At 41.7% G+C, this 121,896-nt stretch overlaps 2 protein-coding genes across 8 annotated transcripts; both read left to right on the top strand.

Annotated features, from left to right (window-relative positions):
• The first annotated feature begins 1,538 nt into the window (after positions 1-1,538).
• Positions 1,539-92,349, top strand: MAP3K20 (mitogen-activated protein kinase kinase kinase 20). 6 transcript variants are annotated; one of them, XM_069020642.1, is made up of 20 exons: positions 1,539-1,679; positions 8,399-8,588; positions 31,351-31,438; positions 35,620-35,721; positions 36,482-36,547; positions 37,453-37,481; positions 37,599-37,736; positions 43,658-43,744; positions 47,271-47,345; positions 52,590-52,696; positions 58,824-58,959; positions 69,623-69,667; positions 70,550-70,580; positions 70,704-70,843; positions 72,021-72,083; positions 73,078-73,170; positions 84,148-84,264; positions 85,785-85,859; positions 86,899-87,049; positions 91,389-92,349. In XM_069020642.1, the coding sequence occupies exons 2-20, from the start codon at positions 8,430-8,432 to the stop codon at positions 92,066-92,068; spliced, it is 2,382 nt and encodes a 793-aa protein (XP_068876743.1). In that variant the 5' UTR covers positions 1,539-1,679; positions 8,399-8,429; the 3' UTR covers positions 92,069-92,349. The 6 variants fall into 6 exon arrangements, with proteins under 6 accessions (XP_068876743.1, XP_068876746.1, XP_068876744.1 ...); XM_069020645.1 differs by lacking the exon at positions 1,539-1,679 and adding an exon at positions 1,904-1,923; XM_069020643.1 differs by lacking the exon at positions 1,539-1,679 and adding an exon at positions 2,406-2,623.
• Positions 92,350-103,804: 11,455 nt separating this feature from the next.
• CDCA7 (cell division cycle associated 7) lies at positions 103,805-113,012 on the top strand. Of its 2 annotated transcripts, none has more exons than XM_069021517.1 (10): positions 103,805-103,886; positions 105,389-105,514; positions 105,919-106,029; positions 107,463-107,714; positions 108,094-108,171; positions 108,846-109,034; positions 109,465-109,605; positions 110,032-110,181; positions 110,760-110,896; positions 111,205-113,012. In XM_069021517.1, exons 1-10 carry the CDS (start codon positions 103,866-103,868, stop codon positions 111,233-111,235), a joined length of 1,236 nt encoding a protein of 411 aa, XP_068877618.1. In that variant the 5' UTR covers positions 103,805-103,865; the 3' UTR covers positions 111,236-113,012. The 2 variants fall into 2 exon arrangements, with proteins under 2 accessions (XP_068877618.1, XP_068877617.1); XM_069021516.1 differs by having other exon boundaries at positions 108,843-109,034.
• Positions 113,013-121,896: the final 8,884 nt, after the last annotated feature.

Below are 121,896 nucleotides of genomic sequence, written 5' to 3'. Positions count from 1 at the left end.
TTTGGATAAGAAGCAGTCTGTGTGGCTTCAGGGGGTGGAGGTGGGTTGTCTCTCTGTTTCATTTCTGACCTGGGCAGCCAGGGAATATGTACAAAGGGTGGCAGGGGTTACAATTGCCAGTCAAGTCCTCCTCTTCTTCCATATTCCTGAAAGGAGGACTGGCTGTAGGAGCAAACCTGCTCCCTTCCTACTCCTAGGGATCTCCAAACCTTCACCCACAGAAGCTTGGCAATCCCAGATGACACCCAGGACTTAAACATGCTGCATCTTGGGAAAATACCATTCCAGCCCTCATGGCACAAGAACAATGAAGCAGGTTTTTTTTGTTACCTTCATCTGGTCATTTTGGTAAAATATTTAGCCATACTGCCTGTCACTGAAGCAGGAACCCTGGAAAGAAGAAGCTTGTGCTTCCAAAGCTGTGGCCATGGCAGCACAGCCCCGTGCCTAGACTCCCTCCACCTGCAGTGGTTGGGCTGCCCTTGTCCAGTGGAAACACCTGAGAGAACAGGCCCTGCTCATTCCAGAGGCTCTTCCCAAGTTTGGCATAGCTGACCAACAAGCAATCAGCCACTCAGCCAGAGGCCGTCCTCCCTGGTCAGTCCAAGCCAGGAGGGCCAAGTGTGTGTCCTGGGGGGCATCAAGCACAGCATCGCCAGCCAGGCTCTGCATTGATGTGGCCTCACCTCAAGTACTGTGTGCAGTTTTGGGCACCACAATTATGAGGAAGATATAAAGCTCTTAGAGAGTGTCCAAAGGAGGCCAACAAAGATGGTGAAGGGCCTTGAGCAGAAACCATATGAGGAGCAGCTGAGGTCACTTGGTCTGTTCAGCCTCGAGGAGACCGAGGGGAGACCTCACTGCAGTTACAGCTTCCTCATGTGGGGAAGCAGAGGGTCAGGCACTGATCTCATCTCTGTGGTGACCAGTGACAGGACCCGAGGGAATGGCCTGAAGTTGTATCAGGGAAGGTTTAGGTTGGATATTACTAAAAGGTTCTTTACGCAGTGTGGGGTTGGGGACTGGAACAGACTCTCCAGGGAAGTGGTCACCCAAGCGTGACAGAGTCCTACAAGTGTTTGGACACCACTCATCATCACATGGTGTGATTCTTGGGGATGTCCTGTACAAGGCCAAGAGTTGGACTTCATGGTTTTTGTGGGTCCCTTCCAGCTTAGAATAGTCTGTGATTCTGCGATTCTGTGATTCTGAGAAGCTGATGCTCCGTCCCGCTCGCCTCACGCCAGCCCCAGCACAGCGCTCAAGGTGTGGGTGCAGGGTGCGCAGGCCGTGAGGGGCCACGCGCCCCGTACCCCGACGCCCGTGTCCCAGGGTGGGGGGAGCCACTCTCGCCTCCGCCCGCTGCTCCCGCAGCCCGAGGGGCCGCTCCGCGCCGGCACCGCCCGCCCTGCCCCGGCACCGCGCCCCCTACAGGTAGGGCACCGCGCCGCGCGCACCCCCGAGCCGGCGGCGGCCGCGCCTTTCCGCGGGGCCCGGCGCGGAGCGCGGGGTGGCGCCGCTGCGAGGCGGTGCGGGGGCGGCGGCGGCTTCGGCTCCCGGCACCAACCGGAAGCGCGGGGGACGGAGCGGGAGACGCGGTCGCGCCGGTTGTAGCCTCCCTCGGCGGCTCCGGGATCGGCGCCGCTCGGCTCCCGCCAGCCCGGAGTCCCTCGGGAAAGGTGAGGACGGCGAGGCGCCCCCGGGGAGGCGGCGGTGGGGGCGGCGGCGCGGTGGGTGCGCGTTTCGCTGGGCGGAGGGAGGCGGTGGGCAGCCGGCGGGGCCGGGCCGTGGGTGCGCTCTCCGGGTTTGACGTTCCCCGTGCTGAAGCAACTTCAGAAGCCCCGTGAAGGGAGGCGGCCGGCCGGGCACACGGCCTGACCTTGCGTCGCCTTGGTGCCGCCGCGCCGGCCAAACGCCCCCGTGGTCAGCGGCGCCCACGCGTGGCCGCGCAGTGGGACGGGGGTCGGGAGAGGAGCCGTGCCCCGCCGGGAGGGCAGGGCAGGGCAGGGCAGGGCAGAGCGGTGTCCGCCGAGAGACACCCGGGCGGGACAGCCCGGCGCGGGAAAGGTGCTGCCGCTGGCTGCCGGCCGTGAGGGCGGGCAGCGGGACCTGGGCAGCCGGACATGGGCAGCTGGCGGCCGGCTGGGGGCTGCTGCCCTCGCCCACCCCTGCGCTCCTTAGACTGTGTATCAAATGCAGCGCACCTGCTGCATTTTGCTGTTGTTTTGGGCATGAAATAGGTCGGGTTGGGATTTGAAGTGTGACTTTCATTCCCTACGGCTTTTTCGTGTTTTTTTTTTTTTTTTTTTTTTTTTTTTTTTTTTTTTTAAGTAAGCTGTCGTTCTTTGTTTTTGCTGTGTTTGCTTAAATTAGCTCGTTTCCAGCAGTATGATCTTTTATTAAGCACGCGTGTGTGAGCCATCTATTACCCCTGTATCCAGCATGCTCTGCTGGGAGTTTTTGCGACAGAGCCATCGGGAAAGCCATGGATCATTACTTTTTTTAAGTTCCAGAAACAGAAATAATTTGAAAGCACTGGATTAACTGGGTCACTGCCTGAAAACATCATAGCTTTCCGCAGGAGGCATGCAGTTAGATGTTTTCAGGACTTTGTCCTGAAATTGTAAGTCCTCAGAAGCCTACTTATTTTATCTATCTGTAATGTGCTTTGCATACCGGTGGCATTGTGTGAATAATGGTAACCCTGGAGAGCCTGGCTCACTGTGAGGGGAAGACGGACAAGACGGAGAGAAACACGGACAAAACTGAGGCCCAGGTCCTGCAGTCTGGCCTGTGCCAGGACAGAGCTGTGCTATGGGCCTGAGTGCAGGCTTAGCTGCCTTGTCGTTCATGCATGCTATTGTGTGTGTGTGTACTCCTGGCAGGCATCACTTACAAGGTATAATGTCAGTGAAGTGAGCAATTTAGGGGTCTTCTGAGATAATATGTTTTCTATTTAAAGTGAAGCCTTTAAAGCGTTCAGTCTCTGCCACTGACACAGCTTGGCTTAAAAATTATTCTTTTCTTGCAGTACTCAGACTGTTGAGGCAGAGTTGAGCCCTTTTTCTGTAGCAATGGTTATATAAATTAAAATAAAGTTAGAAATGTCATTAATGAAAGTTATGCAGAATTCTTAGGTTCTGACAAAGAACAGGCTCAAATGTTGTTGCTTCTGTAACTAAGGTAGGCAGAGCCATGCGTCCAGTCTCACCATCTGCAGAACTGCTTCTCAGTCTGATTAAGAAAGTTTAGGAGTTGTAGGGGTTATTTGCTTTATTTTAACTCATTGGGAGATTAGAAGATTAGGATATATTTAATTTGGATTTGTGCTTGGAGTTTGTTTGCATCTTATCCAGTTTGTTTGCATCTTATCCATGAGCAGTTCATGATGTGATTAAGGGTTTTTTTATTTATAAAAACTTCTTTCTGCAGTATCTTTTGTAGCTCAGTGTCACTGTAACTCCTTTTCGATTTTGTGTGTGGACAAGATAGTGGTTAACCATGTTTTGGTGTTTGAGGGTGGGTTTTTTGTTGGACATTTTAATTTGTTTTTCTAATATATATATTTTTTAGCTCTGTATAAATATGCTGCTGAAAAAATCCAGGTTGGTATGCTCAAGGACTGTAGGCCATGTTGGATACAAAGGATGATTTGGGTCTAAAAATGGATGGTCAAAGATCCTGAAAGCAAATGGGCTGTTTTGCCAAATAAGGAAACTTGGCACATTCAGCTGTGTATTTTAAGATAGCACAAGTGTGGTGTGCTACTACTTTATTGGCAATATGTTGGCAGTGTGCCTTCCTGAAAGAAGCACTGAATCCTACTTTGTGGAACCACGCAGTAAAGTGAGGGGCAGGGAGTTGCATGGCTGTTGCCCATAATAAATTACAAAGGGTGTTCCTGAAGTAATTGAATACTTGAGCAGCGTCAGGTGCACGTGCAAGATGAGAGATGCAATTTTCGGTTTCACAGCCACGCACTAAACAAATTATGAGTTGCAGTTACTGTGCAGTTTTTAAATTCTTTACTCCCTCCTGTCTCTAAGTCCCTCAAGTGGAAGCTCTCCATGCTCTGGGAGCAGTAGCTGAATGACAAATAGAAGGGACTTCTGTTTTGTACGTGGAATAAAGCAGAGTATTGGGCATGGCAGCACTTCACCTAGGTTGCAGCCTGTTTGCAGGGAGCTGTGAGGTATAAGTGAATGTGTCAGGTTCTTTCAGTGTCACTGTGCTAAGATGCAGGGTTGATCTGCAGCCTGCATGCCTGGGGGTTCCCTCACCTTGAGGGGTCGAGGGGGAGCAGCAAACATGGGACCTTGGCAGGGTCAGGACCCTCACGTGGGTTAATCCCCTAAAGTGCTGTAATCACAAAAAGCCAGTGATGGCAGATGGTTTCCTACACCTACATCATCAGTGTACTGAGCTGAGCTTGTGGTGACATAATGTGGTGACTTTGCCTGCTACAAAGTGACTCTGCATAGTAGAATCCTGACATGTTAAATACTGATGTTAAATAATAATTTCAAATGTTAAACACTGCCAAATGCAACTCAGATCTGTTACTTTTTGGTATGAAATGAACAGCTTCTAACAGCATGCTCAAATATAAATTACTATGAGGAAAAAAAGAGCCAGGAGAAGATGTAGATGTTGCTGCAAGATTACAAGCTCATGTTAACTATTAGAAATAAAACAGAAAAAGGAGCAAATTCATTTTCCCCCAGGAAGATCCCATAGGAATAACTGAAATAACCAGCAATTTAATTATTTCCTGAAATACCTGTCATTCACTGTTTCTAAATTGTCATGTTTTCATTTAATCAAGAACAAGCAACAAAGTCAGTCAATGCCATGTTTCCCTGCTACACAGTGATGGTACTTACGCACCTGAAACCGTGTGAGTGGGCAAGGAGGGTGTAGGTGCCAAACGCTCTTTAGCTGTCTGCAGAGCAGTTGCCATAATGCCCCAGGCCTGGAGGCCCTGTTGCAGGGGGCTGCTCTCCTGGCTGCAGAAGTCTAAGATGCAAAAAAGTGCTGCACGTTGTTGGAATGCTGTGCTTGTTTCAGATGCAAGTGGAAGACTATGGAGTTTAATGAAATATCGGATTTATTTTTTTTTTCTCTTAACCAGTGGTATAAACTCAGGTTGTTAAATATTTTTAAGACAGGATGACAAGTTAATAACTGTGTGTGGATTTGTCACTTGCAATTGTTAATCTAAACAGTTGTTTTCTCAAACATAACACAGAGATTGATCTGAGGATTAATTGAGGATTAACTGCCTTGAATCCAAAACATGGAGTAATGTTTAAACAGGTCTGTTGTTTCATCTAGGAGAAAACTAATGTAGGTTTTTAATTACAGATCTCTCAATAAAGAATGTCTCTTGTAAACCTCCTCTACTTTCTCTGGAAAAAAGCATCTGGAAGAACCTGATGCAAACCAATGAATCATTCTTTAAATAACATTAACTTATTGTATGCTGGTGCCCTACAGCATCTCTACCTGAAAGGAGGTTGTGGCCAGGCAGGGGTCAGCCTCTTCTCCCTGACAGCCAGCGACAGGACAAGAGGACATGGTCTTAAGCTTGGGAAGTTTAGGCTGGACATTAGGAAGAATTTATTCACAGAAAGGGTGATTAGATATTGGAATGGGCTGCCCAGGAGGTGGTGGAGTCACTGTCCCTGGAGGTGTTTAAGGAAAGACTGGATGTGGCACTCAGTGCCATGGTCTAGTTGACATGGTAGTGTTCGGTCACAGGTTGGACTCAGTATCTCAAAGGTCTTGCCACCTGATTCATTGTGTGATCCTATGATCTGCAGCTGGTTGATTTTGTAGGTAAATTTGAAACTGGGAAGGTGTTTAAAGAATGAATGGTAGCTTCTGCAAATGCTTATGTGCCAGACACTGCATTGCGAGTGCATGAAAATTTAGGTAAAATTTGAAGCAGTAAGGAGGACCCATCAGAAAAGTACTCATTTGTATTTGTCAAGTGTCTGGTGTGCATGTTACTCTATGCTAGTGTAATTGTCAGAAATCAAATAATTTACTAATTTGAGCAGTTGATTTGGTGGTTCTGGGTGAACAGTAATGTTCAATAATTTGACAGCTCTTCAGAACTACTGAATTTAGATAGTGAAGGCCAGAAATATTTCTTTCCTGGGATGTGTTTTTCTTTTCACTTGGTTTCCTCTGTGCAATGATCTGTTATCAGCTATTCCTGCTTTCCTGTTAAATTTATGGTCTAGTCGGTGCATATGCTTTTGCCTGTGAGTAACATTACTCTTCCAACTAATTCTATTATCAGTAAGGAAATTGTTCACTTAAGTGTGATTACCCATGTGCATAAATATGTGCAGGGCTGCAGCCTTGAATTGTGAGGTCTTTGGGTTGGGAAGGCAGCCTGTTTGATTTGTCTGTAAAGTGTCACATATGCTTGAAACACCATGTACACAGCATGAACTTGGAGTAACTGCTGGAGTAAATACGGCAAATGAACTTTGGTTTCTGAAGATCTGCTAATTAAGCAGCACTGGCAAAGCGTAAAACATTAAAACATTCAATAATCTCTTGGTTTGTAGGATTGACCAATTTCCTTTCCTTTGAGCTTTTTCTAAAGAAAATGTGTGCAGGCCATGCAAAGGATGACTCTGGGATGGCAGGAAATTAACGACAGCAACAAGGTTAAAACAAGAACAGAAGGTCAGCAGGACAGTTCAGGCACTTGTCTTAGGGGAACTGGCTGCAGAGCACTAGAAGAAGGGACTTTATTTCACATCCCACTGGTAACCCCTGCTCTGACTTGCAGCTCTGGGGAGAGAGCATTCATGTTCCCTCCCCGAGAGCTCTGCAGGCTGGCTGTCAATGAAAGCCTTGAAGTCTGCTCCTTCCTAAAGAGCCTTCTGTAAATATAGTAAAGTTGTCATACTCTGGTCAGCATTTGTCTTTATGGGTGGTCAAGAGAAATAAAATGAAGCAGGCAGTTTCAGAGAAGGCTGTATGTTATGTATAGAAAAGTGTTGATATCTTCATCTCTCATTTGGAGAATAGCTGCAACCAAATATTCTTGCCAGAAATATGCCAGAAATTCCTGGTCAAATGATATCTCAAAGTTTTGATCAGATTAGCTGCACAATCAGGAGACCCAGGGGGCACATTATGCCTTTGTTACAGAAGGGACAGGCATAAAGGGATTCTGGCAGTCAGCAGTACAAGGAGTTACACAGGTGTGTTTTCCAGCTCTGGGCAGCACATAATGTGTGTTTCATCTCAAAAAGACCTGTGGAATGGAGATTCCCAGAAGGCATTGTATGTTTTAGTAGTGTAATTTACCAGTGAAATTGGATGTGTAGTTTTCACCATCAGCCCAAAATCTCTGGTTCTTTTTTGGCTTGTTTTATTAAAACCCATCTATCATTTTATGCTGATAAATTTACTCATTAATTGCAAGTATAGTAACTTTTGCTGGTAATTAAAACTACTTTGTCTAGGCTGGTACATCTGAACTGAGCCCATGGCAGACTTGCAGATGGCTCTGGAGGATGCTGTGTCTTGCAGTCCCATTAAAGACCTTAGCTTTCTGATCTTACATCATTAAAAAAAGAAACCTAAAATTAGTCATTGTTCATGCATTTAGGTGATAATGTTTCTTGAAATTCGCTACAGCCATAAGCTTTATCACCATGAAATCTCAGGGAAGGACATTCTGTTCCCCTGTCAGCAGACTTGGGATCGTCTCTTGAAACTGCCAACACCAGTCTTGGCACAGGCTGCAGAATTTCACATATTGTAACCCAGATGAATTACCCTGTACTTGTGCTTTGTTACAACGTGCAAACAGAACTGAGTCACTCAGGAAGGGAGATTTACCATGGCCAGGTTTTTCCACATCTTTGCACGAAGTGCTCCAACCTTGCCCGGAGCACTGTTAGGGCGCGTGGTGTGTGCCAAGGTGCCACTGCTTGCCGGCCACCGCTGCTGCCCGGGCGGGTGGCGTGTGCCTCGTGTGGGCCGTGGCAGCGCGAGGACGGCGTGCCTGGCGTGCCTGAGCGGGCAGGCAACCCGGAGCCGAGAGCACGCTTCCTGTCCGTCCACAGGGACGGCAGCGACGTGCCTGCCTTTTGCAGAGCTGCTTCCAGGGTGTTCGGGAAACGTCAGGATTGCTCTGAGGAATACTGTTAGTTGTTTCTGTCCAACAGCTCCTCCTCACAGCTTGTGCAAATTATCCAAACTTTTGCACAGCCTGTTGGAATGCAAGTTCCCAGGCACTTTTCCTCCTGTGGCCTGTGGATTTTACTGTAGTGTGCTTCTAATTCTGATTTTTGGGTGACTGAGCATGGGTAAGAAAGTCCATAAATCCTTGGAGCATATGCATTAATAAAAGCTTTTCTCTTTACAGGTTTTGCTGTGGTATATTTTGTCATTATGAGATGTCGTCTACCAGTGCTTCATTTGTGCAAATTAAATTTGATGACTTGCAGTTTTTTGAGAACTGCGGTGGAGGGAGTTTTGGGAGTGTCTACCGAGCCCGATGGATTTCTCAGGACAAGGAAGTGGCAGTAAAGAAGCTGCTCAAAATAGAAAAAGAGGTAAAAGTTTACTTTTCATTCACTTTGGCTGCTACGGTAACAAGAACAAAACTTCTTTTCTAGTGTTTTCCATCCTCTAAATGCAGGCAAACTACCTTGGGATTTTTGTTGGTTTAATTACAAAACTCCATAAGTGATGATGTTACAGTAAAGACATAGTGAGTGGTCCAAGCCGAGGGGGCTGATTTAAAGCATTATTTTTTTACCATTCACTGTTCTCTCCCACTTTTCTTGTTTTGCAACTCTCCTCTGCCTGGCCCTGAGGAGGAGGAGAGCTGGCTGCACCTGTGGAGCTACTAATTTCCCCTTGATACCACCGGCATGTTGCTAGATAGGAAGTTCACTGTCATTACCTGATTCCATTTTCTCCTCTTGATGTCTGCTCTGTGGTTCACATGTGTATGTTCACTAGAGGCTTAGAGTTGTCTCTTCCCTGCCTGCTGAAGATTTTGATCTAGGGCTCCACTAGCTCCTAGTTAGTCACAGCCCCATAGTCATAGCTTGGTCTTGCAATGAGGTAGTTTTAACCCTAACTGTTCTACCAGTCATCTTCCTTTGGGGCATCTTGTGACCTGGAAAGGCAGACAGGTCCTTGGCAATCCTGAGGAAAAAGGCAGAATTAGCTTAGTGCACCTTTACCAGCTAAGGTTGGTTTGTTGTTTGTTATTTTTTTAGAGCTTTTTAAAGCTCTAAAAGCTCTTTTCCTAAAAGTCCTTTAGACCCCCTCAGCTTTGTACAGTTTCAGCAGAGACATGGTGTATGTGGTCCTCACAGTGCTCCAGTCTGCCTGCTGGTCAGCACCACAGATGGAGCAGTGAACACGCACCAGTGTAGTGATGGACAGCACAGTCATTGGACTGCTGTTCCATCAGAACTATATCTAACTTGTATACAATATCCTCAGACTATTTTAGGAAGACAGTTACAAGCTGGAGGACAGAGGAGCAGTGCTAGGCATAGTAGACTTAGTAAATAAGCAGACACCAAAGTTCATCTACCACTGCAGCAGCCGAGCTGCCATGATTGTGTCATGCTTAGTGATGTGATAAGCATGTTTTATCATGATTAAGCATGTTGCTGTCTAAAATCATGTAAAAGGATCTCAAGGTTTTTCTAGGACAGTGGAAGATTTATACATTCTGTCCAATGTCAGTTTGTGCTGTTCTCTTTATTTCTACTATTTGTTAGTATCAAGATACATGAGAAGTAAAATTTGTGCTATGCAGTATCAGTAATGCTCTCCTTAAAAATTATCTGGCTGGCAGATCTCAGTCAGGGTCAGTGAAATACCTTTATTGAACATGTGTGTTTCTGAAGGAGTTACACCTGTATGTGTGCTAGACCTGTTGATATGTACTTAAAACATTTTTTGAAAGTAAATTTAAGAACAATATTAATACATCTTGTGATGACATAAAACTTAATGGAATGGGAAAGGATAGAGAAATGACAATCCTTTGTATTACTTGACATGGTTGGACCATTCAACAGAAATCCATTTTTTTAAGACAGCACAACACAAAGTTCAGTTTGGAGTATCAAGGTACACAGGTTGTACAGTAGGGAAAGAAAACCATATGCCAGAAAGTTCATTTTAATTGAAGGGTTTATTTAGGGATTAATGAAGGCTTGCAACTCAGTAAGAGCTCATATAATGGTGCTGTTAGGCAAATTAGGTTAATTGTTTTGCATATGCAAATCAGGATCAAATAATTTGTAAGACCCAGGCATGCTTTGTCTTGGTAAGTAGCACTGGGAAAATTGTTGTTAGGCATATGTGGTTTTGCTGTGTTTAAAAGAGCATAAACGAATTGGAAGGGGAGCCCAAGGGAATCGGCAAAACACAGAATGGAAAGTGAGGGTGGGGGTGTCAAGAGGGGGTGATGAATATCATCGGTCAGAATGAGTTGACAGAAGTGGAGCAAGTGCCTTCCATCACAAATTTGTTTATTTTTCTTCAGACTAGTTATGATTTGCAGCTTAAACTAAACAAGACAGGTTAGGGGAGCAGCTTGGTATGGGCACTTTCTCTTGAAAGTTTTCTGGGAAGGCAGCAGAGAGGCAAGAGGTGATGCCTTAAATAAGTCTTAACAAGCTTTGGCAGAACTTTTCTGTCAACAACCTTAAAGAATTAAAAAGTAAGAGCTTATATAGAAAAATTGCATTTTCATATGGAAAAAACAATGGGCTGGTTTAATCTAGTGCAAAAAGTTATTGCAAGAAGTAGTGCTTGGAATTTGTAGCCAGAAAAATTAGAATGGAAAAAAAAGCACAGATTATCAGGAGTGAGGATGAGTAACACTTGGCACAGACTACAAATGGAAGGAGTGAACATGAAGGATCCTTTTCATCTCTTTGTCTTCCTACTGAGATATCTTTTTAGACAATTGTTTTTGTCAAGTTGTTGTGCTCAACACAGGAGCATCTTGGTGAAGTATAGTGGCCTGTGCTGTACCAGAGGCCAACCTTGGTGGCAGAAAGGTCTTCTGACCCTAACGGCTGTCAAATGTTTACACATGTAGCATCTTCATCTGTAGTGGTGACAGTAATGAATGTGTCTGAACTGCGCTGAAAGTCATGGTGAGTTAATGACTCTTCTGATATCAATACAAAAATAACTTGTTGTAACTCTTGTGTATCTGTGTTTAGTAGATACTTGGATGCATTTAGTCCAGAAAACTAATTATTCTGTGCATTTGGACAATGCCGTCAGGCACTCTTGGGGATGGTCCTGTGCAGGCCTGAGAGCTGGATTCAATCATCCTTGTGGGTCCCTTCCAGCTCGGCATATTCTGTGATTCTACTCTTTCTAGTTTATTTGGAAGGAAGTGTCCTTTTATCTCCATGACTGCTTGTCTTGTATTTCTGTTAACTACTGCCAATAATCCATAACAACTGATTAGAGGGAAAACATAGGAGAGTTGTGAAAAACTTGCTCAGAGGCATTTCATGCTAGCCAAGTGCAAGGGCAGAAGCCAAATCAATAGAGCTGTGGTATCATTCTGCAAATATGTTGTATTTGTGTGTCATTTTATTAAACAAGAAAATCACAACCAGCAAAGATCTTGAAGGTTTTGTATTAGCCAGGGGGCTAACAAGTTCTAACATGTGAAACAAAGCAATTTTTGTTCCAGCATAGCATACTAGAATATGTGCTTAGAAAAACTTGCAAATACTTGGAAGTGTTACTCAGACAGATTGCTCTGAAAGTCTTTGAAAACTGAGAAATACCTCTGCAAGGCACTAACTTTTTAGAGCAGGCAGTAAACGCAGCTTTATGGGAAGAGATGTGCGTTTATGTTAAAAAATACACATAAATAGGTCTGCTAGGAAAAATATATAAATGCTGCAATGCCTTGATTAGAGTATCAGATGTGAAACTGGACAAGACTTGTGCTGATTAAGTAAAACATAGGAATGTGGCCTGACTGATTAAATAGTAAAACAAAAACAAGCGAACAGCAGCAAAAGCAAAGCAAAACAAGCAGCAAAACAAAAATTAGGTTGCCATTTTACTATCTAGTACAAGCACTATAGTGGCTTTAGATTTAAAGTAGGAAACAGGAGTTCCTAGTGAATTGTTTTATGGAAAATCAAACTGTCAGCATGATGTTTATGATGCATGTGGCAGAGTAGGAATGCCTCCTGTAGCAGGATCTGTCCTTGTTCCCTAAGTGATAATTGTGTCCACTCATTGAAGAAAATGGCACATCTACTACTCTGGAAGTTATTTAGTATTTTTTGAGAGATTTATATGAATTATTGGATAAACCCGTAATTTGGCTCCCACTGAAATGAATGGGAGAGACTGGGGCCAGGGGCCTTATTCTGAAAATTGCTAGCAGTTCTTTTGACTCCATTATCTTGAGCAGATAACTGCTGGAGTGAAGTGTTACAAATGTTGTTTTATGCCTCGCCACGTTAGCTTTTCACTGAAGAGCACTCACCTCCTTTGATTGCCCATCTCTGAAGTTCACGTGTTATTTGTCATTGCTTTTGAGGGCTGTGCTTTTGGTGGCAGTTTGTTGGCAACTGGAATGTGGAGCGTGGTTTTTCACCAGGAGGGTTATTACTGGTGGAATTTCACCTGAAATTTGAATTTGATTTTAATACCACAGGTCTTTGAAAGTACTCCATGGTCCATAAGCTGTCTCCATGCTATTGATGGGCAGCAGTATTGCTTCAGCCATTACAACCAGCGTACTTGGGCACAAGATCACTTGATTTCATTCAGTACATATGTTCCCAGACTCCTTCAAAATTCTGGCAGCAGTCTGTGCAAACTGCAGGAGAGGTGGAAAAAAACCCCAGTAAAATGTAATTGTGATCTTATTGGAAATACTTAAATATTTCTGGTGAACTAACAGAACTAACTTGTGGATAGAAAAAGTAAAATCGAGCAGGATTAACTATGCATGCTTTGTTCAGTCATGTCTGTAACGCATTTGAGTTTTATGAGACTCAAAAATAAAAACATGTTTTCTCTAGTTTTGATGCTGTATTGCCTGGAGTCTGACTACCATGGAAGTTAATTTTATATTGTCAGGGTTTCCTGTATGTAATATGTGTGTTGTATGCTTTAGGGGATATTTTAACACTTCATAAAATTTTTCATATGGCATATAATGCAGCTTGTTCACTTTTTTGATTTTTATGATTCACTTCTGGAAAGGACTGTCCAGAAGACATAGATTGTGCTTGTACCTTCTGAAGGAAGGGGATGAGTTAAGTATAATCATATGCATGTCACTGGAGTTACCTCATTCATGTTTGTAGTGCTAAAAGAGAGCATGTGATAATTTTAATGTGGGTCATGAGAATAAGGACTGGCAATGATTTTCCAGAGTAACAAGAGAAAAACAACAGATTAAAATAAAGCAAAACAAAACAAACTGGAATTGATACTTTAGTCCTGACAGGACTAAAAATAGTAGATGTTCTTTTTCTTTGTAGTTCGTAGCTGCTATGCTTGCTCTGATGCCAGCCTTGAATGACTTTCTACACTGGGTCCTGGCTGTAATGAAGGGCAATTTTGATGCTCTGTTATTTTACTAGCTCTTTCTAGGAGCTCCTACTCCCTTACCTCTTTCAGGTCGGAGTCAGCAAGTATTCAGAGGGATGAACAGTGAGAGAGGGCTTAGAGTGTGTGCTGTATGAAGTTATGCAGGGTGTAGTAGTCAAATATATGAACTTTCCAGGGATATCTGCACCAATATTGAAAAATTACGAAGTTCATAGTAAGTGATCTCATGGGAACGCTTCCAGCTCCATATTAATTCAAAGAAATACAGAATCATACAATCAACTAGATTGGATGAGACCTTTAAGATCAAGTCCAACCTATGACCTAACACCACCTTGGCAACTAGACCATGGCATCGAGTGCCACATCCAGTCTTTCCTTAAATACCTCCAGGGATGGTGACTCCACCACCTCCCTGGGCAGCCCATTCCAATGCTCAGTCACATTTTTTGTGAAAAACTTCTTCCTGATGTCCAGCCTAAACCTTCCCTGGTGCAGTCTAAGTCTCTGTCCTCTTGTCCTATTGCTAATTGCCTGGGAGAAGAGACTGACCTTCACCTGGCTACAACCTCCTTTCAGGGTTACTGCTATGTGTTGTTACCTGCTAAAAGGACATAAAACTATATCTATTATACCAGAGGAGTATTTTAAAATGTCTTAGTTTCTGTTTTATAGAGTGGTTATTTTTCAAAGTTTTCTGTTTGGTTTTTTTTATATCTTTTGGTAAAGGAATTGGCTTAGAGCACTTCTCTTGATGCTGAGTAGGGTATTCCCAAAAGGTATCAAGAGGATACTTAGAACCCTTTATAGACTAGAAGTTGACAAAATTGCTTCAGATGCTCCAGCTGTTATGTATTCTGTGTCTTGCAGAAGAAATAATTTTGGATAGGACGGACTTCTGCAATGAATCTGACTGATTCTGTATTTGCCCTATTCTTGGCTTTCATTCAAGGGGTAATTTTCTGGAGGACTTTATTTTGTAAATGAATGTCATATTTCCAGGAGTCAAGAAAATGAGATTTTCTTAGTGGATGCTTTAGATAAGACTGTGTTGTGTCATGGCATATGTGTTGCAACCAAAATATTATCAAAACCCCTTATTTGGGAGATACCAGTATAATGATGTAGCATTGACAGAATACAATTATTCTTGCAAAGAACATGCTTTAGTTTCATTTTGTCTGTTTTAAGAAACTTCATTCCTGTATCTCTCCCTCCTAAACCAATCTTGGAAACATAGCAATCCAGACATAGAAAAGTATTTGTTTGTATTTTGCTACATTTTATTGTAGTGGATTTTTTTACTTGTGTATTAAAACGTATTTATACCAAGTTTTTCATTAGAAGCCTAACATCTGTGAGAGTTGCCTCATATAAATAATGAATATTTGTAGTACAAGTCGTGTGGCTTACTGATTTTTTTGACCAACTTAATTTGAGATTCGTACTTCCACTGGCTTGTATATGCATGTTTTTTTAAATCAAGCCAACTTTGGGGTTAATTTGATAGGGACATCAGCTTCAGGGAAACTGGCGTGTCAGGGCCCACACTGGCAGTCTGTTGCTTCAAAAGTTTTTTGAATCAGTTGAGACATAGTAACTGTCAGTGGTCTAAAACACTAGATTTTATACTAAAATTATAAAGGGTCACGTACACATGTCCTTTTGACTGATGGCCAGTGTTGAACAGTTGCTACATAAGCAGATTTGGTAAACAGGAAAATTAATAAGCTAAGATGCACCAGATATGTCTGTTCCTTTCTTTCGCTTGTCCTTTGAATTGCCTTAAACTTTGTAAGTGAGAAGTGAAATTACCTTGCATGTGCTGCTTATTAGGAATATAGGTACAGCTTCCTTAGCTTGGTTGAGTCACAGGAACTTACTGTGTGCCTGATCCCTGGGTTAGGAATATCTCTGTGAGGTTTGGACCCTTTTATCTCAGTTATCTTTAATTTCATTGGTTTGTTTTCTTTTTATTCAGAAAGTGTTCACCTGCAGGTGAACGAGTTTTTGTGCTGATTTCCTATAAATTATGAATAAATGTTGTTTAGAATAGGGAGAAAATCTGTCTCTGATTGTTTAGAAAACACTCTTTCTTATCCTTTTTGCTATCCACAACATGCAGTCTGTTAGGATATTGTTAAATGTTCTTTACTTTCATAATTAGTTTAACTCCACTGTATATTGTCTTAAAAATGATTCTGTCATTCTGCTGCAAGTTTTTGTTTGACAGTGGGCTGCTCATGTTTCCAGTAGATAGTTAGCTGCAATTAAGGGCATTTTTCCTAGGGTAGGGTTTTTTTCGTTTGTTTCTTTATTTTGGGTTTTTTTGTGGATTTTTTTGGCCTGTTTTTTTTCTTTTAATTTTATTTTAAATTTTTCTCAAGATACGTTTCTTCTATTTCAGTCTTCTTTTTGCATGGAATCAGTTGTTATTCATAATTTGGAGGAGAGGTTGTGTTGCTTATTTCATTATGCCATCAACCCTTGACATCAAATGGCAGCTCTTTTGTTTCCCCTCCCACGACATTTTCTGACCCTGAGCTTCTGTTGAAGTGATCAACTGCAAAATGGTATTTTTGGATGTTTAAGCAGTCCTGAAGCTTTGCTGTAGAAATCTGATGGATACAGAAGAAATCCTTTTTTCTCAGAGTGCTGTTTTAGGCTGTTGCAGGCTCAGGCAATTGAGGATTGGTTCAAGTTATACTTATGTAGACATTTATTTAACTATATGGTTTTCTTAAAACAAGGTTACAAAACAAGTAGAAATCACAATGACAGGTGAGTGGTAACTTGAGAGATGATAAGTGGTTGCATGTTTGAGTCTTACGTGTTTTGAGGGACAGCTGACGGTTTAAATGTCTGTGACCCACATGAAAATTTGTTGGCATTGCAATTCCTGGGGATACTAATTAAATAACTTGCACTCACTGCAGCGTACAGAGTGACAAATTGTTTCTGATGGTTCCAGAGTAGCTTTTGAAGTGTGTGGAAGTATTGTTTGAATCTGACACAGTTTCTGGGTTGCTGCATGCCTGTGTGATGGTTCAGATGCAGTCAGAGACCTGTGCTGGAGTTGATGTGTTCTGAGTCTGGGACCATTAATGTCCTGAAGGTTGTTTTCCACAGGAGTATTCAAAGCTGAGCATGGGGGCCACAATCTTTGGTTGGGTCACCAAACTACCTGCCACACACGTGGTAGCAATAGAATTCTAAACAGTGTGTTTGGTGCTTTTAAGAGGGCAGTAAAATGCTCTGTAGAACTAGATAGGCCCTAGTTTACTTCCTTTTTGTTTTTAGTCCTTAATTTTAAACGGGCTGCATGTGAGTTGTGTAAGGGTCTGGGGCACAAGATTTCACTGAAAACAAAGTTAAGAGAAAAAAATATTGCAACTTGAATGAAAGCATCAAAATCAGTCTTTTTAATTGCAGTAACACAACTAAGACTGTAAAAGTTATTTCATATTTACCTACTGCTACTTACTAAGGTGCTGATAGAGAAAGTTTCCTTTTTAAGAGGACAATATAAACAGTCACAGGGAAACATTCAGATGTGTTTATGTTAGCTGGAGGCTGCAGAGGAGCCCAGAGAACAGCTTCAACATTAACTCTTCCTCTTATACTCAGTTAATTGTGTTAACACACCAGAGACTTGAGGCCAGTAAAGGCAAACATAGAGCTACTCTTCTGATCCAGCTGCCTCCAAACTGCCCTGTTTCTCTTTTTAAATGTTTCATCTGTTACAGTTCAGCTACTGGGGTAGAATCCTTTTTGCAAATATGTGTTTATTAGACTAATGTTTAGGGAATCTGCATTATGCATAATTTCTATTTAAGAAAGTTATCTCCACAGGGAAACTGGGTATCTTGCACACAGGAGGGGCCCCCTCTGACTGGACCTCCTTGGCAAAATAGGGCCTGGCCCTTGGATGTCATTGAAGGGGAACAGTGCTACACACCTTCCCACTTCTCTTCTGCCTCTGATTGCTTATTTATTTTACTGCAAAACTTCTGAAAATTGAGGTTCCTTGTGGCTAAATGGTGGAGGTAAGGGAGAAAAAAATCATGTCATGATATACACAACTGACCAAATAGCTGTGGGTTTTGTGTATTGGGCACCTGATTTTCCAATAGCCACATCAAAAGTAAGCATGGTTTGTAAAATCCCTTGAGCTGTTGTAGGAGAAGTGATGAAGCTCTTGACACCAGAAGATGAGATGCAGTTGCTTGTATCAAGTTGCTCTGGGAAGGTGGGAAAACCAAAAGACAGGCATGTGGGCTGGACGGGTAGCAGCCTTTGAGTGAAAGCTGAGGCACTCTGCAAATTATTCTCTGGCAGGGGCAGCATAGGAGAGATGAGTAGGTCGTTCTGGAATCTTGTTAAAATCAACTAGTTGCTGCACCCTCAAGCGAATGAGTGACATTTTCCGAGAGGTTATCTTTTTCTCTTACTGGGAAGAATTGTAGAGCTGAGAAAATGTAGTGCATGCCTATGTTAGAGTGGGGGAAAAGCACAGAAATCACTTCTTGTCTAATCTTGTAACAACTTTAATTTTAGTAATGTTAGATGCATTTGAGGCAAACCTTTCAGAAATGAAGGCTTATAAGTAGTGATTGGTGTGTTTCCATTTTTGTGAACTGTGCACCTTTAATCTCCTACACCAAGGAAAAGGCTTTTTGACTTGTGGTGTCTCTCTATGCTGAGGGTGCTGTGTGTGGTGTAAGTATGTAGCAACACATGGCTACAATTTGGAGCTGTTGAATTCCTCTTTCTTTTGGATGTTGCCTTGCTATTATCCCCGTAAGAGTTTATGAGAGCCCTAAAGACAACTGCAGGATCCAGACCCCACTCAAAAGGACCACACATTTTGGAGTTCTGCTCTTCACTTTTGGGTTCTCAGCTGTTTATGTATTTGTACCGAAGTCTTTATTGTAAAGTCATATAATGCTGTAATTCTGGAAGGAGTCCTGCAGCTTTTCACTGGCTGGGAATAAAGCTCAGTCCTCCTAGGATCAACAAGCGTTCTGTTTTTACTTAATAAATTTGAAACCTGCAGTAAGAAATCTCCTGCCTTTTCACTAGTAGGATTCTGTGCTATACTGTGAGAAGCGGCGTATTCGCTGCCTGTTGCAGCTGTTAGTGAGATGAATGTGAAGTAACAGCACTAACAGGGTGCCTGACTCAAGAAATTCAGGGCAAGTGACATTTGATTCTGTAGCAACATTGGCATCAGCTGTTAGCTCTGGTGACATGCTCGTTGCCTTGAAACTGTGACCCGAGTCCCCTTTTTGAGAAACGAAGAACCTGCAAACCCTTTTCAAAGACAAGGGCAGCTGCTTTGTTTGTCTTTTAAAAATCTGTATTTCTGCCTTTTTGCTTGGTCAATGTTTGGAACCATTGAAAAAGTAAATGTGACATGGGGACTGAGATCCTGCAGTTAGAGTTCCTTTATGATTACATATTCAACCACAACCTCACAAAGGAAAATGAGAGTCCCTTTTCCTTTATGTACCATATTTCAGTTTTCCCTTAGGTTTAAATTGGCGTTTTGGACTATATTCTCTCGAGCCACTGAAGAGCTTATCAGAAAAGGAAGGAAACAGAGGGAGGGAAAGAAAGATAGATTTCCAAATGACAAGCGTTTGAATAGTCGAAGTTCAATCCCTAAAACAAAAAGTGGAATCTTTTTTTTTCTAAATAATGTGCTTTACAGTCTCACCTCTCATCTTGAGAAACATAAAAGAGCAAGTAAAAGAGATGACCCAAATCACAGAGTCCTTTGAAAGAAGAAATTCAGCTGTTTTGAACACTTACAATCAAAGGAAGTGGTTTCCCTAATTACATGAACTATGTGAAAGCTCTCAGAATAGCTCTTCCACCCCAGGATTCCTTGCACTTTAGAAGTTTGCATAAAAGCTCACATGGAGAATCAGATGCAAAGTGTTTGATTCAAATTTTATTAGGCAGAAGTGAGCATACATTCCTATCTCTGGGTTTGACAGCTGCTTGGGTTTGGACCACAAGCCTGGGTTTGATGGATTTCAGTCCTATACTTAAATCTTTCACTCTTCAGGTTCTCTGGTGAGATACCCCTATCGAGAAAAGTAGAATAGAAAAAAATGGAGAAAGGATAGAGGGATCTCTTTGTGAGCTTTCAGTTGAGGATTCTTCACCCTGATTAGGCTGTTCATTGTTGTGAAAACCCTTCCTTGTACACAGCTTTTATGAGGAATTTTGCTTCCTCACATTTTCAAGAAACTGTGTATCTTAAAAGATATATTTGGAAGAATTGGGGTCTGAATTCTACAACTTTAGTATTATTCTAGCACCACCATTTACTTCAATCCATCAAAATTCTGAATTCAGTAGAGACTTTGAACAAAAAAGCAGTATTTTCAAAAGGCTATTACACCTTGTGGTTTCTTTTTGTGCATACACAATAATAAAGGTATGCTAGTCTAAACACTGAGGACATCTGAAAAGATGCAGGACACTTCTAAAGGCTTAAGATCTGTGGTGCTGTTCCTGAGGATACAATATGGACTAATTAATGGTTTAAATATTTAAAAATAATATTTGCAAGGCTTGCAGTAATATGCAAGACCATCACACTTGCTCTGCACAACAGTGACCTCAAAATGGTCTAATTCTCCCCTCAGAGCTAAGTATAGTAATTATATCTAGATTTGATAAAGACAAAGATAATTGATAAAATTGACCTTGAGGAGAGATCTTAAAACTTTTCAAAGTGCAACAATTCAAACTCAAGAAGGAAAAAAGGCAGAAGGGTTGTGACAGCCTTCTGCATATATGAAATCAGCCAAACCCTCTTTATAGTAAAACTGTATGGTAATCACAAGATACTGTTAAGTCCTCTTGAAGGAGAAATGTTTCTCTAGGTCCTTTTTTTCCTACCAATACTGGGTTTTTTTTCCCTCCCTGCCTTCCCAGGCAGAAGGAAGGACTTTATCTGGAATAAGGGAACTGTCTCCTAGAAGTAAACACCCTCAGCAGGCCAGTGGTGTTGCAAGTAAAGTGTGCAGCACAGTAGCAGCAGGTGTAGAAAGGGAAGGGAAATGTCGCACAGCCATACAGCTGTGACAGGGCAGAGAAGAGTTCTTGCTATGTCTTCTAGAGAGTTGTGTCTCAGGCAGCAAAGCTTTGCTAGAGGATGATTTTGCTTGGTTGAAGGAGGATGCTTAAAGTCATTCCAACCTTGCTTGACCTGAAGGTGCATGGAAAATTGCATTTGCTTGTGTCTGATCCTTGATAGGAGTCAATTTCTTAGGCAAGGGCTTGGGTACGTCTGGCATTGGAAAATGGGAAGCTGTGGTATATATGATGCTGTTATTCTTCTATGCCAAAGGACCTGTTGTGGATTTGAATGTACTTTGTGCCACCAAACATCATGGAGCTCCTGGGCCTTGGATCCAGCTTGTGAGCTCAGTTCATTGTACTGAACTTTGCTAATCTAATCCTTGTCATGCTCGGAGCATAAATCAAACAGCTAGTAGTTATGCAAAGACTACGGGCATTGCTAGAATAGGGAAGAGATGCAAATTCTCTCTGCTGCACTCAGATTCAGGTTAGAATTGTCATTAGCTGCAGCATGATGCCTTCTCTTCAGCTTTTTTGGTACAGTCCAGGAGAGAGGTTTTATTGGACTCTGCACATGATCCTGGTCCTGAAAGTTCCTGTGGTCCCAAGTATATGGAGTTCCTACTTCCTCTCTGCTGTTTCATTTATTGCAGGTTCTTGGGGAGCACAGTGCAGGGCAATGGGGGAAGTAGTGCATGTCACTTGTTTTGTAACCACAAAATAGATGATCTTCATTTTTGTAACTGGCCTTTTAAATGTTATTCATTTCCCATTAGGTATGTGTGATGTTCCTCTCGTATTAGTAAGTACAGACATGGGTAGCGGTCGTGGTACCTCTGGGTGTTCTGCCATAACTTTGAGGAAGGAATTGGCTTGAAATATCATTGTTTCATTGAAGAAGAGCAATGAGAAGATCAGACTTTTGACTTAATTTGGTATCCTGTAGTGGTACAAAATCCCTGTGAGTTCTCTGCTGCTTTTAGGTCTGTTCATGAAACTCAAAGCAACTGCCTTCATAGGTCACTCTGTAATCAGTCTCACTCTTCTAGATAGATTCTTCTGGATTTCCACTTTCTGCAGAGTTCGGAGATACTGGTATTCAAGTTACTGACTTTTTAAAAATGTATTTTGAGGCTGACCATTTGTATTCATATATAACAAGGATTAGAAATGAAATAGTTGTTATTGCCATATCTGTGTAAGCCAAGATCTATAGACGCCTAGATAAGATAGGGAATTCTGTGTACAAGAAATTCATCACAGACAAGTAAGGGAAAAGCTGAAGTTACTTGTCAGAAATGTGTAGTAGAGTAATACTAATAAATGTAGATTTATGACACCAAAAGCGTTTTTAAAATATTTCTGGTTTTCCTCCAAGGTTTTTATCTTAGCCATTGTTTTATTTGAAATTTTTTAGTCTTAATGGAAAAAAGATTGAGCTACCATAAAGGCAGCATGAAGAATCCCAAGAAAAAATAAACACTGGGTCCATGTTTATAAAATAAAAGCTCAAAATTTCAGGAGTGTCATCTAGTTTTATTTTTTTGGTCATTGCTACACATTTGTAGCATTTGAAGGAGTAGCATTTGAACCAAATTTTTAAGTAAAATACAATTTTCAATCTTAGACAAAGAAGAGGGGCTTTTCTGAAAAGCAGGTAGACTTCACCATGATTCATGCTGAATTATTTGGACAGTTTCACATAAAATCATGATGTGTGTCATTCAGATAATGGTGTCAACTCATTTTCCTGAAAACCTCAGATTCGTGAGGTTGTGCTTTGGGGTAGGTAAATGTCACAGAAAAATGCCTCTCATCCGTGGAGGACTCATTTGCTTCAGCAGAGTGCCAACATCTGTAGTTGGTAAGTACTTTCTCTCCTTCCTTTTTATGCCTGCTGGTCACAGCTGTAATTTCTATTTTGAAAGCTTCTTTGAGTTAGGTGGACTAAGGGTAGGGAGCGATTCATACCTTTTCTACAGGGGCAGCTCATTTTTGAGTGACAGCTGGGGAGAACCTTGTGCAGAGCTCTAGCAGCCCATGTGCAAAACAAAACCTTATGGTTTGCTGTTAAAATATAACGTGTTAACATGTAACATGTCTTGTGAAGTGTTTGTTTCATTATGGTGGGCTCAGCCTGCCTGGTTGAGGAACATTTTCTGGAATTATAACATTCACTAGGATTCTAATAAGAGGGATCTCCATCAAGTGTTGTCCCTGTCATTAGCTATAGCAGGTTTGATTTATCCATTCTAAGACAGGCTTTAAGTGAGTGTTCATCAAGAACATGATGGGTTTTTTTTACCTGTGGTTAAATTACAGTTTTCATGATCAAGATGGAAAAATACTTCATTGTAAGGATCATAACTGCTTTAGAGGAGTGGATCAGGATGCAGAAGTACAGCTGTTGCTGTCTCTGTTGGGGTCTGTGCTAATTGTTCAGCAAAAGCCATTGTATAATGAGATTTGACTTGTTCTGGGTTGTCTTATCCAGATTCCTTACAAATACTCTGCAGACCTCAGAAAAATCACTGCTCTAGTTGTATGTGTACGGCCATGGCTCCTTGAGAGGGGATTCGTTTTGCCCATCACTTTCATACCAAAATACCTTTCCAACAAGGTTCTCATGAAACTTACAGTGAATTTGATATCAGAAATAATTTCCTTGGATATTTTCCCATTTGTTGAGTCTGGAATGATCCCTGTGTTGCATATTAGCCATGATATTTTCTCACCTGTGGAGTGTGCCGGGAGTCAGAAAGTTTCAAGTTTCGTTATTTGGTTGTATTTTAGGAATGTTGAGGCTTTTGTCACTGTTCTCCATAGTCAAAGCCGGTTTGTGTTCAAAATGATTGTGAGTAACTTGGAAAATTTCCCAGCACTGAAAAGAGAAATGATGATTGCTGAAAATAAACAGCTCTGTGGGAGCTCAGGTATTTCAGCCCTGCCGTTTAGTCCACTCATCCATTGTTTCTACTCAATTGCTGGTGTTGCTTTGCAGCTGGAGGCAGTTTAGTACTCCAAATCTGCCTGAATTAAAAATTACAAATATTGCAGGACATTGCTCATTTCTAAACTCTTACACCAATACAAATACATAGTTTTGAATGGTTTTACTTTGTGTGAATAACAGTAGTGAAATCCAAACTAAACTTGTTCTTGGCAGATCTGCCTTTATCAGATACCTTAATATTAAATGCTCATACAATGTCACATTGTATGCTGCAAAATGTAACAGTCCTGTGGGTGTATTTCTACTTGAAATCTGTCTGAAAAATGAGTTATTTTTCCATAATCTTTGTTTTTGTTTTTTGGTTGTTTGGATTTTTTTGTAAAGGGCACTGGAAATGTAACGCAGAATTTTTTCAAGCTTACTAAACATTCTGTAAGGATTTTCTGCAGAAAGTGCCTCTGCTTGGTTTCATCAGTCTGTTAGCAGCCTCCTCTCATGGATAACAAGTTTTTAACCCTCCTCATGAGGAAAACCAACACCATGATCCTGCAATTTCTTGGTTAGTGCGGCGTGGGCTCTGCGTGATCATTGCACTGGGCTGATGGAGGTCAGAGTGAGAATTGAGCCAGTGAGCTTGATCTCACTCCCTCTTGCTGCACAGGGCAGAGGCTCTGCTGCCGCCTCGCAGGGACAAATCCACTGTGATTTTTAGAGGGACCAGCCTGCTTTTCATGGGCTGAACAAGCCTTTGCAGTGTTTTGATGGGCACATTCTGAATTTGCTAGCTAGTACTTTTAATCTCATAGCCTTCAAATTATCCATAACATACCAAGTTATGTGCAAAGGTTGCTATAAAGAACTATAGTAGAGTACAAAACTCAGTTTTCTTTTCAAATGGTCAGTATCCGATACATCTTACTGCTAACAAGTCCTATGGTGCTGCATGATGCAAATTAATTATTTCAAAGTGAATTTCATAAGATAGGGTGAGCCTATAACAGCATATAATAAATTTATGTCCATATTCCTTACCTGCGGTACATTATGACAGTTTAACAGAACTGGGCTGTCTTGGTAGTGTTTTTTCTTTCTTTAAGATTGTAGCTTTAGAGTCAATACAAGGTATTTAAAGTGTGTGTTTCATCACAGTATCTCCAAAAATGAGATTTTTTTTTTTTTTTTATGATATACACCAGTGGATTTAAAATAATGGCAAGATGATTATATAGCAATAAGAATTTATTAGTTTCCTGTATATTTCCACTTTAGTCTCTGGGATTTGTAACAGTGTAGGACACAATTTTGGATGCAAATTTGATGCTTTCAAAGATTTCCTCAATCAAAATGCTTCAAAGTACAAATTTTGTACGTCATTGTAGACGTACTTATGAGAATTTAATTCTGTTATTTACAGAAATGCTGGTGACATCAATCTGAGAATGTAATTTAACTCTTTTCTGTATGGTTTAAGAAACAGGATGCTGTTTCTTAATACAGCCTGAATATAGAGGCTATGTTCTAAGTGCTGACAGTTTTAGCATGTAAATGGCCTATAGAAAACAGCTTTTTTTAGGGATAAGTTATCATCTAAATGAGTACTAAAAAAGAAGCCCACACAGCTTTAAGTGACATGCAACCATAGTTTTAAAACTATGATGGCCTATGGGAAGAGATGGTAACACATGCTGGGAGTGTGCCCATTGAAGCACTTGGTAACTGCTTATTTGCATGTAAAAAAATCTCACTGAGGATTCTTTGGCTTTGCCATGTTCATGTGGGTTTTGTCTTGCCTAGTTAGTATTAAAGACAGTTTAACAGATTTAACAAAAATTCATTAAACTGGACAATCAGTATCTTTTACTTGTTATTTGGGGCCCCCAAGGCACAAAATTCTTGGTTTTATTTTTTTCCTTAGAAAACCTTATGAGAACAGACAAATCAGTAAGCAAAGTCCTAATTTTTTATTTTGTACCTGTTTAATTTTCTTTTTAGTGTTCAAAACTGTAATAATTACTTAACATCCTGCTATATAATTCTTGGTAATAATTTTATGTTTCTGAAATTCTTTAAGTATCCCTTTATTGCATATTGAGAAGATAATTTGTTAGGAATGACAGATGCTGATTGTCTTAGTATTGCATCTGTAAAATGATGTTTTGGGCTTGTTCACCTAGAGAAACTGGTATGGTAAGAGGTGTCATCCGTTCTTAGACATCAGTAAATTCACAAGAAAGGATTGGATTCATGAGACCCTGGAAATGGAGATAGACTGGATATACTTTTTAGCAGGAGTCTAGAAATAAAGGTGTGGGATTTTTATATATTATCATTCTGTATCTTTTTTGTATGTGGTTGTCACTAATAGAATGATTTTACTAAAACATCAGCTGGCCTCTTCCAGCTGCCCTTTTATTAGGAGGTAAAACCTCCTGAGAGTAGCTAAGTTGCAACTCTCCCAAGAACATGACAAAGGTTAAAGCCTTTAAAATGCTACAAGACTTAGGAAAAAAAAATCTTTCCAAAGCTGCCTTAAGTGTTTCTAAATATCTCCTTAATAAACATGGCAAAAATTTCTCTGGAAAATTAAATAGCCAAACTTTTGCACAATATAATAATAAATATAAGGCAGTTAAGGAAGTTGTGTTAATCAGATTAAGTAGCTAACCATGTCTAACTCTGTAATTTTGCATGGAGGGAAGGTGCCACTTGCTGTGCAGTTACCTGATTTACTAGCAGGAAAGTTGGTTGGCTGCTGGCTGACCCAATGGTATCACAAGTGGCTGCAGCTATTTCCTGTGTTAATCCTAAATCGGTGTGCTCAGACCAGGGTGGAAATGTACTTTACTCTTTCCAGTCAGCTGCTCCAAAGCCATCTGGAAGAAGTGGTGGTTGAGTTGCTTTGGGCTCAGTTTGTCTGGACCCATGGAAAAAAGTCTTTTGATACTGAAAAACTCTGTGAACAGATGTTCTTTTACAGTTCCAGCTGTGCTGCTGGAATAGACTGCTAGCCCAAACCCTTGATCGCTTCTCTTGACTACAAGTGTGAGCATAACAAATTTCTAATATATTTCCAAGGAGAACTAGAGTAACTAAAATATGCTGAGTCGTTTGGTCTTTGCTAACTTTAACTGCCTTGGGATAGGGAGCTCTAACAAGAGCAGCTGCAGCTGCTATGAGTAGCTGGCAAGCAACAACACAGCTGTATGCAAAGTGCCTCCGTCCACATCCTTACTGTCTTTGCGGCTGCAATTAAAGATCTGACGACACGGCCTTGTCTGATTCCCAAGTAATGCCAGCTCAGCATCAGGTGGCCATTGCCCACATCTGCAGTCAGCACCGACCTTGAAGACCTCATCAGAGCTGATCTGCACTTGCTGCTTTTGCTGCATTGGTACAAGGCAGAGCAAAAACAAGTGTGGGCTTGGGTCATCCTGGTGAGCTGAGGCTTATGCTTCTCTTAATGAGACCATGCTGTCCAGGCAGCTTGCTTTGTCCCCTCATCTGCTGCTGGCTGTGCTTAGAATTTGTGTTCGTGGTTTCTGTCCAGCAGTTGTGGAACACAGACAAGACCTAGAGGAGGATCTTGTTTTTTCCTGCTGAAACACCTGATATGGTTATCCATGCATGGTTGTTTGTACTCCAAGGTTAAGAGCAGTACTAGTGGGTCTACAGGCAGCTCTAGGGTGATGTCAGTCTTAGATGATGTACTTGTCATTTTCACATATGTTAATAAGTAGAGATTAAACAGGCATAAAACCAAATTACCTGTTAAACACTGTGATCCATACCATGGTTCACAGGACACAATTACACTGGTAGTGCTCTTAGGGATTACCTGAATTCCAAACTCTTATACTGTAATTGTTTTTTTAATTGGGTTTGATTTACAGTAACCCAGTAAGTGAGAATTAAATTTAAAAGTTTTCAATGTAATTTGTTCTGACCTTGGATTTTGTGATATTTGAATTATGTAAGCAGTGGATTAGGTTTGTTTAGAAATCTGAATCCCTTTGCCTTTGAGAAATGGTGTACAGTCTGTAATCCCTTCAGCAGGACTCAACAGAGGGGCATAATTTTATCCATACCTGTGATGTAAGTGCAGTATGAACAATTTTAGCATAGTTTGATGGTCAGTAACAGGCTTTTACTTAGCTTATAATGGCACAAAGCATAATATTCACCTCTATTGCAGTTACCTTGTGCATCTGTGTCTCTATGTTAAGTCCAGGGACTTTGTATTTATCTGTTTGGATGTCTTTCCTTCAGCAGAACTCCGCTAGTTCTGGTTCAGTCCAGCCTTTAAAAAAATCAAATTCTGTCTTTCACACAAAAAACTAATGTAATGAAGTAGTTGAATACTTGTTACTTGTCATCACTATTTAGGAAGTAAATTGGTACTCATTTGGCTTGCATAAAATAGATAGCAGCTTTACTGAGGGAAGAGTGTCATGCCCAACCCAGCAAGGGCTGACTTCTTCAACAGTCTTTAGACAGACAGATGCATGATAGGATTTTCTTTCAAGCATTTAGGCATTTTGGATTTAAGTACAGTTTTGATGCTTAAAGGTGATTCTAAATATTCTTGTTAGTGTCTAAGAGATCTTTGAAATACCAGTCTTTAACCACCACTCTGTAATTTGCTATCTGAAAGTAATTTTCATTGAAATACGACACCTTCTTGTCAAAGATAGTACAAAAGCTTCAAAGATAGGGACTGGCTTGCATCTGATTCTCACTGTAAGGGGTAAGTGTCTTTAAATTGGCTAATAGAGTTCACAGCTGATCTACAGCAACAGAAAAGAGCAAAACATGAAAGGAATAGTCTAGAATCGCTAGTGCTAACAACAACAGAGTGATTAAAAGTGTTTAGAGAGGATTTCTTTCTGATATAACAGTCCTTAGGAACAGTTGGCAATTTTTTTTACCCCAAAGTTGTTAATTTTCATATCTGTAGGCAATTAGAAGGTGCTTCTCTGGATTTCTTAGATGGAAGCTTGCTTTGGTATCTGTTAAATCCCAGATTAGGGTATGAACATCAATGTGAAGGTGATGGTATTAGCCATGGTCAACACACATTTTTTTCATACTTCTGTAATGTGATCTTAGTGTATATAATGTAAATAAGATAATGTTAAAATTTTTTTTTTTGCATTTCCAAATGATAAAAGCGCTGTGTGTCAGTCAGTGTGTCTGTGCCAGTGAAGTACTTGTCTTCTTGGGCTAATGTTCATATTTCATTTCCAGTCCCTGTCGTGATAGCACTGGGTGATTGGTCAGTCTCGAGTTTGCTGCTGGCGTCGCTGCAGTTTAGCCCTTCTGTTGTCCACTGACCCTGATGGGCTTTCACTGGATCCAGCAGCAAATTGTGTGAGATGGAGAACAGTCACTGGGTTCTGCACATAGTTGTGATGGAATAGAGAGCTATGGTACTTGGATTTGTTAATCATGGCGCAGTTTTAATGATTCTCCTAAAAGATTCATCTAGTACTACTTTTATAGCCAGGACCTAAATATATTGTGCTATGGGAAAAAAATGTGAGACCCATCAATTTAATTCTAATAACCTCTTGAAGTACTTGTGTTGTAAACACCACAGCAGATGGCATGCTCAGTGCTTTGAAGACATGATGTGTTTTAAGTACTTTACAAGAAGATGGTTTTATTCCATTCCTCTGACCAAGGTGTTCATGAAAAGGTGGTTTTAGATGGTTTATCTAACTGTGTGTTATTCCTGTCTCATACCAGAATATTCAGATATGCAGTCAAGGAGAGTTAGGTCTCCTGGTAATCTGGCAGTAATGCTGGTAAGAATTAGAGGACATTGCCCAATTGAGTATTTCCTAAGGAATATACAAACATAATACAAAAGTTTCTGAGATGGAGATTTGAATGACTCAGCAGTCACCTGCATCCTCCAGGCTAGCAAAAGAGGTTGGAGGTACAACTCATGCTGCTGCTGCTTGCTGCAAGAGTCCCTTGTCTTGGGAGGCTGGTGGGGCTGCAGTTGGAGGGCAGAGCTCCTTCTGCTGGCAGATCCCTTGACTGGCTCTAGGAGTGCTGCTGTTTTAACTGCAGGTGAATCTTCCCACATTTGCTTAGGTAGCTGCCAGTTAAATTATTTTGTGGCCTTGTAGATTCACTGAAGACAGAAAGGCTATAGCAGTTTTGATGCAGAATCCCATGGTACATCAGCTACTGCTACTGTAATAAATGTAGAGCTATAGCAAAGCGGTATTTGTTTGGCCTATGTTTTATAGGTGGTACCATGATACATGTACTTAATTGCATAATTACAGATAAAGGCATTAGATGACTCAATTTTTTGCTGTTGTTGCTTAAAGACTTTTTGAGTAACTTCAACACAGTTTTCAATTAAGACCTTTAGCTAATGCACAGACATTTACACATATTCAATTAAATCTTTAGCTATAGCTTTGAACTTAACTTGGGTTACACTAACTTCATGCTGCTTAGCCTGCTCAGCAAGAAAAACAGTATTACCGTCAAGTGAGTAATCTTTTTTCATAATACCAGAAAATTAACTTTTTAAATGTATGCTGTTTTCAGCAAATCATACTGCAGGCTGACTCACCTACAAGTCCACAAAATAATTTAATTGGCAGTTATCTAAGAATATGTGTGAAAACTCTCCTCTGGGTAAACAGCAACACTCCCACGGCCAGTCGAGGGTCTGTGAAGGGATCTGTCAGATACTTTTGATAAGTTCTAAGGAGTTAATTGTGATGTTGTTCTTGTTAGATGCTCTTGCCTGGTATAGAGTTAACATAATCTCAAAGTCTTAAAGTAAAGCATTACAGTGGAGAAAAATATACAATAGTACATATCTGTATTTGCATAATATCTATATTTGTGCAAAAACATGTGTCTAAAATCTGTTGAGTATTTGTTTTAATACATTACAGAGGTGAGACTGTTGAGACACCTTCCAGGAGATATCTGACCTTTTTTCTCAAAACTACAGGGCGTGTATGTCTTAATTTCTGTGGGTACAGTCTCATTGTCTTGCAGTCTCTTGCTGAAGCCCAGCAGCATTATTCAAGTGGAATTTGGAGGTTTTGCATATTTATCCAGAATTGCCAAACATCTGTACTCTACATTGAGGAGCAGTTTCAACTGCACTGCTGGCTATTTGGCAATCTCAAGGATGCTTGCTGTGCTTCCACAGCGCATGCCTGGAAATTCCACATTTCCAGTAAACGTTGGATGGAGCTGTGTGTGCATGGTATGCTGTAACAGCCTGGAGCACTGGACTCGCTGAACCCATGGTACTTTGTGCATAAACACAAATTCTGGATAGGAATGCTGCTGCTTTGCCAAAAATCCCAGATCTTTCTTGGAATAAAGTTTTCCAAGATCTTCAGTTTTTCCAAAGACTTAACTTCCTACATCAGTGCCTTGGCCATGAAAGAATAGTCTGAAATTTATTTTTCCCACCCCCCCAAACATATAAAGCATTCATCTGCCAGACTCTCTCACTAGGTTTTCAAATGCCAAGCATTTGTGAACAGTCTTTCCTAGATACATGTGTGCTTTTATATATATATATATATATAAAATATGTTGTATATGTGTGTGTACCCACTGAGGTATAAAATAAACTATCATAGTAAATGACCCATTCCTAATTGTCTAACTTGTTTGTTTGTTTATTTGTTTGTTTTCAACAGGCAGAAATACTCAGTGTGCTCAGTCACAAAAACATCATTCAGTTCTATGGAGCTGTCATTGAACCTCCAAATTATGGCATAGTTACAGGTAAGAATTTTTTCCGACCTTTTTCTTGATTCTGTAAAACTCCAGTTTTAAAAGGTTATCTCCAGTGTTGCCCAATTACAATGTTTTGCTAATTGTTCTGGTCTTCTTTAAATGTTAAGGGTGCATGGCACCACCTGCTTCAATGTAAGTGGGAGTGCTGGAGGTGGGAACCAGACTGGGAGCATAGCTGGTGGCAGCATGGAGGCAGATGGGGCCTAGGGTGTTCTTAATGCACAAATGCAGGACCCCTTTAAACAGTAGCTTGCACTGTGTTCTCTTTCCCTGTTCAGAGAACTGCTTTTCCATTTTAATTGGGCAAGTCACAAAAGTAGAGATTTTCATGATACGAAGTTCTGGCTGGTTCTGTGAGGAGGGTAGGCTGGGTGTCTGCTCAGAGCAAAGCTGCCCCATGAGTTCTGCCTGTATTGAAAATAGGAGAATTTGCATTGTGAGGTTGACAAATGGAAGAGCTTGAAATAGAGTCAAGGGTTTATAAGACATTGTAAGACATCTCCCTTTATTCATTGGAAGCTAGGTTTCATTTGTTTTGACATTCTTAGAATTATGCAGAAGTTGTTTTTTGTGGTATTGTTGGGGTTTTTTGGTGGTGGTTTTTTTTTTCCATCACAGCTTTAAGCTTCCTGCCCTTATCTTGGGAGATGGTCCAGATACAGAATTTTCTCCCTTTCCTGTATGGGAAAAACTACATAAGATAGGAGTAGAAAGTAAATCCAAAGCAAAGAAATTTCCTATCTGCTGAAACAAATGTTTGGAGAAATAAAATGCATGATAGCGTGGATTAGGAGGCATGTTCTGGGATGTCTGTAACCTTTCAAAGTTCAGTGTGAGGAGTAGTCTTCTGTGTGTGGCACAATCTAATACCAATTTGAGTCACAGCCAGTAAGGTTTTTATTGGTTCTTAGATGGTGGTCAGAACTTGTGAAAATTCAGTTATTTCTACCTGCCTCTTAGACTGCTGGTTATCACAGCAGATGGCAGTGTAATCTGGTGGGAGCACATCCGAAATGCAGCACTTTTCAGGGCATAAGGAGCTTTGCCGACTGCAGGAGTATCAGCGTACTGGAGGTCATGGTGTGGCAGTCAGCATTCCAGAGGTGCATGGGGTGACCACAGTCTTCACCACTCAGAAATGCATTGATGATAGCATATAGACAGGAGCTTGAATTCCTTCTGGAAGCAATAAAATTAATAGAAAGCTAATAAATCAAGTAATGTAATTTTACTAGCCTTTTTAATGTAAGTGTAAACCAGCAAGCAGAGTAGCAAAGGAGAGGTGTAATCGATGACCTGGGATGATGTCTGGATCAGAAGTCCTCAGCTTGATCTCACAAAAGGTCAGTGTTTGGAGGACATATGACCTGCTTACCAGTCACAGGACAAACAGCAGCTAAAGTAATTCACTGTGCTGTTGAGAATGAGGACTCTTTAACTACCTGTGAGAAAAAGACTATGGTGTGTAGTTCAACAGCTTTGTTCCACAGGAACTCTGATCACACCTGGCTAAAGAAGAAAGAGGTTTGGGGATTTTTTTAACATACTGTGTTGATTCTCTGTGCAACTTCTAAGGAGACTGGAGTCCTGTGGGTTGGAAGGGAAGCAAGGTTCCATTTCCCCACACTGTTTTCAAATGAGAGAATGGCTACTGATAAAAAAATGTTAATTATGCTTAAAATATCTTTTAGAGGGATTTTCACTTCCGGATGGCCTTCAGTGTTGCAAACTTAACCCTGTGTTTAGTCAGATTCGTTTCTTGGGAGAGAAAATCCCAAACAAGAAGAAATCTTGAGAAACTACTGTTTCTTCAGAGTGATGGAGATGAGAGCATTGAGCCAAGTATTGGCATCTACTGAGCGTTAGCTGCATATAATGTCTTATGTGGGGTTGTTAAAGAGTTCTCTGCGAAGGGCTACAGCTGCAGTTAAAAGGAATGTTTTCCTGCTGGGAAAACATTTCCTGCAGTGTTCCAGCTCATCCTGATGCTCAGTGAGCTGCTGACATGGATCACATTGTTCTAGATGTTACTGGCCATCTCTGTCAGCAGCAGTCTCAATGTGTAGCTTTCAGATATGGCTTTTGGCCACAGCTGCCTCATCCCAAAAGGTTCTCAGAACTTGTGCCCCCATTGCACAGAACCGTATGTATCCCATAGCCCATCACAGGGTGGGTCCAGTAGGGCAATCAGAGCTTTCCTTTCTAAAGCAAATATTTCTTTTCCATTATTATTGACAAAACATTGTCCTTGCAATATGATTTCCAAATCCATAAGCTCCTAGTAAATACCTGTGGCACAATAAGTATATAGAAGAAATGATAACAGTGGAGCTTTCTTGATTGAAGCTTACTTGCCTCTGTTCACACAGAGTGGCAAAGGGCTGGAGGAGCTGAGTTGTCCCTGACCCTGCTGGATCAAATTATGCACTGTAAAGGCATGCAAAGCATGCAGCCAACCTATTCCTGAAGAAGCCATTTTTAAGACAGATGATGACATCATGGGTAAAAAAAGCTTCTGTTTTAATTGTGGAAATGTGCAGGTCAGCAGCTTACTCCTCTCTCAGTGACATCAGAAGCTACACGTCTGTCCTTTCAGTGGCAGGTTGTGCAGTGTGATCCAAAGCTAACACTTGAGTGTTTACTTTCAAGGGACTTGTTGTTTTCTCCCTCTCTCATTTAGCACCGGAGTCTTCCCATCTGGCCTGCCATGTTCTAGGCTGCAGATTCAGTTTGGTCTCAGTTTCCTTCCCCATTCAGTGATCTCCCAGTGTTTTTGATTTCCTTGGTGAGGAACAATGGAAATCTTTTAGCCTATCACGTATCAATCGTTGATTAATATTATTATTTAAAAAATTCAGATACCTTTGATGTAGGCAATGATTCTGTGGCTGCTTTGAAATGATGTGAAGATTTTGAGAGTCTTCTAAGTAGGTTCTAAATTCTGCCTGAGAAGCACACTGAATAGCCTTGGGAGAGAGGGACAAAGGCTTAAGTTGCTCCATGTATCCCCCTGGTCTTTGTGCTACTTGGGCTGCGCTGGGTGGCATGTGCCTGCCCTGTCATTGCAAACAGATAAAAGAAAATGTATCAGCTGCTTCATCTTATGAACCTCCTGTTGTGTTTTTGGTGAAGCATCAATGAATTCTAAACAAGCATAAAACTTATTTAAGAAATACCGAGGGGAAGAGCTACAGCCTTTAAACTACTGTACATGACCTGCAGCACAGGGAAATCTGTCCTGCTTATCTCTGTGTTAGATTTCTAGTTTCATCCTTCCGTTTTTTCATGAACATATGATTTGATCTGCTGTTCTGTTTCTCCATGGGAAATAGGAGACTTTCTACCTGCAGACCCTTTCCTCGTAACAGAACATTATGTATTTAGCATGTGGCTTTACTTAAAAAAAAAATTAAAAATTATATTTTGTTATGGGACATCATTTATACACAGTACTGCTTACCAGTGGGGAGTATCCTCTGATTTTAGAAACAATAAGATGGATCTGATACCACCACACTAATCTATTAACTGTTCTGATCAAGAGTGGCAAATGCACTGTTCAAAAAAAATAAGAGTTTTAGGTTATATGAAAGTGGTACTGTGGAGGTTTGAGTTGTCTCCAGTTTCACACCTAAATGTATGTAGGTATAGCTAGCTTGTTATTCCTGTTTTAAGCCCCACAACTCTGATAGTCAGACTGGATTCCATCTGCCACACTTCCAAACACCAGTGGGCCCCAAAAGCCCTTGTCTGTACCCACAGAATCCTGCTGTGGGATTCTGTAGGTACAGTTAAGGGAAATTAAGAAAAACATCTGCTTGTCCTGAACAAGGAGCATCCAGAACCTTTTACTCTGGAATTTGAACTGCTTTGCCTGATCTTTCTTGATGCCAGACCTTTCTAATGCTTTTTCATTTTAATGCCTGTTTTTCTATATGATTACACTTTTTTGTTTGTTTTTTCATTTTTTGTTAGTAGTCGATTATGTCTGTAAGGATAATCAGATAAACTCTCCTACTACACTGGTAATAATATTAGGCTGTTGAACCCAAATTCTTTGTCATTAAGCCAGAGGTTGACTGCTTTCTAGAACTGGCAGAGTTTCTACTACATCTTTCAAGTTAGGTGCAATGTTTTAAAATGTTGTGTTTGTTGCTGTTTTTTAACAGAGTATGCTTCTGCTGGCTCACTGTTTGATTACATTAACAGTAACAAAAGTGAAGAGATGGATATGGATCATATCATGACCTGGGCCACTGACATAGCTAAAGGTAAGCAGGAATAGTGGCGTATGCTATCCTACACAGCCAGCAAATGTACAGCTAGAGATGCTTTCCTTAGAAAGTCAGGAGAGCCTTCCTCGTCTTCCTTATTTAAATTGTAACAAAACCAACCAAACATATATAAATAAAAAGCAAAACCTATTCACTGTTCTTTGTAATATGTTCCTTGTTTATTATGAATTCAAAATATTCTGGAGTGAAAATGGCTTCTATGAGCCAGTTCTGGTGTCTCCTAAGTCCCAAGAGGATAATTTTGCTGATGTAGAGTAATTATGAGGTAAAGTGCATAATTGCCCTCACATTTGATTTGATTTGGGGCATTTAAGGAAGCTAAGGGCTTATTCTCAGCAAACATACTGAAATTCTTTGTATAATAATGTAGAATAAGCTGTTCATCCTTTGTGTTCTCTGTGACTGACCACACAAGAACTAGTGAAAAAAAAGTAAATTAATATCTGGCTTAATTATGTAGACACCGCCTTAACTATATAGTTAGAGAAAATAACTACATATGATGTTAAAAACCATTAGCATATCTATATAGATGCTCTGAGATATATGTGAGCTTTGCTTAGTGCTTTTTACTCAAGGTAGATTACAGGAAGCTTTGCTTCTCCTTCAGCATGTCAATATGGCAGACAGGTATGGCAACTCATAATGAGTACAGCTAGTGGGAACCAGGAAACATGACTGCAGATACGTGATGGCCCTGCTCAGCCTAACTGGATTATTCCTTTGTTTTGTGTAGGAATGCACTATTTACACATGGAAGCTCCAGTCAAAGTTATCCACAGGGACCTGAAGTCCAGGAATGGTAAAGTAGCAAAACACTGAAATGCTCTGCATTTACTGTTACCTGTTAATGTGGCATTTAAGTGTGTGCCTGAGCTTTGTGAACAAGCAGAACTAACTAATGCCTTGGTTGTCATCAAAGCTGCACTTGTTGAAGCACAGAAGAGCCTGTTCCCTCCTCCCCATCCTGAGCCTGTCTGAAATTCGCTACAGACCTGGCATCATCTAGAGCACTGTGGAGGGCTCTTCCAACTTGTGTCTTGCTGGCCCTGATTGGCCGTCTCATCAGCTTTCAGACACTGCCTGGGCACTCCTCACTTCTTTTTCCTATTTGGAAGGGTTGAGTACCAGGGAAGGCTGGCAGACACCAATCACAGTAGACTGGATAAGGCCTATTATTTCTTATCAGAAAATCTTGTCTTTACTGTGGCTTATTTTGAGGTTTGACACATACTCAGGCTTTTGAGTAATACACATTGAGTGTGGAGTCTGTACTTAGCAATTGACAGTCATTCTTGAAATTGGCTGAACATTGCCTTTTAGATGAAACTTCTACTACTAGTGGTGGGATAGGAGGGGCACACAGGGAGATAATAGTCAAGAAACATATAGGTCTCACCTTGGTTGTAGACATTCTCCTTTTATTAACAACTCTTCCCGAGAGCTTCTATACTGGGGAGAATGAAGTTCATCTGTGGTGTTGTCTTTTAACTCAGTAAGACCTGAAAGGTTTTGCATTTCTTTGGAGGCTTGCAGGTATCCAGCAGATGTTCTGTAAGCTTCTCAAAGGAACCAGGACAGGTGTGCACGTTCAGGTGCTGGCTCACGTTAGGGTCATTTGTCTTATTGAAAAACAAAGTATTTTGCTGTAAAGTGTATTGGATTTGTTCTCAGTATTTTTGTAACCTTTTGTTTTTTCATTTTCAGTTGTTATAGCTGCTGATGGTGTGTTAAAGGTATGAACACTTTAATTATTTGAAAACAGATGCTGCTGCTTGACTGCATGTTTCCATGTCTGATGAATGAGGTTGATACTCTTAATACCAGTTTAATATTTGATTTATTTTTGCCAGATCTGTGATTTTGGTGCCTCAAGATTCCACTCCCATACGACGCACATGTCATTAGTGGGCACATTCCCATGGATGGCCCCAGAAGTTATTCAAAGTCTTCCAGTGTCTGAAACATGTGACACATACTCGTATGGAGTGGTGAGTGCCTCATCTCACTATGCATTGTAGCAGTTCTCTAGTGTGACAGAATTCGCGTGGTGCAAGAATAACAAAAAACCCCACACTTCCTTTTAAGACTGACCCATAATTTATAATTATATGCTTGAAAATGGTAGGAAGAACATAGTATTTTGCATGTTTAGTAACATCTGATTAGAGTAGCAGCATGCCAGTGTAGGAAGTGCATGCTTTGCCACAAGTATTCACCATATGTCCAAAGGCTTTCAGGAGCTGCTGGAAAACCTGCATCATGAATCTCTGCTTGTGGGGTTTTTTTGTGGAACCGAGGAGAAAAAGGTTGTCTTGTAATAGGTGTGTAACAGGATGAAATCATTAGCATTCCACTTTCCCCAAAACAGTGTCACTGGTTTTTATTAAAAAGCAACTGCTCTATGCTCAATTGTTTAAAAGACACTGCTATCACTATCTGTGAGAATAGACCCCATCTGAAAATACAGAAGCCCAGCACTGCTCTGCTGAAGGGTAAGGAATCCGTTATAGTTCATAAGAATGTCAGGTTTTCAGATTCAGTAATGTGAACTACTTTACTCTATCCACAGTTAAACTCTAATTTAGTTTTGCTCTGCAATATAAAGTAGGCTAGAAATAGCCCTACTGGTCACATCAACTGTGTGCCTAACCCCATAGCCTTTCTCTGCCAAGAGGACAGTAAAGAGTACTTCAGGGGGGGAAAGGAAAGGATGTGGGGATGTAGTTTCCATGCATATCATTGTATTAACCATTTTTCTGTTTGGATTCAACAGTGGGTGGCAGAACAAGAAATTCTTCGCTACCTGTCAAGTATTGTCTCTTTCTCTTTGTGGGATGGGAGGAGATAGATGTGGGGGAGGCACTATGGTTTTAAGCTAGCACCTATGGCTATGCATAGCTAAGCTGATGTCTCAGGGGAGGATGACTTAAACTTTTTGCCAGACAGTTGTTTATAGTGAGAAAAAAATTTGAGACCTGATGTGGCATCACCTAACAGTGAAAGTTTGAAGGTTTGAAAGGAGCCTTTATTGTCAGATTCAAAATCTTTGCTTAACTGAACTGGGTCACAAAGAGTAAGAGAACATAAGTTAACAAATATAAATGTTAAACTGTTACTGGAAGCAATCACATATTATCCACTGAAGGGAAACATTCCAGCTTCAAAACAGAGCAACAATGTTAGAGGAAAAATTCCATACATGGTGTTACAGTTTAAACTGCTCACATAGTCATCCTAGTCTGAATTGACTTTAGGTAATGTTTTCAAAGTGGGAGAAGGTAAGAAATTGTTCAATATCTTATCATGTCAAGCATTAACAGTGCCTTGGGAACAGTATGTTGTGCATAGTTTATTTTGCCTCATTCAAAAAGTAAGGTTCTTTTGACAGTTCTGTGCTTGGAGGTAAAACTGAACTACCCTCCTTATGAAAACAGTTCAGTGTTACCAGAGTATTTTAATGTTGCTATGGGTGTGTAGGGCTTCTTTAGAACATCTAATAATGACCCACAATTTTTAATATATTATTTTTGAACTAATGTGTTCTACTGTGGGTAGAAGCTTATGAATTCACTTAGGCTAAAGTAATTAATCTTTTTATAACTCTAGTCTTGGAACACCATCATTTTCAGAGGAGATAGAGGGGTAGAAATGAAGAATGGCAGTGGCCCAAGTTCTCTGTTGCTGAAATTGCTGATACAGTGGGTTATACTAGCAAGAAATGGCCTGAATATAATACTGAAAGTTGGAATCTCCCTATAATAAGTGTAAAAACTATCAGAGAATTAGCTAGGGGTCTGAAAACAAGAAATCTGAGAAAGGGTATTTTTGTCTCTTCAAGTTATTATCATCTATAAAAACAAAATGTAAAGAATCCCTTTTTGAAGCATAACACTTGCCAGCAGCTTTTGTGCTAGAGAGACAAATCTGCTTTACTTCAGTTAAAGTCCTCTTAACAAAGAACAGAATCCTTTCAAATGTAAACTAGTAAGATGCTAGGAATAGATATTTCATTTGCAATATTTCTCATCTTCCCCATGTTTTTCTTTAATTTCCTTTCTTCTATTTTTTTATCAGATGGTCTTTTCTTTCTACAAACCAATCTGTGATTTTAAATATTCTGTTTAAGCTGTGAGAGAGCTTTTCTCCATGAAGTGTTGAAGTCCTTCTGCAGCCTCATAGGTCTGAGCTGCTTCTCAGCTGAAACGAATTTTCCTTTTTGTGAGCAGTTGTGTACATGTTTATAGCTAAGGTTTAGATTAGCTTGTCCTGCTCTTCATGGATGTTTAAACAGGCCTATGTATTCTCTGAGATACCTAATAAATAATTTATAATACTGTCATGAAATGCTAAAGCTAAATTTTCCAGGAGATTTATTACCACACAGAGACAGATCTTACACTTTCCTTCAGCCATGCTTTAGTTCTCTTTTCTGATTCATTTCCAAGTCTGTACTCTTAAACAACTGAAACCAAGTGTTACAAGTGATGAACCCAGAAACTGACTTGTATGTCGTTGTATGTTGCTCAAAAATTATTCCTTGCCATCTCTGCCATTCCTTGCTATCTCTGCCAGATAGGAAAGTGTATGTGGGATGACAGTGTCACTCTAAAAGCTGTTTCAAAATCATGAAGACATATGCTCAGAATATGTTACCCTGGCAGAACTGTTTGCAGTGCACCACAGTGTGTGTTTGTGTATCAGTATAAATGTGTTTAATCACAGAAAGCTTATCCGATGTAGCTGAATTATTTTATCACTTACAAGAACAAATAAGTAAAACCATTAATTGGCTATTGGGGGAATAGAGACTGCCATTAAATGTAGCAGCTGTTCAAACATTGCTTTAGCTATGAGAACATATGTTATTTATAGAGGGAACGTTGGCCAGCTCCAGGGGTTATCCCTTACTCTTTTTGAAAAGAATTATGTGATCTTTAACTGCAGTTGGATCAATGCAGAGAAGACAGACCTAGTTTTCATGCCTAAGGGCAGTACCTCTGTGAGTGCAATGCTAATGCTTATGCTGTACTTCTGCTAACTGTGGCTCCTGACCGTTGTCTGTGAACAGTTTCCTACCAGACAAAGCAAATTTTTTTTTCAGTGAAGGTGTTCAGAGTGTTTTCTTTTCCTCAAATTACTTAGTTGGAGTAATTGCCTATCCACATGGCACTTTGAATCTTTGTTGGCTTTGCACTGGTGAGGAGATGGGGTAGGGGTGTTGTGGGTTTAAGTTTTCCTTTGGGTTATTGTCACATAGTTGAGAGGATAGGAATTGAAATGCACAGCTGAGCTGACAGAAATAAGTGTGTGAGCTTTTTCTGAAGACAAAATATTTCTTATTCTCAGGTTCATGTATAGGGTGAACATACATACATTTATCTCCCCTTTCTGTTCCTCTGTATGCAAAGATGAGTCCAACATCTTCAGAGGCTGCATTTTACAAAACCACTACATTAAATGGCCTTGCTTTGTTTTTCATAATTTTTTCTAGTTTGGCTGTTTTCTCTGTGAGCAGCTGCTGTCCATCATTACAGAGATGTGATGTGATTGTGAAAGCAGGTCATCCTCACCATCACAGGTGGGAGGGGATGTGAACCATGTCAGTCTCAATTAGATTATACACCAAAAAGGAAGGATAAATTGATTTCCCTATGAAGTGAGCTGGGGAGCCAGTTCTGAAAATGAACAAGAGTGTACCTCATAGTAAAGAGGCTGGGGTAAGTCAGGTTGAGGTCCTTGTCTGCTGCTGAATCACCTTGGGAAGAGGAAGAGGTAAATGAGAATGCAGAAAGTACCCATTTGCTGCTTTTTTAAAAGACTGCTGATGCAATCATTCACCTTAGCTGATGATTCAGGGTAGCAAGTCCATGAGAGGGGGTTGAAACTCATGTAAAACTGAACATAGAGACATGTCACCATTGGAAGGAAAGGCTTTCTCTATACAACTGGCCTGAATATGAAAATTGCATTGTTATTAAAATATTTTATAAACCTGTGTAAGTCAATACAAAGGTTTCCAACATCCCACTTTAGTATCTTTTACTTTCATTTATAAGTAAAATGAAGGCATTAATAAAAATCCTTCATATTGTGTCAGATTGCTGGTTTTCTCTTCAACTATGTGCAGTCTTGGAAGTGTTTATAGCTAGCACTGTTGGTTTAGGGAGGTGGTGATCTGTTTGGGCAGTGGAAATAAACACTAAAGGTGTCATGATAAAGGAATTTGGTGCAAAATGTTCTGTGCAAGCATCTGTGCATGAATGAAACAAGACGGCTCTTAAAATTTACAGTGTTCTGAAAGAAAGGTAGCACCACAGTAGTTTTCCAGCTCAAGGCTCTTGAAGACATTTAACATGTATTTCATTATGTTCTTTACTATGAAGATTATTTAGATACTGCTCTATCTGATGTGCAAACTTGCGTTTTTCCTCTGTGGTTTCATGGTACAGTCACACAGATGAGGTGGTTCTGCAAGGCTGCTCAACCACATGTTTGATTTGGTTCAGGGACCTTTGTTTTAAACTGACTGTTCTGTACACTGCTATTTTGTCTGAAGTACATGGGACTGCTAAATGTTTTCCTTCTTTCACAATTAAATTTCCTTCTCTACCAGTAGAGAGGTGATAATTTGAGTTACAATTGAGGTGCCTTTTTTTCCTTCTGAAAGGACTGAACTGAGGCTAACAGGGTAATTGAATACATCTGCAATAGCTTTCCCCATATATTTCTTATTCTCAGAAAAACTGTTCTTATTTTTCCAAGATAGCCTTACCTTTACTAATCAGTCTTCTGACTCAAGCAGAATTATTCAAATCGGTCTATTGTTGGAGTACCCTGTTCACTTGATTAAAGGCCCAACTCTGCTTCAATGCATTTTTTTTGCTTGACCTCCATCTGCCAATATTGTTGCATTTGCTTTCTAATTATCTTCATAGCTGTCCACAATCCATTCAAAACGATGCAGCTGGAATAAACCTGGGCACTAACCCAAACAGTGAGGATATAGAGACTTGCATAAGGATCTTAATGCATTTTGGCAAATCCTGCATTAAATATATTTTGTTGTTGTTGTTATACTTGATATATGAGCCAAAGAAAAAGTTTGTAGATATTCATAACAAGATGTGTATATGAAGGTTCTGCTTTAAAAAAAATGGGGACATACACAAGTGGAGGTACAAAGTGCTATTAATTTGGTTGAATTCCAATATGTTGTACCAATAGCAGAAAAACAAGTTGGATTCATTGACTTGAAGCCTTTTTGATGATGCCAAACTCTTTTCTACAGAGTAGCTTAGATTCTTGGGTACCGTGTTACCAAAATGCTAAAAGCATGCAAAATTAGGAGATCTTTCTATATCTAAGGACAGTATGTCTATAAAATCTGGAGGAGAACAGAGTAATTTTTTATATGCCGTGTATTGCTTAGTTTAACATGATCACATACTTGGAGATTAACAATTACAGTTTTGATTGCAAAATTATATTTTTATAGGCATATCATAGGAGCAAAATACCTTTTGGATCACATTCACTAGTTGCAATTGCATAGAAATATTTTTAAATGAAAAATTACTGCAAAGCAAAGATATGTCTAGTTGGAGCTGAGAAGGAGAGGAAGAGTTCATTGTCTTCCCAAGTCCCAGTTGCCAAATGTGAACTTTATAGTGTACAAAGATAGTAAAAAAGCAACCGAGTTTTTCATCTTGGCTTTTCTGTAGGTGAAAAAGCAGAAACATTCAAATTAATTTTGTGAGAGGATCTCGCACACAAACACTGGTCCAAGTTCCTGCAAATGAAAACTGGTTGCCTGGTAATTGGATACAGAATAGTGCTGTATCAAGGTTTAATAATGTATTTAAAATACAAAGTACAGAAATAAAAATTCTTTTCTTTTTTTCTCTTCCAGGTTCTCTGGGAGATGCTAACAAGGGAGGTCCCCTTTAAAGGCTTGGAAGGATTACAAGTAGCTTGGCTTGTAGTGGAAAAAAACGAGGTAAGACTACGTTTCTACATTCAGGTACATAGATCAGAAAACAGTATTGGGGTTTTGCAAAAGACTTTTTCATCTTCTTCAAATTGAAAGTAAGTTCACGCGTATGGAAAGATTAGCAGTAGGAGCTAACACAAAGGGTCAAAGTGATGTTATTCCTCATGAATGGACCCTTTACATCTAATTGTTGCAGCTTCACGTCGTGATGCTGTAGATCAAAAATTGTACAAGTACTGTACTAGTTTCTCAGTCTCAATTGTAAAACCTAGGGGTTTGTTCTTAGTGATGAAAGAAGCCATTGCGTCCAAGGTAGGGGAACAGTTTAACTCCATCTCCTGCGTTTAGGACATCTTTTTACTGGCCGGGAGTTGATATATCTGTAAGAGACCTTCAGCTACTTCAACTTAACTCTCCCAGCAGGAGTCACTATAGTACAAGAAACTGCCGCTTAGATGAAAATTTCAAAAATAAAAGAAGAAAAAATAGTTTTAAAAAAAGAGAGAAATTACAGTTTTGCCACCTACGTTCAACACTACATTGAAGATGAGCTCCTCACTGGTATCGGCAAGGCTGTGGCATAGCTGCAAGCCTCCTCATGCAGAGTCTTTCCATTTCAAAAGCACTTCAGTGGTGTAAACACCGTTTGTACAGTGTCCCCAGCCTCGCTTTTCTTCTTCTCACAAATTGAGGCTTTCAGTTAGTTGGACATGTGAGCGTATATCTGAACACATAGTCCCTTGATATCAAAGACAGTAACTACATTTAAAAAACATTTAAAGTTGTGACTGTACCACACACAGACAAGCATGGAAATCCTCCACAAAGATGAAACCTCCTCTATCTAGACACAGCGGAAGCTTGGGAAACATTACAATGGCGAGGCAGTGGCTGTACAATACAGAATTCTATTCTTCTACATAAACTGTTTCTCAAAATGCTTCAGAGTTAAACAGAGGAGTTAGGTTTCCTCCTCTTAGTTTAATGTTTTTTGTTGGTGTTTTTTTCCCTCTCTCTTTTTTCTTCTTTTTGAGGACTGGATTAATTCCAGTGAGTGACACTGTGATATACCAATTAGTTGGAAATGCTACTATAACAGTGTGAAGATTGTGAATGTGGTCTTCTACTGTATTTATCAGAGCAGGGGGCACAAAGACACTCCTTCTCCTAGTTTAAGAAAAGCCTCATGCATCGTTTTGAAGGAGGAACCATAAAGCTTTCCATCAATAGTATTTGTTTCTTGCGCCTACCATGTGCAGTTTTATGTGAAGGGTACAGAGTGGCACTGGGAATGTTTTAAAGAGATGTAGTGATATGCTAAAAGATGTCAGAGAGTACAACACATTTCTCTACAGTTTTCCAGAGCCAGGGATTGTGTAAAATACAGTATCAGCAAAATGTGGACATGACTATTTTACTCATGGCTGAAGATACCCAAGGGGTGGCATTCTCAGAGCCAGCTCTTTGCCTGTCAGGTACCACTAGCCTGCTGCTACCATTTTCCTTAGAGGGCTGTGAGGGAGCTTAGAGGGCATTGCATAGTTTTTATTTTTTCTGGCCGTGACTTGGGTAACATGTCCAGCATAAGCCTTGTAAAAGTCAGCTTGTGCTACTTTTCTTCTTAGTTTTCTGTGTCCCATAACAAGTGTAAGGGTCAGGTTCTGCTCTCAGTTCAATCTGTTGATATCAGTGGGATTGCATGGTTCCAGTCCACAACAGGACTGAATCACTGTTGACCCAGTCCTCCATGTTTTGGACTGCAAGTCTTTTAAAATCAGTGTGGGATCGAGGCCAAAGCGTAATTGCATGAGGTGAAAAATCCCCTTTGCAAAGCCTGAGGCCTGCAAATGGAGTAGATTCTAATGTTTCTGTATGGATCTCCTTTGACACTCTGCATCATTTCACAGTGTTATTTTTATTATGGTAGAGATTTTTTTTTTAAGCCAGAAAAGCAAAGCATGAGAGTTCAGGTTATGCTAGACATGATCTCATAATAAATTGCCACTGAGAAATATATTCTTTATTATAATATGACATTTGGAACCTGCTACCGCTATATTACATATTATATAGGTGACCTTCTGCACGAGTGAGACAAGTGGTGATTGCAACTGATTCTCCACCTCCTGGAACAGTGAGGGTTACAGCCAGTGTATTTTTAGGCTAATGACTCAATTAGAGATCAAGCACCAGTACAACTTATTTATGCGTTTTACAAATTTCTGTGTATTTCTTCCACAGAAACCCTTGCAAATTAAGTTATGACATTAATAATCAGACTTCTGCAGTGCCCTGCCTCTGTATCTCATGTTTCCAGTTTTTATGGTGTTCAAATGCTTGTGGAACAGAATTGTTACACTCTTACTTTTGGCTGCCGTGTCTTGTAAGGCTTTGCAGGTCATGCTGCAGTAATGTAATGGTACAGAGTGACATAACTTGCTCTGCTTTGCTTCTGAAATGGCAATAGTAGGGCAGTTGAAAGGGTCTTCCTGGCAGGTTAGTCTGAACAGGACTGTAATACCTGTTTCTCACCTCTTAGAGGACAGGAACCCTTTTTCCAGCTTGATCTCTCTCACATTTGGACTCATTTTCACTGAGAAACTGGTTTTTTTATCTAACTTTAACAAATTTATTTATATAATATGAAACATCTGAAGTCAGTTAACTGTGTTAGGGAGAGCAGAGGGATCTCCTTCAGTGTGTAGTGTTGGAAGCATGTGCAGTCAACTGGAGAGGCTTCAGTATCTGTGTATATGAGAAAGGATTTCCTTTAGATTTTCCAGTCTGGAGGCAGGCTGTTAATGTAAAAATCTTCTAAGGCTGGCTGAGTGAATTCTTTCATGGTTTAAAACTCTCAGCAAATGAAACCAAACTAGCTTCAAACTAATTCTTTGTAGTGAGTGGTCCTGGCTATAACCAGAAACTCCTTGTCTTCAGTCATTAGGAAATATTTATGAGTTCACTGTGCTCTGTGAGTGCTTTCTGAGATCTGCATGTCCTCATTAATCCTTCTGACCACAGGCTCCTGAAACATCTCGTTTCATGTAGAGCCTCACTTAACTCTTTTTAACTCACTTAATGTAATCTATATTTCAGCTATTTGTGTGTCAAAAGTGATTATAGTATTGTACAGCTAGATCTTTTACGTGGGAGAAAGGAATTAAGGCAGGCTGTACATTATGCCTATCTGACAAGCATCTTAAAATACTATGCAGTAACCTCCACAAACTACTATGTTATAGTATTAAAAGCTGTTTGTCTTGGTTTTGCTTCTTCTCTTAGCTTTCTTAAGGAACTCCATTTGTGCATTTGATACATTACTTTCTTATAGGGCTATTAAAAATTATTTGTACTTCCTGCTAGTGGTAGTAATTTTGATTTTTCTTTCTCATATGTCTCCACATTTTTTATATTGTGTTTAAAAGAGAAAGTGTGCTTCAATTCTTTGAAGTCTATTGCTCTTATTGGAAATTGTTAAGTAGCAGCCTAAAGGGAAATGCTTCTAGTAACTGGTACATTCTCTTTCCATTAGAGATTAACCATTCCAAGCAGCTGTCCCAGAAGTTTTGCAGAACTGATGCACCAATGTTGGGATGCTGATTCAAAGGTAATTAAATATGTGTTTGATTTCTACACCACCACTCCAGCCTTGCTTTGCAAAATGCATTAGCATTTCTTTGGGGGACAAGTCTGAGCTGACACCATTGACACATTTCTTCACAAAGATACCCAGGACTGTCTTTTTTTTTAAGTGGGTTTATATATTTATACCTAAATGTGTGTCTCTCCCTTCTAGTCAAGAGTTACTGTGCTGCTAACTTTCCTGACTAGTAAAGACAATGACAGGAAATATGGTACGATGGCCAAAATGTAGCCATTTTGGAGCAAGTGGAAAAATTGCAGATTTTGTATTTTCTTTCAAAGGTTAATATTTAATCCCTCCTGGATGTATGTGAGCATCACATTATGAAATACATATTTCAAGGTCCAGTTCTGTGCCCTACTTGTGTTGAAAACACAAGTAAAGAATAAGTGAATCCATAAGACATGGGTAGGAACAGCAGCAACACACTCTAAACTAACATTAAGCCTTTCCTAATCTGTTCCCTTAGGACTTGAATGGTGAGCTTTGTAATGACTTTACTGTAATAATATAATAATAGCAGTACCGTTTAACCATGAAAACAGAATAAAAAGTTAAAAGAGCTGCACCATTGTCCCTATTAATCTGCTGCTACAAAGAAGGGATTAAATAAGTATTTAGAGAGTAAAAGCTTTTGTAGATTATGAGAGTTACCTTCTTTAAATGGACTCTGCGACCATCACGTTGTACATAAAACTGTCTGGAAGGAGCCTGTGGGCATACTAGCTTTAGTACCAAGGATTAACATCCATTTCCTTTGCCTATGAAAATATTTGAGACATTGAAGAATAGTTAAGCAAAGGAAATTGTGCTCTTCTACTCAAGTCAAGGTACCAGGAAGAACTTTGTTTCTTTAAACTCAGGAGAAAGTAGGCTACTACTTCAGAGAGACAAAGATTAATTCCAAGACAAAGTAGAGCATATAGGTGCTCTAAACTAGAATTTATCGCCAGACAGTAGCCATAGAAGAATAACAGGAGAAAGAAAATATCTATTCTTGGTCTCTCTTTTTAAAGCAAGGGGGGTTGCTTTCCTACAGAATGGATCTGGAAGACTGAGATCCATCAACATGTGATTTCCATGTGAACAGACATAAAATTGCCATTCCCTTTAATAGCTCCTTGTATTCTCCCCACAGAAGGGAGGGGAGAAAAATGCTTAGAGTTTTTGAATCTACAAGTAGGCTGCTTAAGTTCTATGTCAGTAAGGACTTTCATAGCCACCTACTTATCTTTACTAACTGTTCCCAAATGTCAGCATCACTACCAAAGGCCTCAGAATAAGAATTATTGGAGCTTCTTTTCTGTAATTGTAGCACATACTAGATCAGCTCACTGCCTTGTTCGAGCCACATCCATAAGTGTCCAAAAGACTGTTGCTGTTTTTCAAGGAGAGGGGGGGATTTGCATGTTGTCAAAGAATGATGCTTAACCATCCAGCTGAGCAGAGTAATTTATCTGGGTGTGGGCTGGTTCCTGGAGACCTTGTTCCCAGAGGTGTCTCTGATGCATGCAAAGTGTGAATCTCATGTGAGATGGGGTTTTTCTGACAGTCTGCTCTTCACTAGTTTTTTTTCATGCAGCTCTTCCTCTGTTAGGCAATTACAGCTTTGTTCACATGACTGAAATGGAGTTATTTGTGGTCACAATTTGGGCATGTGACTGACCTATTCAGTCACGTGTTGGGAAAGCATCACTACTTACAGTTCTCAAAATGCTTTGATAAAGGGCTGTGTGGCCTGCATGAGCCAAAAGATGGAGCACGCTCCTCTGAAATACTGCTCTGTGTAACGTTCCCTTTTTGCCAGGATTAGCTTTAGAAAATCAGATCGTTGATGCATGAACAAGTTACTGAAGGTCAAGCAGGGGTGAGCTTGAGTATGTCAGCTGCTCAAAAGCAGTTGCTAAGGTGCATACTTTTAGCCCACAGAAAGCATGAGGTAACTTTTGGTGGCTTATCCCTGAGAAATGAGGGATATGCATTTATGGCGGAGCTAAGGAACACACTTGGAGAGCTGCTGCAGAGCAGCTGGAGTGTCAGACACTGCTCACACCATAATTTCTTCATGGGAGCAGACAGAGTTATTAATGCTGCTTTAAATTCTTAAGAATTTCTTCACACATGGAGAAAAATACTTGTAGTGCATTGCTCCACAAGATACTTGGGATGGTAGTCTTTATGCAGTTTAAACTGCTAGTTGAAACAAATAGTTCACACCTTAAAATTTCTACCAAACAAGTTGCTTTTGCTTGGGTATTAGGTAATTGTAGAAACAAGGTTGCTCATGACTGATGTCTTTGTTTACTGGGGTTACTTGCTTTCGAGACATGGGTGAACAATTCTTTCTCATTTCATCTGTTCCTTCAGTTTCTCCCCACATCAAAGATGTTTATAAATTATGGAGTATTTTAATAGAAATCAGAAATCTGGGAACAGAGAAGGAGCAAAAAATGAAAGCCATATGGATTAAATATCCTGGTTTTATGCAGACCTATTCAGTAAGAAATACTGAGTGGAAGGAAACAATGAAAATATTAGCCAGAATTATTTCTAGAGGGGCATATATTTTAAAGATTTCAGTATGAGACATCACAGATATAAAGGGAAACAGTTTTCAAAGGCGACTCATGCCTTGATATTTTAAGAATCCCTTATAATGGCTTTCTAGAAAGTGCTAAGCAGTTATCCACTGAAAAGAAGACTTTTTTTTTTTTTTTAAGTTTCTCAGCTCAGGCTCCCAGTTTCACAAATCACTTCTTGCCAGTTTTAACCAAGGTACAATTCTGCACTTAGAGTGCATTTGTTAAATCTCAAATTATCCTTTCCTAGGGGCAAAAGACCAACAAAACCCACATGACAGTGTAGGCTTGTGCCTTCCTGTCAGGTTTTTCTCCATGCAAAGCTGTTACCTGTAAATCCGGCAGTTGCAAAGCTGGCAGGGTTGCTGCTGGCTGTTCACAGAATTTGCACAGCCAGAGATGTACAGTACTCTGACAGTACTGTGTGACTCTGCATTTATTCCAGCTCCAGTTGCACAACTCAGCACCTCCTTTGCCTGTACCGTAGGACCCACCAAGTGAGTGTTGCTGCTTCTCCCAAATCAGTTGGTTGATCCTTTTGCCCACCCTTAGTAAAAGCCCTATTCTCTGTCATTGTCTCCACTCTGGTTACTCCAGACAAGCCTGACAGTAGAGCTGACTGTGCTCACTTAGTGTCAGCCCTGCCCTGTACTTCCCAGTATACACCTGAGAAAAAAGGAGCAAGCAAAACTCATAGAAGTGTTTTGTAAATTATCCTGAATAATCCATAAAATATTGTAGATAATGCAGCATGGGAATGTTTGCCCTTGGTGTCTTCCTGAAAATAGAATTTGTTTAGTACAGGCACATTATGTACATGCCAGTCTGTTGGACAGTGTGTAAGTTCCAGTACCCTGGTAAATTGAAGGGAGCCACTGTCTCCTGTCTGGCAGCTTCCTCACTATTTGGGAAGCCCTTGAATCTCTTCAACAGTTCACATCTGCTGCTGTGGTTACAAGAGATCCAGTATTAGCAACAAAAAGGGTGTGAAGGCCATTGAAAGGTTCTTCTGCCCCAAAACTGCACTGGAGTTGGTGGTGGTGTCACGGATGGATTTTGTGCTCTGAGCCCCCAGCGCAGCCAACTCCTGACCAGGGAGGTTTGGGCTCTTCCAGAGTGTGTTCAGAGGATCTGCTCAGCTGTCGCAGGTCCAGCAGCATCATGCACGTGGAGGGGAGGATGGCTGCCTCCCCAGCCCCCTGTAAAGGCAGGGTGACCCTGCTGGGTTTCCATCCAAGGGGCTGTGTCACCAATGCGAGCAATGTGCTGCTGAACAGGTACCTGTTGCTGTGAAGCTCAGCATGCCCAGTTCGCTGCTCCCTGCGTGCTGGGCTGGGGACCAAATTGCGTAAGCGCATGGGTGGCTGGGGCAAGCATGTCTGTTGTAAAGAAAATCTGTGTAGCTCACTGAACTGCCCGTTGCCCAAAATCATGGAGATGGACCAAAAAATGACAGACAAAACCTCCAGTTACAGCCGAATAGTGCAGCATTACAGTATAAGAGAGCTTGTCTCTTTTTTTGTTATGCATTTGACACTTTTTCATGCTGTTTGACATTTAAAATAAAGAAATTGTCTTTCTTTTATAATGTGGAAATCACTTGGATCTTCCTGAGAGAGACACCTCAGCATTGTTCCTAATTGTTTTTGTGCTCCCAAATTAAAATGCACGTTTTAATTGCGGCATCTGTAATTTTAGCAGAAATGGTATAATTAAAGGCACGATAGAGAGAGAATGTGCATCATCCCCTTATTATGTATCTACATTTTGTTTCAACCTTTTGTCTCAACCTTGTCTGGGGTCTGTCAAACAGACTAACAGAGTCAGCACTCTTTCAAGAAACACATCTAACTGTGGCTTTTTCAGTTTTCAGTTATTATCCTATTTCATAGCTTCCCCTTGGGACTAAGGGAAAAGTAAAAAAAACAGGGAAGTTTTAACTGTTCTTTCTGACTTGTGAGCACAGTGGGTGCTGGATGGAGAGCCCTGGAACAGAAAGTTCAGTAAATGAGCCCAGGACAGAAGAGCACAGGATCCACTAACGTGAGCTTAGCTGCCAGATGAGACATCCTTCGCTAGCCTCAATCTTCACTTCTTCCCTGGCTGCTCCTGAGGTAGCTAAATGAGAGTTTTTCTGAAAAGTATTTCCTCTGCAAGAGGGGAACTGCAGCCAGAAACCTGTTTTTGATGGGCAGCTAAATGGCTTGTTCACACACCAAAGAGTTTATGTTAATACCTGTAAAAGGCCATCTGTATAATTACCAGTTGCTAGTGGGCCAGCCTTCTCCATTTGGAAGCATTTTCCTTCTTAGCTTGAGAAAAGTTATTCTTTCAAATTAAGAATCTAGATGATTATTGATGCTTCTAATGTTTAATGCTGTTAAGACCTGGGAGACTAAGCTAAGGCTTGAGTCCTACTAGCCTGTGTGACTCTTCCCAAACTTTTCTGTAATGGAAGAACAAAAAGAAACCATTTACAGACTTACAATCCTCTTGTAGGATGCTGTGGTCAGAAAGAAGTGTGGCAATTTCTGTTAATTGTGAGGTTTCAGGTGAAAAATTCCTGCAGATAGTTTTAGTAGTTTTATATGAATGCAAATGCTCTGTTTTGGTTTTCTTTTTTCTTCAGAAAAGACCGTCTTTCAAGCAGATTATTTCAATCCTGGAATCTATGTCAAATGACAGCAACCTTCCAGACCAGTGTAACTCATTCCTGCATAACAAGGCAGAGTGGAGGTAAGTTTTCTTCCTCCCAAGATGAAATGATGTGGTTTTACATTGAAATGGTGTGAGTGGTTTTTTTCAGAAAGACATCAGACTCCGATGATGTACTGGTAGAAAATATGTGTGCTTGAAGTATTTTTAGAACGTAACTTACCTTGCTGTTTTTCAGGAATGCCCAGAATGTTGCCAAACTTGTAGTAGGAGCCAATGCACTTAGCTGTACCCTGTATTTATTATTACACTGGTTTAGGCATCATGATATTTCTGGTTTTGTGAATCATGTCTTAAAACCAATTACAAGTTTTCAGTCAATAGTGTGGGGACAAAAGAGCTCGGATAATATATAATATGTAGGTTTGATGCAATTTTCATTGAAAGTGTATTGGTGATGTTAATATTCAAACCAAAAAAAGATAAGGGGCATAACCCCCCCCACCTTCCAAGTCAAGCCTCTATTTCTCTTCAGTTGTATGCATTCTACCATTTTTTATACATTCTCTCCTTTCTACTAACTGTGTGTCTACACATCCAGCATATGCCCAGGCCAGTCCTGTTTTTGCATAGTGTCCCAGCACCGCTTGATCATATGATTTAGCTATTGCTGATTGTGATTGTTATTCATAAGTGATTATAAATGGAGATGAGATTTGAGAAAATTTTATTACATTACAGTTTTGAAGTAAAACTTCCAGCTTCCTGTTTGGAATGTGCCAAAACTTCAAAAACCTGTCCCTGAAGCTTATTTGTGGGTTAGAAAACTTGCTGCTTCCCAGTAGAGACTTCTGTTTGAGAAGAAAAATTGAAAGCAGATCTGCACAGGGAGATGATTTTTGCAGACGATCATGCCTCAGTCTATATTAAGAAGCGTTGGCCCTACGCCAAACAAGCAGGGAGCAGAAATACTGAAAGATTCGTGCATCGAAGAAACCGGGACGGGGTGGAGGATGGGGACGAGCACATGGAAATGGGGCTTGTGTCAAGCCCGGCAATCCCGCGTTTCTTCCGCTGCCTTCCAAGGAAAGGCAAGACGTAGAGTTTTACGGGGGCGAGTGGAAAAACTGAGCTGTGGCTGGGACGCCCCCGGTCACACGGCGGGGTATAAATAGCCCGGCCCGGGCCCGCCCTGGCTCGGCCGCGCCGACGGCGGCCCCGGGCCCGGGCCGGCGGCGGGGCCTGCGCGCCATCTGCTGGCGGCAGCGCCGCACTGCGCCTCCCGCGGGGCCGCCCCGCAGCGCAGCGCGCCCGGCCCGGGCCTGCCGGGGCGGAGTCCGGGCGCTGCTCTTCCCCCAGACTGGTGTTCCAGGGCGTGGGGCGAGTGTAAAGTACCCGCGCTGACTTCGTGGCCGCCGTTGTTTATGCGGACTCTGAGCATCATATTGTGGTTTTGATGGCAGACAGAAGAAGGAGAGTTGGAGAAAAATACACCCTAGTGAGGGGTTTCTTATACACCCTATATAATAAAAATATTTATTTAAAAGATGAGCAAGTACTCGTGTCTTTAGGAAAAGCAAGTAACTGCTTGAATCTTGCCGATATAGCAGAATAAAAGCTGTGCTAGCTGACATTTGGTAACAAACATTGTTTTACTTAATCAGTTTATTTCTTGAAGTGTGATTCAGGTGGCCCAAGTATTTCTTGCAAATTTTGTTTTGATGCACCTAAATTTCTCAGATGAGGAATGTCTGAAACGGTGTTAATGAAAAGCCATGTAGCAACAAAAAGCTCTTTAGTACTATCAAGTAAGGGGAAAACTTCTTACCATGGAGACTTGTGTTAAAGATAAATATGGCATTTTTTCTGGAATAATAAATGACTTGGCGACAAGGAAGTAGGAGAGAGAAAATACAAATTCATGATGGGACATGATTTGCCTGAAAGCAAAGATGATTTCTGAATCAAGCCGAAATGAAAGCACAAAGTTCAGAAAGAGCCCAAGTCATGTGGATGCTTGTTTGGAAGCTGGAGGGGTGCTCTCCTACCCAAATTCTGGTAACAGCTGCAACCTGCCCTGATGCAAAAGCCATGTCTGTATGGAGGCATTCATGAATGTTGAACCAAATTAACAGAAAGGATGCAAAAAATATGCCACCTGAGGTAGATGAAAGATGCATAAAGTGATCCCAAAGGATAAACTAAAAGAGATTAAGTTTGTTACTGAAAACAATTGCACAGAAGTTTAATATGTTTTAACTTCTGCAGTGAAAAATCTTTGCTTTTACTGCTTGCTTTTTTTTTCCCCCCATGGTTTTTTATCCCACAGTGTTTTGCAAAGAGATAGCTGAACCAGCAGTAGGGAAAGAATGAGATGCATTACCACAAAATAGGGAATTTTAATGAGGCCTGGATATCAGAGCCCTGGAGAAGGGTGAGCTTGGGAAAAGCAAAAGTTATGCTTCTTCCTTTGAGGGACCTCTGAATTAATGATCCAGATACTGCACTTTCATAAGGATACTGCACTTACCAAAGCAAATCAAAGCTCAGACAAGCTGGATTGTGTTTTTCCCCCCTCTTAAAAAAAGGCAAGCTGAGGTTCTTTTTGTATAGACATGCCAAAACTGTAGCTATAACAGCAAGCAACTGGAGTCTTCAGTATCACTGCCTGGCTGGCATGAAAACTGAGAGTGGGCTGAATCTGTACATGACTGGTGGAGTTGATCACACAAATGATGCTTTGACTTATCTATATAATGTGGTCTTACTTGCAACATTTTCTGGTCTTAATTTTTATATTAATAACACATTTTGATTTGCTCGTTCTGTATTTCTTTTGAATAGTTCAGTGTCTTCTTTCCTAACTGTTCTACACATGTTTGGCACATTTTTATTATTTAATAAAATAGGGGCACTGTCTTATGCCCAAGTTGCGTAGGTCTGCCCTATGTTTAAGTTCATATTCTGTGATCTTTTTGGAGCCCTTTCTCAAGTCACTTGTATTACAGTAGGAAAAAATTACTGTAGAAGTAATGATGTTCCAATTCAGTGAGAGATCACATTTGTCTGCATTTAGTCATGTAGACTAACTGCATCTCTCCTTCCATTCTCTCCCTTTGAGTGGCTGCTCCAATGATTTAAAAAGTTTATTATTGATACTTATATTAGTGTAGTAATTCAAGACACATAAACAAATGCCAGTCATTGTTTTTAATCTGGGAATGTTTATCATTATAGTTTCTCATAATGCAGTGTTTGTTCTTCAGTGTTACAGAATGAAATTATTCTAGAAAAACCAGTAAACTCAGACTGCAGAACTACAGAAGCAAACAAATCCACATGTCCTACCATGTATAATATTTCAAGCTGCTTCATTTATGGAGTAGGACTCATTAACTGGGCAATGTACAGTAACTTTCTCTTTAATTACACAGTTTCATTATGGAGTGGAATTATTTTTCAGAATGCAACTGTTTTTGCAGACTGACCTTGTATTATAAGAGAAGTTTCTGTGTAATGAAGAGAGGTAATTACAGTACAAAATAGACTTTTGACATAGAGAAAACTATTGTTACCAGGGCTCCCCTAGTGCATAATATTATTTTAAAAGAGAATGTAATTTACATATGTAAAAAATAATAGTTGTGTGTAAGTAGCAGCGATGATGAGAGACAAACTAAGAAAAGCAGTGCTTGCAACTGCTCTCAAATTGCTCTGTAGTTCCCACAGTAGATAGCATAGTATGTGTTGCACCTGCCAGAAAGGGTTTATGAGGGATATGGGTGTCTGGGGAGGAGTCACTTTCTGACCCCCGGTCCAGTGCCTTTTAGTTTGTTCCCTCATTGTCTCTTTATTACGATGTGTGACCACTTCCTACCCAGCACAGAGATCTTGATCTATGCATGCCTAAATATGACAGAGAATTTTTCTTGAAATCTGAAGGATGATAATTATGAGGGGCATTTGTTCTGACCACCACATAGAACAGCTCACTCAGCAGGACTCAAGTGTGATAAATGCCTATGTCCCCAGGTGGCTGATTTCTGCAGTGGAATTAAACATGATGGTAAAGTTTGCAATCGGATTTGCTGGTTATTCTAGCTCTGAATCCTTTCACTGTACTTTGTAAGCATTACTCTCTGACAGAGGTATCTTATCAAAATGAGAAATCCATAAAATTTGGAATGTTTATATTATTTGATTTGCTTAAATAGACTCTTTGGGTATGCTATTTTCCCACATTGAGAGGCTGAACTCTTTTAGGTTGATAGTGAAGAAGAGTGTAATCATTCCATGCCAGGACAGGAGTCGTGGAAGGAAGAAGTAATTCTCTTTCTCCACCCAAATACAAATGACAGCTAACTCTGTTAGTCCTTCTACTTTCTTTATGAAAGCATTAGAAGGAGCATATTGTGCCGGTTTGGCCAAATTTAGAAATATATCCTCTGAGAGAAGGCAGATCACCACCCCTCCCCCACCAGGTTCGGGAAAAAATAAATTTTCCTCAAAGGAAAGTGATAGAGATGAAAACTATTTATTTACCAAACACACGGGAAAAGGAAAATAATGCTAAATAATAAAATCTTCTGCTGGGAAACCTGGGAAAGTGTCAGAGTCCTCCCTTTGGCCCTCAGAGCTGGGGCTTGGCCCAGGGCCAGGCCCTCTGCGCTCGGTGGAAAGTCCTCCTGATGTGCTCTGATATTGAAGCAGTCCAACAGAAAAGGGAGAAAATCCGAAATTCCAGGAAAGGAAAAAAGTTCAACTTTCAGTCTCTCTCCAGAGAAAAAGGAACTGAACAACTGACCAAAAACTGACCCAGGAGCAGCCAGCCGGGTGCTTCCTCGCTCCCCTGCCGCAGCTGGGGAAAAAAAAAGAGTCACTATATCCATGTGACCTTGAACAAGCTGCAAACTGCTTTGAGAAAGCTTTGATCAGTTTTTCCTTCCCCCTCTCAGGCTCAGTTTAGAGGCATAGAAAGGCACAAGAATTAATTTCTGGGCATAGGGCAGCGATATGGGATACACATCATAAGGTCACCCCAAGAGACATATTTTGTTCACAGTGTGTTAACATAAGAAAAATAACATGGAAGTTATGAGCAGAATATTTGGCCTTGCAGAATCCAAATAACTGTCTTTGGAGCTCTCTCTAGGATCTCTTGTCTCCTTAGGAGCTCACTTTTTCAAGGAGAAAAATAAAACACTGTGATTGACTCTTCCTACAACTGTCAGGATACAGGTGGCAGGCAGTGCACAATCTCCCAAACAGGCACAGAAATGGTTTGCTAAATGCAAGTTCAACCTCTGATAGAAATTGGTGATTTCTCTTTGGTTACCCCACAAGCAAAAAATATGTCTGAATCTGGTGACATAGTTGTTGTTCACCTTCTGTGTATTTGTGTAGTGCAAAACAAGAGCAGTCCAGTTCCAGTGTTTAAAATGTCCCTCAGAAAACATGTCAAAGGAAACTACTTTCTTAAGGGAGGTACATGTAGTGAAACCAAATAAAGATGGTATCTACAGCTTCTTAGAGTATTGCCTTCATTTCCTGCCTTTCCTACTTTTCATAGTACTTTTTTGCATGTATGGTGAGAAGGGGGGGAGAAATAAACCAAATCCTTTTCACAACTGTTCCAAACTTGAGAAGCTTGTATTTGTAACCATTTGCAGGACTGGGTCATATCATGGTTTGTATTTTTGCTCTTATATCTTCACCTAAAGAAACAGGAAGGTAAGTGGGGAAAACATTCCTCCACAAAATGCTTCTGTGCATTCTGAGTGTAAGTCCAAATAGTATTTATAGTCAAGTTATAAACCCAGACAAATGAGCTTCTTGGACTGCCTGTATTGTGTTGCTAATGCTTGTCCCATTGCCAGTTCTTAATGCAGTTTCTTTATGGATCAGATCATGTTTCATGATGCTGGGGGGAAAGAAGGCATTTTCGTTTTTAAAATGTTTTTGTTATATGGTGTTTTACTCTTTTAAATGTTATTTTTCTTCAACTGAAGGTATTATGGTTGTTCTTAAGTATAAACATTGCCATTTGTTTCTAAAGCTGTGAAAGACTTTGCATTTGGTAATTAAATGAACTGCTTGAGTTAGTATTGTACTTTTCAGCCTTTCACATTTAATTAACATTCAAGTGGGAATTATGAACAATTTATATCTGTCAGGAAAAGACAAGATGTAACAAATTGTCTCCGTGCAGATGTGAAATTGAGGCAACCTTAGAGAGACTAAAGAAACTGGAGCGTGATCTGAGCTTTAAAGAGCAGGAACTAAAGGAACGGGAGAGACGTTTGAAGATGTGGGAGCAGAAGTTAACTGAACAATCAAATACTCCTGTAAGTAGACAATAATTCAGTCTTTCATCTTGTGTCAGAAGTATTTGGAGCTTTGTCTGTGTAAATCTCTAAGACACACCAAGGAAGTAGTGGTCCTGTTTTTAGCTGTTCCTTTGGGCCAATTTTATTGCATCACTCCAGATAACAATATTTTTTTAAAATTTCATCTAATACATTAGATACCATGTATTACTGATAGTTCAGATTGTGACATGGGAATTTTAAGTAGTGTCCCATTGATTTATTTAGAGTTCTCAGCTTAAAAAGTTGTTTACATTCAATAAATTCTTTTTTCAACTAGAAAGTTTTTGACTTTATAGGATGGAGGATTTGGTCTTAAATGTAAGAATCATTTGTATCTTCTAGAAGGCATGTCAGGAAACTTATGCAGATTTTTTTGATTCTGTTCTTTTTCTTTGAGAAGAAGTAAATTCACATTCTGTGAAAAGGGGGTCAAAATTTGAAGTGTTGATTTAAGGTTTTGTTCATAATTATAGTTAACATAACTTTGACTGGCCAGTTACCAGTTGGTAGAACTGCCACATTTCTATTGCTAAATTGAACAAAAAACCTTCCTTGCATTATCTTGAATTTCTTAATGAAATACTATGCTCTTCAACCACTGATTGGCAGGGGGAGGACCACAGGGTTAGTGCATGGCGAGACATATTACAACAGAGTTGTTAAAAAAAATACTGTGATACCTACTTGTTTTTAAAGCACTAGCTAAAACAAATACCAAATTGAGATTGCAGTAGCATATGATTTTTCTTATTTTCATGATTTTATCCTATTTAAAACCTTGATTCCAGCCAGACCCCTTTTACATATGACTTGTTTTTAAGGCATAGCTTATTGCTGTTGTTTGAATGAAGTTGCATTTATGTTCCAGCTGCGAACATGCAGTAATGAAATCATGGAGGATAAATGTTTTCCTATGTGCAGATTCTGTATGTTTTCGGTAGATATCTCTGTGCCTGCTTTAACACTTGCAAGATTCCAGTAACTGAGCTGTGGGCCATCCTCTATCCTGAGCACAGCATGAGACACAGCCTTAACGAGCAAACCTTTTCACCAGCAAGGCCCTTGGGTTTTTTTATGCTGTACTTGCTTATGACTTGTACTTTTCACTTAGAGCTGGCATTGCTGCAAGAATAAAGCATTGTGCTAAGGCCTATTGTGCTAAGCATGAACTGTCTTTCTGCATAGCATTAACCCAACTCTCCTATTGCATTTAAATGCAATTTCTTCTAATAGAGAAATATAGGTTTGTTTTTTCCATACATTTTAAGTGAACTGTTACACAAAACATATTTTTTTAAAAGCCCTTTTATTGGAAAAAATTTGACATACTGGCAAAAAAAGGGCTTGTTCAAGCAGGATTGGATTTTCTGTAGCACTGGTTACACATACAACTATATTGTAAATTCATAGCTGTAAATCATTTACAAAATACTGTTGTGCATTCTGTTTGCAAGCTGTAATCCTTGGGAGTCAAGCATTTGTCTCCCTTCATTAGTTCAGGCAGTGTCTGCAGCAGCACCAAACTGGAGGGCTAAAACAGGGAGCTGCAGTGCTCAACTTTAAACTACCTTGATTGTAAAAACAGGAGTAAAGATATGGCAGCCAGAGGTGTGACACATCTTAGAGTTCCCATGAGGCATAAACCTGGTTCTTAGCCAGTGCTAGGCCTCGTTGTGTCTTAGCTGGTACTCTTGTCCCTGCTCTGTCTTCTGCAGTCACCTCTTCATTTTGCTCTGCAGCAAAGACCAGAGGCCAGCAGTGGTGTGCAGGAGGAGAACCTTAAACCAAGTGAAAGGAGAACAGCGAAGCTGTCTCTGCCACTTGATTTCCCAATGTTGTAGGGTTGGTAGAAGCTTCATCCTGCATGGTAGGTAACTATGAGTGGCAGGCTGCTCCAGCTCCAAAGAGTAAAGTATAGCTTCACACACTTCAGCATGAGGGAAGGATGAGTCCAGTCTTTAGAAATGCTTCTGTGCATTTCTCTCTGCTCTTGTTTTGACCCTATTTCTGCTGCATCTTATACAACAGACACCTTTGAGTCTGATCTCTGAAAATTCTTTTGTGTGGATCTCCAAGAGCCTCTAGCACAAGGGAATCTGGAGTATTTTGGTGGAATAAAATATATCCATAGTTGCAGTGAAATGGGAGACTTCTCTTGAAAGAAGATCTGACTTTAAGAAGTTAGTGTATGTAGCTAAGATGAACCTCTTATTTAGAGGAAGACAGTGAGCAAGGCATGAAATCCATATACTCACCTGTGATGCCCTGTACCTGCAGGTGGTCATTTAAGAACCGTGGAATTTAGAGAGATTGGTGGATCCCAGCCATTTCTAAATGTCTCTTCTGATAGTCATCATATGCAATGTGTCACTAAAGGCATGTCCTGTCCCAACAAACTCTTTAAATTCTCCAGATAACAAGATGGCAAAACATGGAGGAAGTAAAGTGATTATAACTTGCAAAATGAACCATTCACAGCTTACCCACTCTCAGGCATTGAGCAGTCAGTGACACAGAAACGTATTTTAGTGGAAAGCTGATGTGCAGCTTTGTTGATTTTTGTAGGGAATTCTTCCCATATGTCAGGGGATGGTCTTCTGTGGAGCTCAACTGACTATAGCTACCTGGCAATGCAGTGTGTGTGCTGTGTACTAGGTGTTTTTTTTTTTTTTAAGATTCCTTCTTTTTATCAGGAAGAGCTTTTGGTGATCCTTGATCCAACTAGCCCTCTGTTGATGTTGTAACTGAGTTTTTTTGTACAGCCAGGCGTACAGAAGCTTAGCTGCAGGTTCTTTCATTGCTTAGCCATAGGATGCGTGAAGAGTATTTAGGGCACCCCATCATCCCAATCTCTTAGTTTTATTTTTGTTTCTTAAACCCTGATCACTAACTTTGCTTAACTACAAGGCAAATAGTAAGTCTATGTAAGTAGGGAAAGCTCAAGGGGAACAGAAGACAAATACTGTCTTTTTTAATGATAGAAAATCAGTCAATGTAAGTGGTTTTACCAAGAAATGGGCACTCTTTGAGCAACCTGGCTGTGAAGCTTCCTGTATTACATACCAGGGCATCACTATAGTAACCCCTGTAACCTGTTGTGACCATCTGCCTTTGACTCTTCAGTCAGTTTTCTGGTTAAGTTAAAAAAGATATGAAAACCCATGAAATTTGGATAGGTAGTTTTGCAAATGCTTTGGAAAGGAAGGCTAGTGCAGGTGTTCACACACAGCTCCTTTGCTGTTGTTTTAGTAGGTAGTTTAATTTAGGATGAAACTCCTGAGTTTTTATTCCCTGTGAAGCACAGGCAAACATGTCACAGGTTAGAGCCTGGCCACTCAGAAGAGTTATTAATCATTTAGCTGAAGAGGGCACATTTCATTTGTTACTACAAACAGACTGGATCAGGAGAATGCCATTATCTGTAGGTGAAGTTTATGTAAGTAGAAATTTAATATGATGTACAACCAAGTGACAGATGTCTCTTGATACCACTGATGAACTGACCAAAACCACCCCTCTTCCTCTGCCTGCTTGTCCCTGGGATGGCTTCTGAAAGTGTGGTGCTGGTACAGGCTGGAGGCTGGTTCTCCTGTCCTTTGCATTGGTGAGAGACTCATTTCTGATTGTGGCTGTTGCAGAGTGACCCTTTCTCTCCTTTTGAGCATACACTCAAAACCGGTCTGCTGCGGCTTTCAGTTCTGATATTTAGGGGCTCCTACTTCTACACCAAACTGCAGAGCTTGTTTGGGTTCTCTGGTCTTAACCTGATTTATTCTTCAATCCTGAATGGTTGAATTAAGCAGCTCCAATTGCCTTGGAAGCAGTCCACCTGGTTGGGAAATGTTGTATTCTGTTTGGTGCTGTACAGAATGAAGGATTGAAGAGTTTGAACCTTCTTTTGTCATGAAAGCTCTGTTGCCTGTGGTTCTTGCCATGCCACTCAGTGATTTTGCACTTTGGTTTAAGAACAATGACCCCAGAAGGACGCTGTCTGTTTTAATGAATTCTTACTTGACCTCCATGTTTAGATTCACTAATCGTATGCTTTCTGTTGATTGCTGACTAATCTGGTGGTGTCTTTTTCCTTGATTTTTAAATTGGTTCTAACTTTCACTTTTGCTCTGTCCTTTCCTCCTTTAAATAGTTTTTCTTACCTCTTGCTGCAAGAATGTCTCAGGAGTCTTACTTTGAATCTAAAACAGAGGAGTCAAACAGTGCAGAGATGTCATGTCAGATCACAGCAACAAGTAACGGGGAGGTAGCTGGCATGAACCAAAGTCTGAAGGCCTTGATGATGACGGGCTTTGGGGATATCTTCTCTCTGAACCAAGCAGGATCTGTCCTGCATTCTGGAATGCAGATAAACATGCAAGCCAAAAAGAATTCTTCTAAAACCACCTCTATGAGAAAAGGGAAGAAAATCAACATGGCTTTGGGTTTCAGTGAATTCGACTGGTCAGATGACGATGATGATGATGATGATTTTGATGACACAGATGATAGCAGCGAATGAAATAAGTTCTAGAAGCAACCCTGAAATCATTTTAGCAAAGCAAAACAATAAAGTTTTAGAACAAGAATCATGTCAGTTTGGTCTGTTTAAATCCTGTAAAAGAACAAAAACCAACAAACAACAACAAAAAATAACTTCTCCAGGCTGAGCATATTTGTATGTAGAAAGATATGTTGTTTTTGTTTCGATTGTGCTGACTTATTTCTGCTTTGATGAAATTTGGAACTAAACTTTCCAAACTAATTGAGATTATTATTATTTTAAGAACCATGATTATATCTATAATTCCTAATGCCTGATTACAGAAACTATGGCTTGATAAATTTAAGATCTGGAAACACTGGGAGAAACTTCAATGCCTTTAATGCCATTAATGTACTTCAAATCTTTCTTTGTGTTTTTTGTAATTTCCCTTACTCCTTTAATTGTCAATCATATGCATATACTTGTACTTCCAGATTTGCTATTCTCTGCATCCATTCTTTCGTACTGGTGTAGTGAAGGGGTTTGCTGTGTTTCTAATTTAACGCCCTTTTCAAGGCAGCATTGTGGGAAGTCACAAATAGGTTTCTAGGAAGAGAGAAGCTGTGGGGGGAAGAGAGGGGTTAGTTAAATATACGGTTTAAACATTGAATAGCAGCAGAACCCAGATAATCCCTATTAGTAGATGATTTGTATAAATGTTCTTTTTTTCCCCCTCACGTGTATATGCATGTGTATATAATTCACGCTAGCAAAGTAAACTGCAATCAGACCTCTGCATCTATTATCAGATATTGTGATCTAGAAGCTAATTTTCAGTTATGTTGATGTGAATCCATGAAGCCTCATTAACTTTGATGGACTTATTCTTGTACCTGAGAGCTAAAATCAGTGTTTGTAAATTTTGATTTTGTTGTATCTCCTAAACAGCATGTGCCCTCCTTAGAAAAGGACAAAGAGAAGCCACTATGACATTTCAGCTCGGGCCCTACTACTGTGGCTTGTGTGAAATTTTCCCTGATGGCAGCAACATCAGGAATATTTACTAGTCTCTGCATACCTGTTTTTTGCAGCTACCTTTCTTTTAAAGTATTGTTGCTGCTGTTACAGCTTACCATAAAATTCAGTGTGTAACAATCTGCTGCAATAATTGCCTGCCAGGCACTTATGTTGAGAGCAGTGAGGATGTTTCTCCTGATGACCCCTTTAGTAGTGATGCAGAAAGAGGGAGGGAAACCAGTGCAAACACAGATGCAGGTTAGAAAGGAAGATGTTGTAAAATATTTGCCAAGGAAGAAGGGCAGCATTTCAAAAGAAAAATGTTACTGTGTAGTTCAGCAGTAGTGGGAATAAGCCATCAAAATTCCATTCTCAGTTACTGGAAGGGTTTCTTTTATGAAAACTTCTGTTTTTGAGTGGCTTCTTTAATTATAGGCTTGCCTGTTACACAGCTCTAACCTACATATTATCATGTTTGGTGGATAGCTTTGAGAAAAATGGATACATTAGATAACAGCAGGCCTGAAATCATTACATGTTCACTTAACAAAACAAGATTCTTTGAAGGAGTTTTTCTAGAGTAGGCACCTCTTTGGGTTGTGAGAAAGAATTGTTTTATCCTTGAGCATCAGCACTGGTTGGGCAAGTGCTGCGCTTCAAGCTGGCCTACTCCATTCAGGTTGCAGAGGATGAGACCCAGCCGAGATGCGTAGTTCCTGCAGGATGTCATTTAACCTTCTTCCAAACAGTTGCAAATATATTGATGTGAAGTTGACCTTCTTGTATCTGGAAGCTTTTCTCACGAGGAAATTATAATTTAAATGATGTGGTACATGTACAAAGTATCTCAAGGAGAAACTCCTTCGGCTCAGGTGGGGATGGCTTCTTAGGTCCATCAGAGCAACCTGATTTGAGGGAGGAGACTTGGAAGGGCAAATAATGACATGGAAATAAGAACAAATAGCCTTTTCTAGTGCAGATTTATACTATTTTTGTAAGTCTACGTCTGCTAACACCCACAGCAATGATACTATTTTTGTAACTGCCACTTTGCACTCAGCCAAATTTGATGGATTTGTGTAATGTAGTATGTGCACTTTAGATGTTAAGATGTGTGTCATTGTGCATGAATTACTGTACCACATAAGCAGTGTAGGGTTGTACAACTGAAAACAAAATTTGGTTCAGTACATTTAGAATTCAAAAACCCCAAAAAATCTGTTCCTAGCATTGATATTTTGCACTTTTTTGGTGTTTAATAATCTCAGAGCACTTCATGCACATTTATGTTTGTGTGGGTTTTAACTGAATTTGTAAATTCACTCTTTAATCTTTACAGAAATAAAAATAGTTGTTAAGTAGTATGACACTGATTTTCATAGTTGCAAAATCACAAGGTTTAAGTCTGTCTTCAAGGTTTTGTGCTTACCCAGGGGTGTAACTTATATCAGCAAATATCATCAGAATGTGGTAACGTGCTTGTAGTAATTTCTACTATCTACTTGTTTCAGTATTTTTGAATGGAACAAGATAGATTTTTTTTCCCCTTCGCCTTTCTTTCCTCATGTTGTTTGTCAAAACAAATTAAACTGTATTAAGGGAAAATTTAAGCTCTTGTAAAACTTCCCCATTCATTTAAAGTAGCAAAAGTGATCTCTGAATTGTAGGTAAGGTGATAACTTGTCAAAGTCTTCTGATGCAGTTGAGATAGTGTTATACTTTGGATATTGGCTGTGCTTACTGAAAAAGTAGTGGTACTGGTTGCATCTTTACTTTCCTGTGATGAGTTTCATACCACATGTCTCCAGTTTACAAGCCGAATATCGTATGTGAGAATCAAGCTGTGTTGTTTCTGCCTCTGAAATGCTTCTCACTAAATAAAAGCTTTAAAAGTGGCTCTGGTGGGCAGGTATGGTGTTTAGAGGAGGTCAGAGTATTTCATCTTCCATACCTGATTTTGCTCTGCAGTGTATCCCAGTCCATCTTCTACCTGTCTCATCACCAGGTTGTATGAATCTCCAGAACAGTCCACAGCCACAGTGTGTCAGCTTATGAAAGCATCAACCAAACCCAGAAGGCATTTCTCTGGCTGCTCTGGGCCAAAACCAGAACAAACCACCAAAAGCCTTCCTGTACACACCTCTCAGCTCACTAGGCCATGCCAGGTCTTTTGGGTTCCCAGTTTTTGCTGTCTTCCATAAACCCTGAAGGTATTTGCAGTAAAATCGCTGCATTTGATGGAGGGGAAAGGTAAGAACCAGGCCTGAACTTCTCATTTTTACCAGGCTGCTGTACTGCAAACATTGACTTAGGTGGGTAAACGGCCTCAGAGAAGAATGGGGGCGATCGACTTTTGGCTTGCTTAAAGATGCATGGTCAGCTGGACCAAGACAGGATGCCCATCTCCCAACTCCCTTTCTTTTCCTTCAGCAGTGGTGAAAAAAAGTGGAAAGGGGACTTAAGGAAAACTTTTGATCTAGTCATTTTTGTGATGATGACATCACTAATTTCCTGGAGTAGCAAGTGCCTTAAAGGTACGGTGTGTAGGTGTGCTGCATCGGCAGCCATTGTGTGCTCCTTGACAGGGAGCTTGTCCCCTCTGGATGGGAGGCGTTTCCTGGAGGTGAGGTCTGGCGTGGCCTCTTGTCACACAGTCATGTTCTTGACTTGTCATTTGCTTACTGTTCCAGAGGTTTTCTTAGATGTTTATTGCCTTTCCTTTTGGGTTTTAGAGTGTTTATTCTGAGTTTAAAATCGGATGCAGTAATGATGGGTATTGCTCTCAGCAGTAGCAATAGATCCGTAACATGCAAATAGCTGTTAAGTATTCAGCAGTGTTACTGTGCATCTTTAGTGCTGTATTTCCTTTTTCTGTAATTGGGCAGCTTTTACAGGTTTTTAATAAGACATCTGACTTGGCAGAGGTTTTAACTACAGTCCTAGGTAGAACGTTCAGGTAGAAAAAGTAAGTTCATTTAGTAATTTTCACAGCCCTTAAAATGTACTGGTAGGAATCTGGAGGAGAGACTTTTCCCCTTTCCCCCAGGCTTCAACTTAGTGTACACTGTAAAATCTGCACAGAGATTTCTGATGTGTGAAGATCTAATTTTAAAACTGTAGAACCAACAACTTTCTTTAAACATTTTATATTGTGTGCTAAATATTCATATGCCTTTTAAAGTCAGATATAGTCCACTGCATTTCTTGCTTTTGCACTACTGAAGAAGTTTTGTACTGAATAATAGGAGTCGATGCTACTTACACTTCAAGTTTGATCTGATGGAATTTGAATAGAAAATATTTTCACAATGTTAGAAAACTTCATTTTCCCTTCTGAAAAAGCAAAGCTGAGCGCAATGCCTATGCCAAGATTCTTGTGCTGTAAACTGAATATGTCATTTGTGTGGAACATGCAATGTTACACTTCTGTGTGGTAAAATCTTGCAGTGTCAGTTATCTTCTTTATTGCACTTGACATACCATGTCTTGTTTTATTCACACTGTGGATTTGATTTTCCAGTGTAAAACCAAAGCAAACAAACAAAAATCATACAATGTATTAAATTTCCTTGATTGGTGTCCTAAACTTTCTTTTGATGTGAACTTTTCCCTTGCTTCTCTTTTGTTCCAAACTTCTATTTTGCAATAAACATTTTGACAGTAAATTTTATGCATTTGTGTCACTGTGTAAAATGCTGGTGTTCCAAGAGGTTCCTTATTGTCTGCTGGTTTAAGTCACTTTTTTGTATTACTCACTGTGTGACATTTCTCCTTTATTCTCCCATTAAAAAAAAAAAGAGAAATAATACAGAACTATTCTGCCACTGGTTATATTTAAACATGAAGAAAGCTGAAAAAACCCACTGTACATCTAAAAATGCATTATCGGACTTCTGCAGTAAATTTTTCAGTTGTACAAATTACTGTACCAGGCTCCTGCTGCAGCACCAGCCAGTTTGACTAGAAGTACCTACAAAAGGCACAGCTCATGGCCTCCTGAGGGTGTTCACGATTGCCGCTTGCCCTTCCTTGTACTTAAGTGTTGCTCCCAGCAGTACTTTTGCCCCACAGCATTCTGCCCAGGCTGCAGGTTGCTGTTTGTGTGCAGCTGGAGGTGAAGGGCTGAGGGCCTGCCTAGGGGACGTGCTTGGCTTGTGGGTGGGGGCTGGGGAACCTGGGGGTGGCAGAGCTCTCCGGAGCAGGTGGCAAAGCCATGGGGGCTCGTGGGTAACTGAGCTGAGTCTCTCATAAATTACTGTTATCTACATCAAAAGAGTTTGCAACTACATCATGATATGAAGCTTCTGGGAAACACTGACTGTCCAAACTGTCCAAATATAGATCTACAGCAATTAATCTTAACCCTTTAAGCTGGATAAAATGCGAAGAAGGTGAAGCTTGGGATACCATAGAGCTGAATGAGTAAAATGGCAATCACTAGCACAGTGACATCTTCTCCTCTGTCAGTTTTCAGATCATCCCAGAATTTTGTTTAATGCAGAGGTTTCCTAGTGCTTCAAGAGCTAAGACCATCTTGCATCCAACAAAATGTAGGAGGAGGCTGGGAAGTGCTGCACTCCCCCAGCCTTAGGGGAGCAGTTACAAAGCATTGGCAGAAACCAAGAGAGGCTTGTCTGTACATGGACAGGAAGACAATCTGCAGTGGCCAGACTCCAAATTCTGTTTTTGCTCCTGTCCAGTGAAATTTTCCCTTCCTTTTGCAGAAAATATCCATCATTTGGGAGGGAGTCATAACCCCAGCATTATTTTCATTGCAGAAATCAAGTGGTACCAAAGCCATAGCAAAAGCCTTCCCGTAGTGTCAGAACCAAGAGGAGAGGCAGCTAGAGCCCCTTGCCATCGGATGGTTTACTCTTGCTTCCTGAGTTGTTTTTGTTGGAGATCTGCTGGTAGTTCTAGCTGCAGAGAGTGATAGGATTGATTTAACACTGCCAACACGCTGTTGTAGCCAGCCCATGATCACTGTGAATCCAATGGTTTGGTACATCAATACAAGTCACAGCCTAAATCCTGTGCTTTGCAGGGAAAAAGGAGCAGAATAGTATCAGCCACCAGAGTAAAATTTGGGTGGAGGGGAGAAAAATGGTCAGATGGTTTTCTTTTCAATTCGTATCTCTCACACAGTTGCTGCCCTCCTTTGATATTTGTGCATGGACCGAAGAAGATGTGGTGAGTATTTTGTGTTAATGTGGCCAGGCTTGTGCTGCTGGAGCTCTCTAACAAATTACAGTGGGTGTGGTGGGAGGGAGGGCTGGATCAGAACATCTAGGGTGAGATGCTGTTTGGTGAAACTTGTGTCCCAGAAAAGCCTGAAAATGACCAGGAGTAAATTAAGGATTTGAGTTACCTTCCTGAAACAGCCACATTCTCCAGTGTCCAGAAAACAGTGGGAGCTGGGAACTGACAGGAACCAGGAGGGCATTCCTGAGTCCTCCTTTAAGGAATGTGGAAGTGCCCAAAGACCTGACCCTGGACAGGTTTTATCCCACTGTGTGCCACCTGGATGGCAATTAACTGAAAAACGTTTGGGCTATATAGGGGGTGTGGAACCTCTTTTTCATATAAAATAATGGCATTGAGTGCTTTTTACCTTTTAATTCAGCTAAAAGGCTAAACAAGACACATCAGTGCTTTATCTCTGGCATAGTGATGTGTTTCAATGTCCTATCAAGCACTCTCTGTGTGTTGTGCATCATGGGGTTGTTTGGCTGACATTTACCAAACGACTGTCTGGAAAGCCAGTGCAAAAGCCATAAAAGCCCTGGCTCCTTCACTTCAGCCCTTCTAGCACGTGACATTTCTCAGCTTCCGCTTCAGTCATTTCAGTTCTTCGTGACAATAAACTGAGAAAGGTGGCTGCAAAATGGAAGGCAGGTTAGAAAAGCTAAATAGAAGTAATCACTTGCATTGGTGAATCTTGAGTAATTTATCCCAAAGTGAGAAATGTTTTTAAATTTTATTTTAAAAATGATGATTACTTGTGAACTACAAATAACTGTAATACAAGATTGTGATAATTTGAACTTCAAGATTCATTCCTCTTTTTTGCAGTTTTTCTGGATGCAACAACTTACTAGAAAAGGTAAAAGCTATTCATGTGTACTTTCATATTTATATTTATGAACTAATATACATTTATTCATTCCCCACCTCCCCTTCCAATAAAGTGCTGTGTGGATTTTTGAATAACCTCTTTTATCTTAAGGCGATACTTCTGGTGAAATGAGTATCTATGCTAGCTTGTTTAAGGAACATCATATAACTGGGAAGCAATTGCTTCTTCTAGAAGAAGAGGATCTAAAGGACATGGGAATTGTTTCCAGAGGACACATCATCCATTTAAAGGTATTATCAGCATATATTGAATGTTGCACTAGGTTATAGTGTGAATATTACAGAGTCTATGGGGTTTCAGTAGTATTAGCAACAAAAAAGGTTACAAAGCTAAAAAGAGAACATATTTGATATCTAAAATAAACAGAGTTCTAGTTTCATATGGATCTAGAACTCAAAGTAACCTGAGCATTTTATGAGGCATGAAAATGTGCTGTGGTCTTTATACTCCTCTAAAGTTCTTGGTTTTCTGATGAGCTGGATGGCAGTTCTGCTACAGATTCACCTAGGAGGGCCATTCTCCTAGCAGAAAAGCTTGGGAATCTTCAGAGAGAGCTCTCTTTAGCTGAAGGAGAAACTGATACAAAAACAGTTATTTGAATTGAAACATCAACTTCTCAACTTCCAGATCTCATTTATAGTGTAAACCATATTTAGACTAACAGAACTCAGTTGGACAACTCTAAAGCTGATTGACAGCCAGGTTTCTTTGCTCTTAGAACTTTGCTTTAGAACAGTGTTTTAAATATCTAATGTTTGTAATGGGTTAAGAAAATTACAGTCTGGAAAATGTGATCACAACAGCAGCAATGGTACTAGTACTGTAGCCACAGGAGAGAGTTCCATTTTCTGGCAGTCAGCTTTGGAAAAGGGATTTTCTAAAAGCAGCATCTATAATTCTGTTGGGTCTCAATCATTTTAGATCACAATTTGCTAGTAAAGAGACACTTGTATTGTAATTGCTAGTCCTGCAAATTTAGCTTCATAAGTCACACAGATTTATTCCCCTTTTGCTCATCAGCTGTTTTTTCCATGCCCACACACCATTACTGATATATTTAATTTACATTTCCTACAGGGAAAATTATTGAAACTTAATAAAGTCAATAACGTCCAAAATGAAAGATCTCAGCTTCCTGGGTTGATTTGAGCATAAATAAAAACAACAAAAACAAGCTCCTGAACATCTCTTTTTCTGATTAAGCAGATCTGATTCTGAATGCAAACTGGGCCCAATCTACCACAACAGTTTACAGGACAGGGCTGTATTTTAAACTCTTCTCGCATGCCCTAATGTATCCACAGTGGAAAACAGAGGGCACATGGAGTTGTGCTGTTTTTTGTGCTGGTATTTGCAGGATGAGATTCTAAATAACTGCCATCTGGTTTTGTTGATTTTTTCTTCTAGACTGCTATCGAGAAGTTAACTCATGACTACCTAAATCTGTTTCATTTTCCGCCATTAATTAAGGCAAGTCTCATTGTTGATATAAGATATACTTCTCGTGCTGGTATGAATATTTCACTGTTCTCATGTCTCAACTTTCCCCCATTCAGGGGAGGACAAGGCTGTAGTTCCTACAGAGGGTTGGAACAAATGTGGAGAGTCGACAGCAACAATGGGTCACATCAGAACAAGTAATAGGATAATAAAAGTTGTTTTCAAGGAGGTTCTAAGATTTTATCATGGAGCTGGTGGAATTAAATTAAAAGACAACTGGTCGTGATTAGTTTGCTGTCCTTAATCAGAAACTACTTTGAAGAGCCATCCCTCCAAACTGCTGCCACCAGCTGGTTACCACTGAAGAACAGCAGACCCCTGGCCCAGAATAAGCCCATGATTTCTCAGTTTGCTAATGTTATAGGAGAGAAGGATGATTTAGTGTCTAGTCACCCTTATGTTAACCAATTGTTTTTCTGATATCAGTAATAAGACACATGCAAAAGGGAGAGAGTGTTTGGGAACCTTGGTGTTGCTAGATCAGATATTTGCCTGATTTAGTTCAGTGAATTAATCAAAGAATTCTAGACCCCAAATCCTGAAGTAGCTTTTTTAGTCATAATTTATTGCACAGCTATAGAGTGAAATCCACTTAAAGCGAATTTGCATATAGCAAAACTCTGTTCCCTGGAGGGGAAAATGAAAGTCAGAGCATTGCTGCCTTGCCATGCCAGCTGCAATTCCATGGCAGAGGCTGCCACAATGCTCACAGGGACACTGCACTGTGCCAGAGGAGCTCAGCCAGGAGCAGAAATTGTGCAGCATCTCCCAGTTGCCATCCACTACCCTCCCTAAACCCATGCAGAAGCCTTTGCCCCTCTTGGAGTGTGATGTCTCCTTTCTGCTGCCTATCAGACTTGTAGCATCTTAAAGGCAAATCCCTTCTGCCACCAAAGGGTGTGCTTCTGTCTCCCAGTGGGTTGTGGTAGATGTGAATTCTCACCTTTGCCTTTTTTTTTGGCAGGATTCTGCAGGTGGAGCGGAAGAAAGCATAGAGAAAGTAGTGAATCTTGAACTTGTCTTTGGTTATCACTTGAAGCCAGGAAACGGTCCAAAGGTAAGCTGGGAGTGCTAGATCAGGTGGTTTGATTAAGAGTCCCTACTCAGAGGGCCCAGTATCTTCTGGACACAAAAGATAAATTGGCATGAGAATCCTCTTATTTTGGAAAGTGCCAACTGAATGTCAAGGTCGCAAATGGGGCTGCGTCAGTGATGAGGAACCATGCCCCAGAACAGGCAAGGAAGGAAAGAGTGGCACAGAAAGTTTTGGCTGAAAGCTTTTGTTTCCTTGTGAACAATTCTTTAAATTGTATTTTTTGTAATTTGGGATTTCGTTTTGTTCCTTTTATCCCAATGGGTGTAAAATAATAACCCATTTATTAAAAACAGTTGAGCCGTGGCGTATGCCTGATGTTGGTGGGCAGATTTCCTTTTGTCTCAGCACAAGGGAGATACTGTTTTATGCAACCAAGAGGAGTTTGGAAAATATATGGTATGCATGGCCGCTGGCTGGGCAGGATGGGACTGGTCCTGGTGGTGACTGTGTGCCCTCATGGTACTGGGGAAAGAGGGAGGGGTAGTTGCAGCACATTGCACAAAACTGCTGCACTTCAGCTGGTAAAAGGCAATTGCCAGCGTGCCACATCCTAATCAAACCTCAGCTCCGAGCCGAGCTGGTTCAAGGATCTCTCATTACACCGTGTAACAGGAGCATTGATGACTCCAGATGTTCCAGCAAAGGATTTCTACCACATTGTTTTTTCTCAAGAGTGAGGTTTGTCCCGTGCTTTTTGTTTTCTTTGTCCAGCTTGCCATGGACTCTGAGTTCAAGGGTTTTAGAATTAATCATCTATGTGGAAATGGTGTGCAAAGCATTTCTGAGCTAGAGTCAGGGGTTGTGACAGCAGGATTTGTTTCCTTTTGTATTTGATAAATCTGCATTGTGTGTCCACCCTAAACTTGTGGGAGGCTGACTTTCATCTTGTGTTATCTGGCTGCTTTGCTTTCAGGGCATATTGTTTGCAGAAGTCTCTTGATTTCTGTACTTGGTGGTGCTTGCAGAGAAAGCATTTAGGTTTGAACTTAGTAGGAACTTGTACTCATACTGAAATAATTTCATCAATTTGAAAAAGCTTTTTGTCAGGAGATTTTCTTTTTTAGTTTGTTTCTTTTATCCTGAGTACTTCTTTCCTATAAAAACCTTCTTTATCACTATGTGAATTACTTAGACTGTTACAGTGTTCTTGAATGCATGTTGCTTATGCAGCTGTACAGCTGCTTTTTTGTAGGTGTGCATTTTTCTCTCCCATGTGCAACTAACTCTTCAAGGAACTAAAAGTCCATGAAATAGCTCATATCTCCCTTCCATTTCCAATATAGGCTGTGAGCCATAGTGCAGGGTGGTGGGCAACCACCCCCAGGAAAGAGCAAAAGAAGGAGCAAATAGACCTCTGCACACTGTAGAGAAATTCATGTTGTACTAACACCTCTAAAGTTTGAAGATGAGTAGATGTTTTAGCCATGACAGCAAAATGTGCAAATGAGACTGTAGGCAGAGTCTATGGGACAGAAGCTGAGTTGTTAAGAGAGGGCAGAGTTAGTTCAATGGGCCTGTGTAGTATTGACATAACCTCTGCAGGCTTCTGACAACCTTTTTTATTTGGTCCTGCCTTCCCTGTGAGCTCCTAATTGCTTCTGTCTGCTCTGTGTGCTGTTGGGCCCTTTTCTAAGGAAGCCATTCCCTCCCAAGCTGTGGTTGCATGCCAGGCATGCCTTCCTTGTCAGCTGCCCTGCTGCAGCACCCCATGTGCTTAGTGATGCCGTTCCAGGGAATGCACAGATTGTCACCTGAATAAGTCTGGGCTGGAAACATCTGTCTGAGATCTGCACGTTAACTTGTACCTGCCTTTAAAGATGTTGCAGCAGAGCCAGTTTGAAAAAGTGGACTGGAAGAAGTAGATTGTCTGAGCTTTTGGGCAGGCTGCTAGGGCCAACATGGGCAAGTAATTTGCATTAAATGTAACACTAACAAAGACTGGTGTTGTACATACTGTATAGGAAATTTGGCTAGCTTGCTTCTTTGAAAACCCCTGGATACAATCTTGTAGCTCCCCTAGAGGCCGCTTTGAGCCAGCTACTACTGCCATCTAGATTTGTTCCAAAATGAACTGGGAATCGGGCAAAAACCAGGATTGAAAGGTTTAAACTTCTTTTATTGTCCCATTTTTGCAAAAGAGTGGTGCCTGCTCCTGTAAAACTGGGTCAGCAGAAGCACTTGGGATCATACCTTCCACCATCTTTATAGCTAAAAAGCTGGCCTACATCAGTTTAAAAATAAATTTCTCAAAGGAACTTTACCCTAATCAGTCCCTATAACCAGCTGCCTAGCTAAGAAGCATTTCTCCTGTTCTAATCATGTGTAAAAAGAAGCAATAAGCTCAAATCTGGGTTACACATTGAGGGTGTGTGTTTCCTGGGTGATGTGTTGGCTGCTAGACTTGTGTACAGCAAGGGAGGTTGTTAGGCTCAGCTGGGAGGGCTCTGTAAGGAGAACAGGTCATGCTGGGAGATTTTACACCAGGCTGGCTCTGTGCTGGTCTTCTGGGTCGAGTTCCCTTTAGTTACTGTAGTGCATCTTCTAGTTGCACCTGGAAGCAAGCCCATCCATGTCATTGGAGGTGGCTCTGCCCAAGCATGGGACAGGATGGACAGACGGGACAAAAGCCTGCTGGTCCAAACTAAAGCTCTGGAGTGGGCACAGCCGTGGAGAGCATCATGACTGGAAAAAAGAGCAATACCACCGGATATAAAAGTGCTGGAGAAGCTGGTCCAGGACCCAGAAACCATTTCAGGGGTGCAGGTTAATTCAGATGTGTTTGGCTGGTAAGAGCACAGCACCATCTGCGTGTGAAGATGGTTCCTCAGGGCACAGGTGTCCTCTCCCGGGCACTGCGCTGTGCCCCATCAGCACAGCCAGCACACCTTTCTTCATCAGCAGGCAGAAACTTAAGGGCCTTAGGAATGGCAGTGCCTTTTAGCAAGGATCCTCCTGCATATGCTTCAGGACAACATTTGAATGTTCAGCCTTTTCTGTATGCTGAATGAAACACTGACTTCCCAGTAAACAGCTTTACCAGCCCCATATTTTTTATCTAATTTAAACTGCATCTTGTAGTGGGATTATGTTGGTTTCCACCAGCTGACAGATGCAGTCATTTCATTACAGTTTCCTTCCCTTTTTAGCTGCATCTTTGGAGGCAATAAAAGCTCCGTTGACCTTTGTGCTCTCTGAATGCATCAGGAGTGAGCACCGCAAAGCTAACCTGGTTTTTAGAGGTTTCTTTTCCAACTCTTGTAGTTCAAGTTATGTGGTTACTTCCATTCACTGCCTTTTCATGACCTTTCTGTACACAATTCCCAATGAGCTGAAAGGTGATAGATTTAGACTTTTTTTCCCCACAAATTAAAAAAAAAAAGCAGGGGACCACCAATTAACTCCAAGATGGAGAGTAAAACAACAAATCCTGGCAGTTGTGGCTTGAGCTGATTTGCAGGACTGCAGGGGGAATTTTCAATGGCTTTCTCATCCTAGATGGCTCATTAAAATTTCCCAATCAGGGAAAGGTGCCTGAGCTATGTCAGCTCCACACTGATGAATCACCAAACCCCTTGAGAAGGACGCCTTACAGTCCTTTTGCCTTCTATTGATGCATTCTTTAGTTTTGGTCCTCAAAGGGGCAGATTTCACTATGCCATTGAATGTTTTCCTTTTTTACCGAGAGTGGCACAATTTGACCTATATCCAAACACAAAGCCTTGAAGTTGGCTCACCATTTTGCCTTATTTTTTCCCCCAGTTGTCTCTCTCTCTCCATTTGACAAGGTAAGGAGCAGAGCCTCTTCAAAACCATCTGCTAACTGTGTGAACTATTTTCTGGCCTTGACTATCTGAACTGAGATATATTTTAATGCTATTATTTAAACGTGTAGTGCAAAAGGTAATACACGATTAAGGCTACTTTAAAGTGACATTATGACCAACTCTTCATGTGGAGAAGCTTAGGCTGGCAAAATGCAGGCACTACACGAAAAAACAGCACTGAAGTAGTTGTAACTGGAATGCGGTTTCACAAGTGCTTGAGACCATTTCTGCTGTTTGTTCCTCTCCACCCTCCCACTATATCAACGCTTATAAGTCCTTTCTTTAGTTTCTTAAAAATAAAGCAAGAGCCAAGGTATAAAATTTAAAATTTCAGTTTTACAGTTTTTCAGTCATTTATATTCTCCATGCTCTGTAGGTATTTTAACCCTCTTCAGTAAGTATAGCTGGAAGAGGAATTGTTTTTTTCTGATCCTTCCTTTGCAAAATAAACACAGGTATCTTGACTTTCTAACATGGGGTTATTTATCCTTATCTCAAAACCTCATCTTCCAAATCCTCTCTCTTTAATTCCATCTCAAAGCACAATGCTTTCACTACTAAAGACTAATAGTTAATGCAAGAATCACAGTAGCTGTGTTTGTGTGCTATTTTCATAGATTTGCTCCTATTCTAACAAGTAGTCAGTGAAGGGACACAAAAAATAACCTAAGCTGTAAAATAAAACCACAGCCACATTAAAATATTGCCACCACCATTAAGAACAGAGTAACGTAGTCTGCCAAGAAGGTGGATCAGTGCAGGTGATCTGAACTCTTGGTATTTTCTTCCAAAGACTCTTTTCAGGACCATGTATTGTTTTTGCATGAGGTGGAACTGGTGTAACTCCATCATCTCCACTGGGACTGCTCCAGCTGTAGCATCCGTGTGTAACTGTGGTCAAAGTCAAGCTAAGACCTTTAAAAATGCTTGTGTAGGCAGTGCTATACCAGGGATTCCCATTAGAAATTATTCCATAGCCCTGAAGAGACATACAGACTTTTCAGCTAGGTATTTTGCTCACTTGACTTTCTAGACTTTTTAATCTAAAGATTTATTTTTATACCTTAGCCACTGAATTAACTTGCTGCCTTCCACACGATATCTCTCTCGTACAGCCTTGGTCACAGATATGTCTGCAGGAGCACAGACAGGTTCCCAGTGATCTGTAGGCTTGGCATGTGCCATCCAGACAAAAGCCTGGAAGAAGAGCCTTTGTTCCCAGCATGTGCAGGACATGTCCTGTGGCCCTGCCATGCCTTTCCTGAGCTCCTGTGCACCCTTGTTCCTACAGCCAATGTCTTGCAGAGCTGCAAGCCCCAGAGTGTGAGCAGTCACCTCCGTGTGCTGCAGTGGGGATGTGGTGTCCACACAGCTCCAGCACACTGTCCCCACGAGTGGTCCACAGGAAATGCCACTGGGGGACAGTACAGGAGGGGACCCATGCAGGCCTCAGGGAAGGGATTCGTTTTTCATGCTTCCACCTTGATCCTGCTGTTGCAAGCAGGCTGCTCATGTGGACGGTGCCTGCGACTGCAACACCCCCGTTTGCTTCTGATCACATGGCAAGGGCAGCTTTTGGTAAATGCCGGAGTGTCACTGAGCTCTTGCCTTGCCTGCTGCAAGCCCCTGTTCCCGGGGCACACACAGCAGTGCCTGGTATTTACCATTATGGGCCACTCTGTTGTGCACAGGGCTCCACAGCGCTGGATGTTGAAGAAGGGCGCTGTCAGGGCACAGATATTTTTGGTATTGCTGGTTGGGCTGCGTAGGTGTTACAGGGCCTCGCGCTTCTCCAGGCAAAGCTGCAGCCATTCAGTGCCTGTTGCCTTGCAGAGGAGTACGGGCTCTGGCTTGGAGGAGGCACCCAGGCAACTGATAACATAAATATATCTTCTGCTTGCTTTGTTTCTGTACATTTTAAGACCATCTCTCTCGCAAGGCCTCCCCTCCGCCCCTCTTTTTTTCTGCCTGCACAGCTGAAACAAAACCGGCGGTGGAGCCACCTTCTCTTGCTGGAGCCTGGCTGGCAGCAGCCTGCCCTGACCTGAGACACCAGCCATTGTTAAGGGTATAACACATTTACATATTTTGCAATAAAACATCAGTTATTTGCATTACTGTGTCAAGTTTTATTTGATTCTTTCACCTAAAAATGACTCATTTTCCTTTCTTGTATTTTAAAAACCAACTACTCTAAGCTTGTTTGAGAATAATCAAAAATTGCCCATTTAGCTAGAAGTCATTTTCTTTTCAAAAGGCAAATGTTATTTAATCTTTCAGCTGTTCATTGTGCCATCATAAATACTTTCTTTTCAGCACAGTTGTGGGGACTGAAATGAGCCCACTAATTGCCTCCCATTTCGACTGACATGTGGTGGTTTAGTGGAAAGAGAACACAGCGGGGAGAAGGAAATAGGAGGCTGAGAAAATGAGAGCTAATTATTTTCACTGCCTCATGTCAGGCTCTGTGTCAGCCTTGTTTTTACAAACTGGAAGGTTTAGCACTAAATAAAACAAACTGGCGTCATGTTTTTATATACTGGCAGTGTCATGGAAGCAGCTGCACATCTCAAAGACAATATAATGCCTGCATTCGCATGGACACCATCTGACAGCCACTGTGAGCCACTGCTAATGAGGATATCACAGTGGTGCCAAGTGAAAGGTGCTGAATTATGTATGATTCTTCATCAGTGCAGCAATAGTCCTGTACATCATTATGAGACATTGTTTTGCTGAAGAGATTAAAACATTCTTAGTTCCAGACCCTGCAACCTATACATGCTACAAGAGGTTATTAATGGAATTTTTAGGGAGAGTTTCTTGTGGATTTCTTTTTGGTTAAAAATATCTCATGGGACAAAGCTGTGGTGGGTCATGACACTATATATATAAAGAAGAGAAGCAAATTAACCATAATTGTGTTATCTTCCCTTAAATCCAGTATAATAAAATATAGTGTAGCAGGGTGATACATAATGATAAATAACCCAAGTGCTGTCACTAGATGTTCAACTCTAATGCCTTTAAAACAGCAGGTTTCAGCAGCCGAGATAGATAATAGCTAAGAATGTAAAGGAGCTTCTGGAGACCTAAATCATCAACATGCTACTACTTTTAGTATCAGCATGGCCAACATTTTTTTCATATTTGTTTCATCTTGCACTACATCTTACTTTTCTTCTAATATCCAGTTATCTGCTACAATGCCATTTCAATTTTTATTTCAATCTTTAAAAAACCAAACAAGTTTATTGAAACCAATGATTTTAAAATTAATCCTTGATTTAGGCCCCCTTGAAAAATGGAGTGGCTCCCTAGTAAAGGTTTTAAGCTGTTGTTGCAGGATGTGTGTTTGCTGTTTAGAGCCTGTGCCTGATCTTTTTCATTTTCCTTTCAGGTTTTTTTTGCAGACATAAACGCATATGGGGTTAAAGGAGTATTGTCACCACAGTAAGCTGGAGACTTAATTTTTAAAGTGTTCTTACTTTCTGTTTCAAAGCTGAGGAGAAGCAGCTCAAATACATGTGTGATTTGCTTTTCTTTTCTACAATAATTTTCAGAGGTTGTTCATTTATTGGCTTTGTCCAAGTGTTATTCAGAAATGTTTTCACACAGAGTTTTGCAGGTTGTGCCTTTCAGTTCTGAAACAAGATAAATTTTTAAAACAAAAAGCTGGAATCTTTTATTTAGATCAAAATCAAGCAGGTAGATATTGGGAGGTGTTTTAAGGCTTGAATGATAAGATGTCCCAGGAAGTCCCTTTGAAGGACTTGTGTAAGCATATCTATCAACCAGACACTTTGAACAAGCCATTTCCAAATTATTTTCCCACATACGCCTGGCACTAAAAGTAGTTTTGATCTAAGAAGTCTTATGGCTACAATTCATCAAAGAATTGAAATTCATATGCTTGGTTTTTCTAGTCAAATTTTTGCTTAAATGGATGAGCATCTCCTATTTATAAGAATCTGAAACTCCATTGGAAGATGGGGAAATATGTCCCTTTCTTTCTGCAGCACACAAATCTTGCATTATTGAACAAAATGGTTACTAGGTTTGTAAGACAAGTGGCCACCTACTTATCTTAGACATTTGCTAAGTGCCTTGATTCTAAAGTTCCTTCCTTCCTTCCTTCCTTCCTTCCTTCCTTCCTTCCTTCCTTCCTTCCTTCCTTCCTTCCTTCCTTCCTTCCTTCCTTCCTTCCTTCCTTCCTTCCTTCCTTCCTTCCTTCCTTCCTTCCTTCCTTCCTTCCTTCCTTCCTTCCTTCCTTCCTTCCTTCCTTCCTTCCTTCCTTCCTTCCTTCCTTCCTTCCTTCCTTCCTTCCTTCCTTCCTTCCTTCCTTCCTTCCTTCCTTCCTTCCTTCCTTCCTTCCTTTTCATTTTTTCTCCCAATGTCCCCTTCCCTTTCTTTCCTCTTACTCTTCTTCTCTGCTCCTTCTCTCTCTCTCATTCTCTCTTTTTCCTTTCCAGTAATGATTTTCTAATAACACAGAATGAAAACCTTTCCAAATAAAATGAGACATGAATTTTTGAGGGACCAGAGTGGGTATCCTAGTATGGTACCTTGCCCTCTTGGTATCGGCACAGTGTTGCTGGAGAGGGCTCCAAGGAGGACCAAAGGTTTGGGGACTGGATTTGAGGGACAGGAGAGTTTCTCTGAGGATGCAGTTCAGAGCTGAGGAAGGCAGTGTTTGTGCAGGCCTCAGGTATCCACCCACCCCTCTGTGGGGCAATCTGATCTGTGACCACATGGAGAGGGATCCTGCCTGTGCAGCAGATCTCGCAAGGGGATAGGCAGCGGCAATGCCCACCCCCTGCCAGACCTTGGATGCTTGTCAGACTTTTCTCTAGAAGTGGTAGGTTGATTTATTTTGTTTATTAAAATGAGATCATATTTGTCATATCTAGTCTGCAGGGAAAAGTGAGTCAACAGCACGAAGTCCTGAGTCAGGAGGGCTTGGGAGCCCTGGCACAAGGTGCAGCTCTAGCTCTCAGGTGCTTGGCACTGGTGCTATTCAGAGATGGCAGATGTGCTCAACTAACTGGAGGATAGTACTTTATGTTAATATTTTTTTTGTTTTCTTGGCTCAGGTGTTTTTGGTAAGACTTAGAAATGTCATCAAGCATCTTGTCTCTAACCTCAGGTTTGATTGGCAGAAGCATGAATGTCCTGCAAAAAAGTCTGGCAGCAAGAACGCTGTGGGCAAGGAGAGGAGCACAGTTCGAGAGATGAGGAGGAGTCAGAGACAACTTGCTTTGCTGTTGCTGTTCCATTTCGAAGCACGTGGCCTGCTCAGCCAATGTCAGGGCCAGTGCACAGTGCTGAACTGCCTGGGACAGGACAGGCATTACCCTGGGTCAGCTCACAAATGCAAAAAGCAGGACAGAAAAGAGACATGCAAAGAGATACAGTCCGTGACTAGGAAATGTAGGCACAGCGTGACTCCGGCACCTGATCAGGTTGCACAGGAAGCCAGTAGCGGAACTGGGAACTGAACTTGGTGCCTCTGAGTCTTGGCTGGTGCCCTGACCACTGAACTGCAGTTCCCATTGCTCAAACTCACACCAGGGTAGTGCGAAAACCAACTCACACGCCCGCTCTGCTTGTAAAATGTGGAAGCCTTCAATGGGGACAGATGGACACACAGGGCCAAATGCTGTCATAAACATAATTTCTTGTTGCAGTTCAGAAATGGTTATATTTCAGTTTACTTTTATCTTGGAGTTACCAATTCAATGCATGATGGAAAGCTTTGAGCCTTCTGAGGGCTGAGCTCCTACGTTACATTTATGAGAGATACACGTGCAGACACCAGCAGATAATCACCTGTGTGAACGGATACTGTTTAGGCTGCTGGACGTTTGTCTGTGCAGATAGCTGCTTACACAAGCCTGTGGCCCTAAGTGTCCATCTGTGTCCCCACTGAAAGTGTTTGCATTTTCTGAGCAAAACCAAGGTGAAGACTGCCTCCTGCATGTGCTGAGCCCACACCTGCCTTACAGGTGGCATGTGGCAGACACAGACCCTACTGAACCCCTGGCATGTCTGGAGGAGCTCTTGTCTCCGTGAAGGAAATATTCCCTCCTTCCTGTATGAAGATAGAGACACTCTGCTTCACTGTAGCCCTGTGGTCCCTCAGGGGAGTGATTTTTGAAGGAGCTCATTGCACTGCACAGTACCTCATCCCCAAAGCACCTGCTGGGCAGAGCAGCAAATGTTGTCTGGTTTGCACCATGGACAGGCAGTCTCTGGTCCCCAGTGGGAGCCTCCCTGGCCACAGACATGAACCCCAGCTCCAGCACTCAGTCTGTGTGGGATGTCCTGCAGGATGCTGCCAGCTGTCACTTTCTGCAGGCTCACACCTGTGCAAAGTGTGGGATGTTGGTCCCCTGTTCAGCTCAGGGAATTAAGGATACCTTTTATTGCTTTGGCTTATTACACTCACTGTGATTATTTTCTAAGCTGAGCTTGTTTATAATTAATAGTACAATTGGAGGCGAGCACAAGTTGAGGATGCTCAGTGCCTCGCTGGGCTCTCAGTATCTAAAATAACTGAGCTGTAAGAACAAGCTCATCCTTTTGCCCATTATTTGAGTGATTGTCTTGAAGGTGTTGCACAGACTCTGGTCATTTATTCCAGGCTTCACCAGGACGATATCCTTGGGGCTGGCTGCCAGCTCTGGCTGTGACCCCAAGTGATGGCTCCCACCAGTGCCCTGTCCCCCCACTGCCCCAGGGTGGGTGTGCAGAGCTCCCAAGCCACGTGCTCCAACAGGCTGTCTGTCCAGGTGAGGCCATTCAGGGACACCACACCTCGGAAGACATCAGACCTGTCAGCGTGGCTGCTGCCTCACAGGTTGAGCTAAGAGAAGAGGGAACAAGAGAACTGAGGGTTTTCCATTATCAACACTGTACTGCAAACATGCATATCCTAAAATATGTATATGTCCCTTAACTTTCTCGCTGCGTTGTTTTTTCCCTTCATATATTGAGGATTAGATTTCGGGTTGCTTCGGCTTTCAGTTTTGTTTCATTTTGGGTTTTGTTGTTGGGGTTTTTTTTCCTATTTGTATTCTAACAATCCAGCATTCTTTTTTTTTATTATTCATAGGATTGTAAATGGAAAATGTACATGGAGATGGACGGGGACGAAATTGCAATAACCTACATAAAAGATGTGACATTCAACACTAACCTACCTGATGTAGAGATTTTAAAGATGACGAAGGTATTTACAGTCTTAAAGCTTTCACAAATTCACAGATCTCAAACAAAGACATTAAAATACCACAGCAGTCGACTTTTGTGCTTGCAGAAGCTCAATCTCTTGACAGCTTTTAAATAAAATGCACATTTTAAATAGAATTGTATCATAATAGGAGTTAGGTATTTTGGTTTTCCTTTAAGCTGACAATAATTTTAACAATAGACAAATAAGAGAAGGAACTAATTTATATTTTCTTGTTTTAATTCCATGTTGTATCATCTGAATTTATTACCCCTTTTGAAGAAAAGAATGTTCAAAAAATTGCTTTATTTTTCAAAAGAAAGCAATTTAAATGTTCCAGAAACTTCATGTAATTTGTCTGGGGGGTTTTGTTGGCTTTTTTCTTTTTTTCTTTTTTTTTTTTTTTTTTTCTTTTTGTCACTGTTTTAGAACTTCTACCTGGTTCTAAAACTCTCTCTTTCATGCAACAGTGGATTGCAAAGACTGAAACCCATTGCAGAAAGTACAGCACTGAACATCTGCAATTCATTTTCACTGGGCATTTTACCCTGTTTCAGAACCTGCCTGTAAATATTTACCAGTATGCATTTAGACTGCTTTTCCTTAAGGAATAGAAGTTTTGTTAATGTAGAGGGCATTTTGTTAGCTATTATTTTAATTGTTTGTTTTTATTAATATGCTCCCCTTGATAATAGCTAACAAAATAAAGTTCTAACTGAAAAAATATACAGCTTGATTGCCAATTAGAATGCTGCTCTAATGTGCACTGGTAAAAATACCCAAACTCTTGAGTGCTTTTAGCTGTGAGTTTTTGGGGCAAAATTGGGGGGGAAGCCTTTAGTTATTTTTTCTGAAGGAAAAAAATGAAAAAGCAGATTGTCAACAGTAAAAAATTTTAAGGAAAATATGATATAGGTATATTTGCCAAAGAAGATTCTAATATTTAATTCATGCTAATACTATTTTTATAGTTATTGATTTCTGTAACAACACTTGTGGGGGGTTTTTTGTTATTATTACTGTTGCTATTACTATTATTAGTTTTCTGTCTAATTTTAATCTTGGACATTTCAATTTTTCCTTTAAAAAAGCTGCAAGTTAAATAAACTAACAACTACATACAGTACCATTACCTTTTCACATACTTCAACCTTTTTATATTTGTCAAGGAATAGCTCTGAGAATCTATAGATATTTGTTCTTGTTTTCCTCTGTAGATCTAGCAGAAAAAGAAGTGTATGTGCATGAAATTGAAAAAGGTTTATGCCCCCACAAAAAAATTCCATGTTGTCTCATCTGCTGTGTGTTATGTATGGAAATCTCAGTTTCCTTTTGTAAACAGGGAAGTAAATATTTCAAAAATATATTGCTTTGTCTCATAAAATGTTAAGGATAGTATTGATGTTAACAATATAGGAATGAATGAAAAGAGGCAAATGCTGTAAATACCTTTTGGGTGATTTAGAAACAAGTGGGACAGTGAAGAGCACCTTATAAAACTCCCACCATGTTTTTTCCAGCCACCGTTTGTAATGGAGAAATGGATTGTGGGCATAGAAGAACACCAGTCTGTAGAATGTGTCGTTACATATGAGGTAAGCGCTAAGAAACAAATAAAATAGTTGATCCAAGACAAAACCTACACAGGAGGTGTGGAAATAACATCCTCTGGCTTTGTTATATCCTGTAATCAAGTCTCAGCAGCCTGTAATTAATTGTAAAATATAAAGTCCAGAGCAAAAGCTGAATGAAGTTTACAGAGACAATGGCCTCAGACTGCGGCCTGGGATGGCTCTTGTTCTCAAGGATGAAAGCTCCTTTTGCTTGAAGTGTAATGGTCAGTGATGTTTGCATTATTTAAAGAAGCTGGTTTTTATCTTTTCAATGATGTGCTAATTAGGAGAGCAGAGAAGCAACAGGAGAAGATAGAAAATGAGAAATCAAGAATAAGATAAGATAAAATAAAACCCCGAATACAATTTGATGTGATAGAAATCAGCTTTGTAAAAAGAGTTTGCAGTTACTTACAATAGTGATTGTAAGTATTTTATAAAGACTTACTGTGTGTCAGAAGAAGGTTAGTAAATGAGATTCCAGCTCTGTCCTGAACAAGGATTCAGGCAGTGATGGAGAGATGGGGAAATCCTGGGCCTTGCTTGTCTCAGAAGTGCAGAAGTAGTTTTTGTTCAGGCTGAAGTTTCTCACAGGAGTCATAGGTCCTTAACAGCAGACTGAAGAGCTTGATACTCCAGGAAAATTTTGTTGGGGGTCCCTCTGCAAAAATACCTGCTTAGTCCTACCTCTTTTAGCAGAAAGCAGTGCAGAGTTGATGCTCACATTAATAGAACTAGTAAAATGTATTTTTGTGTTTGTAGAGGAAGGCCTTCAGATCTTTCCTCCACAGGGTACAAGAATTGACGCAGTTATTCACTACCACATTTTTAGCATAATCACAAGTACCAGCCAAAATTATCTAGAGTCTAAAAATATTTGAGAACTAGCTAAGTGGTTTTGCAAAACAGACTCTATATTGAAAGCGCTGCTGCCACCCAGGCACTAGTGGAAGTCCCCTCATAGGGGAGCTTAGTGTGTTGTGTGTTGTTACATCCTCACACTTGTGTCCTTCCTGAGCAGAGTGATGTTAGAGCTCCCAAAAGCACGAGGCACATCCAAGCTATCTGCTGGAGCAAGATGAAAGCGCAGGACGAGGTTGAGGCAGTACAGCTCATGATACAGACCTCACACCCCAACTCGGAGGGGAATTCACGGAGCAGATCCGACTCAGGTGAGTCAACACACGTGAACTTTATTGCTGACATAGGCAGGGTGTATATGGGGAGAACAGCAAAAAGTCAATGCACATCAAATGCCCCATTCAGCTTGGTGTCACTTGCAGGCATGCTGAGGGTGCCCTCGACCCCTCTGAATGTCAGTGATGAAGATAATAAATAACACTGGTCCCAATATGGACCCCTGAGGGACATCACTTGTCACTGATGTATATCAGGACTCTGAGCCATTGACCTCTGCATGCAACCATTCAACCAATTCCTTATCCACATAGGAGTCTACTCAGCAAATCCTTCTCCATCCAATTGAGAGAGAAGGATGTTGGGGGTGATCATGTCAAAGGCTTTACAGAAATCCAGATAAATGACATCTGTAGCTCTTCCCTGGTCCACTGACAGGAATCATTTTAAGATCAGGAAGCATTTTGCTCCTCCAGTCCTTATCCTGCTATCCATTGACTTGATAGGAGTGGGAAGAGAGGCTGCCATTGAAGATTGAGGCAAAGCCTTCTCCCCATCTGTTGTTACCAGTTTTCCAGGGCTGTTTATCAGGGGGATACAGCTTCTTTGATCTTCTTATTTTATTAGCATAGCTGTAGAAACCTTTCTTGTTATTCTTTGCATCCCTTGCCAGGTTCAGTTCCACCATTGTTTTGGCCTTCCTCAATACATCCCTATACAACCAAACTTCAGGTCTATACTTTTCCCAGGTTGCCTGTCCTTGTTTCCACTTCCTGTGCTTTGCTTCTTTCCCTTTACTTTGACCAGCAGTTCTCTACTCAGACACACCAGTCTCTTGCCTTCATTGCCCAATTTCTTGCTCCTGGAGAGCTCTTGCACTCTATGGAAGACTTCCTTAAAGATCTGCCAGCTCTGTTCCACTCCCTTGTCCCCAGGGGATTCTATTGACTATGTCCTTGAGGAGCTGGAAGTCTGTTTTTCTAAAGTTCATGAGCCTAACTTTACCTGACCCATGTCCCTCAGGACTGCAAACTCTACCAATGATCGTTGCAGCCCAGGCTGCCTCCAGTCTTGATGTCCCTGAGTAACTTGCTTACATTGGTGGCTGTCAGATCCATTTTTCCCTCTGGTAGGGCTGTCTGTTGCCTGTCTCTGAAGGATAAGGGGAATGATCTGTATGCTCCTGTAGGAAGCAGGCTGGAAGCAGCCCATGGTGATAAGCTCAAACTCAACTGGAGTGCTTTGGCCAGCTCTTCCCTCCCACCCTTAGCCACCCAGCACACAGCTTTGCATGGATGTTGGGCTTGGATAAAGGGCACCTCCTGTTAGAGATGTGTGGGTGCAGATTGCTCTTGCTCTGGCCAGTGCTCTTGTAGGGGGACACACACACACTGAGGCTGTAGCCTCAGAAGCTGCATGTGGGGTGCCAAAAAGTCCCCTGTGGATGATAGGCTGTTTTGACAGGTACCGTACTGCCAGCCTGGCAGACACAAGTGCTCCTGACATCCTGCTCTTCTGTGAGGAATTGTGGAAATCTTCCCACTGCATTCTTCTTCCACAGCTCAGCTTGCCCATTTGAGCCAGCCCTAGCTCATCTGACTTCTGGAATGGTGTTTGTTATGGGTTCTGGGGCTTGACTTGTTCAGTGAGACACATTTAATAATGCAGTGGGCTTTACAATTTCCACTTGTCCAGTTTTCATTTCCTAATTAATGTAAGCTGCTGACAAATTCACACTTGGCTCAGTTGACTCTAGCACAGTTCTGCCTTTAAGATGTGCTGTTGTTTTTGTAAAGGTGTTTGGTAGCCAAGCTGTTTTTCTCTGAGTTCACAGTAAGGCTTCAGAAGTGTTTGAGTTGGGACACCTGAGGAGCAGTACAGGAGCTGGAACAAGATACCAGTGAGCAGAGGAAGAAGTTCTCAATTTTGTACACTACTGGCAACTGTAGAAGAATGGCCTTGTGAAGCCAGAGGTGCTGGACTTGGACTACAGACACATCTAAAATGGGTGTGCTTATTCCTAAGCAACTGTGATCCATTTGCAACACAATTACGTCTTGTAACGCTAATGGAACCTAGAGTGTGTCCTAGAAGACACATCTTTACTGCAGATGGCTTTGCAGATAGAGGTTACCCCGGTTTTGGGGTGATGAACCCTGTAGCCATACCAAAGTGTAGTGTGTATCTTCACCGGTTGGCTTGGCCGCTGTAAGCCAAAATTTGCTTTTTTTTCAGTGAGTGGTGGGAGAGCTTGTCTGTCCCTTTGGCACACTGGAGGGGTTACATGGAGGCACTAATATATTGTCAGCAGCCAATTGAATAGGCACAGTTCAGAGCAGGTGGGTTACCAGCCAGCACAAAAGCTGTGCCTCAGCTCTAGCAAACCTTCTGGCCTGTCTTCTTTACCAGACCACCTATCCCAGGTTTAAAAGACCACCAAATCCAAGCACAGAGGTAAGGGCAATACCTGTCTGATAGGCTAAAATAACTGGCAGTGAAGGTACTACCTCTGTGGGCTACCACACAGAGCACTTAACTCAGTGTACAGAGTTGGTGGCTCAGAGACCATGTGAGGGAGAAGCCCTCCAACCCATGAGAGGCAGCCCCACAGGGCACACTGGGAGATCCTTGCTGGGCAGCTGGATCCTGGGCTGGCAACTGCTGTTGGCTGTAAGGAGCAAGGACTGAACAGTCTGAAGGGAGCCCCTTGCTCAGGGAGATCAGCACTGGTCCCATGGAGCATGTGATGGCCACCTGAGTGTTGGTAACAGATGAAAACCCAAACTCGAGTCCTGAGCCTGCTGTTTCCAGGTTTATGAGGTCTGTGATTTACATCCACATCCTTGGTAGGAGGGCACGGGGGAACCACAGAGGCGATAGTGTCTAGCAAGTACACTTCGGCATGCATGTTTCTTTTGAAACCATGACTTTCAAGGAGGTTAAGAAGCAGAGGAGACAATTCCCATCTGTCTTTCTCTGAAAGAAGGTTCACCTCTAAGTGCAGGTGGACCTATCTGCTGTGTTGGTGTCACACACACTACAACAGGAAAGACAGTTTCCTTTTGACATACTTGACAATAAGTTGAAGTGATTTAAATCTCTTTGGATTCAAACAAAGTCTGGGGAAAAGAGGAGTGGAAGAGATCATCCATTACATTTTAACAGGAGCAGTCCTAATGAGGACAGAGCCGCTATCCAGCTCCCACAAAACTCCCCACGGTCAATGAAGTGTTCCAGCAAGAGGCAGCAAGGGTTATGCTTTCCTGTTGGAATGATATTAGCAATCTTTAAGGACAAATCATTCAAATATCTCTAGAACAAAATTATTTTACCTGCTCCCCATGGATCTTTGGCCAGAGCTGTGGCCTCAGATAAGAGGAATTCCTGTTCTCTGCTCTACCCACGAAGTAGCAAACCAGGCAGCCCTTGCAGTTCAAACGGAAAATTTACAGCTATTGTATTTGCTAAAGGCTTTCATGGAAACCACAGGACTGACTTTCAAAACCACTTCAGTCTGATCTCTGAAAGCTACAACTTTTGTTACGACCCCAGGGCTGTGACAGTAGATGTAGAGGGAACTGTAATACCCTGAGTTGCTCACAGTTAAGCACTGTCTGAGCCAGGCTGGCTGAAGCCTGATGCCTCACTGGCTTTTCCACATACAGAGTGGGTTTTCTGTACGAAGCTGGATGCCAAGTGGATTGAATTCTGAATTTGTAGTAACAGCAACAACTGAAGTAGCTCTGGTTTTTGTGGTGTATAGTAGTTTGAAAAGAAATTTGAGCCAGAGGAGGTGAACATAGCTGCCACAGCTGGGATTTGCACTGGCTCTGCACCGCTTCCTCTCTGTGCTGGGCTGCGAACAGCACGACTGTGCTGGATGGCAGAGATGCAGCTGGAAGGCAATGTTGCAGCAGTACTGGTACCTTGGGATGACGTCTGTGCCTGCTCTGGAGGTCTCCCGGCTCTTCTGTAATGAAAGCTGTGGAGAAATCTGCTGAGGTTGCTAAGAGCATCATAGGGCATGTTTAAAACCAGGTTGGGTTCAAAAGCCCAGGAGGCACTTGGGAGTGGGAACCCACCTGAAGAGCCAAGTTGATGGCTCAGTAACTGTATTCTGGTCTAAGCTCCATAATCTGCAGTGGCATCAGAAATATCTGTATCACTTGCTATTTTAAAAGCCCAACATTATGTTCAACCGTAACACTGAACATACTCAAACCTAGGATTATTTGCTGCAAGGCTAGGAGGGGAAGGGTGGTTTGAGGTTCTTCCGAGAGAAACGCTGGTACCTAACCTCACACCTTTGGTAAACCTGAGAGCTGTTTTCCATCGATTCACAGAAAGCTGACTCTGTTTCCATTTCCCTGCCAGGCACTGACAGTCAGTGGATGCAGACACTGCGCATGCACCAGATAGCAAAAGCCATTTCTCTCCAGCACGGCCACCCCCACAGCCCGACCACAGTCACCCATTATCTGCCCTACCTTCGAAGCCAGGACTCCTACGCTGCTGCCGTCAGGAGGACACGTGCTCCGGTCAGTCACCAGCTCACATCCATCAGCCACTCGAGGAATTCCTCTCCCCTGTCACACAGTTTGATGAGAAACCTTTCAAATCTGCACTTGAACTCAAAAGGTAGCAGCGCCTCCAGCACAGCCTCTGACACCCCTTCGGAGAGGGACAGGTCTGCGGGCAAAGGCAGAAATGCCTCGCACAGCGCTACCTCCCGCAGCTCCTCGGACGGGCGGCGCAGTGGCACCAGCTCCCCAGTGCCCCCTCGCCACGCGGGGAGACCCGGCAGGACTTCCTTGCCAGCGGCACCCCCGGCCTCCCAGCACCGCAGGTACCCCCGCACCCCTCCGCAGCCCACGGCCATCCCTGGCATGCCCCCACAGGGTGACAGCGAGCCCAGGAGGGGCGAAGGGGAGAGCAGAGCCAGCGAGGGCGGGTGGATAAAGGTGCAGCACACAAGGAAACCCCACAGGCAGGCCGCCGGCAAGCCGGGAAAGGACAGAGCCAGGGGGAGCTGGCGGGGCCGGAGGATGTTCTGAGAGGAATTTGGCCCTTTATTTAACTGAACGTTCAATCCAGAGAAGATATGCCTGCTCCTATTAAATTTGCTGCACCAAAGCCGGTACCCATCTGGCTGTGGCCTGGCAGTGGACAGGGGGAGCTGCCACCTCTCCTCCTGTCACTGTCAGCACCAAGGGATTTCATTTGATTTTCTCCCCTCTGTTTGGCTGCTTGTGTTCTCAGCTGACTGGATATCCACTCATTTGCTTAATATTTCAAAAATAAAATCTGTAAGGCACAGCCAGGTGCCACAATTAAAGGCTCTCCGTTTCATCCTTAGGAGAGTTGTGCTGTTACCTCTCTCCTCACCTCACTTTGCCTCTAGATGCTGAGTCCAGCTCTGAGCAGGGTCTCCTCGCCCCATGTCTATTCTGCTTCTGCCAGGGCTTTAGGAAGAGGTAGTATTTTTATCAGACCAGCATAATCTGAAAAAAAGGGACACAGGGACATTTTTCTTCAGGTCCACTTTAATAGCTTCACTTCTCCACTTTCAGCTTGCCATCCCTTCTCAGGAATTTCTTACTTTGTTCCTTATTAAAAGCCACAACATTAGCTACCCAACACCACTGAGCACACTCTGTCACATACACAGTTGTCTTAATCAGAAGGAGAATCAAAAACTACGCTTTATTCTTTTGGGGAAAAAAAATTAAAATAGAGTGAGAAGAAGGCATTGCCTTTATCACAGTTACAACTAACCCCACTGAGGTCTATGATAATATTTATCCCTGTGCAGCTGGTATTTTTTAATTGAATTTTTAAATGGCCAGACTGTGTCGCTTTTGTCTTTCAGTCTTCAGGTAGTAAAGACAAGGTCAGCAAAGTTTCTGATTAATGTGGTCTTTAGCTCTGCTGAGAACAAAGACACAGCTTAGACTCAGTTGGCGTCAGAAAGTTTCTTCGTGGCCTTTTCACTCCAAGTTGATTTCACACAATTAAAAAGGAGAAAAAAAATTTTGGGTTTCACAAGATGCAAGAGAAGAAAAAAGGAAGAAAGAGATAAAGGAAGCTGAACCCAAAGCAATGCATGGTACACTCTGAAAGCCAAGGAACTGTGAATTAGAGATGCCTTTGAACAAGGTGCTGCACACCATCCATCCCAGATGGTACTCGCTGGCACACCATTGTGAGCACTGCTGGCAGAGCTGCTGGCATGTCACCTGCTCAGGGTGAGGGGGCACCACCATAGCCCTGTCACTGGATGTTCTAAATTCCCTGCTCCACACAAAGGCCACTCCTGTGGGCACATGCAACTCTCCTTCCTCTGATTGCCACCAGCCCCAGTGAGGGCTGTGCCCTGGGGTGAGTTTCCAATACCTACCAGAACTGGGACTCACATTTCATTAATTCAGGACAGGTCCACCAAAACTAATGGAGCAAGACACAAATGACCAAGTGTCAGGAATTGCATCTCTGTCACTGAAGTGCCTTTACCTCTGACAACAGTTAAGAGCAGAAAAAATAGAAGCTTTGCCTTGAAGTGAATTCAGCTGCATGTGATGCCCTGTGGTAACAACGTTTGCCATTTTCTTGTGGCTTCAAACTGTCTGAAAGCTAGTTAGTAACCCAGCTTCTGGCCCTGGTTTACTGAGCCTGAAAACTAATTTGGGTGACATGGACAATCTAGTACTGGATGTTTCTCTGTCACAACTTAGGAGGGGACTGGGATTTTGTAAACGTTGGGGATCCTCCCCTGATATTTCTTGCCATGACCAAAATGGGTTGGAGGATACCAACTAATAGTAACTGCACCTGAGAGTAGTTGCTAGAAAAGTGCTTGTGTTATTAAAATTTGGATATGCATCTCAGGAATCACAGCTGGGCCTGCACAAATCCTAAGAAAGAAATTGCAAGGGTTTAGAAGGGCACCTTTCTCTTCTAGGGTGATCAGGATGGCAGTGTAGTTGTCCAAGCCTGAGACACTGTGGGCTGGTGGTGGCAATTCAAGATTTATCAGCTGCCTGTGGTTGTTTGTCAAGATGTCCAGCAGGATTCCTCTGCTGTTTGTAAGCTATTTAGTGCTGTGCCTAATTTTAATCTGCAATGTACTGTTTGTCCACATCTGTTGTATTAAAGTGTTCATTAGCATTTAAAGAAGGAGCGGATGGTATTGATCATGCCCATTAAAATTAAACAATCATGCATTAGTGACTGATTAGGAATCCTTTTGCTGCACCAGCACTGCTGGTTAAAGCAACAGTGAGTGAACTTGTAAAAAAAAATTCTCAGCAAGGTCTAGTTTTCCATCTTGTTTTTATCACTTTTTAATGTGGCTACTCCCTATCTTGGTGATAATGCATTATAAATAAAATTGTGCTTACATTTTCACACGCGCCCCCAGTACTTTACAAAGCTGAGCTTTTTTTTTTCATGTTTTACTAACATGCAGCTAGAAGACCATGCACAGCAATGTGTAAAATCAGACTGTCTTGGGCAGCTACGCCTCAGGAAATGCTCTTTGGAAAGGAACCATGTTATGTTCACTTAGGGTTTTCTTACAAGTCTGTTAAAGCCAACCATATTTAAGTACCAGTACGTCTAGATTTGCATGGCAGGAGCTGGACACACTGCCCTCCATCCACACACATATCCTTGGCAGTGCTGCAACTGCTACACCTTCCCTCCAGGGCTGACTCTGCAAGTGGCACAAAATACCAGTGCTTAGAGCTGCCCCTGGGTTTCCTGGCTTTTCTTTCTCTTGGGCTTCATATCTCCATGCATGGATGTTGATGTTTTCTTAATCCCCAAAAGGTACCTGCATTTTCCTCTTCCAGGGTTTAAAATGCTCTGAATGGTAAGAAGCAAGCTCTGAGGTGTCTGCTGGAATGGATGATGAAAAATAGCAAAGAGCTCATGAAGGCAGATTCAGAACTGGACATCCAAAGTGAGTGAGTATTTGCATCCAATTGAGAGAATGTTTACAAAATCAGATACAAATTTTCTTTTCCTTTTTTTGTTTTTAATGTGAGACTTGCTGTCAGAGCTTACACCAGAATCTGTTTGTTCATTCAGCAGCATTTTACTCTGGATCTTGTGGGAATCACAAGAGTTGCCCAGCTCTCTCTGGATGCCAGACATCAGCTGGAAAGCTTCAGGGTGAACAGCAGCATCTCTCCCCAGCCATCGGTTCTTGATCCTGCCGGTGGGTTGTGAGAGAGGAAGCAGTGCTCAGTTCAGACAGGAGGAGCAGGTTAACCTCAGCATCATGGCCTTTGGTTTTCTGGAACTTTACAGGCTTTAGCTCCACAGATGATGTCTTCATGGCATGAGCAAAAAGACTTCTTTCTTTTTCTGCCAACAAGACATGTGGTTCAATTTTTTTGATGTGTTTTTTTTTCTTTTTTTTGTCTTTCCCATATACCAAAGGATGTCTTTAAAAAAAAAAAAAAAAAGAGGCCGGAGAGTAGTCACCGCTGAGGGTAGCAATCATTCTTCTTTAGCTCAGTGTCCCAGAGCTGGGTCTGACCCTGTTGGATATTGTCTCCCTAAGAACACAAGTTTCCCCAGCAGCACTGCCACTGCCATCAGGACTGGCATTAAGAGATGAGTGTCCTGGGGACTTCTCCATAGAGGGAGTGACAGCCAGACCAGCAGCTTGCTGTGGTGCTGCACTCTCCGGGAGCTTGTTCCCTGTGTCTTGCAGGTCAGAGCCATGTGCTGCTGTGCTGTGAACCAGCTGGCAATTCAGGCGCCTGTGAAACCCTGCTCCTGAGCAGGGCAGCGCGTGAATGGGAGACTCCCTGGAGCAAAAACATTGCCCAGGCCTGCAAACACAGGCTGCTTTTGTTCACATACAGCCAGGCTGTGAGGGGGCTGCCCACAGGCAGCTTGCTCAAGAGACAAAGGTCTTTCTGAAAGGGAGAGAGATGCTTAGAGGGTTTTGGTAGCTGCTCACCTGCCTGAGTGGCGAGAGCATGAAATGGCAGAGTAACCTGTCGTGCAGCTCAACCCCTCACACAAACCTTTTCTTTTCCGCAGAGCCTTTGCAAATTCACAGGACGATTGTCACAGAGGTGACAGCCCACTGAACTGTCCAAGGGGCACCAAAATCGTAACTCCAAGCTGTTCCTCAGCCTAACCCCTTGAGACATGAGCAGACCATCAATCCATCCCAGGATGGTGGAGGTGCAGAGGTCGCTTTTTATGACCTGGGCAGGAATTTCCCGCAGCTCAGGGTTTTATTTGGGCAACACTGTAACCTCTGTCTCTTCCAGCATTTCTAGGTGATGCTTTGGCCTCCTATTGATTTCGACACACATACCAAAATGTAGTGCCTGTGCTGGCCTTGTCAGGAAGATAAACAGAAGTAATGATCGGAGAGGGGAGATGAGGTGGCCGTCCAACCCCTTTTTGCTGGGATATGTAGCTCCCAGGGTTTCAGCCTGTCTGCCTGCTGCCACAGCACACGGTACCCCTGTGCTCAGGGAAATTTGGCCATACTGCCTGGCTGGGAAGGGATGACTTTGGGAACTGCTCATCCTGCGCTGATGTTGCTGAGAACTGCCTTGAGCAGGGGGGATGCCAGTGGCCCCTCTGTCTCCTCATCCACACCCTGATCTCAGTGATGGACCAGTGGATAAAACACTGCCATGCTCCCAGTGGTTTTCAGGGCTGGGGTTCACAGCTGTTGTTGCTGCTGGGGGGTTTATTTCCATGAAGTGCTAGGGAAAGCAAACAGTCCCTGTTCAGTGGGGGGGAGAGTGCCCATCTGTGCCTCCCCCCAGCACTGCCATGACTGAGCTAATGCCCCATGAGAACCTGCTTTCTTGCTGTGAAATGGGGATGGCTGCTTTTGGACATGGTTTACTTTTTAAAGAAAGAACTGGCTAGTGCAGTTTTGCTCTATCTTACCTGCTCCCACTGATTATTTTCTAGCAGTTGGCCATGTATGACAGCATGCTGACCAGAATCTGGCAACTTGCTGAGCTGATTTAAGGAGCAGATGTTGCCTCACTGAGAGCAACAGCCCCCAGCCATGGCACCCCTCACCTCTGTCCTGCTCTCTAGCTCAGCCAATGCTGCTCAGGATAAAACCCCATGTATTTTAAGACTTTCTATAACTTGCAGACCTGCTGCCAAGAAGATTGGACTGTGCATCAAATATATGCAATTGATTTTTCGGATTGTGCTAGAGAAGGCACTTTGACATAATAATAATAATTATTATTATTACTTTAGGCTGAGAAAGATGGGCAGTGACTTATGTAACTGTGGAAAAACCCTAAACTGAGGGGCTGACATGTCCATTTTGTGACATGACATGGCATCTCATATCACAAAATGGAAACAAATAGCTGTGCTAGCTCTGAAATTTGCATCTGACAGAATTATTTTCTGTATGTGTCCACCATATAAGGGTTTTTACATAACATTCTTATTAATGAATTGCCATGCTTAGCAGCTCAAGCCAGTTTGTTGTAAGAAGCTGGAGGTTAGAGAGGAGAAGTCTATTAAGGCAATAACACTAATAAGGGTCTGCCAAGATCACGTTTGAGTGAATGTAAATCCAGGGCATTTGAGATGAACAACTCAGAGGATAGAGGAGTGGCCTCTTGGGAGAAAGGCGAGCTGGGGCTGAAGGTGCAGCCCGTCCCTGCAGCTCCCACTGCAGCAGCACCCAGGCTCCCCACAGCCGCAGCCCCTGCTCCTGTCCCTGCCCGCGGCCGGAGCCTCCTCCCGGACACTCCCGGGGCGCTCTGGCAGGTGCTGGCGGGCGGAGACACGGACACTGTGCTGTGTAGAATGAAGCGGCTTGGTACACCTGGGGCTCAGCACACACATTCCTTTTCCTGCCTTAGCAGGCAAGGTGAGGGCTCCCTGCAGCAGAGAGGGCATTTTCATCATGCTGTGAAAAAACCCAAGGGCTTGAAAACTTGAGATGTGCCCTGGGAACCTGTGGCAGGCACTAGCGAGCCCTGAGGGACTCTTTCTACTTGTCCCACTCACTTCCTCCCCCCTGAGAGAGCTGCCTGGGGAGAGAGATCCCTGGGGAGAAGGTTATGCCACCACATGTCCTCCCACCCCCATCCTCTCCCAGCAACCACATCTTGCTGAAGGCTGGTGGAGGCAATGCAAATCAACATTTGCAAAAAGGCAGTGGCAAAGCTTGTGTAAAAGGGCAAAAAAAGAGACTACAGTAAGTATTTTTGATTATTTCCTGATAGCCTTCTGTTTCCCACAGCTGTACAATTGCAGAACATTTTGTAAATGATTTCTTTATGATGTGACTAAATGTAATTTGCGTTTTCAAAGGGAAATACAAATCAAAGCCCAACAATGAAAGGGCTGGGATTTTGAGCTTTTAAAAGTGGCTACTGCATATCAAAACCAGCTACTTTCGAACAACATTTTTTGCTATGCATTTTGTGGAATGGCTACAGGACAATCAAATGAGCACTGTAATTATGCTCCCATAATGTGCATCATAATGCTCTGGGCTCCAAATGATCTGCTGTGACTTACATTTGGAATAATCATTAAGGTTTCTATCAAAAATGGTCACATTTCAGCCATTCTCTTAGTGCACCGATGAATGTAGTATCAACTGCACTTTTTCTGACATTGATCTCTATTATTCCTTTGGTTTTCCTTCTCTTATTCTTTTGATTTCTGTGGTCTTGGCAGTTTGTGTCAAAGAAATACAGTATTGGATAAGATCGGACATGACCACCTTCAATTCAACATGCAGGATGCATTGACACACAGCCTTTACTAACAAGAAAATCATAGCAAAGCACAAGGAGAGAGAAACCTGTTAAACTAAAAGGAGAAAATCTATTTCTCCTTAGAGAGAAAAAAAAGGGAAAAGATACTACTTGCATTGTGGAGGTGTTTTATGGAGCTGGTACAGTTGGTCTTACTAGAAACTGATTGTACATATTAAATATTTAAACATATTTATTTTACAAAATCTGATTCTACCTATGAGAGCATAGTGTTAAGGTATTTACATTAAAAAGGTACTCCATAAAAATGCATGTCCAGCAAACACGTAGAGGTCTAGCTGTAATTAAATCTCCAAAAGTGATGTTCTGTGTAAGAACAAGTATGTCCTTTCTGGATTGCAATCAATAGCAGGTTACCTGATTATACACCTTATTATGTCTTGTATAGTAGTGTGAGCCACTGGAGGGTGATGTGTGAACAAAGAGATATGCTTGATCAGATCTTTTCAAGAAACACACCTTACAGGAGAGAGAAAAACAATTAGTGTGTGTTATAGGTTACCGATTTACAATTTACATCATAAATCAATGTCTGATTATTTTAATGCAAAATGTTTTTAGCTTCATTTTATTGCACTAATGGTTTCAATAACACACTATAATTTTCTCAGATGAAGAGGTGATTGGACAGCTCTTACAGAAATTTTTAATTACTGTCATTAGTGGCTGCAGTCTTATTCTTTCCTGTGGAGCTAAGATACGTGTCATTGCATTGTGCTACGGGTACTCGGTGGCCATGAGAATCCAAACTGTCCCTTTCCTCTTAAATGCATGCACCCATAAATACGTGTCACTGTGCAAGTCTCATCACAATAAATACTAGCATCACACAGACATTAGCTGATGTGTCCACATGCTATTTTAGGCAGGTGTGGTGGTGCATCCCCAGCCTTGGGCCATAATATGATCTCAGAAATACTCATTAAGCCTTGGCCTTGACAAACACCACATGGGCTAAGGTCCTCTTGAACTTAACAGAAACACTGCCAGGAGCTTATGCTTTCTAGTGTGGCTGTTTTTAACGAACAGCCTTGAAAACTGATTTTTATTGCCTGATTTTATTAACTAATTTTATTTATTAACTGATTTATTATATTTGTATTATATTATATTATATTATATATTATATATTATATATATTATATATATAATATATATATAATATATTATATACTAATATATTGTATTTATTTTATTAACTGATTTTATTCCCAAGTGGAACAACATGTTTGTTACCAGACTTTCGAAGAAAATTGTTGACCCAAATTGTGGCCAGGATGGAAAATTACTATGGCTAAAGCCAACCCTTTTGTGACCCTATAAAGAGCAGTCCTAAGTGAGACCCTTTGAGCCCTCCTGGACCGTAGCAGGCTGTGACCAGCACCTTCCCCTGACTGGGGCCTCCCAGGGCCAGCCAACGCTCACGTTTGCTATACTTGGGGGACCACCACCGATCGCCAACAATGGAGCCTGGGCTACCTCCACTCCTCGAGACTCAACCCTTTGCCCACTGAGAAGATCCAAAGGCATCTGATGTGAGTACTTTGCTGAATTCAAAGGGAATTTTTGGAACGTATATACCTTGTGTGTACTCCTTCGGGTCCACATGTGAGTGTGAATATGGTATAGCAAATGTACTATGAATGTTGCTCTCCTAGATTCTTAAGTACTTTAGGTTTGTAAGTAAGTTAGGCCTATTACTGAGTTACTGTTGTGCTATAGTAAATTCTGTAAGAATCTTTTGTTTAATTGTTTACATTAAGCTGTCATTAAGTGCTGTTGAGTTTAAGTGCCATTAAAACATTTATGCCTAAACCGTTTTTCAGGTGTGGGGCTAAGTTTGTCAAGGAAGTCCATTCTGAACCTTGTGACTCAATGGGAGTGTCTCCCTTATTCTTTTTTATCCTTACTCTTTCTCGGCCTTACCCTTTTTTCATGTAGATAATTTTTGGTTGATTTTAGTTTTAGATTGATTGTAGACTTCAGTACAATTTTTCTCTGTGTGCTTTAACCATCTAGTAAGTAGTAGAGTGAACCTTGCCAATGAACTTTGTCATGCTTTCACTGTTATATTAAACATGCTTTTGCTGATACCTTTGCCAGGGATTCTTTGGGTGTCCTAAAACACTCATTCATAACAGCAGGTAAAAATGTATAGCTCCAATTTAAAAAAAAAAAAAAGAGAAAGGAGCATAAAGTGTGTTGAGTGTAGTTAAGATAGGAACTGTGTAGGAGAGCCAGGGATGGGGCAGCAGGAGTCCTGCCTCCAGAGAGAAAAGCTGTGTTACAATGCTAACAGCCGAAATCTGTGGGGTGACATGGAGGACAGCACTTGTCCTTCATCCCAGCAGACCAAAGGTCACATCTATTGTTCCTGACAATGGGGCTATTGTTGGAGGTCCATGTTCTCGCTACTGCTTGAAGCTCCTAACATGTAAACAACTTTGATTCCCCATGATAGATGCAGAAAGCATTGCACGCTCAATCTACTGCATGTCCCTCCATAATTTCAGCCGGTTCCCTCAGCAGGTTTTCCAAGGGCTGCTACCATGTAGTGACAGCTCATTTCAAGGAAAGATGAGACCTTAACAGACTATTTTATTGAAAACACCTGATAAAGTACTCCAGGTGATCTTTGCCGACATGTGAGGCCTGAGGGGTGAGCTGGCTGGTAGCATTGGACAGGCTGTGCAGGACCCTGACTGGGGGACTGAATGGGCAGGGATGTTTTCTTCCACTCACATTAGCCTAATGTAAGTGTGGCTGAAAATGCAATGCTCACCTGAGTTCATCTGTGCATGTCTTCAGCTTCTGTTAATAGCTAGATGTAGGACAGTGGTGCTGCCTATGTCTTGACAAACACAGAAAAACTTTTTCCATCCTGGTAAAGCCAGTTGGTAAGTTTGTTCTGCCCATCTGCTGAGGGCACCTGGGCCCTGCAGGGCAGAGCAGGGCCATGCAGGCCATGAGGATGAAAACGGGAAACCACAGTGTCACAGGTCACAACAACCATCTCCTGAGTTACAGACCTTCATTTTCTGGTACCCTTGCTGTGTGCTGTAGGAAGGGAAGCCTCTGCCCTTCACATACATCCCATTTCTCTTTCCCTTTCCTGCTCCCTTATCCCCAGTCATCTGTAAAATATGTGAGCTGATATACACAATTTTCAATAAAATAATTGTTTTTCACATATTAAAAAAACCTTGACAATACAGTTCACAAAATGTCCTGTCTGGATTCCCCACAAAGTCTCTGCTCTGGCCTATTAATTTGAAAGCCATTTGAACTACATGTGCAGTTTGAAGATTTGAAGAATGCTGTTTCCATTTAGCATTACATGGAAAATTAACTGCAGTCTGAAGTTTTGCTTCAGCTAGTGCCGTCGGTACTCCATAACATTTCATATGATGCTCTTAAAAGCTGTGAAGGCTGGCTACTTCTCTAGTAAAATTCTGGTAAGTGATTCAAGATGTCAAGGGCTTTTACTCTTAATAAACTGGATCTCTTCTTCCATGTAAGGAAATAAGTATTTGTAGATTTCTTTTTCTGAAAGAAGTAAAACTACATAAAAATTCAGAAAACATCCCCCTCTTCCCAACTGGGCTGTCTTGTTTGGAAGCCATCTGGGTGGCAATCCTCCACTAATTTGGATTTAGAGGAATGGAGTGTGGTCTGGTCTCTGGAGAACTGGTTTAGTTTGTCTGCTTTTGTGTGTGTGCTGAGAAGCCAGCAGTGCAGGTAAGTATGTAATTATGGGCTTATTTAAAATGGAGATTCTTTTACGTGACAGATTGCAGCATGCGCAGGAAGAATAATGCCCAGAGAAAACAGAACACCTCTGTGAGGGCTCTTGTACTCTATTGTGCTGTAGCCTATTTACAGGCTTTGGCTCAGAGATGATTCGTGGTTTGCCTTACACACGGGCACAGGTTTGCACGTGCACGGGGCCTCCTCCCTCCAGCCGATTGCAGTGGGGACTCGCCTGCTGTCAGGGAGGCACCTGGAAAGGCTGAGCAGCAAGAGTTGCACTGGTATTGAGCCCTGCTCAAACCACAGGATAAACAGAGGATTATTGCAAACGCCAGGGCCACAAATCCCATACAGCTTCTTCAGGGCTTCTCCCATTACTATCGCTGCCAAATATTGCATAGCAGTTATTTTGCTGTGTTTAACGGCCGCACTTGATTTAACGTGCTATTATACATGTTACCAAAAATGGTTTAAAATGACTGATCTATTTTCTTCTGGCCCGTCTTCAAATAGTATTTTGATTGCAAAGGGCAAGCCAGCCAACTTCTTTGTAAAATTCAGTTGAACTGTTGTTACCCGAGGAGCAGAGGCGTCAGCCCGTCTCACTCCTCTCGCTCATCGGTGGGGCCCTGGTAAGCGACCCTCCATTCCCCGTGGGACTCGGGGTAGCCTGCGCGCTGCGGGGTGAGTGTTCTGACGCACTGTACTCGTACTACCCTGCTTGGCAGGCGGTGCTGGGTGCGGGCACTGCTGGGAGCAGCCGGGGCACAGACCCTTGGCTTTCTTTCGTGGAGAAGCCCCACTGCCCTTGAAAACTGGCAGGTTTGGGGGGTTTATTTTAGAGTGAAGCCAACCTAGGTATGGCATATAAAAACTGCTTTTTAAAAAAAGGCGTAGAGACCAGGGGGCTTCCCAGCAGGCCCCGGCTAGGCACGGGTGGCCGCGGCCCCACCCCCCCATTCTGCACCCGAGTCCCGCCGCGTTCCGCCCGGGAGCTTTTCGCGCCACGGGCCAGGCCCTTGCAGCTCCACAAAGCTCAAACCGCGAATAGAAAAAAAAAAAGGGGGGCTCCGCACTGGCCCCTTCGGGGACATCACGGGAGACCTCATGAGCTCCTCAGCAGAGGTGGGCGGGCGGCCGCGGGGCGAGCACGCCGGGTGCCCAAGCCCATGGGGATGTGCGCTGCATCTGCCAGGACGCGGGCGGCAACGCGGGAAAGGCGCCGCCGGGCCCCGCCCCCCGCGGTCCAGCCGCTTTGGCGCGAACCTTCAGTTCCCCGCGCTCGCCCGCCGCCGCCAGCATGGCCCCGCCGCGCCCGCAGGTGAGCGCTGCCTGCGGCCGCCGCTGCCCGCCGGGCTCGCCGCAAGGCTGCGGATCGCTGCTGCTGTGGGGAGGGGGGAGGTTGTGGCGCTTGCCGCCGCTCCCGGGGCCCTCCGGGGTCTTGCGAACCAGAGCAAGCTGGGTTAAGCCGCGCTGCGGAAGTCTGGTGGGGTGGGGGGGCTCTTTCGTTTGGGCACCCCAGGGAGAGCGATGTGGGGGCAGCCGCACCACTCGGACAGGCAGCCTCGGGTCTCCTGCCCCGCCGCGTGCAGTGCGGTGGGAGCATGGGGGCGGCCCGCGCATGGCGGTGCCCTTAACTGAGGTAGGGGTCTCGGCTTGGGAGTCGCGCTCGGCGGGGAGCTGGCGGCCCACAGCCATGCGCCCATCGCCCCCGCCTCGCCGAGGGCGCGGGGGAAGGCGGGGGCCGGCCCGACGGGACGGGACGGGCGGGAAGGGGCGCGGGGGTCGGCGCGGCGGCCGGCGGGTGGGTGGGCCGCGTGTGTGCGGGGCGGCACCATCTTAGCGGGAGGCGGGGAGAGGCCCTGGCGGGACCGCGCCTGAGGGGACGGGCGTGTCTGCGAGCCCCTGGCCGCCCCGGATCATCTGGGCTGGGCTTCCGTGCCCCGTGCCCGCGGCCCTCGGTGCGGGCCGTGCCCCCGGCTGCGCGCACCCTCAGCCGCGGCGGGCGGCACCAGAAGCCGCCCCTTTTGTGTCTGGGGCCGGCCGGGCCGAGCCGCTGTTGGGTGCTCGGCGACACTGTGAAGAGGAAACCCGCAAGTAGAGCGGTGCTGAGGAGAGGACGGAGGGCTCCACGTTGGCCCGGGCAGCTGCTGTTTAAGCCCTGCCTATCCAGCGTTTGGCCCGGCCGGGGCCAGCGCTCACGACCGTGGCAGCACCTCAGCGTGGGTACTGCCCCTCCGCATCGATGCCACCCTCGGGGGATAAAGTGGGTCACTGCCAGTAGAAACATTTCCGGGGAAAGGAAAACCTGAAGCCCATAAAAAAAAAAATCTTTCAAATCGGTGGTGAAATAAACAAAACAGCAAGCTGCTTTGTCTAGAACAGTTGTTTCAAATCTGTGGGTAGGATTCTTTGGCCTTTCCTTAAGAGCTGCAGAGTATTTAGTGTTTGCCTCAAACTGAAAGTAATAAATGAATCAAATTAGATTTCCAGGTGCTTTTCGTGTACTTGCACTTTTTTCCATCACTGGCTATGGTGATTGGGAAATTACATGATTTATATGCTTATTTGCATACGAGAAGTATTCTTAAATACCGAACAAAACTCATCTGTAACAATGATCAGAATTATACCAGAGTAAAAACTATTGTCATTCCTAACTCTGAGATTTATTTCAAAGCTGATGTTTGTTTTCTGACTTGCATTCAAGATTGCTCAACATCCTAAAATGATCGGTCCTAAGTGTCAATAAAAAGATATTTTTAAAAGCTACTGTGCTGCTGTAGGTCTCTTCTTAATGGTGTTGCTGTTGTCCTTTTGTAGCGCCGAGGTTGTTCGGGAAGGAGAAACTTCACAGCCTTTCGAAATACAAAACTGATTCCCATGGAAACATCCTCATCCTCTGATGACAGTTGTGACAGTTTTGGTTCTGATAATTTTGCAAGCACAGTAAGTACAGTACAAGAACAAATAATTCCATATGTGCAGTACTAGTAAAGCTTAGAAAAATGTAAACTTTATAAAGCTAGTAAATGTTTTGTGCACAATTAAATTACTTGCTCTGCTTATGTTTTTGTAGAGTAGTTATAAACCTATGCTATATGCTGCAATTTCATTTCACTCTTGTGCTTCTAGGTGGTAATTGTTGGGAGCAGATTAGCTATCAATTCTAGCCTTTGAAATGTCACCTAACCTAGTGTGCCTGGTAATTTGCAGCTGTAGTTCTGAAACCCCTTGTGAAATGCCTTAAGTCTTTTTTTTTCTTTATTAAAAAGCTATTTGCTTGTACTGTACTTGTAAATGCTAATAATTTTCTGTACAACTTCAGTTAAAGGATATTTTATTTTTTTTAGAAATGCAAATTTAGGTCAGATATTAAAGAAGAACTGGCAAAAATTTTTCATGAAGCCTCTGATGATGAATCTTTCTGTGGCTTTTCAGAAAATGAGGTTCAAGATGCATTGGTAAGACAGTTGATTTTAGTTTGCTGTTTTATATTTGAATTCTTACACATTCTTCATTGGAAAATAATGCCAGCTTGAAAGTTCAATGTTTCAGAAAGAAGCATCATTTCATTTAGTGAACAGTCTGAGTAGCCAAAGTTTAATTTTCTTTTTGTCTCCATGAAAAGCACTCAAGATTCTGAGCTTTTAAAATCTGCCTCATGTATTTTGAAATATATCTCTTAAAATTGTCCTTGCTGGATGTTACTCTGTTGGACCCTAACATTTCTGGTTTCCTCAATACGAAATGTTAGGCTAGCCCATGGACTCCAGCAAACCTCAGAAAAATTTCTGTGTGTCTTGACACACAGTCAGACCTCCACTCTGGCGGTGTAACAGGGAATGCTGCATGTCTTTCAGCATTAGAGAAATAGTGATAGGTGCTGAAATCTGCCTTCCTGCTTTTCCTTGACATCAGTGCTAGGTCAGTTTTATTGCTTAAAAAGGTCAGTGGTTGATATTCAGAAGAGAAATTGAAGTAGTACCACGTTTGGCAAAAACAGGTTTGTCATAACTTCAGGACATGCCGAGGAATGACTAGAAAAGAAAAATGTCTAATTGGAAGGAGACATGTCTGAGTTAAAACACAATACTAAAGAGAATAAGTAGGAGACAAAGCTGGAATAGATAAGTAGAAAAAAGAATCAATAACTATACATAAAGTGCAACCAAAATCACGTACCTGCTTAATAAAAACCCTGTGTAAATAAAAACAGCCATTTGATGTCCACTGTTACTGCTGATCAAAATCAGACTGTCTTACTGTGTCTAAAAAGAAAAATCAAAGCCCATTGCAAAATGAGCTTTTAACTAAATAATTTATGTCCTCACTGAACCATTGGTTCTAGGAGAATCTGTAAGCAAGACATCAGAATTCAAAGATTGGAAAATACTGGGATTTTATTCATAATTATTTTATTGGCTGGCTCTAGAAGGAAGTTTCCATTTTTTATCGTTGATACTATGGGATGGCTGTTCTTGGCAGCTTACAAAATTGGGTTTGACCTTGTGCAGAGAACTACATAGTGGCTTTTTTTACAGCTATATGTAGCAAAACTGAGCCCTTTAAAGGCAGTTCTCTATCCCACACCACACACACACAAACTATTTTTGCTATTAGACCTGCAAGTGACAGCTGAGACTGCTGCAACTGGACCTACACTCCCTTTTCTGGTGTGTTTGGCATGACCATGTGGGTCTCCCTGAGAGGTTTTTTATCCCCGTGTCCCCTCTCCTTCCCTCCTGCTCCAAAGTGCACTAGAACACTAGGACTGGATGTCTGGATTTCAGCCAGGTAGCCTCTTAAACCACTCCCAGACAAAATGTTGTTGACTGTATTTACCTGCACAGCAACTCTCCTGGATTTACATGCTTCCATTCTGGTTCGTTAATAGAAATTGGAATCGGATTCAGAGGAGAATGATACAAGTGCTGAAAGTGAGATAGATCAGAGAGGGCAGAAATGCCCTGTTCCTCTGAAAGTAGCCATGAGGTTTCCACCTCGAAGATCGGAGAGGAGGAAGGGTGAGATGGAACCTGTTCCTGAAACACTGATGCCTGCTCCAGATTCAGACTCCGACACTGAAGAAAATGGTGCTATGTTTTTAGAAAAAAGAGCTTTAAACATAAAGGAAAACAAAGCAATGGCAAGTACTCAATGTCTCCCTGGGGACCCTCCCTTTTTCCCCCCTCCCTTTCAACTCTTGGGGGACCTCTGTTTAAATTCACTGTAATGGGAACTGCATGAATGCATTAAGACGAATTTGCATTCCTAAAATACAAATCTGATACTTACATTTACTGGCATATGAAAATCCATAGGCTGCAAGCCTAACAACATAATAAGTTTGAGTATTTCCAAATTACTTGCAGTCACTAAAACATAAATAAGACATAAATGTAAAGAGTTGAAGAGTGACTGCATTTCCTGTAAGTAATTGTACTTTTAGCCAATTGCCCTAGTAGTCTGTAATAGCACATAAATACCCTTTTAAGGCTCTGCTTCATTTTTCTTTCTCTTGTTAGCTTGCAAAACTAATGGCTGAGTTGCAAAATGTTTCTGGTATCTTTGGTGGGAGAAAATCGTTGCCAGCTGTCAGTCATGTGAGTATAAACTTGCTGTATCTGCCTTCAGATTTCTAAGAGTCAAATTCTGCAGGATTCTCAATGAAAAAACTTAATAAACCATGCAAATCAAAGTCCAGTTAGAATTTTATTGCTTTCTTAAACAGGTGTCCTCATTATGTAATTCTCTTTTGATTTGTCACAGTATAAAGCAGAACAGATTAATTTAGAAAGGTTAAGTGTCTCCACAGGCCAATAAAACTAAACAAGGTGCTGTGTAAATATGCGGTTATACAAAGGCTGGAGATAAGGGGAGGCAGCTCAGACTTTGAAGCTCAGACCTGAATGTTCTGTGAACTTGGAGCCTTGAAAAACACCTGGCATTTAGCCTAACTAAAGAAGGTTGTGAATCAGCAGTGTAATGAATTTCACTGCTGATGTATTTGTAAGCTGGGTGAAGATGAGAACAACACTAAAAATTGCAACTCCTCATAGACACAGGTTCTGCTGCTTTTGACTATTCCTCTGTGACTAGCAGAATGTTTAAGATGAACTTGCTTAGGATCTTCTTACTTTGTGTTTTCTGATTGGGACAGGGATAGATACGTCTTTGGAAAAGATGGGAGGAAGGCATCTTTAGAGGAGAAATTCAGTAGGGACAGGAGCTCTCTGTGTTTTCACCTGTTTCATTAGGGGCTTTTAAACTTTAGCAGGGACCAAAGCGACTTCCAAGGCGTTCCTCACCCAAATGTGCCTTGAGGAGGAACCCAGACCGAAGTTCTCGGCCTCACACGAGGTCCAGGTCCTTGATTGAAGGTCCTCCTACTCTTGTACCAGAAGAGGAAGAAGATGACCGGTACATCTTAGTGAGAAGAAGAAAGATGTCTGACGAATACCTGGAGGTATGATGAAGGTCTAGTTCTCCTGTTGTGGGTTTTGAGGGTGGTTTTGTATCCTTTCAAGAGAACAGCAATTCATAGAGTTGATGAGGTTTATCAGTATGCCATGGCCTTGGAAGAAGTGGAAAAAAAAAAAAGGGGGGGGGCATTTTGTATGTGTTCTGCATTTCCCCTTCCTTGTCCTTAGAAAACCATTTCCTCTTTAACTCCAGAAGGAGTGAAGCAAGATCAGTAGCATCGCTGCACCCTGAAGGTGACAAATCAAGTGAGGGTGCTAAAGCTGCATCCATATCTTATGTCTGTACAAAGTTCTGTTATATCTTGCTTAAATATATGATGGGTGTTTGAGACTTCAGCATTGCTGTGAAGGTCCTTGCCTTTGTATAGTTTTTGCTGAAACCAATACTAAAAGTATTGTGTCTTTGCTATTCAGCATGAAGCCCGTACTCCCAGGAGGGGTCACCGTGGTGCCGTGGCTTTTCCACACGTTGTGCGCCCAGTTGAGGACATAACGGCGGAAGAGCTGGATAATATTTGTGGATCTGCAAGAGAAAAAGTATATAACAGGGCCATGGTAAGTATATTCCAACTTTGTGAAATGTGTACTTTATGAAGTCATTCTTTTGTTATACTGTGTTTGTTTGCATCAAATAGAGCACACTCCTTCTCACTGAGAGAAAGGATGTGATTTTTGGGAGAAATAGGTGTGAGGTCTTGAAATGTCCCTTCTTATTTTTGCCTGAATTTGTAGAATGGCCTTTACCAAGCCAATTAGCTTGCTGTCACTCTGGAACAACTTATACCTAAGTGATACCAGCCAGGGAGAGTGATTACCAGACACTGAAGATGCAGTGTTAAAACAGTCTTGGTTCAAACTTTGCAAGGTGGCTTTCTGTTTCAGGATAAGCACTGCTAGCTCCCAAAGAGATTTTGTTCAATGCCTTATTCCCCTAACTAAAATGCCATCTTAAATGTCTTGTTTCTTTTTCCTGTGTTCTAGGGATCCACCTGCCATCAGTGTCGCCAAAAAACCATAGACACCAAGACAAATTGTCGTAACCCTGATTGCGTAGGAGTGCGGGGCCAGTTCTGTGGGCCGTGCCTCCGCAACAGATACGGGGAGGATGTCAGAGCAGCACTGCTGGACCCAGTAAGACATGCTCAGGGGTGTTTATTGTGCTTGACTTGCACAGCCAGAGGTGTTGGTCACTGACAGCAGTTTTAACAGAGCTGTTTACAGTGCTGTAGTACATCGTGCAGTCCTGGCGTGATTCACCCTGAATCACAGAACTGTGTTGTGTAGAACTTGTTATATTTACTACTTCTGTAGTGTTATTTGCAGGAGTAAAGTATGAGAACAGAGTAGCAGCTGAAATACTCTTGTGTTTGAGTATCAGAACAGTGTTCTCTTTTGCCTTGCATTAGTGCTTAATGCCCTATGGAAAGAAACTGTATTTTGGACAAAGTGCTGCTGTTGTGGGCTGTGATGTAGGAGTTAAACAGAGTGGAATGCTTCCTGTGGTTATGTGCAAGGCAGGCAACAGAGAGTTTAATCCCCTACAGACTGAGCAGTTTGTAGTCTTGCACTGGTTTAGACAACTTTATGCAGTGCTGATGTTCACTGCAGAACTCACTGTGGAGCAGGGCACTCCTCCAAGTTGTGGGTGTGAGTTGCATCTGGCATAGCATCTCAGCTGAAAGGACTTGTTGTTGTCTCTCTTTGTGTAGACATGGAGGTGTCCACCATGTCGTGGGATCTGCAACTGTAGTTTCTGCAGACAGCGAGATGGCCGATGTGCCACAGGTGTCCTGGTCTACCTGGCCAAGTACCACGGCTTTGACAATGTCCATGCCTACTTAAAAAGGTGAGTGTGTCGTTGTGTCAGTGACGTGGTTACATTCAGTGGGATAAACATCTCAAAAGTGGGAGGGCAAAGATGTCCATATCCTAGTTTGTCAGGTAAATCTCAAGATTAGTCTGTGTTGCCTCCAGAATCCGAGATTTTGCCCTATGATTATTCTGATACACTGGTTCTCACCTGAAACAAGTGATACATCCACTATGCCTTTTAGCTCTTAACTTCAGTGAGTATTGTCAGGGCTTCCACTAATTGATCTAAAGAGTTTTCAGTGTTTTGCTACAAACTGATTCGTGTTTTTACTTGTCTTTCAGTCTGAAACAAGAACTTGGAATGGAAGACTGAAGCTGTGGCTGCCTTTAAATTACATATTCTTTTCACCAACGTCATATTATTGCCTGCAGTGAATTGTTTAATCAAATGAGATTACAAAGCGCCTTCCCTGCTTCCCTCTCCTTTTGGGTAAAAAAGGAAAAAAAACTTTCATTTTTTTCAGTATAAACCATAGTTGGGAAAGCTGTTCAATGAAGGTCTTTGCCCAGAGGCCATTGTTTTCTCTTTAAACAGCTTTGCAAATCAGATAGCATCGGTCCTTGTTTTCATGATAGTAACTTGTTTTTTTCTTCCTGAAGGGAGATGGGGCTTTAAGCCATTCGTTTCACTTATGCAGCGATCTCTGCTGCAGGTTTACTTATGCTCCAAAATTGGTTACAAAAAGATAGAGATAGTCTGAAAACTTGGGGTGGTTTTCTCCACAAAACCAAGCAGCCAAGTTCTGCAATACAGACACTTAATGATCAAATGGAATTGTAGAATTCTCTGAAACAACAGCATGTTCTTAAGTTGAAAAAGGAAGCCCTGTAAGTTGCAGCTGAGCAGACTTCAAGCACTAATACTTGGTTTTATAGAGTACTAAAAGTTCATCCTGGCCATTTGAAGGGAGATTTCCTGAATTAAAAAATGCAGCAGAAGCCATTTGACATGGCACTTTGTGTTTTTGCTGAGATAAGGCCACTGCTGAAAGCTTCCACAGCACTAGCATTGCCTACTGGTGAAGTGATGTGAACGTACTGGTATACGTTGTGTAGTGACCACTGTCTGAAACAGAATGCTTCGTGTGTTAAATGACTGTGTTCGTGGACTCTCTTCTCCCTGTTCTTGCTGCAGCTGCAGAACTGCTTTGCAGAGTCAGCAGTGGTCCTGGGGAAGAGGGATACCTCCAGACCAGGGCTTGGTGAAGCAGAGGGGTGGCAGTTCATGTGGCTGTTGGTCAGCTTCAAGTGGATGAAAGGTGGTAACTTGTTTAATTTGGTTATCAGGAAAAGGGGCAGTGCATGTTTCTGTATCTGGCTCTGTGTGATTGTTGAAGGTTCTTTCACATGACATTTGTGAAATGTAAGTACAGCAGAAATAGAGCTGAAGAATTCTGATATGCTGAGTGCATGGGGTCTCCTGTACTCAGTGTTGTAGAAAAGAAGGTGCCATGAAAATTGCATCCAGAGAACTACAAAGTGTGTAAATGTGCTTAGTTTGGTTATGGAAACTACTGTGTAAGCTTTGTATAAGGTTTAGAAGGTAATGTTATAAATAATGTACAGTTTAATAGTAGAAAAATCAACATGGGTTTACACTTCTCTGCTTGCGCAGTATTTGCACTGTGTGTACACAAAATGATCCACAGTTCATACCTTTCTGGGAATTGCATCAGTGTGTGTGGGAGGGGAGGAGAGAGGAATTTAGAAACAACAGATATTTATGTCTCAGACTTGCAGTTCTGTTTCATAAATCATCTCTCCTATAGAAAATCTCCTGTCCTTTCTTCATCTGTTTTTATAGTGTGAATAGCTGTGCAATCTGAGGTGTGGAGAGTGCTCTTCCCTCTAGGTACATTTTGTGAAGAAGGAACTCATTTTAGAAATACATGTTCTGACAGATAAAAGTGGTTGGGTTTTTTTTCCTCCTAATTGCTTGGCTTGCCTTCTGATTGCTAGAGTGTGAAAGTACTGTGCTAAAAGCAGACCCTTGTGTTATATTCAGAGACTGCTGTATTTAGATTTACTCAGATCCGTACTGTTCTGTACAAAATTTTTCATTTTGAAAATAAAGATTTTCAGATTTAGAATATTTTCATCTCTGAACTGTTTTTAAAAAGCCTGTTAGAGCTGTACTTCTATTTTACCACTTTCAGGTGAACTTATGCTGTGACATAAAGGACTTGGTTGTTCCCATCATACCTGGGGGGGGAGCAGTGGGACTTGGACATCTTATTGTCTCTGGCCCTGTGTTTCTGAACCAGGCTTGCTCTGATATTCATGCTGCTTGGATTGAATTGTTTGGTACCTGGTGACTAACTTGTGATGGTCAAAATACAGAGTGCTTAGTTCAGGCTCGATACAGGCTCTAGGCATGTGTGCTTTGTGCTTACCCTTCTGCTTTTTCTCTACTTTTTTTTAAACCAGATGCCTACATCCTGAGCTGACAAGGATGAGGATAAAATTTTGGACACAAGTTGGAGTAATGTGGCTGCCATTTAAATTTATTTTTTTATTTATTCTTTTACAAACAAGCTCTTAAGTAGCCTCTCAGGAGCTCTTTCCTGGAGGAGAGAATTACCTGAGGGGCCTTGATTGCAGGCTGATGGTGAAGACTGGTTTTGACACTTGTGCTGCTTTTTTGTTCTGGGTCTAGAGACAGGAGTTGTATGAGGCTGTGGCAGAAGGGTTATACAAGGCTGGCCCGAGTGAGAGGAAATGGGAAAGAAATGATCCAGCAGAGTGACTGAGCTGTCCCAGATACTGTTCACTGGTGAAATCCTCACCTCGTTACTCTCACCTAAAAGCTGTGTTTGGATGTGCCTTTCATTGCACTGCTGCTGATGTGAGAATAAATTCATATTTAAAAATTGTGTAGGATGTTAGTTTGTGTTTTACGTGATGATTTTGAGGTGTCTCAATACATCACTTTCCCCAAGCCCCTCTACCACAGCTACTTAAGTGCTGTTGATGTGGACTTGAAAAATAGTTAATGAGCTCATGGTTTGTAAGTGCAGTGGAAGAGCAGCAGTTTAAGAAACTTGAGAGGAAAAGGTCCTGTCAGCTTTAAAAACCAAAGATACATGGAAATAGAGTATCACTGTGTAAGGAAGAACAAAGGAATGAAGCTCATGTGAGGTAGAATGACTACTGATTTATTAGGCTGCATGAGTTGACATTCCCTCACTACTCAGATGTAGAGCCAGGTGATCTTGTGCATAGGTCTGATAAAACTTTTTTTAACCTGGTATAATAATTTGTAATGAATATATAGTATATACTGATTAAATTGGCCATAACTTCCTTATTATCAGGAGATTTTTTTAGACTGATATATATTAATGTATGTCATTTGCTTCTTCCCCATTCCACTTGCTTTTTAGTTAAGCCAAACATTGAAGCATAAGCTCTCTTCAGATCTTGAGAAAAAAAATTTTGTCCTCCTTAACAATTAAACAAACTTTTTTTCATTATATGTAAGCTAAAAAACCAGCCTGGCAGTGTTACTTCACAGGCTGAAGCAGCATACAGTAAACATTGCAGAGCAGCACACTTGGCTGCTTAACCAGTTATAGTAGCGTAGGGAACTGCAATGGAATTTTAACTTTGGAAACTACCCCTCTTCCTTCCTAGCCTCTTGTCCTGATAGACCTTCCTTTTGTCTGCCAGCAACCTAAAAATGTATTTTGAAGAGAAAAGCATAGAGATGGCAATATACCAAAGCATCATCATCATTTGCTTAGGTAGGGAAATGAAATGAAACAGGGCAAAATGGTGGCATCTAGTTAAAGAATGGCTTGAAATGTTTCAGGGTGAGGGAACACAGCTGACTTTGAAACCATCTGTAATACACTGTGCATCTGAAACTTTTGGCAAGAGTCACCCACTGACCTCTGCTGGCATAATCCAGTTTATTCGCTTACGCCTGTTTGTGAGTGCAGCTCTTGCATGGCTAATGGCGTGAGCTAGTGGGGAGGTTTTGGAAACACTGCCTACTGTTCTTTCATGTTCTTGGCCTCTAAAGCAACAGTGAGTAAAAAGATAAAACTGTCAAATAGAGGCTGGTCAGTCTATGGGGTCGTAAACACCAGCACCAAGATAACCTGGGCTTTGTTGTAGATACACAAGTGCATGGGCTCCAAATGCCAAGGAGAGAGGGCAGCACCACACTGATATGACTGGGTCTCCTTCCAAGTAATAAGCCTGGGTCTCCTGAAAGGGTGTCAAGAACCCCACAAACCCTTTGGATCTGGGAAACAGTAGGGGAATTGTATGTTTGAACTCAAAAACAAAATGATCAGTGCTACAGGTAGGAGTCCTGAAAATGGAAGTTGAGAGGGGAACTAGGAATCCTGTTGAGACTGATACTTACAAGAAGTTATGGGTATTGAGTCTGTATGAAAATATGTCTAGAGCATAGATACACAGTCATGTTAAACTAGATCTTGTTGCTGTTTGGTACAGGCTTTCTTCCAGCTAGAATTGATCAATCTCTTGTTCAAAGGATGGCAGGCAATTCTGTTATGTGAAAAAAATAAACCAGAAGTCATAGTTTGGTCAGGATGGGGTGTAAGAAGGTATGCATCTGTCTGGTAGTAGTTTTTGTACTGATCACTTGGACTAGAAAAAAAAAATCAGTTGAAGTGTAGCTCCAGCTGTGTTGAAGCCTACTGATAAAGTCTTTCCCTTGGAATATGTCTACAGGTAAAACTTATGTCTACTCCTGAAGGCAGACATAAAATGTTACTGAAATTACAGATTTGTGTTTGGGCTCAAGCTAGCTTTATATCCTTTCCTGTCTTAATATAACTGCAGGCACAGAGAATGAAATTATGTGCTAGGTTGTGTCAAGAGGTGTAAGTAACAGAAGCCTATGGCAACCACCCTCATTTCTTTTAATCACATACACAATAACAAAGCAACCCTACCAGCGCTCCTTTTGGCCTTCCCTTACCTCTTTATAGCTTGAATATCCATGTAAAAGTGGTGTGTTTGTGAATTGCTACATAAGCTTCACAACTGACTTACACTAGGACTGAGGGTGAGAGCTCTCCCAAGCAAACTCCTGTTTGAAAATGAAACTACTGTGTCTCGGTTTTCGAGACAAGACTTCAGAAGGAAACACTCCAGAATGAGTGTTCCTCCCCTTTTCCTCCGTCAATGAGACAAATGGGTCACAAGGAGTGAAAGTGGGAAAAAGAAGCCAAACTGTTTATTAGCACATGAACAAAACAGGGTAGAACAGGATCAAAACCCCCCTCAAAATACAACAAATTCCCAGATAGGGAATAGACACGTGGGCTTGGACCAGCCGGGGCCACCCCGTGGGCCCGCCGGGGCCACCCTTGCAGGCTCCCCGGACCGGCAAGGAGGGAAGGGAGGCAGTGAGGCAAGGGGAAGGGAAAAAAGAACAAGGAAAAAACCTAACAGAACCTTTTCCCAGCTAGCTGGAACACAAAGGAAATCCAAAAAGCAGCACAGTGCTCCCGGCGCACTCCCTCCCGAGCCCTGCCGAGCCCCTGGAGCCCCTGGGCTGAGCCGTTCAGCGCTCCCGGGTCCGTCTTGGAGGCACGGCGTCCTTGGGCGCCGAGCGGACGGTTAAGGAATAAAGCGGCTTCATAACCACCCCAGGACATACTGGAAAGACTATACTGAATATTTAAACATCTTAGACTTGAGAGAGATTTAGATGGTTTCTACTTTGTTATATAGCTGAGATAAAATAAATTCAAGCAGTGTCCACTAATTCATTTAACACCTTGGAGGTTCACCATTTTTAGATGTGCTCTAAAGTTCCAGATATAGAGGCTTAGCAATGTTCCTACTCAAATGTGAATGAACACAGGCACTCTCATCTTACATGATTCTCTTCTTATATAGCTTATTAGCAGAATTTAGCAGTAGGAAAGATTCTATTTCTTAGTGCTTTTGTGCTGTGTATTTTTTTTGTTGTTGTTGGGTGTGTTGGGGGGTTGGTTTCGGTTTTGGGTATTTCTTTTTGAGGCTAGTTGTAATGTGAATACAAGTGATAACAGTGAATCATCAGGAAAAAAACCCCTTTGGAAATAAGCCAGAGTCAAATTCTTTTCTCGTGCTCTGTTCAATCTGCTTCCTCTTTAAAAGAAAACTTTCACATTAGCAGAAAAATAAATGCTTAGCCAGAGTTCTTTTTGTGTCCCTTTCAGCAGGGAGAAGGGAATGAGTGTGCCGAGCTCAATGCCCATGCTGGCTTCCTCCTGCCGTGGAGAGTTAACACTCTAAAGCTTTTTCTTCCCCCTTTATTTCTCTTTCCATTTAATTCTTATGAAAAAGTTGCGATGTTACAATTTTAGTACTGGAAACCAAGCACAGAGTTTTGTTGTGAGGAACTGAAATGCTTTGATGTAATCCTATTTTTCTTATGGGAGAAGTAACTTCGAGTTTTTAAATGGTTGGTGTGGCTAGAAAACAGCATCTATACTACAAAGCTCTGAAAACACCTCCAGTAAATAAAAATATACCTGTATGTATGATATCTATGTGCCTATTACCGAATACAGATACAGTGTCCTGTCAAAGCCTGCTGGTATGATCTTAAACAAGTCACTTTTCCTGTAGTTGCAAGACCAAAACCCCATTCACTAACCTAGCTAAAGCCTGCTTTGGAAAAAATTAACACTTGAATGTTCTTAATGTGATTACAATTAATTTTCATCAACACCTGCAGCCTTACCCACAGCAAGGAATAATGCTTTTCTGTTTTTTTTCTATGTACCTACTAAGCACAGGCTGGAGACACACACCCTTTCTCCTTGCAATTAGAGTCAGTTTATTTCTTTGACATACTCACTGGTAAGTGTATTTTACATTATAGCTGATGCACGGGAGTTGAGAGTATTGTAGTCTCTTAGGTACCATTGGTTTTATTCCCACCTGTTTTTCCGGTTTCTAAAATCTCATGTCTAGCTTTTGATTTCTACTTTTCTTTCCAGTTCTGAAGAAAAGTTATGAATGAGATTAACAGTTTGGCTGATGTCAGGCTTAACTAACTTGCTAATTAAGCCTGACTGCTGAAATGTAGCTTCTGTTTTCCCCTATACAGATACCACATTATACTTTTAACATATTGGGATCCACAAGGAAATGTGATTCTTGCCATATCTTAGGGTTCCCTAATACGTAGTGCAACAGCCAGCCTCGCTGGAGCTCCCTTGCACTTCCCAGTGTGCCATGGCTTGCTGTATAATATGCAAGAAGACATGGATTTTGTAAATGGCTTCGTTTCTACAAAACATTTAACTCCTCTGGACACTTAAAAACACCTTGCGCTCTTTCTGCCTCAATTTCTGAGCAATGTTTTCTTGGTGCTTGCATGGCACCTAAACCTGTTGACTTTTTCTGTCACAAAATAGTTGCTGCAGCCAAGAGAGGTACTAGAGGTGTCAGACCAGGGTACTGTTGCTAGTGCTTTTACCTGTAGTGCTACTGAGCTCTGCAGTGCTGTGATTAGCTTGTTTTTGGGACATGGAGCAACAAACATAAAAAGAGGGGAGAGAATCTGTCTTGTAGTTGCTTTATTGCAAAGATCATTCAGCAGCTCCCACCACTGGTGAGATGAGTGAGGTTATGCTTTGTCTGGCAGCCTAGCTGGAAGCACAGGTATTTTTCATCCAGTGTTGGTGAGACTGAGGTTCCTTTACATCTGTCACAACAGAAGCCTGGGTATAAAGGGGCCTTATGAGAGCAAATGTTAAGTGTCCTGAAGCAGAAATGTTATTAAGTAGCAACTAAGGTGGATCTAAGCCCTGAGGTTCTCTGTAGGGTTAATTGCTGTGCTTTACTTGGAGGTAATGTTTGCGTGTTGGTGAGAGCTGGAGAGGCTGTTCTGGTGACACAGTTACAGCTTGGTAAATGCACCGTGCTCAGCCCAGGGAAATCTAGTGGAAGCCATCAGTTTGGAGACTGAGTGTGGGAGACTGAGCTAACAATCTCAAGACTCCTAGGTTTCCTTAAATGAAACAATCAAGGGAGAAAATCAGAAAATGTGGTTCAAAAACGTCCGTTAAATAGGAAAAAATCCTTTCGGGTACGTGAATTGCCCCTAGTGACCCTAGGTTTACCCACACCCTTTTTTCTTTTGCCCTAAATGAAAGTCTTGTTTAAACAAAAACCTGATAGCACAGACTAGCAGTGCTATTTATTGATGTAGATAAATTTACTTTAGAATTATTTAAGTAGTGCTTTAGCTAGGGAATTGGATCTATCTAATATGGTACAGGAGAGCTGGAGGTGCAGAAAACATTCTTACCTGACAAAAATGTAAAGGGTTTCCTCCTGGTCCTGAGCTCCTCTGATGTATGTCCTAAGACATTGCCAATGCATGCCTTTTGTTACAGTTTACTGTTTTGCTACAGTTTTGTTTGCTGAAGTCTGCAATTGCTGAAAAAAAGGAGTAAATGATGCTGGAAAGTAAATATAATTTGCAGCCTCAATTTGAACTATAGGTTCATGTTCAACATATTGTATATTTCTTTATTTTTCTTAAACCTGTTAGAAGAATGTTCCATCTGAGCAATTGCTCTAAAAGCAAATGAAACATAAGGCATCATTGTTTGTTCATATGTTAGTTCTCCGAGATAAAATGCATTCTTGTATCCTGCTAATAAATCCTAAATTTTTTTGTTATCGCTGACTTACTCATCAGACTCCAGACTAGAGCAGGCTGCTTTCTTGAGGGCTAGAAGAGACATTCACATTGTAGCACTCCTTCTTAACCTCCAGACAAACCCTTTATCTTCACTAATGTGCATTATTTTACTTTTTGCAACATATACCCCAAATCCTGTTTTGCCATCTGCTCTGTGGCAATTGAGGCTTCAGAGGGTTGGCTATTTATTACTTAATAGCCATGGATAGAAATACAGTAAATTCTTTACAAAATAAAAATCAATACTCACTGACATACTGCATATTGAAGAAAATAATTGTTTATGGCACACAGCTTAAGCTGTTCTGGTAATCACGTTGAAAAATACAATATTTATTCATTAGATCAAATTTAATGAGGCCTCCTGGCAGTAATTATAAAAATTACTGTAGCAGTAAATTACTAATGAGTTGTGATGTGCTTCCTACCTGTGAGGAAGGACTGGGGGTTGAAAAAATTGATATCCAGACAACACTAGGGAGGGTGAGATCTTGAGGCTAGGAGTCAAGCTCACAGCAGCGCGGAAGTTGTTCACTGCACGGAATGGTTAAACTGAAAAAAAAGAGGAAAAAGAAATAGCAGAGAGACTAATAATCATGAGTTTCACTTTAAATGGATTGTAGCTCTAGGTTTGTTTCCAAACTGACACCTATAGGCAAGGGAACAATGTTATCAATGTGAGGAACAGACTTCTGTACATCATCTTGCTACAAATGCAGCTGAAGTGACCTAATTTACTGTAGTAGATCTTAGGCTGCGAACAGCTTCTTGCTTTCCAGTTGTAATAAAGTTCCATGCAAAACACAGCAAAGAGGACAATGTTTTCTTAGTGCCCTTAAATCTTCCCAAGAGTCACCTAAGACGTGGAGCTAAGACAAAGGTTGAAATCCCCCACCAGCTTGTTTTGATGCAGGGGAGTTTGACCCGGATTTCTTTTTTCTGAGACAAAGCTTTAAGGAATGCAGAGGCTTTTGGCAGCAAATGGTACACCGTATGAAGTACACCAGGGCATAAAGGTGCCACTTCTATCAAAGTCCAGGTTTCTGCTGATTACAGGGTGTTGCTGCAGTAGCAGAGACTGGCTAGAGAAAGGGGTTCTGCTGCATGCCAAAATTAATGCAAAAATGAATTGGCATGTAATTATGTTTCTATCTGTAGCTTGTAAAGGTGCCATAGATGTGGCAGGTGGCCTTTGGTATCATAAAACAGTGAATTGGCTAGGTTTTAGCAAATACTTGCTGCAGGAGATTGATTCTGGATTGAAACATCTACTCAAAATCAAATAGGAAAAGGCTGTGCATTTTTATTTCTCATGGCACAGAACTGCTCTTATATACACTGCTGATGCTTTAAAAGGAGTGGGGAAATCTAGCTCGACTTATTTACTCCTTATGTTGGTATGTTGTACTAAAAGGAGCCACTGGGCATGGATACTTCCACACACCCATACACATTGTGAAACCAAAAGGGGAGACAAGTGTATCCACTCACCCTGGAGTCATCTTCCAAAAACCTTGAAAGAAGTAGAAATGCAGGTCCCTTGCACACAAAGATGCAGAGATGCTGGCTTTTGTGGAGCTAGAGGTTTCTTAAGCTGAAAGAGTCCCCAAGAGTCAAGCATTACAGGACTGAGCCCAAGACCCTTTGTGGCTTTAGCTTCACACCTAAATAAATGTATGCACTGAAAATACACACAAAGCCTTGGGCAAGCTAGGAAATGAACAGCAACAGGTCGGCATGCAGCAGGATTATTTTTGCAGCTTCCATACTTTCAAGAAAAGGGTACATCTTGTTACTCCTCTAAAAAGCAGTGATTTGCACTGGTTTGGCTAATTCACATTACCTGGCTATTTGTTATTGAAATACAACAAGAAGAGCTTTTGCCATGATGCAATTACAAAAAGACAATACCTCTCAGCCACCCAGAAATTAACCTTATTTAACAAAATCCACAGACCTACTCTGTTTGTGCTGTTATGTCACACTGCAGGGAAAAACCATCTGGTTTTGGCTGTGAAGATGGTATCCCTGCTGCTAGAGTGCTGAGTTCTTTTCCTAGTGCAGCCACACGTTTCCTCAGTGACTTTAGGAAATTCAGTCTTCCCCTGTTTCTCTTTTTAAAACACGGAAATCCTCTCCTCCCCAGGCTTTCCCTTGCAGTCTGATCCTGTCTGCAAAAGAAAATAAAGTGTGGTTTTTTTATTATTAGCTAAACTGAATTTGGCAATGGACAGATGTTCACTTTGCATACAGCTGTGCTGCCTGAAGATACATTTTTCTGTCTTTCT

This window comes from Aphelocoma coerulescens, chromosome 7 (genome assembly GCF_041296385.1).
Source record: "Aphelocoma coerulescens isolate FSJ_1873_10779 chromosome 7, UR_Acoe_1.0, whole genome shotgun sequence".
NCBI lineage: Eukaryota > Metazoa > Chordata > Aves > Passeriformes > Corvidae > Aphelocoma > Aphelocoma coerulescens.
This window is presented reverse-complemented; position numbering and strand designations above follow the sequence as displayed.

Bases quoted from the DNA above. Each gene is read 5' to 3' on its own strand.
- MAP3K20 (XM_069020641.1), top strand. From the start codon at position 8,251: ATGCAAGTTCCCAGGCACTTTTCCTCCTGTGGCCTGTGGATTTTACT. The intron at 8,298-8,398 runs GTAGTGTGCTTC...TTCTCTTTACAG, and splicing joins TGTGGCCTGTGGATTTTACT to GTTTTGCTGTGGTATATTTT. The intron at 84,265-85,784 runs GTATTTACAGTC...TGTTTTTTCCAG, and splicing joins AGATTTTAAAGATGACGAAG to CCACCGTTTGTAATGGAGAA.
- CDCA7 (XM_069021516.1), top strand. From the start codon at position 103,866: ATGGCCCCGCCGCGCCCGCAG. The intron at 107,715-108,093 runs GCAAGTACTCAA...TTCTCTTGTTAG, and splicing joins TAAAGGAAAACAAAGCAATG to CTTGCAAAACTAATGGCTGA. The intron at 110,182-110,759 runs GTAAGACATGCT...CTCTTTGTGTAG, and splicing joins GAGCAGCACTGCTGGACCCA to ACATGGAGGTGTCCACCATG.